Source organism: Salminus brasiliensis, chromosome 21 (genome assembly GCF_030463535.1).
Source record: "Salminus brasiliensis chromosome 21, fSalBra1.hap2, whole genome shotgun sequence".
Classification (NCBI taxonomy): Eukaryota; Metazoa; Chordata; class Actinopteri; order Characiformes; family Bryconidae; genus Salminus; species Salminus brasiliensis.
Window position 1 is genome coordinate 22,514,619 of NC_132898.1, and position 123,098 is coordinate 22,637,716.

Sequence of the window (123,098 nt, forward strand, 5' to 3'; positions counted from 1 at the left end):
TTACAGTGCAGTTCATTTCAGTTCAGTACACTTCAGTTTAGTTCACTTCACTCTAATACACTTCAGTGCTTTTAGGGTTGAGGTCAATTCAGCTTAGTTAAATTCAGCTTAGTTCAATTCAGATTAGTTGCATTCAAGTAGTTCACTTCACTCTAATATAGTTCTTAGAGATCTTTTCATTTGGGTTTAATTTAGTTCAGCCCATCTTAGTTCAGTTCAATTCAATTCAACTTAATTAAATTCAAATTGATCATTTGACTTCAGTTCAGTTCCGTTCCGTTCCGTTCCGTTCCGTTCAGTTCCATTCAGTTCAGTTCAGTTCAGTTCAGTTCAGTTCAGTTCCATTCAGTTCAGTTCAGTTCAGTTCTATGAGAATGAGAGATTTACACTAGACTGACTTAGACTTGATTTACAGGATATTGTTTATGAAGCAACAGAAACAGAGCAGCACACACACTCAGCTCACACACTCAGTCCTCACACACACTCAGCCCTCACACACACTCAGCACTGTGTGTGTGTGTGTGTGTGTGTGTGTGTGTGTGTGTGTGTGTGTGTGTGTTTGTGTGTGTCTGTGTGTGTGAAGTTACACTTTAACCAAAACATTCCCTGGAACCCCTGTGTGTGTGAGGGTGTCAGACAGACAGAAACTGTGAGGTGTAGAAACAGAAAATAACCTGTGGGGGTGAGAGTGAGTGTGTGTGTGTGTGTGTGTGTGTGTGTGTGTGTGTGTGTGTGTGTGTTTGTATGTTGGAACTCGATAGTGGGGGTGGGAACTCATTCACCTTCTTTAATAAAAGAACAACCAGAACAGCTTGATGTGGAACCAAATCCTACTGAAAGCGATACTCCCCAAACCTGACACCCCCGAACCCACATCACCATCAACACCCCCTCCCCAGTATCCAATCCACCACCACCCCAGCCCCCAAAATGTAGCCAATCATCAGACACTTGGTTTCTTTGGTCTTTCTAAGGTCTTTCTTTAGTTTCACACTGGAGCTCAAGGCTAATGTAGCTAACAAGTAATGGAAGCAATTAGCATGGATCAAACCGCAGGCCTAAATCATCACACACTCTCCTCTACCTGTTAGGATCTGTTCAGTATAACCTAATAGATGTGATTTGTGCTTTCTGACACTGTATGACTCACTGTTGTCTATAAAGCAGCACAGTAGTTAGAAGCCATGTGCTGCCACCTTGTGGTAGATGTGCATAAATGTCAGTTTGTGAAATTCCACAGATTTCCCCAAATTCCCAGTGTAACTTGGGTGATTGAGAGGAACAAATTCAGAGTCGGGGTTTGGTGCTTCATTGCTGAGAAACCTGTGAACCTGCACATGTCATCTGAGTGTGTTGATGATGGCAAAAAAGTGACAAATTCCTTTGGACATTTCCTTTGAAGACTACTTTTTGCTGCACATCACCCTTGCATGTATCCCTCCATCATTTTAATGATACAGTTAATGATACAGATTACCCACATGAACCAGATTAACACTGTCAGAATCCCTCATCATTCACACTATACGTCATAATATTTAGGAGCGGATTATGTACAGGATTCTTTTTAAGGATTGTGTTTCTACAGTGGTTTTACTGTATTTAAAACCACAACGGCTAGAAGAACTGTTTGAATGCTTAAATGGTTGACTGGATATTGGGTTCCTTGCCATGGTGGAAAACGTTTTGTAGATGGTTCTATACAGCACCAATACTGGCATCTAGACAGAATCAACACAGAATCTGTGTTGTGATCTTTGGATTTGAGAAAACTGTGTGACTCTTGGATTCATCTCCCATCATATGGAATTGCATTTCTATTTTAGGAATAAATTTGACATATCGAGAACTTCAGCACTTACTGCAATCTTAATAGAGTTTATCAAGGGTTCTTTAGTGAAGACTGAGGTCTATTATACAATGTCTTAGGCGCTAGGCTGTGTATTCATAACCATTTGAAGGTTTCAGAGGTCCAGACGTCTGGTTTCATTTACCACCACTGTGAACAATTCTGACTGGGTACATTTCTCTAGAACAGAGCTTTTCACACCAAACCCAACTCTGAGTGACTTTGTTAATATCTCCACTTTCATCATGTGGAGGATTTTGGAAATGTGGTGGACTTCCCCTTTAACCTGATTTAATGATGGGCTTTGTGTGTGAGTATGTAGGAGGCCTCTCTCCCTGGCCTCTTTAGAGCTCCAGCCCTTTGTTTGAAGCTCAACCTTGCTGACCCCTTTATCTACTACTGTGCATGATACATTCTCACCACACACACTATCAGAATCACTGCTGTGCTAAGAACGGACCACCAATAATATTTGGACAGCGGTCCTACGGTGGTATCTTTGCTACTAAACTGTGCAGTAACAGATGAGCTGCAGTCTGTAACTGTACACCTACAAAATGCAACTACATGGGAGGTGTTTCTGATAAAGTGGCCACTGAGTGTAAATACAAGGTAGGTGGACAAAATAAAGTGAACACTGCAGTGCATCTGTGTGTGTGTGTCATATGGTTTATCTGTCAGTCCCGCCATCCTGCAGACTTTATATAGCACACACAGCAGCTGCTGAGGACGCTTCTATCTACCCCCCAACACACACACTAACACACACACACACAGACACACACAAACAGGCGGTTATAAATACAGGTCCTCTCAGTGTGTGTGAGGGTCAGTGATGGCAGAGAAGGGCAGCAGCAGTGTGAGCTCCAGGATGGCGGCCCGGAGGAAGGAGAAAGTGGCGGAGAAGATGGAGGAAAAGAAAGGAGAGAAGAGTGCTGAGGATGGAGGGAAGGCGGAGGTGAACGGGACAGGTGAAGCTGTCAGCAGTGGAGACGCAGCCGTGACCAACGGAGCAGCCAACGAAGCTGGACAAGATAAACCAGAACCAATAGAGCTGCCCCCATTCGAAACTCTCACTGGGTGAGTGGCCTGCACACACACTCAGTCTGAGGCTGTGTCTCAAATCCAGGTCTTTAGTAATGTATTTTTTTAGTGTTCACCCTTAGCAATGTACTTGGTAGAACTGCAGTCCAACATATACCCATTTAACCTACAGCAGTTTAGCCCCGCCTGTTCAGCCTAAGCAATTTAGCCCCATCACGTTCAGCCTACAGCAATGTAGCCCCACAATATTCAGCCTACAGCAGTTTAGCCCCACCCATTCAGCCTAAGCAATTTACCCTGCCTGTTTAGCCTACAGCAATTTTACCCCACCTGTTCAGTCTACTGCAGTTTAGCACCTCCTGGTCCGCCTACACCAGCCCTGCCCCGTCTGTTCAGCCTACATCAATTTATCCCCGCCATGTTCAGTCTACAGCCGTCTACCCCCACTATGTTTAGCATACAGTGGTTTACCCCCACCTATTCAGCCTAAGCAATTTACCCCTGCCTGTTTAGCCAATAGCAAGTTCAACCCCACCTGTTCAGCCTACAGCGGTTTAGCCCCTCTCATTCAGCCTACAGCAGTTCAGCTACACCCATTCAGTCTACAGCAGTTCAGCTACACCCATTCAGTCTACAGCAGTTCAGCTACATCCATTCAGTCTACAGCCGTTCAGCTACACCCAGTCAGTCTACAGCAGTCCAGCTACATCCATTCAGTCTACAGCAGTTCAGCTACACCCATTCAGTCTACAGCAGTTCAGCTACATCCATTCAGTCTACAGCAGTTCAGCTACACCCATTCAGTCTTCAGCAGGGCTCATTCATCATACAGCCACAGTCGCTACATTTCCATTGACTTTCACTTTGTATTACAGTGTATTTAACTGTAAGGGATGAAGAGAGGGTGGTGTAAAAATAATTATGGCTGTTTTTAGGGTTATGAACTCTCACAGGAGTTGTAAATGGAGCTCTGGGGGGGACAAGAGATGTGCAGGATATGAACTTTAAATTCATTTTTTTTTTCCAGTCCTAATGAGGCTGATGCGAGTGTGTGTAAGCAGCTCTGATGTACCACTGAAGGAACAGATAAACACAAAAATCCATAATTTGTATTCAGTTATTTTATTGTATCACCCATGACTCTTTCAGATGTCTGCACGCTAGTGGCTAATGTCCACTGACACATTCTGTGAGTTTATCTGGCCCTTGGCCTTTTGGCCTGTTGTCTCTCTCTCATCACATCATTGCACACTCCAGTCTAAAGGGCAAATACCTCTCCAAGGCCACACTAAGTGGTTTGCTATATAAATGCTGCGTTCCTAACAGTCAGTACTGACACACTCTGACAGGACTAAGCCTCATTCTGAAAGTGTGAAAGACATACAGCCAAAAATCTAACTTGCTTTACTAAAGCTACAGTGCTACATGTTATGGTCTCACTATGCATATTAGCTAATCAAACCGTGTGGAGGTGTTCAGTAACAGACTTGATTGTGTGGTTTCTGACTCTGTATAACTCGGTTTTATCTAGACATGGACAAACATATGTTAGCATAGCTAAAACAGTAGCAGCATTTAGACATAGCATGAATTGTAGCCAGGATGAGTTGCGGTGGTTGGGGGGGGTGGTGTTCATGCAGCAATGAAACAATGAATGTGCAGGTGTCCCAATACTTTTGTCTATGCAGTATAGATGTGTGCATTTAATATCCTCATACAGAGATTTATTAACTCCAGAAGTTTCAACTCCATGAACTCTTCCGTGAAACGCTAGTACCGGTTGGCTTCCGCCACCACAGCAGTTTACATTAGCTGCAGCACGGCAATTTAAAAACTGTGTGATATGTACTTGTACAATGCAGAGCTGGTCCAGGTTATTTTGTTACGTCTTTATTGGGGTCTTAGTGTAGCTAGTAGTTTTATTAGCCCTGATATGGCTGCTGTCCGATATGATTAATTCAAGAATTTTGTGCAGCAGCCATGATTACACGGTGCTTTAGCAGCTAATCAGTCAGCTGGAGCTCTGGGACATAAACTGGCAGCAGAATCAGACGCTTTAATTTTGGCTCAGTGAGAGACTGGCAGTCCGTGTTTTCCAGCTGCCAGGAGGAATCACTGACACACACAGTGTGCATGTGTGTATTTATCTTGTAGTGGGGAGCAAGTTGACAAAAGCATGGCCAGCAGCTGTGTCTATCTGATAGGATACTTACAACAAATTTGTTAGCGCTTCAAAAAGTGAGGGAAGTGGAAAAGTGCGCTGGTTAAGGCAGTGAGGGAAGTGTTGAAGTGTGCTGGTTAAGGCAGTGAGGGAAGTGGAGAAGTGCGCTGGTTAAGGCAGTGAGGGAAGTGTTGAAGTGTGCTGGTTAGTGCAGTGAGGGAAGTGTAGAAGTGCGCTGGTTAGTGCAGTGAGGGAAGTGTAGAAGTGCGCTGGTTAAGGCAGTGAGGGAAGTGTAGAAGTGTGCTGGTTAGTGCAGTGAGGGAAGTGTAGAAGTGTGCTGGTTAGGGCAGTGAGGGAAGTGTAGAAGTGCGCTGGTTAAGGCAGTGAGGGAAGTGGAGAAGTGTGCTGGTTAGGGCAGTGAAGTAAATGTAGAAGTGTGCTGGTTAAGGCAGTAAGGGAAATGTAGAAGTACACTGGTTAAGGCAGTGAGGGAAGTGTAGAAGTGTGCTGGTTAAGGCAGTGAGGGAAGTGTAGAAGTGCGCTGGTTAAGGCAGTGAGGAAAGTGTAGAAGTACACTGGTTAAGGCAGTGAGGGAAGTGTAGAAGTGTGCTGGTTAAGGCAGTGAGGGAAGTGTAGAAGTGCGCTGGTTAAGGCAGTGAGGGAAGTGTAGAAGTGTGCTGGTTAAGGCAGTGAGGGAAGTGTAGAAGTACACTGGTTAAGGCAGTGAGGGAAGTGTAGAAGTGTGCTGGTTAAGGCAGTGAGGGAAGTGTAGAAGTGTGCTGGTTAAGGCAGTGAGGGAAGTTGAGAAGTGTGCTGGTTAAGGCAGTGAGGGAAGTGTAGAAGTGCGCTGGTTAAGGCAGTGAGGGAAGTGTAGAAGTGTGCTGGTTAAGGCAGTGAGGGAAGTGTAGAAGTACACTGGTTAAGGCAGTGAGGGAAGTGTAGAAGTACACTGGTTAGTGCAGTGAGGGAAGTGTAGAAGTGTGCTGGTTAGTGCAGTGAGGGAAGTGTAGAAGTGTGCTGGTTAAGGCAGTGAGGGAAGTGTAGAAGTACACTGGTTAAGGCAGTGAGGGAAGTGTAGAAGTGTGCTGGTTAGTGCAGTGAGGGAAGTGTAGAAGTGCGCTGGTTAGTGCAGTGAGGGAAGTGTAGAAGTGCGCTGGTTAAGGCAGTGAGGGAAGTGTAGAAGTGCGCTGGTTAGGGCAGTGAGGGAAGTGTAGAAGTGCGCTGGTTAAGGCAGTGAGGGAAGTGTAGAAGTGTGCTGGTTAAGGCAGTGAGGGAAGTGTAGAAGTACACTGGTTAGGGCAGTGAGGGAAGTGTAGAAGTGCGCTGGTTAAGGCAGTGAGGGAAGTGTAGAAGTGCGCTGGTTAAGGCAGTGAGGGAAGTGTAGAAGTGCGCTGGTTAGGGCAGTGAGGGAAGTGTAGAAGTGCGCTGGTTAAGGCAGTGAGGGAAGTGTAGAAGTGCGCTGGTTAAGGCAGTGAGGGAAGTGTAGAAGTGTGCTGGTTAAGGCAGTGAGGGAAGTGTAGAAGTGTGGGGTTTGGGATGCAGAACAGACCCAGTCAGCACAGTGGAGAAGTGGCACTAAAGCAAGGAGGATAGGTCTTACTGAGAGAGAGGTCCAGAAAAGGCTGCAGTCACTCTAAATGTTAAATTATCAAAGAGATTTATTTACACTACATAGACAAAAGTATTGGGACACCTGCTGTTTGATTCTTCGGAAAAGCATTTATCGTGCTTTTGTTGGAGTATGTAAATGTCTACTGTCTAAGGAAAGCATTCTACTAGATTATGGAGCATTGCTGTGAGCATTTGATTGCATTCAATGGCAAGTGCATTAGAGAGGTCAGGATGTTGGATGATCCCCACCCTACCACACCCCCAACTCCCCAACTCATCCCCAAAGTATTGGATAGAGCTGGTGGGCTTCATGCACCTCTAGCCTGGCATTAGGCATGGTGCAAAAGATTCATGCTCCAGAGAGTCCTATTCTATTGGCAGTATTTGCACATTTGTGTCAGCCATCAGTGCAACTTAAAGTGGCTGAATGGGTTCGTTAGAAGGAGTGTCCACAAACATTTGGACATATAATGTAGTTCAGTGGAAACCCCCTATAACGATAGTAATACAAGACTCTGTGAGTGTGTGTGTGTGGAAGCAACGAGTATTAATAGCCTGTAGATTCTCTCTGGCATTTCCATCCACCGGCATGTGAAGAAGCCACATTTTGCCCTGTCTAAACACAGTACTGCAGCAGCCATCAGGCCGAAACCCCCTGAGCGTGATCCGAACCCAGCAGACTTAGCTGCACTGCATCGTGGGAGATTTTAAGGGTTCAGCAGAGAGTATTTGGAGGAGAACCCGAAACTGTGTCTCACTGCTTTGTCAGGCTTGGCATCCGATCCTCCTGGGCAAAATTAGCAGCAGTAAAAATACCCCAGCACTTGAATGGAGGAGCTGAACTGGAAGTTATGCAGGTCACTGGGTCGCTAACGGCCCTAGCGCTAGGTAACTAGCATCAAGCTAAAGGTGAGAAATAGCACCGCTGATTTACTGGCGCACAGAACTGTGCAACATTTCATGAAAGGATCAGCAACAGCTACAATATCATGAGAAACATTACATTTTAAAGGAATAGTTTGGTGAACGAAAGTAAATTTGACGTCAAAACAATGTTGAACTGTAACGTTGGACAGATGTTGAATTCTAGTTGAAATTAAAAAAAATTGTTGTCATTAAAACCTAATTTTGCTCAGCTGTTGGCCTTTGGTTGGAAATCAAAGCCGGATATTCATACAAAATCAACTTTGGATAGACATTAAGCCTTAACGTTTGATAGATGTTAATTTTTGGTTGCCCTACCTCATGACCAAAGGTCAATATTGTTAAAATGTTGATATATCCTCCAGCAAAACATCAGTTGACCTCACATTTCTACACCAAATAAACGTCGGCGTTAGACATTGTCCTACATTTAAACATAAAACATCTATCAACGTTAGTGACCGGTCGGGGTGTGTTTGACACATTGGTGTCAGAAGTGTACTTCTTTAGAGTTTTGAGGCTAATATAGCTAACATGCAGTGGAAGCTAATTAGCTTGATGCTAGGTCACTATTTTCACCTCAAAGCTAATATTCTTATCCTAAGGGTCAGTATTGCCACCTAATGTTCACTACCCTTGATAGAAGTTATGATTCTCACTTAAAGGCTTCTTCAATTTCAAAAGGTCACTATCCTCACCTAAGGGTCACTACACGTTCTATTGATCACTGTTTTCACCTGATGATCACTACACTTCTGACCCAAAGATACTACTTGTAATGGTCACTATTGTCTTTTAAAGGTCACTAAAGGCCCACTACACCTTCTAATGCTTGCCATTATCACATGGCAACACATGGCCCACAAGGTCACTACCCTTTTCCTAAAGGTCACTATTCTCACCTGATGGTCACAACACATGAAAGAGGTCATTATTCTCAAGTAAAGCCATCTTTGTTTTAAAAACGTCACTGTTCTGACCCAAAGATCACTACACCTTCTAATGGTCACTATCGTCTTTTTAGGGTCCCTAGACTTTTTCTAAAGGTCACTATTACGATGCAATGGTCACTGCACTTGATAGAAGTCACTATTCTCACTTAAAGGCTTCTTTGCTTCCAAAAGGTCACTTTTTATAGATCACTCTTATCTTTCAATGGTCACTACACTTTCCCTGAAGGTCACTGCTCACTGTATGATCACTACATATGATAGAGGTCACTATTCTCATGTAAAGGCCCCTTTGTTTTCAAAAGGTCACTGTTCTGACCCAAAGACCACTTCTTCTTCCAATGGTCACTACTATCCTTTAGTGGTCACTACACTTGATTAAGGTCTGTACTCTCTTAAAGGTCTCTTTGCTTCAAAAAGGCCTGTGTTCTGACCTAATGGTTACTACACTTGATAAAAGTCACTACTGTCACTTTAAGGCCCATTTCATATTCAAAAGATCACTGTCCTGACTGAAAGGTCATTACACCTCCTAATGGTCACTAGACTTTTTCTAAACGTCACTGTGGTTTCCCCCTGCAGTGACCGGATGGACCCCTTCTCCTTTAAGTTCCAGTTTAAGAATGTGGAGTACTCTTCAGGCCGCAATAAGACGCTGCTGTGTTATCTGGTGGACAAGAGCAGTGGAGTGGATGGCCTGCTCCGGGGCTTCATGGAGGACGAGCATGCGGGGGCTCACGCCGAATTGGTCTTCTTTCAACTGATCCTCCCCCAGTACGACCCATCCGTTAACTACACAGTCACCTGGTATGTCTCCTCAAGCCCATGTGCCTACTGCTGCTCCAAACTGCTGGAGATCCTGCAGGAGAGGAAGACGCTCCGACTAAACATCTTCTCTGCCCGGCTGCTGGAATTTGAGGAGCCAGACAACAGGGCTGGTCTGAAGGCTCTGGCCGCGGCAGGTTGTAAACTGCGGGTGATGAAGCCGCTGGATTTCTCCTACAGCTGGGACACATTCGTAGAGCACGAGGACCAACGCTTTACACCCTGGGAGGACTGCCAGGAGAACTACGAGTATTACCAGGAGAAACTTGCTGATATACTGCAGTAATGTGAGTTAAACACATAATAACACAACAAAAATAATAATGTATAATATATACTACCATTAATTATTCATTATCTATCATTAATTATTTAGTATTCATAATGAATTTGTCAGTATCCCCTATTATTATTATATATTAATTACTCGCTAACCATTGTCAAGAGAGTATCCACTAAGATTTTGTCAGTATCCACTATGCGTTATTTATAATTCTCTCTGAATTAATCAGTGTCTACTATGCATTAGGCAGTATCTACCATGAGTACCTCTATTCACTATGAACTATTCAGTATTCCCTATGAATCATTGATGCTCCACTATTAACTATTCAATAACCATTATGAATTATTCAGAAAACTCCAATAATTATTCAGTACATATTTAATTTAATTGACATGTGGCCCCACATACATATAAACCCTAATATTTTAAAGGTGCTAAATGTGAAAACACTGTGACATTTAAACACAGTAGTATCAGCCCAGAATTGACTGTAGAATTATAAAATATATTTTTTATCATTCTGAAGAGTTGCTTATTTGTTTACTGTGTTGATCTTTGATCTGTTATTAACTCTGTCTGTATTGATCTCTTCTCTCTCAGGAATAAGAGGAAGTAAAGGATCAGATGAGAAAACACAGATTCACTCCTTTCCAACCAACTTAAGGAGTGTGTGTGAGTGTGTGTATGGCTGTCAGCGAGTGTGTGGGGTAGTTCTTTCCCTTGTTTAGAGTTCTCCAGAACCCAAAGAACCCGGTACCTTATTTTGTTATGAAATTCAACACTTTTTACAGAGGAGAGTGAGAGTTTGTATCTCTAGAGGAGGAGAGTTTGTATCTGTGGGTCTGATGTGATGGTGATATGGATGAATGTTTAAGCAGGTAAATTCACCTCAAATCACTGGATTTCAGCAGGAGCCCTCAACTGACCATCTCAGATTTGCTTCATTTGTTTTAGGTAATAAAGTTTGTGTCTTCAGCAAATAGGGTGCACATTTGTGAGGTAATATTTTTATCATTTGCTGAGATATATAAAAAGTGATGTAGTGCTAATTTTGTGCCTTAACATAAGAAACATATGCAAACTTATATTGATATTGATGGTAGAAATGTGAGATTATTCTCTGGATGTTTGTGCATTTATTAATAAAAACACAGAAATATTACTATAAACAGGAAACAATAACTAAATATAGTCATTTTCTAAATCTTGTAAATCAAACATCTTTACTACTTTAAGGACAGTGTTTATCTGATAATGAGTACTGAAATATGAGTAATGGGGATTTTGAAGAACAAAAAACACACCAGGTTAAACCTACAGAGCTGAATAGCTCAACTTGCGGAATACATCTGAGAGTTGGATCAAACTTGGATCACATTCTCACCACAAGCTAACCACTCTAAAGTTGGTTTGGAACTGGACCGAGACCACCTCCTCTCAAGGATCTCAGTGCAGCTGCTTTGGTCCACATACGAGTGCGATTACTGTTTTCGTATCCGCACAAACGAACGAGTCAGATTCAACCAGACTAAAAAGTGCAGATGTCAAAACGCCCTTAGACACTATTTAAAACCATGCCCAGTTTGTAATGATTTATATATATGCTAACATTAAAATGACTACTTAGAACATTATTGATAAAATATGAATTCATTCTGAGATGGTCAGTCAGGAAGCCTTTGGTGATTTCACATGAATTGACCCAAATTAAAACACTTTATACAGTCAGCTCTGTTGATCTTTTTTAAATTAGTGATTATTTGTGAGGTTTTAGTTGTTTTTATTGTAATATTTTTTGTATATGTAAGTGCACCACTAATCAGATCCATTCTGCACTGTGTTTTTAATTCTTCATCTTTTTAGACAAAAATGCATTAAGTGTTTTTAAGAGCATTTTATTTAATGTACTTTATGGATACTTTAGAGATGGAGGTTAGAGACACTGTCATTTCATTTTTGTAATAAATTTATGTTACGTGAATGACACAGCAGTGAGCTAGCAGCATTATTTCAGAGATGTTTAGTGATTCTATCCCAAAAAAAAAAGAAAATTAAAAATGTTTTCTCATTTTAGTGCCTGATTATTCTTATTTTCACACTTTACCACATCCTGTCTATATAACCAGACTCATATTTACAGTTTTACAATGTTTAAACAAAAGCAGATTTATTCACTTAAAGACACATATATTTCTAAATACAGATAAGTACAATAAAAGCTCAAAGAAGAAATATATAAATCGGGATGGACAGTTAACTCACAAGCTAAACCATATCAATATATAACATTTAATAGCATAACACAGTCGGGTCTCGACCCACTACACAGCCTTCACTACAGAATTAATTACAGACAGCTCCAGTTAAAAGCTTGGACACACCTGTTCATTCACTTCACTATTTTTTTTTGACAGTGCTAAACATCCATTCAGTCAAAGGTGTCCAAACTTTTGACTCCTGCTGTAGACAGAAAAAAGTGTGTTTGTGCGTGTGCGTAGCAGCTGTACAAGCAGCTTTTGTACATTAATGAGGGAAGCTGACCCCTACAGGCCCCTTCCATCAATGTGTTCAGAATACATTAATGGGCAGAGCCTGTTTAAGTCAATCAGGGAGGTGAAATCATTTTGAGGGTTCTGGGTATTTATTTGGACACTTGGAGAGGAGCTGTTGAGGCTATTTTTCTCCGTCCCCCACACCGGGGGTGAGGTACGGCCTGTACATGTCGCTCAGCAGCAGCTCTAGCGCCCCCCTGTGGATGCTGCTGTCCGCAGGCTGCTGGTCGTTAGTGGTCAGCGTGCGAGTGTGGGCTGTGTGTAAACCCTCAATGGCGCTGGACAGCCAGATCAGCCTCTTCAGACTCTGGATGGAACGGCCACGGTCATGCATCAGCTGGTGCTCTGTTACAGCCCGCCTGCAGGGGGAGACAGAGAGAGAATTCGTGGCTGTGGCCGAACTCAGTGGCTACATTCGAATACTGATTGCATCACAGCAGTGCAACTAGGCTGTCCCATTTTGAAGGCTCCTTCTCCATGGCAATGAGGGATCCACCCAAAATATGACGAGATTCATTGTTTGCCACCTAGCAGCCGTAGCCAAGGTGTATCATGACGCAACAGTAAGGGCAGGAACAGCGGTGCTGTGACACACTGAGGAAATCCGCAGTAGAGCAGACCGTCTCATTTCAGTTCGGCCATCGTAGTTTATACAGCCTTCAAAGGATGCAGCCCCTGAATTGGAACACTGCTTATATTTCATTAGGCCTTTTCCACATTATCTGGATATGTTTGGGAAAAGCATGCTTGTAGACCAGCTAAGCTAAGCTGGGCAACCAGCAGCTGTAGTTTTAGCAGGCACAACTAGTAGGGAATGAAATTCAGACAGTGAAACACATACATCTCATACAAGAACATTGCAAGTGTATTGCACAAAATACAGAGTGCAGAGGTCAATCAGACATTTCCAGAGATCCCAAATCACAGCAATCACAGAGAATTAACCTTAAAATAAGCGTAAAATCATAAAGAATTGTAAAAACATTTACTGCCCATACAGTCTGTATAGGCACAGTCCAAATACAGCCCGTTTTGAAGTTAATGCATTTGTGGTGTGACAGAAAGCAGCACATTTACATACACTATTTGGACTAAAGTATTGGGACACCTGTTCATTCATTGTTTCCTCCAAAATCAAGGGCATTAAAAAGAGTTAATCCTGCTTTGGCTGGAGTAACTGTCTCTACTGTCCAGAGAAGGCTTTCTATTAGATGTTGGTGTCTGAGGATTAGATTGCATTCAGCGTCAAGAGCATTAGGGAGGTCCGAATGTTGTACGGTTGCCATCCCACCACAATCTTAACTCCCCAACTCGTCCCAAAAGTACTGAATGGAGCACCATCATTCCAGAGAACACAGTTCCACTGCTCCACAGCTCAAAGCTGGGGAGCTTTATACCCCTCTAGCCCACGCCTGGCATTAGGCATGGTGCCAATAGGTTCAGGTTTATCTGCTCCAGAGAGTCCTATTCTATTGGCATCTTCTTTACAGAGAGGGGATAAGCTGTGTGTGCATTTGCACATCTGCGTCAGCAATGGGCGCAAGTTAAAGTAGCTGAAGTAGCATTTTTTAGAAGAGGTGTCCACAAACATCCGGACATGTAGTGTATATATAAATGTGGATCGTTGCTCATTTACATCAGTCTTAAAGGCACAGTGGTTTTAATTGTAAGGGATAAAGGAAGGGTGGTGTAGAAACTCTCAGTTTAAACCATGTAGTTTTAGAAAGCTGTCTGTGAGATGATTGTACATTGCTCTTTGCTTTGAACATGTTCTGTCTGGCTTATTGAGCAGCCCACCTCACGAAGCAGATCAATATGATAGAATTATCTTTATTTTATATTATTGGCAAAAGTGGCGTCGTGAACAACACCACTGGCATATGTACTAGACTTTTCACTGAGGACAGCCTCGGTAGCTTCACTCCGAAGGCAAGCTGCGTGGATTGAGCACTCTGCTACACCGTGAGGAGAAGCCTGGCTAAATGCCCGGTTAAATGCCCGGCTTCGAGACACTGTGAAAGAGAGCCGGGGGTTTAGCCGGGGGTTAAGCCGGGCTGGTCCTCACCGTGTGGGCAGAGGACAAGTCTGCGAAGCGCTGCGAGAGACAGAGCCGGGGTTCAGCCAGGTGTTCTTACAATCATCCAACCCATCGACCTGTCCCACCAACATCAAGTCATGATTCTTGTGTTTGGCGGTCCGCCCATAATTTCATCCTACCAGGACCTGCTCATCTTATCAGTGCAGTCAGATAACTTGGTATTTATACCGTTTTACTGGGTTTGTAATGTTAATTGCTTTATTTAAGTGTAGTATATACTCCCAGATACACAATATCGTTTAAAGTGTGCACGTTTGTTCAGAAACATCGAACATATGTTTCAAACGTGTGCACAGGAGTCGTTGGAAAAGTGTGTACGATAGTGCAACAGTGTGCATGTTAGTGGTACTTGTCCTACTTGTAGTTTTACTGCTGGAAAAGCTTTCTGATGAGTTGATGTAGTCGGTCAGATTATCCTACCTGTAGAGTCCTTTAGCTAGCTACGTTAATACCATTTTCCTCTTAAATCGCTGGTGTAAGCAGAAAAGGTGACATAAATAGCTGCCACTGTTGGGGCCCTTGAGCAAGGCCCTTTACCCTCTCTGCTCCCCGGGCGCTGGAGTTGGCTGCCCACCGCTCTGGGTGTGTGTGTGTGTACTCCCTGCCCCTAACACGTGTGTGTGTGTGAGTGTGTGTTCACTACCAGATGGGTTAAATGCGGAGGACACATTTCGCTGTACAGTGCACAGTGACAAATACGTGCACCTTTACCTTTACCTTTATTATTTCTCTACGAGTTACTGCCACTCTGTCTGTAATTGCTAGGACAATTGGACCCGGTAGGACCGTTAGACAGCGGTATCTGTAAATATGCGCTGCGGCAGGACATTTGGATAAAGTAGGACAACTCGGGCTGCTCGTCTTACGATGTGTAGCTATCTATAAATGAGCTGATAACACACAATTTCTCTGTCGTAAGGATGTGTGCGTTGTCATGGTAACGTAAACAAACTTTGTTTGTTCATCAGTGACAGATGTCTGTCAGTCGCGCGCGTTTATTAATTATGATATTAAGACGCTCTCAGGGAGCTCTGATGCAATTAGGCGATGTTTGTGTTTCATATTAAAACTCAGCGCTTCACAAAACACCCACACGGGGCTTCAACTTTCACTTCAGCCATTGTTGGATTGTAAATGAAGTCTGTTACCTGTCAAAGACTAGGAGACAACACTGAAACTATGGACATGGTTTAATCTTTGATTTTAATTGTGAGCTGATCTGCCTGCTCGTATATTTAGATCTGTGTGTGTGTTACAATCGTTGAAAAGAAAATGAGCTAAACACATAGTGAACAGCTGTGCAGTTGAACACAGTAAAAACATCATGAACAGTTGAATGAATGCTATGAGCACTAGGTGGCGATGTAGGTCAGAGTTTGGCTTCACGCGCCTCCGTACAGTCAGGCTGCCCTCTTCAGGGTCACTGTGCGCTTGGTTTGCATCACACTGGGGTTGTTTTTGCTCTGCTGCTCTGTTTCATTTTTGACACTAAGCTACAAAACGCCACCGAACTTAGAACTTAGCGTTTATACTGAACACTAGAATATCCCAAAACTCTGCATTTCTTTTTATACATGTTGAGCACTGATAATGAAGGTGTGTCAAAGGCCTGAGCTTCAGTTTTTTATGCAGTTTAAATTCATTTTAACATTATATATTATTATAATATTATTAAATATATTATATAAATATAATATTTTAAGATTAAGATTTTAATATTATTTTTCATTAAAAAAGAGTAATTTACATTTGTAGCATGCATTAAATATATAAACAATTGTTAAAAATGATAAGGTCTCTCAGTATAAACAAATGAGTTCAGGACACTTTAAGACTTCCAAGGCTTGGTTTAACAATTAGGAAGACTTCATTTAACACACTTTGTATCTAAGAAGCATTTCTTCTTATTATTATTATTATTATTATTATTATTTTAACTAAATTGTATTATTCATTTGTTATTAAGTTTATTTAGTTATTTATATTGTTAATTAATAATAAGTCAGTCAGAACATCTCTACAACAATAACAACATAAACTGTCAAATCAGGGCGAGTGCACTCACCTCTCGTTCTCCTGGCAGTGTGCAAGCGCTAACACCATCAGCACCACCAGACTGATGGAGGTTTGGCATCTCTGAGCTTTTAGCATCATCTGCAAACAAACACACAATGACATTCTGTTACTGTCACACATTCACAACAGTGCAACATCAGCCCTAACGCAACAATAATAAAGACCGCAACTCAAATGATATTTTTCTATGTTATATTTTACTTGCATGAATGTGCTTTAATAATAAATTGAGGTGTGGAACATAAACTTTTAGAAATAGCAAAGTTAATCATGATAATCAAACTTATATTTACTAATACTTGTTCAATATTGGAGCATGGTTACATTTTTAAAAAGGTCAAATATTTCAGTATTTTTCAGTGAGTAGTTTATTATTCCAGAAAATCATTTCAACATGTTCTTGTAATATAAAATATATTTTAGAGTATATACATTTCTACCAACTATAAACAGCACATATTATATTTACAGCTTTAATGTACACAATGCTTACAATAAAGCTTATAGTGTATATTTTATATTATATATTTTTTAAGTATTAATTTAACAATGTGAAATAGACTTGTATCAAGCAATACAAAAATTATATATACATATAATAAATGAATGTACTATTACCGCAGGTTGACCTATATATTTAACACACTCACCTTCTGACTCTGCTTCAGGTGCAAAAGGGCCGTCTCCAGCACTTCACTGCCTGTGTATGTGTGTCACTGTGACTTTTATACATGTGCTCACCTACTCCGCTACTGATTCAATCATAGGACGTCACTTCACACTCTCCACACTCCACAAAAGAAGCACGCACAGTGTTCTGAAGGAGGGTCTCTCACTTTTCTCACCATTGACCAGTCCATCCAGTGATCATTAGCATGTGAATATGCTGGCAGTGCTAGCTTTTCAGGAGTGACTCTACAGTAATCCTGTTGGCTGAGCGAGACCTGTTACTCAGCTCCGGATATTGTGGATTGTGCTATTGTTTCACACACAAAGTGCCAAGCACAGAGACTCTGAGGAGTTACACAGTAAACTGTAAACTATAACAACAAGCTTGGATTCGTCAAATGCTGAATGTGATGAGTCAAGCTGAGAAGCTTTTGTGGCTTTGAATGAATGAAGATAAGCTGTGGAGTTATACTAATAAATAATATTTAAAAATTGGCACTCACTTACCCCTTCATCCAACCCACATACACTGTGGAATGACGGCTATCGAAATTTAGGTGGCAGAACACAGCTACAACTGGCACAGTTGATCCAAATAGAAAAGCTGTATAGAAATTCCAGATAGAACGACTTACAGTTTTGTTCTGACCCACAATAACACTTTCATCTGTCCCAACATATCGTTGTGGAATGACAGCAATGTCTAAATCTAGGTGCTGGAACACAACCACAACTGGCAGAATTGGGCTCAAATAAGAACTGCTGTACAACTGCAGCCTTACTTGGGCTGTTTTTGAGCTAGAATCATCTGCTATCTTATCATGACCCCGTTTACACTTGGTCACTTCACGTGACTATAGCATCTGGATTGTATCCTGCTAAGATTTTACCCTCATGCATTTACACTCAGTAGTTATGCGTCTCCGGTTATTCAGACTGAAATCCGATTGCTGTGTAGGGCAGAATTTTCACATTTGCACATTGCATGGTAATTACTACTGGTGTTTCATTTGTACAGGAGGTGGGGGTTTGGTCGTTAAATGCATCTTAGAGAGATACATACACAATGCATTTCAGAGCACCTTGTGAAATGGCCTGACCGATCAGATTTCAGGTTTTCAATGCGTTTTTTACATGTGCATTTTTAAGTGGCTTGGCCTCATCCAGATATAATCCTGATACTCAAGACACATGAAGTGACCAGGTGTAAACGAGGTCTTAAAAACCTCATAATTACAGCATTAACCTCAAACACTCTGTCAGCTGTAGCACAAGTCTCCAAAAAGAAACTTTTAAAGGAAAAGATCAGCAAACAGTCTAATTTAGTGGCCAACGTTTATCTCAATAGCTTTGTACTGAAGCTAAGAGGCTAATGTAGCTAGCCAGAATTATTGTTGCCTTCAAGTCTTTTATGAAATCTCATGTTTACGAGATAAGGGCAAAAGGACACCACCACTGCCTAAGATCACACCGTGTTTACTAGTGGAAAATTTCACCCTGAATAGTTGAGGCTGTAATAGTTTGCAATAGCATCCATGCTAAAAGATTCATATGAATATGTGATAGTCATGCTTCTATCTGGATAATAAACCATCGCCCACGGCTCATAGTTGTGCAGCTGAAATGGCAACAAAAGTAAACAAAAAAACTTTTTCCCAGGGTGTTCATTTCCCACCAAACCACTTGAACAAAGTCATAAGTAAAAACCTGGACTGGAGAGGACTGAAGGCAGCATGGATGCTACACTTTTTAGCATGGTGCTACCTGTACACTTAATTGTCACAATCGAACACATGCAGTTAGCATGATGCTAATTAATTGGGTAGCCTCATTCAGGACAATGGCCTTGTAGCTTCAGCGTAAAACTAAAGAAGACACCAAGCATGAGTCAGCTGTCTGATTGCTTTTGCTTTTGAGTAAAATAGATTGTTGCCCAACTTTTTTCTTTTAAAGAATAAAAAGTTCTCCATGTGTTTAGCTCACACTCATGCTTTAGCTTCTGTCAGTGATCCAGCTCATTAAAATACTTTCCTCTAAGTGATGTATCTCAGCTCTGAAACCAAGTGCTTATCAGAATTACTGGGTTACTGCGACATGAGAGAAACCATGGAACCTCAAACACAGTAGCAACACTTAACAGAATTGGTTTCTGTCTGAGAGAAACGCGTTAGAGTATGTGTGTGTGTGTGTGTGTGTGTGTGTGTGTGTGTGTGTGTGGTCATTACGCACCTACACTCTAAATTCTTGAGCAGACTATACCAGCTATCTAGCGACCAGCTGGCTCAAAAGGGGAGAGCAATTCACGCTCAAAATAGACACAGCAAAAGAAGGACTCCCAAAACACAGAACTGAATTACAAAAGGTCAGAAGGTCACTCCAAAGAAATGCACTTCATTCTGTGGCCTTAGAAACAGAATGGAGAAAAACAGTTAAGAGCCTTCTCTTGTTAAAATGACTTTTAACAAGAGGAAATTCATGTTTACTGATTTACAAACTCTAAACTATGTCTGCAAAGAGCAAAGAGAGTTAGCTGGCCAATCAATCAAGCCCAGTAATATCATGATCAGTAAACCATTTGGTGGAAAAAGAAATCTGCACCTCCATAAAGCTTGTCAGCAGATGGAAGCAAAGTGCTCTAAAGTCTCCTGCTTGACTTTTGACTTGAAAACACATTGGAGCAACACCAGCAGATAACATGGTACCTCAAACCGTCACAGAAAATGTACACTGGACTTCAGACACCCTGGATTCTGTGCCTCTCCACTCTTCCTCTAGACTTTAGGACATGGATTTCCAGGTTGGAAGCTTCTGACACCGTCTACGGTTCAAGAGTGGCTTTAACCCATTTCCTGGAGATGGCTGTGTGTGGTAGCTCTTGATACACTGACTCCAGTCTCAGTCCAATTTCTCTTGTTCCTCTTGTCATACATGTTGCTTGTGCACCTTTTCCCACCACATTATTCCCTCCCAGGCAACTTTTCATTAACATGCTTTGATACAGCACTCTGTGAACAGCCAGCCTTTTCAGCAATGACCTTCTGTGACTTATCGTCCTTGTGGAGGGTGTTGATGATCATCTTTAAACAACTGTCAAGTCAACAGTCGTGGTTGTGTGTGCTGAGCTAGATTGAGAGATACACAGTATTTATACTGTATGATTAGTAATTTACTCAAACTCCAAATTAAATATCTTAATAATATGAGATACCTCTTTTTGCCTTTTAAAATTAGATTATGAACTTTTCATTAAATTATTTTATTTTTACCATTATGTTCATTCTGTGGTTGTCAATGCCAGGTAATGCCAATTGCAAAGCTTTCTAAATACTCAGACTCCTTTAATCTTGTCCCAACAATCAGCAGCCAGATGCCCAGCTATAAGGAGCTTTCTAGCTTTCTGAAAATGAAAATAACTGACTTCCACAAAGCAGGAGAAGACTATTAGACAACAGCAAAGCGTTTTCATGAAGTCGTTTCCTCAGTTCGTTATAAAATTGTCTGTATATTGTTATAGCACCAGAGAGACAACTTGGCCAATACATCTGATTTTTTTTCTGAATTAAGAAATGTCAGTAAACAGGAACAGTGGAGCTGAAGTTGAGGTCTGAAAGACCACCGTACCCTTTCAAGAGATCCTCTTGTAGGGCTATTTGAATGGCAAATCAAAACCCTCATTTGATTGCAAAAGACCCTCAGGAAGATTTAGCAGACTCTGGAGTGATGGTACACTATTCTACTGGGCAGCGACATGTGAACAACTATGACCTCAGTCATCAGAGTCATCGGAAGATACTTTTACTGCAGATAAGTAGGGGTCTAAATGAATAAGCGCACAATTACAAACATAAATAATCATTTATCATTCATATATATATATCTAATCTAATCTTTATTATATATATTTTTTTATACTTTATTATATTTCTCTCTCTCTCTCTCTCTCTCTATATATATATATATATATAAATATAATAAAGTATAAAAATATATATATAATAAAGATTAGACCAAAAACGAATTATTTGTGATATATATATATATATATATATATGAATGATAAATGCTTATTTATGTTTGTAATTGTGCGCTTATTCATAGATATATAAATAATTATAAACACAAATAATTCGTTTTTGGTCTAATCTTTATTTCCTGCAGCAAGCAAGCCCGGATGAGACGGGAGAATCTTATTCGTCCACACGACCCCCGCGCATATTTAGGCCCGCCCACACCAATCAAAACTCCGCTCAGTCGCAGGAGCGTGTCTCCGCCCGTTCCACTGGCCCCGCCCTTCGTGTCGTACGTCAGAGCTACAGGCGGCGCCTTTCTTTGCTTCGCCATTTTACATCGCTGAAGATCAGGGATCAGCGCAGAAAATAAACAGCACGAACCGCGGCGGCGCAGACGAGACAAAGCACGGTAAATATACATTTAGCAGTTCGTCACAAATCAAATGTTAAAGCTTTATTTATTTTGTATTGTCGTGGAGGTCAGTTTAGCAGTTAGTTCAGGGTCGTTCTCGCAAGCGCAGCCATTTCGGGTATGAGCTATTAGCTCCGGTCGGTACGATACAGTCGGCAATAACTCAGTGAACTGCTAGTTTCATATTTCAGCTTATAGGTAATCGGGCAGTTTTATATAATTGTGTCAGTTGTGTTCAGGAGTGATATTTGGAGAATTTAGGGTCACGCTGCTGCTGTAGTTTGTCTGCGCCATTTTGCGCTGGTATCTAACAAAGAAGGCCTTCAGCCTAATTGTTCCGTTCCACCTTAAAACCGGCGCAGCGGTTACACTGCGGCGTCTGCGGGACCCTAACCACAACGAATGCACTATTTAAGGGGGAGCGGGAAATTAGAGGACGAGGCTAAACTGACTAAAATGAGCAATGTTAATAATTTCTTGCGTTTTATTCTTGTTTTAGGGACTCGGTTAATTTAAAGAAAGATGTTAACGATTGCATGTTTCCATTTTGGCCGACTTTTCTAAGATGATTTTGCTAAATCAGTGTTCTGCATTACTGCAGTATCAGTTTATCAGTATCAGAAGGATTAAGTTGGTCCACATGTTTTTCCATTTTAAGCCCCGGTCATTTATCCAGACTGCTGAAGTTTAATATTTCACTAGGTGGCTGGCCCAGTAACAGCAAAGCCCAATGTTGAGGGGCCCCATCTAATCTTTCCTCTCCATTTCAGCTTTGGCTCACTGTAAAATGCATTTGGGTTTAATAGGAATATGGGAAGAAGCTGAATGCATTTCCATGTGCTATGCATTTCCACACCATACACTTGAGCTGGTGCCATCCATATTAAAGCACAACCATTGAGGGGGAAATCCCATGCTGCAGCCTTTTGCTCTGGAAATGAGGCCACATGGTCTGAATTCAGTAAAACAGTTTGAAGTTCTTGTGCAAGTTGTTGTTCTCTCTCCTCTTGTCTCTCATACGTTGTTGTGTTGTGTGTGGAAAATGTATATTACATGAAAATCTAAACCCACGCTTCTTCTTTCAGTTTCTGATTCGTGTTTGCGGAGTAACAATTTTTGTTTAGAGGGTTGAGGCCGGTTGAAATGGGAGGTAAACACACAATTTTCATACTTTGCATGATTTTATTTATTTTTTTGTTTTGTACTTTTGTCTGTTTTGCTGTTAAATGTCTGGGTTCCTGTTCTTACAAGGCCTAGAACCAGGGCTGAATAATATGACTTGTTTTATTAGTATTAGTATTTACTAATTATAACAGACCAGAAGAACTCGATATAATGCTAACAGTATCTTTTAGTAAAATGTACTAATAAATGCTACTAATAATACTAATTCAGTTTAGATGCTGATCAGTCTAAACCAATTGAGCAGGACTCCTTATATTGCCCACCTCTTTGGAACAGCTTACAGTAGTGTTTTAAGCTCACTGGGTTGTTTCTTTTTAAGCACTGGTTGGTTCACTCTTCAGACACTGGTGAAGGGTTAATGACTAACATTTTCTCCACAAAATATTAAGCTTTACTGTTGTGCGAGATTTGATATTTTTGCTTTCTTCTATAAGCCCTTTTACTGGTTAGACCTAACAGTGTCGTTACTGTTTAGCTTTTAGCATTATGTAAAACGTTATTCAAATACTGACAGGAAGTATGTTTTTGTGTTTGGTTAAAGCCTTTTGCATGTTGGGCAGGAGTGATATTTTTGCTGCTTGCATGCACTTGAACTTTTAACACCAAATGTTATTTAAGGCTTATCACCATTAGCATGTTTCTCAAAGCCTGAACTTGATTTTGAATATGGAAATTACTTGATGGATGTAGAACAGTACTGTTTTGTTTTTGGGTAGTCATACTGCTAAATGGTCTGGTTTTAATGGCATTTTTGTTACACATACAAAAGTTTTTAAATATAAATGGAGAGAATGAATATTTACATACTATGTTGAAGTACTCACTACTCCCCACCTTGTTACATGAGATGATGCAGTGTGGTCCCTGCTGGTGTAGGGCTTTCTTTCTTTTTTTTCTTTTTTTTTAACGTAGCATCGCATTATATTTTGTATCATGACCTACTTTGTTGTTTTAAGGGTAACTGTTCATTTCCCCAAATGGAAGTCCATGTATTAAAGCCTCTGATCTTCTCTTGTTTCCAGATCCCAGCATGCACAGAGACTGCCCCCTTGATTGCAAGGTGTATGTGGGGAACCTGGGGAATAATGGTAATAAATCAGAGCTGGAGAGAGCCTTCGGATACTACGGCCCTCTGCGCAGTGTCTGGGTGGCCAGGAACCCCCCTGGCTTTGCTTTTGTAGAGTTTGAGGACCCCCGTGACGCTACAGATGCTGTCAGAGAGCTGGATGGCAGGTAAAACGAGTATTAGAACTGTAGTTTGGCACTCCTTTAGATGTGTCCCATTTGAAGGGTGTGGTTTTAACTGAGAAATGACACGAGTAGTGTAAAGCTATGCATGCTGCCAGGCTGGTTTCAGCTGGGTGTGGCAGAGATACTCTGCTGTGTCCACTTTTTACTCTGACACTCTGTAACAATGTGTCAAACATAACAGCTTCACTGTACTGTCCCCACTATAATGTTGACATGATGCTGAAGCCTGGTACTGTGTAGATGCTTTTCTGGGTGGTGCTGTGTGGAATGACGAACTTGCAACAAATCAAACATTTTTTTTTTTTCATCTTTTTTTTTTTTAGTTGGTCAGCTATGTTTTTGCATAAATATTTTTTTGTAAATAAATGTTACTAGTTGATATTTACTTGGATTAAACCAAATGCATTTCTTTTTAACACAGGACTCTGTGTGGTTGTCGTGTGAGGGTTGAGCTGTCCAACGGTGAGAAGCGCTCGCGTAACCGGGGTCCACCCCCCTCTTGGAGCCGGCGCCCACGTGACGATTACCGCAGGCGCAGCCCGCCTCCTAGGCGCAGGTAACCTGCCCCCACTACACACCTGAAGTGTCATTTCTAGCAGAGATGAATAACTAATCGTTTCTGCCCCTCCCCCCAGTATAACCACCCAAACCCTTAAATCTCCTGCTCCCTCCGAGCTGTTCCTGATCTTTCTGCACGAGCTGATTTAAAGCTGTGGTTCTGATTCAAATGGCATGCAGTTTCCCCCCCTCATCTTCACTTGCCATTTATTGATCATTAAATTTAAATTTAAAGGGGTAGCATGGACACAGTGGTGTTTAGCTGCTTATGTGTAAGTAGACCTCTGGTTCTATTCATCCGCTTTGGATAACAGCACTTATTGATGACTTAATTGTCAGATTGGTTTTCAGTGATTTTTAATTGTTCAAAAGTAGTTTGCAGGCTTTTCTTCAAGACATTAAGATCTCATGATCCAAGTTAAGGGGGGGTCTAATAATGGTTGAAATGCAATCTTGCAGTCTTTTGTTTTATTTACTAAAGGTTGTTTTTGATTTATTTTCCTTTTATCATCTATATTAATAAAAATGAACCCCGTTGCAGAGTCACCACCATGCCTCTTCTCACCAACCTCTGAGTCAGTCAACTAGTCCTCTTTCAGCATCATGTGACCAACGTGCCCCAATCAGCTGGCTGGGTTCGTGTCACATGACCCCAGGCATGGCTAATCGTCAGGTCGCACCAGCCCAGCCCATTGGTTCCTGAGCATGCCGTTCTCAGCTCCTCCTCCTCCAACCTTAACACCCAATCAGCAGCGGCCCACCTCACATTCCTGACCAATCAGCGTGTTTTACGTTCCCAAATGTCTACACTACAACCCACCAGCAACAGCCTTCGGCTAACCAATAAAAGCAGGAAAAATCCACTACAGCCAGCCCCCATCCGCAAGCCAACTAATCAGCTGGCAGCATCTGGCCTGCCCTTTTCCGCCAAGTCCCGCCTCCCCGGCCGGCACTCCGCCTCCCCTTCGCCATTTCTAGCTTGTTGAAAACCAAAAGACTAGTAAGTTTTTCCTGCTTCATACAGTTTGATGCTGAATACAGTTGTAAAATGAAGACAGGTTGAGTAAAAGGTGCCTTTTTTCAGTTGAAACAAGAAATGAACAGGGTTGGTATGAAATGGTTTAGAAGGGGACAGCTCCTGAGCGAGTTTTTGCAGGCTGGTTTGGATTAAAGGCCGCAATAAAAGGAGCTTTCCCCTTTTAAACCCCCTTACATAATTTTTCTCCTTTTAGCATTGTGCTCCTGTGCTCTGTGCGCTCATTGTCTCCGTTATGATGGATTTGTTTTTGCTTCTTGTTTTGTGCTGAATTAACAACGGTGCTTCAGTTCTGTTCCCATTGATTTTTCCTTTAAATAGTCTATAGATGTATTCAGTTGAGAGAGAGAGAGAGAGAATGCAATCCCATTAACTGTCCCCAAATTGGCTTTGTGTTGAGTTTTGTATTTGCACAGTATTCCAGACACAGCTTATTTTAAACTTGGTTTGTGATTGTCAATAACTTTAAAGCGTATTACAGTCTGTCAGAATGAGCGTGTGGGACACTTAAATCTGTATAGTGGGCCCTATGCTTCCTGTAGTGTATTAGTCTGTAATAATAATCAATGTTTAACTCTCTGCTCTATGTAACAAATGGATATTGATATGACTTTTTGCAAAATCAAGTGTTGTAATGGTTGCAGTCCTCCTTTAAAGTCAGTCTCAGGCTGTGTCTGGAGAACTGGGTCATACACTCCTTTTTTCCCATTTTATTTTTTTGAAAAACTGATATTGACCAACCCTCTTCAGTGTTGAGTGGTTTTTCTCAACCTCTGAGCCAAAAGCTCCCCCTCTCCCCAGCGGCTTTCCGGCCTGTAGAGCAGCTGTACTGAGTGCAGGTAGTTTCTGGCAGGATAAGGACTGAAGGGCTAAAGAGTTGATGCTTTGTGTTTTCTTGCTGTGGTTCATTCTCTCTTTGCTTGTCGTCCCTCTTCTCCCTCCCCAGATCCCCCCGCAGGAGGAGCTTCAGCCGTAGTCGCAGCAGGTAAGAAAATTAATAAATAAATACATACAAAATTATTAGTTATAGTTTTATGGGCTGTCCTGTAATTGGCTCTGAAAGATACGGTTTGCTTTTGTAGCATCTAAGTGCTTTGTGTCAATTATTTTTTAAATTTCTGAAATTTTGAATCTGATTTTGGCCTGACTCCACTGATTGCATGATCTCCTCTTGTGTGTAGATCTCTCTCTAGAGACCGTAGAAGGGAGAGGTCTCTGTCTCGAGACAGGAACCACAAACCATCCCGATCCTTTTCCAGATCTAGAAGGTATGCACTTCAACTGATTGACTGATTTTTGTGACGGTGATTTATTAAAATGTTAGATGAATAATGGTTTAATAGTTGTAGTAACTTATTTTATTTTCTCCTTTTTCCCTCTCTCTTTCTGCAGTCGCTCTAGATCAAATGACAGGAAGTGAGCTTTTTGAAACACTGATCATTGTTATGGAAGGATTGTGTAAAGACTGCAATTCATCGTCTTTTAACTCCAGCGTTATGGACTCTCTGTGCCCCACACAGTCATCTTGCTTTATCTATTGTTTTTGTTTCTTATTTTATAAAGTGATCTGATATTTTAGAGCGGTTATGTTTCCCTGAGATCTGTGTGTTGTGTGATAGTGCTCCACTATTTGCCGTATTACATGTTTCATTTTTCATACAGCAGCATTCCATCTTGGATCCTTTTTTAAAAAACTCTTCTGGATGGGGTTTCCTGGTGATGCATGGAAGGTTTCTGAATGTAAGGAACTGGCTTCCCCTTGCCTCCCCTGCAGTGTGTCCAGTCTCTTGTCCATGTGTCCTGAGCTTGTTTCTCCCTGAAAGGGAGCTGTGAAATGTATTTTTTTTAAAGGGTTTTTTCCTCCCTGTTTTTGTTTACATCGTAGAGCCTCTATAAATTGGACTTTGTGAATTGTAGCTCAAGATGGGACTGGGGAAAGGGGGGGGTGTACAGCACTATGAAGAATTTTTGACCTTCATATGTTTGGCTCATTTTGTTCCTTCCTCCCTAGTGTTCGTACCGTTTGTAAAGTTTATCTGAAATTAAACTGGTTCCAGGATGACCTTGCTAGCCTCAGTGTTTTACTGTTGTGATTTCATTTGTCAAGGTGTAAAACAGGAGTTCCACCCAATTATTTATTTATTTTTAAACTTCCTCTCCCCCAGTTCCTCTCCTCCCACGTTGTCTGCCTAATTCTGTGTATGTGATGAACACCCAAATTGTGAGGGGTTTGGTGTGAAATTGTGGTTTAATTGCAGAGAAACTTGCTGACCAACTTCTTCAGTGCTAGCTGCTGGACTGAGGTCATAGACTGGGGGAAATGAAGCAAACAGCCCGTACTGCCAGTTGAGGGTCACTCCATTGGACGAACTGATCTGAGTACCAGAGGTGCTATGCTACCATGGTCTAGTCCATATACTGACCTGTATGTCTGTGTTGTTGAGAACAGCAAATCATGATATTTCAAACTGCAGTTTGAGATTACTGAACATTACTTATTGACCTTGTTAATTTTGTGCAGACCTGCTCATCTAGGTTATAACCACAGCCATGATCAACATAAAAAAGCTGAGTAAGTAATTGGAAAAGGGGGAGAATTGTGCATGAACAAAAAGATTGGAGTGTTGTGGAGCGTTTGCCTATATCCACCGCCCTCCTAAGGAAAGGACCTGCGCCTATGGTTGAAGGTGCTAAATTATAATAATAATAAAAAAAAACACCACCCAAATATCCAAACATCTCTTACTATTTTGTGGGTGCTTAAGAGGCTCTTCAGTAGGTTCCTGCTTAGGCTAACCTTTAACCTCATAGCCTCACAAACATCTGACCATTTCACCGGAATGTCAAAACAGAGCCATTTCTGTGCGTAAGGATGTTCTAGTGTTGGATTGTCCTCCACAAAATGATAAGAGCTGATGTATGGACGTTAGTGTGGATGTTTTAACATTAGCACCTTCAACCATGGGGCAGGTCAAACCCTACAAAACTCAAACAAGCTAGTTAGTGTTAAATATCTGTTAGCTTAGCTGGTCACTTAATGGCAAGTATCCACAGCAGTAGACTATTCACTTTGAACCCCATGCCACCCTAAACCATTTGTTAATAAATGACCGGAAATTCCACAAAACTCTTGAAAGTGGGCGTGGTATAAAAAGTGCTCTATGTAGTGATCTGGATTTCCGCAGGTAGGGAGTAGTGAATAGGGCACGGTTTTGAACACAGCTCATGTCTCCACTGCTTGTTATCTAGCTTCATAAGTGTAGAATCTGCAATATCCCGCTCTGTTGGTCAGTGCTTTTCTATGAAGATAATACAAGCTAAGTGTAAACGTCTGGATCCTTTTGGGATTTATAGAGTGTATTTCTATATCCAGTGTTGTGGTAGTGTCTAAATGAATGCAGTGCAAATCTGCCCCAGCAGAGGGCGACTGCAAGCTGAACATCCAGCATGCGGTACTCTTCCAGGGACCTTTCGGAGAAGACACACACGCAGGAGTGATGTATACAATAAACACATAGATAAATTAAGACATGCAGAAGGATATTTGCTTTTCATCTTTTATTATTTCATTTTCCCCTGTATATTCTTTATTATTTATCGTATATTTATATATATTTTTCATGATTTTTCAACTTTAACTCATCTGAAGATTCCTACACCTCGCCAAACAGGTGGTCTATTTTTCCCCAGCAGTTTTGATTTTCTTTCTTTCATTCTTATTTATTTCTTCGCAAAACAAAACGTATTTAACAGTACACGGCGGCAGTGTGGCTGTGTCCCAATTGTTTTCTACTAACAGGAAGTGATTGCTATGCTGCCGTTGACTCTGCACTCAGCTGCGTCCTTATCCGCCATTTTTCCTAATAATTCATCCAGATGTGAGAAGCTCCTCCCTCTCCGTTTCGCATTGCACTGTGGGATAATAGTGTCCATCGTATCCACTCTCAAAAACCAGCTGTTTCTGAGCACGTGTCTTTTTAAAACTATTTTTTTTACTTTTTAACTATTTGATTAAATATTTAACTCAACTTCGACTCTTTAACTTCTTGTTCTGGTTTGTGGGCAGGGAGGTTCTCAGATTAATAATAAATGACTAGAATGTAAAGACTTGTCTTGATTTCTGATTTCTTCTTATTATTATTGTTATTATTACTTTTATCATTATTATTATAGGTTTGAGGTTGGTGATTTTAGCAGCAAAATTGAGCTTGAGCTGCAAACACCATAACCAGCTACCTGCAGTGTTTTCACTCTGGTTATCTCATTCGAGGAACAGTGGAACCTCCCCTTCCACCTTAAGTGTATGTGAGGGAGTATTTGGAGGGATAAAGGCTGGGCTGCAGGTTAATCAGCCCCTCTGTGTGTAAAGGTGTGTGTGTTTAACAGCAGTTCTTACATAACAGTGAGCTTTAGGGTGGCGGCTGGTCCCCTGCAGTTCCCTCCACTTTACTGAACACAGTGCATTCCCGCCACGTACGCACAGTGTGTGGGTTTGTTATGTAACTATGGGAGTAAGACAAAGTTCTTAACACACACAGACATAGCTAGCTAGTTAACTAGCCATAATCTTCAGTCACAACCAGACATTTTGCCACAGTAACGTAGCGGTAATTTAGTTAATGCTTTAGTTAATTGCCTGAGTAGGATTGCTTGCGTATCCTCTGTCACATGATCTGCATTGCTGCTGTCATTAGGTCTGATATCAAAATTCCCTTTAAAAAAATGGTCAATGATCAAATGATCAATGATGTATTAACGTCACCCTGCTATCGGGGCCAGGTGTATTCAACTGTTTAAAAGTACAGAGTAGTTCAGCAGCAGGCTTGAGTTTGGTGATGTCCGCAGCAGGGGGAAGCTGCTCATTACTCATCATTACTCAACCCCGCCGTGACGTCGTGCGGCGCGTATGACTCACTGCGTCTCGCGGTTTTGCGCATGTTGCGTTACGCGTTTTCCCGCCGTTCTTTGGTCTTCATTCAGCTTTAAAACGGCGTCTCTGATTGGCTAATTAATATTCAATACCAAAGAAATATGTAAATGAACCACTTTTGCAGCGCTGAGAGCAGAATGACCTCTGACCCCTGCTGTGGTGAGGAATGTGTCTGACCCTAATTGTAATTCTCATTAAGCCCAAACTTTGACTGCCCTCTCTCTCTCTCTCTCACACACACACACACTCACACACACTCACACACGGCTTTGTTTAGTCAGAGACACTGACGCTCAGCATGATTTTTCAACTTTAACTCATCTGAAGATTCCTACACCTCGCCAAACAGGTGGTCTATTTTTCCCCAGCAGTTTTGATTTTCTTTCTTTCATTCTTATTTATTTCTTCGCAAAACAAAACGTATTTAACAGTACACAGCGGCAGTGTGGCTGTGTCCCAATTGTTTTCTACTAACAGGAAGTGATTGCTATGCTGCCGTTGACTCTGCACTCAGCTGCGTCCTTATCCGCCATTTTTCCTAATAATTCATCCAGATGTGAGAAGCTCCTCCCTCTCCGTTTCGCATTGCACTGTGGGATAATAGTGTCCATCGTATCCACTCTCAAAAACCAGCTGTTTCTGAGCACGTGTCTTTTTAAAACTATTTTTTTTACTTTTTAACTATTTGATTAAATATTTAACTCAACTTCGACTCTTTAACTTCTTGTTCTGGTTTGTGGGCAGGGAGGTTCTCAGATTAATAATAAATGACTAGAATGTAAAGACTTGTCTTGATTTCTGATTTCTTCTTATTATTATTGTTATTATTACTTTTATCATTATTATTATAGGTTTGAGGTTGGTGATTTTAGCAGCAAAATTGAGCTTGAGCTGCAAACACCATAACCAGCTACCTGCAGTGTTTTCACTCTGGTTATCTCATTCGAGGAACAGTGGAACCTCCCCTTCCACCTTAAGTGTATGTGAGGGAGTATTTGGAGGGATAAAGGCTGGGCTGCAGGTTAATCAGCCCCTCTGTGTGTAAAGGTGTGTGTGTTTAACAGCAGTTCTTACATAACAGTGAGCTTTAGGGTGGCGGCTGGTCCCCTGCAGTTCCCTCCACTTTACTGAACACAGTGCATTCCCGCCACGTACGCACAGTGTGTGGGTTTGTTATGTAACTATGGGAGTAAGACAAAGTTCTTAACACACACAGACATAGCTAGCTAGTTAACTAGCCATAATCTTCAGTCACAACCAGACATTTTGCCACAGTAACGTAGCGGTAATTTAGTTAATGCTTTAGTTAATTGCCTGAGTAGGATTGCTTGCGTATCCTCTGTCACATGATCTGCATTGCTGCTGTCATTAGGTCTGATATCAAAATTCCCTTTAAAAAAATGGTCAATGATCAAATGATCAATGATGTATTAACGTCACCCTGCTATCGGGGCCAGGTGTATTCAACTGTTTAAAAGTACAGAGTAGTTCAGCAGCAGGCTTGAGTTTGGTGATGTCCGCAGCAGGGGGAAGCTGTGTTGGTGACATTGTGTTCTAATAGCAGTAGGACTGAGTTGGTGACGCAAAGCAAAATTGAGTTGGGTGATATTATCATCAGGGTTGAGTTAAGTGATTTTTAAATCAGCAGGATTGAGTTTGGTGATATCAGTGGGTTTGAGTTTGGCAATTGTTTATCAGCAGGATGGAGTGGTGATTTTTTAATCAGCAGTACTGAGTTTGGTGATGTTAGCAGCACGATTGAGTTTATTTTTTTAATCAGCAGAACTGAGTTTGGTGATTTTTTAATCAGCAGAACTGAGTTTGGCAATTTTTTCATCAGCAGGGTTGAGTTGGGTGATGTTAGCAGCAGGTTTGAGTTTGGCAATTTTTTCATCAGCAGGGTTGAGTTGGGTGATGTTAGCAGTAGGTTTGAGTTTGGTGATTTTTTATCAGCAGGATTGAGTTGGCTGATTTTTTATTATTAGCAGGATTGAGATTGGTGATGTTCTCAGCAGGTTTGAGTGTGGGGAGTTTTCTAATCAGCAGGATAGGGTTTGGTCATTTTATATGCAGGATGGAGTTTGGTGCTGTTAGCAGCAGTATTTAGCAGCATTCAGCATTCTCTCAAAGGGGGCCAAGACTTTTGCACGCAGAACAGTGTGTATAAAGATGAGAAGCACAGTAATGAAAAGTCTAGCTCTAAAGTAACCCTCTCCTCTTCCTCTATACGTGTGTGTACTCAGTAACCTCTCTCTCTCTCTCTCTCTCTCTCTCTCTCTCTCTCTCTCTCTCTCTCTCATTACTCATCATTACTCAACCCCGCCGTGACGTCGTGCGGCGCGTATGACTCACTGCGTCTCGCGGTTTTGCGCATGTTGCGTTACGCGTTTTCCCGCCGTTCTTTGGTCTTCATTCAGCTTTAAAACGGCGTCTCTGATTGGCTAATTAATATTCAATACCAAAGAAATATGTAAATGAACCACTTTTGCAGCGCTGAGAGCAGAATGACCTCTGACCCCTGCTGTGGTGAGGAATGTGTCTGACCCTAATTGTAATTCTCATTAAGCCCAAACTTTGACTGCTCTCTCTCTCTCTCTCTCTCTCTCTCTCTCTTCTCTCTCTCTCTCTCTCTCTCTCTCTCTCTCTCTCTCTCTCTCTCTTCTCTCTCTCTCTCTCTCTCTCTCTCTCTCTCTCTCTCTCTCTCTCTCTCTCACACACACACACACACTCACGGCTTTGTTTAGTCAGAGACACTGACGCTCAGCCTGGCAGATCTGCTCTGGTTTGATGAGGTCTTTTATACAACAGGTTCAGTTCAGACTGGGGTTCATAATTACTGGAACCCTCAGTAACCAAACAGGGTTCTTAAGGTCTGTGGTATAATAATAATAATAACAATAATAATAATAATAACAATAATAATAACAATAATAATAATATTTTAGTTATAAATAATTAAAAGTATGTTATTTAAAATAAACATAAATACTCTACCTGTCCACATGTTTGCGTACATCCCATCTAATGAATGCATTCAGCTACCTAAAGCACCTTGCCAGTCGTGAGCTAGAGGGGTATAAAGCCCCCATCATTGAGAGCTGTGGAGCAGTGGAACTGTGTTTTCTGGAATGATGGTGCTCCATTCAATACTTCTGAGATGAGTTGGGGATGAGGTGAGGTGGTGATCATCCGACATACTGACCTGTCTAAAGCGCTAAAGTGACTAAATGCAATCAAATCCTCACAGCAATGGTCCAAAATCTAGTAGAAAGCCTTTCCTGGACAGTAGAGACAGTTATTTTAACAAAAGCAGGAAAAGCTTTTTAATACCCTTGATTTCAGAAGAAACCATGAATGAGCAGGTGTCCCGATACTGGGCCTACGCTGGTTGTTAGCTGCCTAAGCTGGCTGTGCCTCAGAGGCTCAGTGTGTCTCTTTTTATCTCTGTGATGTAATACACTTTTACCTTTCTTAGTTATGAACTGACACATTTACACATTTAGCTACATATTTACACACACATATATCTGTGCGTGCGTGTGTGTGTGTGTGTGTGTGTGTGTGTGTGTGGTGGGGGGAAGGGGTGGGTGTTCTAGTTGAATAGTAATGCTTTTTATAACCCAGAACTTTCATATTTGTCTTTCAGTGTGAGACAATGAGCTCTCAGTATTAATCAGAAAACACTGTTCTTCTGTCTGACAAAAGCATCTGTGTGTGTGTGTGTGTGTGTGTGTGTGTGTGTGTGTGCTATGCTAGTCATTAGACCTTCCCTGTCTGTCTCCCACACACATAAACACACAATGCTCCATGTCTCTGCGGTCTGGTGTCCGAGTTGTGACTCTGCAGCTCTATTGTAAAAGTGCTGGGAACCTGGAGCTGCGCCAGGTGTGAAGGAGCCACCAGAGGGGCGGGGCCCAAACTAGACCATATCCATGATGAGAGAGCAAGAAGAGTTCTAGAATTAAAATATAACAATGGTGATGGAGCACAAAGGTCAAAGTCTGGAACCCGACTATGTGATTGATGGGGCAGTTCTAGAGCCTGCGCCCAAGGTGATGGAGGAGGGGGGTATCTAGAACAAGAACCAGAATGCATTCCTGCTGATAAAGGAAGAAGAGTCAGAACATATCTAGAATCAGAACATATCTATGGTGAAGGAGGAGACAGGGTTCTAAATCTGAAGCCTGGTGACTGATCTCGGGCGGTTCTAGAATCTGAATGCATCCATGTTGACTGAAGAGGGAGGGGCCTGGAACCAGAATGGGGGTAGAGGAAGGAGTGTTTTAGTACTGAAAGGGAAAGCAGACATGTTTACTTTTTTGCTCACAAACCATGACAAGTTCACATTTGAGCCAGTCTGCAACCAACCAGAGATCAACTGAAGGTCGTTACATTTAGGTGGAGAAGCAGATGTAGTTGAAATACCGGGTCCTTAATTGTAAGCACTAATGCATCATGATTTATTGTCCAATACAATCAAATCCAATCGTGGACTGTCAATACATAGCCATTCTTTTAAATGGTTTGGACAGTTTTGTTATTTATTATTAACTGAGAAGCAATGGAGACGTCCTCTGGAGTGATGGAGCTCCACCAGACTCCTTTTGGATAAGTTGGCATGATGGAACTCTGTTGAACTCATTTGGGATGAGTTGGAGTGATGGTACTAATAATTCAACATCCCAACCTGACCTCACTAATGCTCCTATTTAGCCGAGTGCAATCAAAAGCTCACAGCAATGTCCCAACATCTGTTGCCTGCCTTGCAAGGAACCCCTGGAGGAGCAGGTGAGTGCATACTTTAAGACATATAAGAGGTTTTGCAAACCAGATGAGGTCGCTGCAGTTGAGGCCTCTATCCTTGAGTCCATTCAGTATCTCCAGCTTTGTTTTCGCTAATGTAAACAGGTCTGAGTCTGCGTGTGTGTGCAGTGGGCAGAGCTTACACTCAAATTTCAGCGCCAGACTCCAAAGTCCAGTCTGCGCGATTACAGAAACGCCAGCTGAATGAACTGCAGTGCTACAGCACTGAGGATGACCCCTTCATATAGAACACACAGCTGTTAAACAGCCTATAACACAGAGAACAACATGCGTGAATACAATAAAATATACAAAACAGTACAGCAGTGTGCAAAAGTTTGGGCACCCATGTCCAAACTCCCAGTAAACCAACCTAAAAACATTTGCACAATTTAAACACAATTTCTGTACTGCTCTGCTTGGTCAAATGACATGTATGGCTGATGTTGTTGGTGCGAATAATTCATTTCTGTTATATATGTAAGGTGTGAACCAGTTTTATGTTAAATTCAGTCAATGGTATTTTGAAAAATTCAATATTAAGACATTAATTTATGTATTAAAATGTGCAGAAGTGCATCGCTATAGAGGATATAACTTATTTACACTTTTGACCAGGGGTGCACAAACTTTTGAATCTAAAAAAATATCTAAAAGCATTCACATTTAGAGAGAACAACTGGGTAATATGCTCTCTCTCTCTCTCTCTCTCTCTCTCTCTCTATCTCTCTCTCTGTCTCTCTCTCTCTCTCTCTCTCTCTCTGTCTCTCTCTCTCTCTCTCTCTCTCTCTCTCTCTCTATCTCTCTCTCTGTCTCTCTCTCTCTCTCTCTCTCTCTCTCTCTCTCTCTCTCTCTCTCTCTCTCTATCTCTCTCTGTCTCTCTCTCTCTCTCTCTCTCCCTCTCTCTCTCTCTCTCTCTCTCTCTCTCATTAATAGCCTATGGTTGGAATGTCTTCAAAAACAGTACAGGACTGGGAAATGATCTCACGTGCCCTCGCGTGTTTACCGGGCTCAGTACACGTGCTTTTCTCGTAAGTCCCGCCCACAGCAAGGGGGATGTCCCGGGTCAGGCCCACCCGGAGTCCCAGTGAAACTTCAGAGCTGGTGAGTTCCAGAAGTTCAGAGTTTAGCACCGAGATTTGCAGAGACCCGAGAACCGCCCTCAGTCTCTCCTTCAGAGGATTCCTCCAAGATCAGTCTAGGATCCGGATACGACTCTCCGCGTCTCCGCACGGCCTTTGCTTCAGTCCGCTGTTCATGTAAGTGAGAGATCTGTTTAGTGACCTGATATTTAGTTAACCTCTACAAAAGCAGTGTCTTCTTCTCTCTTCTTCTCTAACGATAACTTAACACGACGACTTTGAGTTTGTTGTTTAGTTCAGTTTGCTCTGCGACTCTCCTGCTGTTCTGAGTTTCTGTCGCTTGTCAAAACTTTTTTTTTCATTGCCATAAAAAACCTAAGCATCTAATGGTGCTTGAACCGCTATTTTAGTAATGTTTTAGCTTTAGGTGTAGAAACTGTGGAAAGCTGAAATACTTTTTGAAATACTTTCAAAACAAACGTTACTAATCGCCTCAGAATAACTATAAAAGTGTTTACAGTAGTTTTACTGCACTTCTGAGTGTGTGTAGTGTGTGTGTGTACTTGTGTGTGTGTGTGTGTGTGTGTGTGTGTGTGTGTACACAATGTTTTGGGTGTGAACCCTGACCGGCTTACACGAGTCAGTCCTTCACGTGGCCGTAGAAGGCACGCGCTGCTGCGTCACCGTCGTCCCTGACCAATCAGGAGCGCCTGCATGTTCCCGCCACCGACTTCAATTCTTTTACGCTGTCAGCTGCACGTGTCTCCCGCTCAGCCAATAAGAGCCGTATAAAGCAGTTCTCAGTTATTAGCGAATTAATACATTTGCATATATTGATATATTTGCGATAATAATTTAGCACTGTATATGCTCGTAAATTTGAGTATGGCGAAAAAGTATTTTCTTAGTAAAACTTTGATTAACTCTCAGTAATTCAGGAAAGATACAAATATTTAGGATAAAGGAATGGAAATTAAATACAGTGGTAATAATTATAATTTATTAACAACTAATGCAGCTACTGCAATGTAATAATATATGTTAATAAGTTCATTGATATGTAATAACAATTGTTTATAGTAGGTATTCTATTATAGTTTGATTATATGATATATGATTATAATATAATGTTATTATTGGAGTAATACAGTTATAATAATATTATTAAATAGGTAAAATAATGTCCATTAAAACAGCCTGCAGCTGGTAGTGTGTGTTTGTGTGTGTAATGTGTTCCTTTTGAGTGTCATAAGCTTTCTACTGTGTGTGTGTGTGTGTGTGTGTGTGTGTGTGTGTGTGGAATGTGTGATGTCATGTTGGTGTTCTGAGACTACTTGTCTTTTTCCTCTTATTTAATGAGCTGTTTCCTAGAACACCCTTCTTCCCCACCCCGGCAGCTCCACTTCTCTTCTATCCATACGATAGACCGATATCACAATACATTATGTTCTATCACAATACAATACGCTTATGGCACTTTTGCAGTAAAAAAAAAAAAATACAAAAATGATATATTTTATATTAAATTATCAAAACAACAAAATAGGAAAAATAGGAAAGAAACTTTTTATGAGTGGGAAATAATATTTTTGCAACACCCACATCTATAATGTTTTGTGTTGTCTGATCCATATCTTCCATTTTTTTGAGGCTTTTTTGGATCAAAACGTTCATATCGATCCAGCTCTATGGCTAAAAAAGTATGGTTTTGTAATCCATTTTTATTAATATTTAATGTTTCTCTTCTTACTTTTTTTTTTTGGAGGACCAGTGATTTTTAATTAGATAACAAACTTTAGTTCCTTCACTTTAATATATATATATATATATATATATATATATATATATATATATATACACACACACACACACACACACACACACACACACATATATACTTCCTGTAGGATCTGCTGGTATTTAGCTCAGGGAGGTGGAGGGGTGAGATGTCTGTACATGTCTTTCACAAGACTTTTATATGGAAGGTAGGTTAAGATGTAGGATTGTATTATTGGGGTATTTTGTTTATTTTTGGTTTGTTTTTACTGTGTTGTTTTGAATATAGACCTTCTTTCAGCTTTAAGGTTCATTTTTTCTCTTTAATGCAAAAACTTTTCCAAAACAGCAACTTTTCTTTAGATATAAAATGTATTTAATGTAGAATACAATCAAATTCTGTTCTTTATGGCTGAAAAATATGCTAAAATAAAAAAATATATAGCCATGATGTTTTCCCATTTTCAAACTGAATGTAACTGTTGGACATGAATGGATTAATGTAAGAACTTTTCTCAGTAGTTTTTCATCATCTTATCATATTTAACTCTAGTGGAAATTCCAGTGCAACACCAGATAGATTTTCTTGTTTGTACCATTTGGGCACAGTTGACTCAGACCAGCAGAACATCCAACGTTTTTTTTACTTGATTACATTTGGTAGAATTTGGGAAATCTAGTTTTGACCCGACAGTAAGGATTGTAGTTAATTTAATGTTTAGCTGAATTTGCAGAGGGCTCTGAAAACCCTAGGGTTTGGCACCCCTCATCTGCTGTTCTAAGCGAACCCGGCAGTCACCTCTCCAGCAAGTCTGATGCATTAGGTCACTGAGTGCTACCAGAGCTTGAAAGCGACTTTTGATATTAAACTGGTTTAACCTGGTTTGTCTGGTTCTTACACTAATGGTGATGTGGCGTATAATTGGCCTGAACTGTCAGTAGAAATATATCTTATATCTTATATATCTATAGAAATATAAAATGATATATATATAATTTTCCCTGTGCTGCAAAACTTCTCTGAAAAGACAAAATTTTAGTTTAATAATAGTTTAGTCAAGGTCACAAGGTCAGTTGATATTTGTTGTGACTAGTAAGTTAAAGTATTATTTATTAAAGATTATTTTTAATAATAAAACACAGGAAAAATCTTATCTCAGCCACACCAGAAGTTCAGTTCTAATTACAATCGTCCACAGCAAGTTAACACTGATTATCCCAGTTTAGACCACCCTGAGTTTGAATTCACCTAGTTTACATCAGTTTTTGCTTGAAATAACCCTGTTTGCACCACTTTGAGTTTGAATCCATTCAGTTTATACCAGCTTGAGTTTGAATTAATCCAGGTTACACTATTACAGAATTAGCATTAGAGCCACTCTAATCCATGGAGACAGGGTTAACTCTACCCTCTAGTGGCCCCGACTGGTCATTACAGCCTTGTGCCTGTGGGACAAGTCTCCACTTGTTACAGCAGCTTTGCCCAGACATGTAAGAGGAAAAGGGAAGGTCCACTGAGTCACACACTCTGCTTTAAAAGCCTGCGCGCAAAACCAGGCTGTGTTCAGTTCGTTCACTCTGATGTACACACACACTTCCTGCAGGATCTGCTGGTGGTTAACTCAGGGAGGCGAGATGGTGAGATGTCTGTACATGTCTTTTGCATGACATTTATATAGAATATACTTATATATCTTATATATAAGATATAATATTATGTTAGTGTGCGTATGTTATATAATCCCGGACACACTTTCTCCACTGGTGCTTTGCTGTATTTTTTTTATTATTATTATTTATTTAATTTTGATACATTTATTATTACATTTTTATTATCATTCTTTTGTGGCTCATTTTTATTTGATTGTTTTGAATATATAGCTTCTTATTTGTGTTGTTTTAGTATTATGATTGAAAGTATGAATTTAAATGGAATATACATTTATTAGAATAAATGTAGATAAAAATAAAAACATTTGTAAAAATTGAATTATCTTCTCTCTCTCTCTCTCTCTCTCTCTCTCTCTCTCTCCACAGTGTAGGATAATGCCGTTCCACAAGCGTGTTCTGCGCTCTCTGGGCAATGGTCCTGCTCGGAGGAATCTGTTTGGCCCTGTGGATCGCGAGCAGTTGCAGGCGGAGTACAGAGACGCTCTGCGGAAGGATGTAGAAGATGCATCCCGCCGCTGGGGCTTCGATTTTGTCTCTGAGAAGCCCCTGGATGATGGAGACTTTCAGTGGGAAGGGGTTCCAGGGGTCCGTGTCCCTGCCCTGTACCGGCCCTGCACTGTAGGGGAAGAAGCACGATCACAGACGGCCGAGTCCACTTCAGCTTCCTCCACAGCAACAAGTTCGTCTCACTCCGCGGCGGGAAAAGAAAATGTTCCCAGCTCACCTGAGAGGTACATCAGCGTCCCTAGAGACCTAGAGAAAACGCCTGAAAAACAGAACAGCCTGAAGAGGAAACAGACCAACATTACAGGTATGTGTGTGTGTGTGTGTGTGTGTGTGTGTGTGTGTGCTGAGACAGTTTTTAGACAGTTCATTTTTACTTTTTAAAACCACTCCTAACTCATTTAGATCATTTATTGAACTCTTGACCCAACATCACTGTCCTGAGAAAACCTGGAAACTATTTTGTCATTTAAGATAAAATGCACAGTGTGAACATTTTGGATAGACAGAATTGCCAGAGAGAACCCTTGGGCCAATACAATGGACCAGTAGAACAAACCAGTAGAACAGTTAAGAACAGCAGTCCAGTCAAATGAATCATTTTAACAGTAGAATGGCCCAGTAGAGCATTTAGACCAATAGAAAGGACCAGTAGAACACTATGAGCAATAGAATGGTGCAGTAGAACATTTGGACCAATAGATGTAAATTAAACGTATTATAAAAACAATATTTTGGACTAGTAGAGCTTTAAGACCAATAGATTGGACATGTTGACCAATTAAATGAACCAGTAGAATATTTTGACAAATAGTACAGGCCAGTCAAATGAATCATTATATCATATAACATAACATAATGTAATCATTCATATAGTTCCATCAGTCCATATATATTCACTAGTAGAACATTTAGACCAATAGATTAGACCAGTTGGAGATTAGGACCAATTAAATGGACCAGTAGAGCATTTAGACCAATATAACAGACCAGTCAAACATTCTGACCAATTAAATGGACCAGTAGAAAATTTAGACCAACAAAATGCTGCAGTAGAGCATTTAGACCAGAAGCTCTTGAACACTTGGACCTGTAGAAAAAGAAGCTTATTAAAGTAGAACGGACCAGTAGAACATCTGAACCGTGTTTTGACAGTGATGCTGTGCTGCTCAGCAGAGTGTTTGTTTGTTTTGTTGTTTGTTGTTTTGTTGTTTGAGTAACTTTCCTCTTTGGTCTTTGTTCAGACTTCTACCAGGCCAAGAGACGAGTCGTGGCCACTCCCAGAAAATCAGGCCAGTGACTCAGAGAGCCCCTGGAAAGCCTGCCGTCTCTATCACACATACATACATACACACATACACACACACACACACAGTTCTCAGGAACTCATCAGCACCTGCAAAGACTGTGTAAATACACCCGTCTGAAGGACTTGTACCTATGTACAAACACTCAGTGTAGAAACACATGTAGCTTTTCTCCTTTATAATAATGAATAATTATTTGACACTATTTTATTTTATTTGTATTGGATTGGAGTGTAAGTGTGTTTGTGAGTGAGTGTGTGAGTGAGTGTGTGCATGTGGGGTTCATAATGAACCTGTTTCTGCCAGTCAGTATGATGCAGTTCTGTGTTTCTCAGAGTGCCAGACTTGGTTATGGATTGGATAATGAACATTTATAATTATAGAACGGACCAGTAGAACATTTACAGATTGGAACTCATTTGGGAACTAGATAGAAATCTACACTGGGCTCTAGATTAAAACTATTGAGTTTGTATTGATGGAACATTCCAGACAGATGGGGGATCTAGCTTGTGTTGTAGATTGAGATCTTGACTGCCTCATAGATTGGGATTTAGACAACCCAGTATATTGGAAAATGAACCAACCAAGTGTTTGTGTCAATGGAATGAACCAATAGAACATATTAGATTAAAAGTCAAGTTTATTGGGTTCTAGATTGCGATCTTGACTGGCTCGTAGACTCGGCTCTAGACTGGAATCTAGATTGGAAATGGAACAATAGCAATAGAACGTATGTATCAAGAGAATGGACCATGAGAATATCTTAGTTTTGGGGTGTTACTTGGGATCTAGCCCAAGTTCCAGATTGGGATCTCGACTGGCTTGTGGAATCTAGATTGGGACATTAACCAGCTGATCATTTGTATCAATAGATTTAACCAGTAGCACTTACTAGTCTAATTTGCGACCAGTTATAGACTGGGATCCCGAATGGCCTTTCTACTAAGATCTAGACTGGGTTCTAGATTGGAAAGTGAACCAACTGAACATTGCTATCGACAAAATGCATTTAGAATTAGAAGCAATTAAATCAAAGTCTTCAGCCTTTTAGGTCTCTTTTCACCGATGCTGCACTGTGGTTGTGTCCAGCTCCAGTGGGACCAATCAACAATAATCAATTATAAGTTTTATAACATTTGATCCACATTTGGATCAAAACGGTTGTATCGCCATAGAGACGGCGAGAAAGAGAAAGAGCCTGCCTTGTGAACATTAACTCAAACACATATGCCAGACCCAATCCAAAATCCAATCCAAATCTAATCCACAAATCCAGCCCATAATTCAAGTTTATCCATTTCATTCTGGCCGTGGTGTTTCTGTAATCATGTTTTGGTCAGTTTTTTATTTTCCTTCTGGTCTGATGATGTTCTTAGTGATGTTCTTAGTGATGTTCTTTGTCTTTGCTAGAGCCTACTGAGCACATGCTAAACTATGCTCTTCTATAAACTGTATATAAACCTGCTGTACACTTAAGAGCTCTGTTTATCTCTCTGCATAGGCCATAGTTTGACACATCTGCTCTGTCTAGAGGTGTAATGACCATACCCTAATGTCCGCCAGTGATATTGTTATTTGTACTTTGTGCAGAGGAACCTGAAGCCTTCACAGCAGTTGTCAAATTGACTTTCTTCGAAAACGAGGCAGAAATTTTAGGAACAGATTCTGCAGGAAAGCGTTTTGATTTAGATTTTGATTTTGAATAGTAGAGTGATTTTATTTCTGTAGTAAAAATGAAACTATTTTGCTTCATTGCACAAAAGAAGTAGCGCTTTAAAGCTACGTCACATTGTACAAACTAGAGTAAGCTAGAAAAGAAAAAAGTTCTCAAACACACAAACCAGAAATGACATTTCTGTTCAACATTTATTCATAGAAATTGTAAGGATCATTGTGTTTTATTGCTGCTAATGAAAAGAGGGTTCAGGCTCACCACAGCGAAGATGAAAGCTTTGAGTAATTATGCAAAAGCCCCAAATCAGTGGCGTTTCTCTGCACAAGACTGTTAGAAACATAGTTGTAGTGTCACCCAAGCCAAGCTTGTAGATATTGGCCTTTTTACGTTGTTACTTTGCTCACACTGAACAGTGTATACTTTGTGTACTGTGTATACACTGTGTATAATCAGTGGTCATTGTGCCTAAAGCCTGCAGGCTTTCTGAGTGTGTTTATAACAGTCCTCCAGCAGAGGTCGCCAGAGGCTGCTTCAGCTGCTTCAGTAAGTTGACCTCTAATGTTTGCACTTGTGTGTGTTCTTGATGGGTAAAGCGAAGGTCCTTATCTTCTCTTACAGAGTATTTACTTTATTTATTATCAGATGAATGTTTTGTTGTAGATTATTGCCACAAATGTATACTACAAATAAAAATATATGTACCTGGATTCCTGCTGTTTGGCTTGCGTCTGTGTGTGTGTGTGTGTGTGTGCGGGGAGAGAGAGAAAGAACTACATTGAATTGAAAACACCAGTAAAGTGGATTAAAATGACTGGAAGGCAGGCAGTGATTGGATATTAATTATAGTTCTGAACTCGCTCTGATTGAAATTTCAGATACAGGAAACAGGGTGTGTACTGGGGCCCTGTACCACGGTTCTCCAACTTCACAGTTTGCTAAGTTCCGTGCTCAAAAAACAACTACTACTAAATATGGCGATGAATCTCCGAATTGGACTGGACCCCGGAGGTCCAGGACCAGAGTTGAAGAGGCCTGTCATATACCAATCAAAGGTTTATTCCAGAGCCATTTAGGACTTGAGTTAAAGAACCCTGTCCTAAACCAATGAAGGGTTTTTCCAAAAGCCCTCTAGGATCCAGAGTTGAAGAACCTTGTCCTATTTTCGCCATCCAGCACTGAAGCTGAAGAACCCTGTCATATAACCACCAAAGGCTTTTCTAAAAGCCCTCCAGGACCCAGAAAGCACAGTCTCACACAACCAGTCTCACACAGATGGAATTAAAAATATATAAATAAATTATATAATTTATAAATAAATAAATAATATGTGACTTTATAAATATTCTTTCATATAAATAAACTCCTTTAGGGTAACTGACCTAATTAGACAGGAATCCAGGCAAGTGGCTCGCTAGAAGTCTCATAATTAGTGAAATGGAGATCACCTGAGTGCACTTAATGTGTCTCAAAGTGATTGAAATATAAGGACACCTGTCTGGAAGTCTGGTTGGTTACAAATACACCATGAACACAAAGGAACACTCCATGTGACTCTGAGAAAACGTCATTGAAGAAGTCAGGGGATGATACAAAAACATGGATATGAATGGATTTATAGGATACAATGTCAGAAATATGGCAAATGTGTAATTCTGCCTAGAGCACGCTGTCCTCACAAACTGAGTGACCAAGTAAGAAGGAGACTAGTGCCCTCAAGTGTCCACCAAGACACCTAAGGCTACTCTGACAGAGTTGAAAGCCTCAGCAGCTGAGATGGGAGAGACTCTGCAGACAACTGTTGCCTGAGTTCTTCACCAGTCGGAGCTTAATGAGAGAGTAAGAAAAGAGGGTTCACCTGAAGGCACGGGGGAGACTACAAGGCCAACTGGAAGAAGGCATTTTTGTTCTGATGAGACCAAAATGGAGCTTTTTGGCAATCAGTCTAGATAGTATGTTTGACAGACAACAAAAACTACACACTCCCACGAACATGGTGAAGCATGGTGCTGAGGGGATGCTTCTCGCTTTGACATTAAAGAGTTTGTTGTTGTAAATTCTTGTCAGAAAAGCCAAATTATACTGAACATGATTCCATTAATAAAAGCAATAAAAGGTTGAAATATTCAAAGGAGTGAATATTTTAAATAGGCACTGTGTATAATTATATATGTCAGCCAGTTTTATCCGACCATCCCTCCCTCCCATCTTACTCTCTCTCTCTCTCTCTCTCTCTCTCTCTCTCTCTCTTTTACTCTCTCTCTCTCTCTCTCTCTCTCTCTCTCTCTCTCTCTCTCTCTTTTACTCTCTCTCTCTCTCTCTCTCTCTCTCTCTCTCACTGTACATATACATAATATATAAATAGATATGTAAATGAGATCCCGGCCTACAGCCTTTCTGTTATCATTGCACTGTTCTCTGTTCCCAGAGCTGTGTGTGTGTGTGTGTGGGTGAGTGTTTCTGACGTCAGCGTCTGCAGACACAGTGACCCGCTTGTTGAGTAGAGTGTGTTGCCACGGCGACGACGCCAGCATCCCCTCCCATCACCCTGGTGTTTACATCTCCATGTTGGTGTGATGCTATAAAGCCCCACCCTCCTCCCCTCTCATTATTCTGCTCACGCATCCATAGCACAGAATACACACACTCACACACACACATACGCACATGCGGTACAGGTGAAGGTGCCTCTCCTGTACTGAGTTGATGACTGCGCCATATTGGCACTCACTTTCCCGGCTGTTAGCATTAGCAAATCACACTCTGCTGGCACTTCATGATGGCAGCGGCTCAGCCATGCATGTATGTGTGTGTGTGTGTGTGTGTGTGAGTACAATATAATACTTATAATATTTCAATGTGAGTGTGTGTATACTGGAATCGCAAATCCTCATATGTAAATTTGGACTTGTTAGAAAACTGCACAAACTTTCTGCTGTTTGCAATAAACCAATCACACGATAACTATTTACACAGCTTGACGAAACTTTCTCCACAGAATGCCACTGTTAATGAAAACTACAGTCTCTGAACTATTCAATCCCCCTCATAAAAGCACACATTTGCCAATCAAGTGGCAAATCAAGGACTTCATTAGTTGCTTCATCAGGTGCGCTTGAGATAAAACACACCAAATACCTGGACTGGGTGGGGGTGTGTTGATTGAACGATGAACGTTTAACTGCATGTTGGAAATATGGCTAAGTCAGTTGTCCAAAACCTTCAGAGAAGAGATCATTCCCTTCTAGAAACAAGGATATGGTTAAACAAAGCGAGCAAAGGCACGGACTGTGCCAGGAAATGTGTCAGGAAATCTTAGGAGGAACCATAATTCCTTCTGTGAGGAAGCTGAAGCTTGGATGTTATTGGACCCCAAGCATACCTTAAAGTACACCAAGGCTTGGTTTCAGAAGAAGTCCTGGAAGATTCTGGAGTGGCCACCACAGTTGCCAGTTAATGATGGGATTTAAAGAAGGAGATTAGAGCAGCAAATCCAAGAATATCAATGAATTGGCGATCGTTGCTCATAAGGAATGGACTAAGATTCCTCAGAAACGCTGCCAGAAGCTGGTGTCTGGCTATGCATCATGTTTGCAGCAGGTCAGAAGAGCAGGGTACTCTACTAAGTACTAAAGACACTCGTCATGAAGGGGTTGAAAAATTAAGAGACTATAGTCATCATTAAAAGTGGCATTTTGTGTTGAATTTGAAGAAACACTTGTTCTATTAGTTCTGCTGAGATATTTAAATTAGTAGTGTTTGTTTAGTTTACTGCAAACTGCTAAAACATTTGTACATTTGGCTGATAGGGCTAATTTGCAATGGAGGTTGAATAATTCCAACTGCAACTGTAAATTCACAGCCTCATGCAAAAGCTTGGGTCCCCTTGGCCAAATGAGTAGTGTCTATATCTGATCAAACAGAAACACAGTATTTTCAGCCAATCCTAATCTTAATGTCTTTCATAATGTAAAAAAATGTAAACCTTCAGTGTGGCCTGTGCAAAAGTTTGGGTACCCTAAGGCTCATATTCAGCAAATCAGGCCTGAGGCTCATCACCCACTGTAAACTATAAACTGAATAAAATTTACATGCCATATAAACTCTTCAACTGACCTTCTACTAACAACCATCAACTATGAACTCTTCTAAACAACTGTCTAAAGATCTGAGAACAAAAGTACCCACAAGGCAGGAGAAAGCTTTAAGAAGATTTTCTACAGTATGGATTTTTATAAAGAAATGGTAGTTTAGGGGAATTGTGGAGATCAAGGGTGTGTTCCAACTGTGTACTAATAGGTAATACTAACTATTTGTTGAGTATGTAGCCTGTAAGAGTTCTCAATTATCCACAATTCATACTTAGAACCGGTTGTTTTTTGAGTGTTGTATTATCCCAAAATGAAATGCGAAACGGAAAGGGAGGTGCTGCTCACATCGGGAACAATGGCTGTGTATGTGTATGTATGTTGGCATATTACATATGTTGGCATAGCAATGCTTTATCACTTCCTGTTAGTACAAAGGGAATTAAAATGTTAGCATGTTTTGTGTACTAACCTGCCAAACTCGCACTACTCAGTTAGTATATATATATATATATATATATATATATATATATATATATATATATATATATATATATATATATATATATATATATAGTATTAGTATGTAGTACGAAATTGGGGCACAGCCCAAGATGAGATCTAGAAAACCAAGAAAACTCCTAGAGAGAACAGCTCATATGCTGGTAAGACAGGCAAATCCAACCCCTCATATGACTGCCAAGAACATGAATGATAGTTTAGCTGTTTATTTGCATGTATGTCCATTTATGCAGCCAATCAGAACAGAGCTGGTTTACATATATCAGTACTAATGGCAACATGTGTTTACTTGTAATGGATGTTTTTGGTACATAAACTCACATAGATATTATAATTGGTGCTCAGGGGGTTCCACCATGGCATGAGGACCACCACAGTAACCATTACGTTAGCTACTGCAGGGGTTACAGTTTATAGCTAAAGTAATAGTTCGGCATCTGACCAATCAGGGCTGGGTCACCTAAAAGCATCTTGGCACACATTTGATTCTTAGATGGTCAAGCGAGCAGAACACTAAACGCATACTCTCTCTCTCTTTCTCTCTCTCTAACCGATCACAAAACGAACACAGAACAACGTCCAAAGTAATCGACCAGTTGGGCCACAGGCTCTGCATGTTTACAGGCCTAAATGTGCAGTGTGTGTATGTGTGTGTGTGTGTCAGTGTGTAATTGTTCTGCATGAATGCTGCTGTGTCTGTGTGTGTTTAGCGCTTTAAAAGAGATCAGAGCTATAATGACACACAGCCTGCTGTTACCCCTCCTCTCCCTCTTTCTGCTCTCTCTCTACCTCTCTTGTCCTCTCTTTTGCTTCTCCACGCCTGCGCTACTCTCCCCCTCCCTCTCTCTCTTTCTCTCTCTCGCTCTCCCTCCCTCCATCATATGTGTTGGAACAGCCAGTCCGCCTGGGCTGGAGCAGAAAACGCGGCGAGAGAGGAGCAGAGGAAAAGGAAAAAAGGAAGTGAGGAAGAGAGGAAAAAGGAGAAGAGAGGAGGAGGAGGAGGAGGAGGAGAGAGAAGAGCAAGGGATGGCGGGAAGGAGGAAGAGCTGCAGCGGTTTCCGCCATAAACAGAAACCCGGGAGACAGAGGGAGAGCTAGACAGCAAGGGGGGAAGGGAAGAGAGAGGGAGAGAGAGAGGGAGAGAGGGAGAGAGATAGGGATGGGCCTCCTAAACAAAGCTGCACTGATACAACCAATCCTGGACTAAATAGTATGGTAATATTCCCTAAATCTATCCTTCATCATCACACTCATTTCTCTCTCTTTATCACTCTCTTTCTCTCTCCTTCTCTATTTCTTCTTTTCCTCTCGCGCTCTCTCTCTTGCATCGTTGTCATCGTCTGCCTCGCTTACCCGTGATGCTCTGCATGACGGCACATATGTGAAGCCGCTGCCACGTTTTTGCACCAACATCACTGTCTACTCATCCCCCCATGCGCCTGCTCATCCCTCCATTTGCTAATTCTTCCTCACATTGGCCGATTTATCGCTCCATCCATCTATTCATCCCTACTTAAGTGCATTCACTTCTCCAGTGGTCTACTCATTCCTTCATCCATGTACCCAAGCCGCTATATGTGTACTCATCCCTTAATCTGTCTACTTGTCTTTTCAATGGTCTACACATCCATTCATTTGTGTACTTATCCCTCCATCCACTCATTTATCCCGGCATCCATCTACTCATCCCTCATCTGTGTACTTATCCCTCAATATGCTTGTTTATCCTGCCATCTGTCTACTTATCCCTCCACTTATTTACTCATCCCTCCATCTATCTACTTATCCCTACATGTGTGTACTGTCTATTGCTCCTTCCAGTTGTCTGCTCATCCCTGTAACCAGGAACTCACCCCTCAATCCGCCTATTCATCCCTCCACCTGTCTAATGATCCTTCCATCAGTCTGTTCACTGATTTACTCATTTAGTACCTCATTAGGTGATTGGTTCACTTATCCCTCCATCTGTCCATTCATTACTCCATCGGTGTACTCATCCTTCCATCTTCGTACTCTTCCCTACATACCCATGCCCTCATCCACTCATGCTGCTACCTATATCCCCATCCCTCTATCCATCTACTCGTCCCTCCATCCATGTACTCATCCCTCCATCTGTCTACCCGTCCGTCAATACATATACTAATCCCTTCATCCATCCACTCATGTTTTTACTGATGCTCTCACCCCTCTGTCCATCTACTCATCCATCCACCCTGTTTTCACACTGGATGTAGAACATAGCCACTATGTGTGTGTGTGTGTGTGTGTGTGTGTTATTGCTGCTGGTTCAGTTAGTGTGGAAACAGATCGATGGCTCTGTGCTGCTCTGTGTGTGTGTGTGATTCAGCACTGCCTGTTGTTGTATTGTAACCTAGTTTCTAAAACAGGCAGCTACTGGCAGAACACACTCTACCACTCTCTACACCCCCCCCCCCCTTCTCTCTCTCTCTCTGCCTCTCTCTCTACCTGTGTAACTATTGTCTTTCTCTTTCTTTCTCTTTTTCTATCTATCTATCTATCTATCTATCTATCTATCTATCTATCTATCTGTCTATCTGTCCGTCTGTCTGTCTGTCTATCTATTTATCTATCTATCTATCTATCTATCTATCTATCTATCTATCTATCTATCTATCTATCTATCTCTATTACTCTCTCTGTCTCACTCTCTCTCTCTCCCTCTCTGTAGACCCCCTGCTGCTGATGAATCATTTCCAAACTGCTGATGACTCCAGACCTCAAACAGTTATACACACACACATGCACACAAACAGATGACAAGATGACATGTCTGTACTGTTGACAAGGTCTGTGGATGACGTGTGTGTGTGTGTTAGATGACGAGGTGTGTGGTATATTCAGGTTTGGTCTTGCTTATTGTTTTTGTTTATGCTGGATTCTGTTGATTTGTCTATGTTGTCTATAAGCTGACCAGCCATAACATTAAAACCACTGTCAGATGAAGTAATTAACATTGATTATCTGTGATGCCTAGACAACTGGGTCAGAACATCTCTTACACATCAGGCAGCTCTTTTGGGGTGTTACCGGTATGATGTGGTCAGTACCTTCCAAAAGTGCTCCAAGGAATGACAACCGGCACCCAGTGCCCCATCTTGCAACTTGTAGGACTTGCTGTTAATGTCTAAATGTGTCCTGTGATATCTGGACACCTTCAGATGTTAACAGCAAATCCATTAAGTTGTAAGGTGGGGCCTCCATTAACATCAGTGAGCCTTGGAAGGTACTGACCATTGCAATCCGTGCCTCGATGGTTTAGAGCTGTTTTGGTGGCACAAGGGGGACCTATGTAATATTAGGCAGGTGGTTTTAATGTTATGGCTGATCAGTGTATGCACTGATGATGCAGTGGTGGGCGCGGCAGAAGCAGATTGATCGTGGACTGTATTGATTATATGAAAGGCGTGTGTTAGATGATGTTTATAGTAGTTAGTGGATTTTAACAGCAGGCCATTTATTCACTGCTGTGCTTATTAATCAGGGACTCTGATTCTGTCCTGATTGTGATTAGGGTGGGTGTTGATAGCTATGAAAAAGGTTCTAGGTCACTGTGTCACACTCCCAAACTCCTAGTCTAGAAGTGGCAAGGTGCCACATCCGTATCTATCTATGGCATCTATGGTAGTACTCAGGAAGATCTGATACCATCATACATTTAGGAAAAACTGTGGTATTCAATTGTGTATCCTGTGTTCTCTGACATGGATCTCTCTGGTCTGAGTGTGTGGTTCACAGCAACGGGTGTTGTGATGCGTCTAGTGCAGTGGTGTAGTAGCTGGAGGCAAGATAGATGCTTACTTGCCATATGCTGTCAACTCACATGCTTATAACTTGCTTTGTGGTGAACTGGGGGAGCAACATGGTTGCATAAAGCTGTGTTCACCCTAGACATCATTGGTATGGAAAATGCTGCCTGGAGCTCTGTTTTTGCTAAAAAAAAAACAGCTCATTCAAGCTCACACTGTTACCATAACAACGCTGTTTCCAGTTTTCCTTACACCCAACTAAACTGCTATCTGGAAAGCCTAGCTACCTATCTAGGTATAATTTTTAGGTATCTTTTGTGTCACTGGACCAGCCCAAGGTATCCAAAAGACTACAGGTGACAAGTAGATAATCAGTAGATTTGTGTTGTAAGAGCTTAAATATACAGCAGACTACAATTGAAAAAGCTGATACTGAATAGACTAGTGATCCTGCAGATAATATATCCAATATACCATAGCTGCTATAGGTAACATTCAATAGACTAGAGAAAGTGTCTAACACTAAATATGGTAGAGGAGGTATCCAATCGATTACAGGTGCTAGAAGTCATATCCATTAGGGGTGCCAGAGGTGCATTGCGTCCAATTGACTGGAATTGCTAGAGGTGATATTAAATACACTAGTGGTGCTAGATGTGATATTCAAAAGACTAGAGTTGCTAGATGTGATATCCAATAGCCTATATTTGCAAGAGTGATGTTCTATACACTACAGTCGCTAGAGGTAATATCCAATACACAAGAGTTACTAGATGTGATATCCAATAGACTAGAGTTACTAGATGTGATATCCAATAGACCAGAGTTGTTAGGTGGTATATCCAACAGACTAGAGTTACTAGATGTGATATCCAATAGACTAGAGTTACTAGATGTGATATCCAATAGACTAGAGTTACTAGATGTGATATCCAATAGACCAGAGTTGTTAGGTGGTATATCCAACAGACTAGAGTTACTAGATGTGATATCCAATAGACTAGAGTTACTAGATGTGATATCCAATAGACTAGAGTTGCTAGAGGTAATATCCAATAGACTAGAGTTGCTAGAGGTGATATCCAAAATACTGGAGTTGGTAGATGTGATAACCAATAGCCTATAAGTGCTAGAGGTGAAATCATGTACACTAGAGTTGCTAGAGGTGATATCCAATAGACTAGAGTTGCTAGATGTGATATCCAATAGACTAGAGTTGGTAGAGGTGACATCCAATAGACTAGAGTTGCTAGGGGTGATATCCAATAGACTAGAGTTGCTAGATGTGGTATACAATAGACTAGAGTTTCTAGAGGTAATATCTAATAGACTAGAGTTTCTAGAGGTGATATCCAACAGACTAGAGTTGCTAGGGGTGAGATCCAATAGACTATAGTTGCTAGAGGTGAAATCCAATAGACTAGAGTTGGTAGAGGTGATATCCAATAGACTAGAGTTGCTAGATGTGGTATCCAATAGACTAGAGTTGCTAGATGTGGTATCCAATAGACTAGAGTTTCTAGAGGTAATATCTAATAGACTAGAGTTTCTAGAGGTGATATCCAATAGACTAGAGATGGTAGATGTGATATCCAATAGACTAGAGTTGCTAGAGGTGATATCCAATAGACTAGAGTTGGTAGATGTGATATCTAATAGACTAGAGTTGCTAGAGGTGAAATCCAGTAGACTGGAGTTGGTAGAGGTGATATCCAATAGCCTAAAAGTGCTAGAGGTGATATCCAATAAACTAGAGTTGGTAGAGGTGATAGCCAATAGAGTAGAGTTGCTAGGGGTGATATCCAATAGACTGGAGTTGCTAGAGGTGATATCCAATAGAGTAGAGTTGCTAGGGGTGATATCCAATAGACTAGAGTTGCTAGACGTGATATCCAATAGACTAGAGTTGGTAGAGGTGATATCCAATAGACTGGAGTTGTTAGAGGTGATAACCAATAGACTGGAGTTCCTACATGTGATATTCAATAGACTAGAGTTGCTGATGTGATATCCAATAGACTAGAGTTGGTAGATGTAATATCCAATAGACTAGAGTTGGTAGAGGTGATATCCAATAGACTGGAGTTGTTAGAGGTGATAACCAATAGCCTAGAAGTGCTGGAGGTGATATCCAATAAACTAGAGTTGGTAGAGGTGATATACAATATACTAGAGTTGGTAGAGGTGATATCCAATAGACTGGAGTTCCTACATGTGATATCCAATAGACTGGAGTTCCTACATGTGATATTCAATAGACTAGAATTTGATGACAAAATCAGGAAAGTCCTAGAAAAGGTGGCTGAATCATAGCCCACTAAAACCTTTTCTGGAAAGACTACTGGACCAATGGCAATGACCAATGGAGGACATGGCTTGACTTCCCTGATCCTACAACAGAATTAAAATAGTTTAGTGCATTAACATTTTAGTGCATTGCGCTAAAAGAAGCCTGATTCTCATGACAGGAAATTCTCATAGTGGCAGACTTCAGTGTAAGAGCTGAAAACAACTGTGCAGTTCAGGGAGGAATAGTTGGACACATTCAGGTGCTGCAGCAAAGACAATTCTAAAGGCCTGGGACTGGCAGGGGCCCTAAAATGTAGTCTACCAGATTTGGTAGACTTGCAGGGCCCGGTGTAATATATTTTCATTTGGCCCAAAATGTACCTCGGGTGCTGATGTGTAACTGAGGTACAAGTGTTTCCTTTGAAAACAGCGGTGTAAGCAGGATTTATTAATGACTTGCATTCATTAAAAGGAGTGTCCACAAACATTTGGAAATATAGTGTACACACTGTATTCAAAATTATCATGATTCTATAACTGTTCTCCTCCCTCTGTGTGTATACTTGTGTGTTTATAGCTGGATAAGAGCGAGGTGACCACTCTGGGTGTGCCCCCGACGGCGTCCCATGGCGGGTCAGACGGTAACATCAGTGTGGAGGGGGTGTGTGGGGCCGTGTGTGAGGGTGAAGCTCAGCGCACTCGAGCCGCTCTGGAGCACCTGCAGCAGAAAATCCTGAAGATAACGGAGCAGATCCGTGTGGAGCAGGAAGCACGGGACAACAACGTGGCAGAATACCTCAAACTCGCTCACAATGCAGACAAACAGCAGGCCGCCCGCATCAAACAGGTAATGTACATGTACACACTGACCTGACCTGCTGATTGTTGACATTTTAGCCCATCATTGTTCCCAAAAGGACATGTCAGAATGGATGGCAATATGTTGCCTCATGCTATTTCAATAATGTACCTAACTTTCTGCCAGACATCACAAATCTAACGACATAGGCACCATTGACTAGGTCATGCAGATTTCTCCTTTTCAAATTCAGAATTCGATCCTTCCTCTCTAAAGAGGCCACCCAGGGGATTGTTCAGTCTCTTGTCACTTCAAGACTTGACTACTGCAACTCTCTTCTGGCTGGTCTCCCTTTGCGCACCATCAGGCCTCTGCAACTAATTCAGAGATGCAGCTGCATGGGTTGTCTTTAACGTTCCAGTCAGGTTCAGCCTCCTCTGCTGCGTTCTCTTCACTGGCTTCCTGTAGCTACCCGCATCAGATTCAAAACCCTGACGCTGGCCTACAAAGCCAAAAATAGACCAGTCCTTGAAGGCAATGGTCAAAGGCCGGTCAGAGTACCAGGATTGAGAACCACTGGAATATGGGAATTGATTGACTGTGCTGAATAGGGGAATCGTGATTATGAAGGATTACATTGTTGATATGATTTATTATTAAACAGGTGTTCGAGAAGAAGAACCAGAAGTCAGCCCAAACTATTGCTCACCTGCACAAGAAGCTGGAGCACTACCACAAGAAGCTCAAAGAAATTGAGCAGGTGTGTGAGTTTGTATAGCTGTCCATATATGCTGCTTTTCCATTGGGAAGTGAGGCCTAGTCTTAATCAAGTACTATTCGTGTCAATCACAAATCAGTACCCATGACTGTGTTTAACCAATCAGACCTCCACATCCCAGTTCAGCAACTTGGCACTCTGATGAAAGGGGAACACAAAATCAGTACAAGCACAAGGGTACAATACGGGTCATTTGGTGGTAGAGGCGTACCGTGCCATACCGCACCCCGTCAATGGAAGAGCGGCAGTAGTGTGAAGATAATTTGTTGCTATGTTCTTCAGTCCCAAAGTCTCTCGATGCTGCACAGGGCTGGGTGTTACGGATCTGCAACTCCTGTGGGGCACCAGTATGTGTGTGTTTGTGTATTTGTATAAGAGTGGCACAAACATAAACGTGGCTTTCCTGTTGTCTGGAATCAGATGCTCAGAAGCTGGCTTCTGCCAAAGGAAGCCTTACAGAGTACGAACTGTCAGGGCGCCAAGATGTATGTATGTCCCTTGGACATAACTTCTGATTGTGCCGTAGAATTGGCAGAGAGATGCCATGTTTATGTTTGTACCAGGAAGGCGAGGTGCCAAGTTCTTTTCTCAGAGGAAATTTACTGGGAGAGGGAGGTTGGGGTGCCAGAGTCTTTACATAAGAGAGGGCATTGTATTGGGTCACTGTTGCATTACGGTACTGTAATGTAAATCTTTCCCCTCCATTGCTTCCTCCCTCCTCCACTCCTCCTGCTTTCTCTATCTCTTTTTATCTCACCTTTTTCCCTTACTATTCGTCTTGTGTTTTTCTGCTGGTGTCTCTTTACCTTCTCTTGTCTCTGCTCTCATTCTCTTCCTTCGTTCTTCCTTTTCCATTCCTCTTTGTCCACTAATGGCCTTCTTGCCCTTGTCCATTCTCTCTCACATCTTCTCCATCTCCTTTGTCCTTTTCCATCTCTCCATCTGTTCATTCTTATTATTCCTCTCTGTTCCTCCTGCTTCTCTCCTCCCTGTCTTCCCTGTTTTCTAATTACCATCCCTCCATCTCTGCCAATTCCTTCCTTACATCTCCATTCCCGTTCTCTCTATTCTTTCTAGAACGGTCTTGCCCGGCAGCCCAAAGATGTCCTGCGGGACATGCAGCAGGGCCTGAAGGACGTCGGGGCCAACATGCGTGCAGGCATCAGTGGGTTTGGAGGGGGCGTGGTAGAAGGTGTAAAGGGGGGGGTCTCTGCACTCACACACACAGCAGCCGTGGTGTCCAAACCACGGGAGTTCGCCAGCCTCATCCGCAACAAGTTTGGCAGCGCAGATAACATCGCCCACCTGAAGGAGACGTTGGAGGAGTGCCAGTCTGAGGAGACACCACGAGCACTGAGTGGGAGCGCCACACTCGTGTCTAGCCCAAAGTACGGCAGCGACGACGAGTGTTCCAGTGCCACCTCAGGGTCCGGCGCAGGGAGCAACTCTGGAGGGGGAGGGGCTGGGGGAGCCATGTCGGGGCTTGGGGCAGGCATAAGCATGGGCATGGGCAGCCCGAGGCTGGATGGGCACCATCATCACCACCACCATTCGTGGGACGCTCTGCTGGAGGGACTGCAGGAGATCAAGGCCAGTCAGACACAGATGGAAGATGCCATGGAAGACATGAAGAGTCAGCTACAGAGTGACTACTCCTACATGACACAGTGCCTACAGGAGGAGAGGTACAGGTGTGTATCTAGGGTACAGGTGTGTAACAGGTGTAAGTGTGTATTACGTTTAAGGTACAGTGTGTGTGTTTCTGTGAGTGACAGTCCTTCTGATAGTGGACTGTCCCCTGTGTACCTGCACAGGTACGAACGTCTGGAGGAGCAGCTAAATGACCTGAGTGAGCTTCATCAGAACGAGCTGACCAACCTAAAACAGGAGCTGGCTAGCATGGAGGAAAAAGTGGCCTACCAGTCCTACGAGAGAGCCAGGGACATACAGGTTTGCTATCAAAAACAGCAGGTTAACCAGCCCCAGGTAATGTCTATACTACACAGGTGCTATCTGGAAAAACTGTCAGTTTGATTATACATTCAAAGTCAACTTTATTAGAAATCCCTTCCTTGTAGCTCCACCTTGCTGTTGTACAGTTAGACATTGTAGCACATCTATTGATGCACAGGGCTCCAGGGGTGGGCAGTTCTGGTCCTTAAAAAAGATATAGTGGAGCTTAACGTGTGTCTCGGAGGAAGACCATGCTAACATAGTATAATAGGGGGTTCTAGATAGTGAGGGGATGGGCTATGAATAAATTCCTCTCGAGTGCATTCAGAAGGTCTTTTATCACAAGTGATCTTGCAAAGGTACCACATTACCAGTCAGAGCATTTTAATTGGGGTTGATCAATACCAGTGGATCTACGTATTAATTGTGACAACATGGCTGACCAGTTGTTGGTGACCGCCATAACGCTAAAAGGTGGTAGTTACAATTTGTTGACATGTGTATTGGTGTGCATCTGTGTAGGAGGCTGTGGAGTCGTGCCTGACGCGGATCTCCAAGCTGGAGCTTCAGCAGCAGCAGCAGCAGGTGGTGCAGCTGGAGGGGGTGGAGAACGCTAACGCTCGTGCTCTGCTTGGAAAGCTTATCAACGTCATCCTGGCCCTCATGGCTGTGCTACTGGTGTTCGTTTCCACCATGGCCAACTTTATCACTCCTCTGATGAAGACACGCACTCGCGTGGCCACCAGTGTCGCCCTCGCGCTCTTCCTCATCACACTCTGGAAACACTGGGATTGGCTAGAGCTCTGGCTGCTGCCCAGCTGAGTCACATGACCTCCCCTAGCACCGCAACCACAACACAGTGGCTACGTTCGCATTACAGGCTCAAGTGAATTCTTTTGCCTGAATGTGAAACAGATTTCTGAGATGTGTGAACACAAAACCTGATTTCCTTATTTGGTTTTAGATCCATTTCTGAAATTAGTTAATGCAGATCTTCTATCCGTTGCTATGTCAGCTAAGGTTTCTCGCCAGACCACAGACCACAGGTTGCTGGAACTACTTTTTGGCGGAAGAAATGCCCTAATTGAAGACATATACCTGAAGCAAAGGTTGGGGCTTCCTTATGTTACCCTTTTTCTTTACTTTGCAAAACAGAATTGTGGAAAAGTAATAGAATACTCCAGGTGGAGTGATATGATGGATAGTATCACAGCTGGGATGATACACTGTGACAAAATCACAGACGAGAAAATATTCACCGTAACACACCAAATCGGGTGTTTTATTGCTATGCTCATATCACTATGGCATTTTGGTGGCAGCAGGTCAGCAGCAGCAGCTTTAACTTTTTTTACCTGATATGTGGCAATGTGATTCATGTCCAGGTGTGTTCACACTAAAGACAGATTTGTTTTACAAATAATCTGAATTGGACTCTCTAGGCTCCACATACAAATGTGATGTTATGTAGCGACTTTTTAAAGGTTGGACGAGCCTTACCCTACCCTACACTCTTTAAAAAAGGTTTTTTTGAGTGATGCCACAGAGGACATGCTTCTGTTTTCATCAAGACCCATGTTTGTAATAGAGATGTGGGCAGAGAGGCAGAGGTGGTTCAGCGGTTAGAGCGTCGGGATATCGATAACAGGGTTGTGGGTTCGATTCCCGGGCTCTGCAAGCTGCCACTGTTGGGCCCTTGAGCAAGGCCCTTTACCCTCTCTGCTCCCCAGGTGCTGGAGTTGGCTGCCCACCGCTCTGGGTTTGTGTGTACTCACTGCCCCTAACACATGTGTGTGTGTGGGTTAAATGCAGAGGACACATTTCGCTGTACAGTAACAAATACATGCACCTTTGATTGTGAAGAACCTTAAAATCAGATAAATTACCTTTACATCAAGTGAAGGTTTTTCACACTCACACATCTTGGTTACAAACATGGTTCTTGTAAGGCATTGCTCAAAGAACCAAATAAAGCACCTTAATAGTGTAATAAGCCACTGTCTTATAGCTCTGGCTGACAGCTCTGCCTAATACAGTCATTTCAGCTGAATACAATGCAATTATTATACAATAATACATTGAATATAATATTGGTATTATACTAATACAGGGTTGTACAGCACAAATGTTACTAATGTTCACCCTAATGAGAAACTGTAGCTACATCTCAGTGTATATCACAATACCTACATTTAACACTAATAACACACTATTATTATACACATAGTCTCTCATTAGGGTGAATATTAATAACACTCTAAATGTAGGTATTGTGATATACACTGAGGTGGAGCTACAGTCTCTCATTAGGGTGAATATTAATAACACTCTAAATGTAGGTATTGTGATATACACTGAGGTGGAGCTACAGTCTCTCATTAGAGTGAATATTAATAACACTCTAAATGTAGGTATTGTGATATACACTGAGGTGGAGCTACAGTCTCTCATTAGGGTGAATATTAATAACACTTTAAATGTAGGTATTGTGATATACACTGAGGTGGAGCTACAGTCTCTCATTAGGGTGAATATTAATAACACTCTAAATGTAGGTATTGTGATATACACTGAGGTGGAGCTACAGTCTCTCATTAGAGTGAATATTAATAACACTCTAAATGTAGGTATTGTGATATACACTGAGGTGGAGCTACAGTCTCTCATTAGGGTGAATATTAATAACACTCTAAATGTAGGTATTGTGATATACACTGAGGTGGAGCTACAGTCTCTCATTAGGGTGAATATTAATAACACTCTAAATGTAGGTATAGTGATATACACTGAGGTGGAGCTACAGTCTCTCATTAGGGTGAATATTAATAACACTCTAAATGTAGGTATTGTGATATACACTGAGGTGGAGCTACAGTCTCTCATTAGTATTAATATTAATAACACTCTAAATGTAGGTATTGTGATATACACTGAGGTGGAGCTACAGTCTCTCATTAGTATTAATATTAATAACACTCTAAATGTAGGTATTGTGATATATGCTGAGGTGGAGCTACAGTCTCTCGTTAGGGTTAAATGCATTTGTCCAACACAATTGTGGGTGGAGCCTGGATAGGGAAATTGAGCAATAAGGTCTGTAATGAATATGTAAGGAGCTCTGTAATGTGAATGTAGCCGGGGTCATTGTTATTAAAACCAGAGTGGGAGGAATCCCATTACACACTCTCATCTGACCGCCTTCGAGAGAGTGGAGGGTGATGGACATTAGTATATATTTTTTCACCTTTAAAGAGGCTACGACGTTCTTGCATGGGACTGGTTTGTACCAGAGTCACCTGGACACCCATAAAAGAGGCAGCTCTTCTGACACTGTCGGCTTTCATGTTGTAAAACCACCGGCCTTCAAAGTCGCCCCGGCCACTACAGACCCACCACCCCCTTTCATTTCCAAACATCTGAGGGTTTCTGACTTTTTCAGAAGACTTCTGTGTTCACCTCATGACTGTTTGTCCGTTTGTCATTTAAGAAGGATCTCTGGTTGCTGGTTTAAGTGACGGTGTCAGTGCTTGTGCATGCCTTTACACTGACCCAGTCATACCTGTGGACAGGTACCGCGAGAAATAAGCTGCCACTGGTCTCATTCCTTTATCACTGGCACGATTAGTGTTTCAGAAGATCTGATTAGTGCTGAACTTCTGGGGAGGCGTCTTTGTGTGATAATAGCTCTGTTGCATTTAAAGGACAGGTTGACTGTTTTCAGATCTGAATTTACTGAAATGATTGTTGCTCAGCATTTTTAATGGTCCAAAGACAAATTTAACAAAAGCTTTAATATTGAGACACTGCCTTCCCTCACAAATTCTCACTGGGGTTAAACATTGGCCAATGGGGCAGTTGCTTCCAGGGCCCAAATCATGAAAATGTAATTTTCTTTTCTTTCACATAGTATACCATTCCGCAGATCTGTGCATATCGCTAATGTCCAGCGAAAAACATGTATCTACATTTTTGTCCATTTTCAGTGTTTACCATTAATTGAATTTGAAATGAAGACCAATACAAATGGAGTAAAGTTAAGGACATGTTTGCCTTCTTCAAAGTCACCATTGTGGAGATACATGTTTTTCATTGGACAGCGACAATATGGATTTGATTTAAGTTTATGTAAATGTATTGTTTTTGTGTTGTTTCACAAAAAACTATTCATTAATATAGATCAGTTCATTTAAGCTGAAGTTATGAGGAGTGTTTTAGGCCTGACTGCTTTCTGGATGACCTACAGTTTAGGGGATCCAGTCAGATCAGACTTAATGATTTACATATCTCAGTCTAAAAGGCTCAGTAACAAAAACAGCCTGTTTTACTCTAGGGGATACATGTCATGGCTGATTGCTGTTAGAAGATATGTTTGACTATAACAGTTTTTTGGAACCTGTTATTCCTTCATTGGAAATTGTTTGAGCCCAGTGAGAGACTACAGGCGACAGGGCGGGTCTCTCATGGACAAAGTGAAGTTTTAAGTTGTAAATAAGGGGATTTTATTCATTTTAATAAGATCTCATTTTGAAAAACAGTGAACCTTTCCTTCAATGATTGGTTATTATTTCATTCAGAACAAGAAAAAAAAGTGTGTGTGTTTGTCTTTTGCTTCACTTTGTGTATGTCTGTTGATATTCCGGCATACTAGAGAATGAACCGGGATATTGAAATAACAGCTCTTTAATAAATAACGGTCAGTTCATCATTGCTATTTTGTAAACACAGGCAGTAGTCTCCTATGATGAATCATAGAATCTATGTGAAGTCAGAATCACCGGCATGTTTGACCATAACTTACATATTTCTACCCAGTTTGCTAAATTTCACCAAATATTCCATCGTATTCTTAATAAATACATTTGCAAACTTGTGTGATGATGAGTGTTTTATAATACAGAGCACACAAATCAATGATCAGACATTCCATCAGACATTAAACCAATATAACCCTTATTAAACATGATCATTTTAGCTGGGAACACCAACCTTTCAAACTACCAACTCACCAACCAATGGGTCAGCAACTAGTGGGTCGGCAACTGACCCTATTTCTTCCCCAGTTTAGCTGAGCTAGTTAACCCACTCACTCCCAATATGACTCTCCCTATCTGTTGCAATGCTCCCCACACTTGGATGGTGGGGACAAGCACATACCTCAAGCCACAGTGTCAGGGTCTTAAACCTGTGGTCGCCAACTGTTCAACTGTTCAAATATTTCTTATCATTAGATCCCTAGTGTTGACCAACACATCATTCAACTGGTCACGACCCAACAGCTCACCTGCAGTGAATTCAATTTGTGGGTCACCAACGATCACTAATCCTCCAACTAGTAGAACCCCAACACTCATCAACAGGTGGAATCCCAGTGGTCACTAACCCTACATCCAGTTCCAGTTCAAAGTCATGATACTTAGATTCTTTAATTCTCCTGATTCAGACAGTGAGGGGAGAACCCAGTGTGTCGTGTGTCTGATTATGATGAGAATCAGATTTTGCAGGAAGGTAAATCTCCAAGACTATCGTCTACATTGCTTACATTGACATTGCATCTCATGGTGTAACTGGAAGAGCAAGAGGACCTCCAGTAATCCGCTGGTCATTCTGCTGCTCTCCAGACCGTAAGTGCCACATGGCTGACCGCACAGCTGCTCTACTGGAGCCTAGCCTGCTCCAGATTAGGCTGCTGTAACATCACTCCACTCCACTGTACTGCTAATCTGGACTGGGATTATACCCTTACTCTTTCTCCACCCAAATTCCAGCAAAACCCTTCCTATTGAACTAGGATTGGCTAGTAGTGGCCAGTTGGGTTGTTACGGGGTGGTTTAAGTCCCTGCTGTTCTGAAATCCGCACTGTTTCTGATGGTAAATAACATTAGTACATGAATTAGAATATGATCAACATTGCTGATCTGGTTCCAATGGGTGGATGGATTAGGCAGCAAGTGAATAGTTAGTGATACAAATTCTTGCATTCTCACTGCCACATAGCAACGGCCTATTAATATATCTGAAGTGTGAGTAAGAAATATCGCTTTCGTAGGATCGTGTACAGATGGCTTAATGCAATTTTGCTCAAGTGCATGTCATATTTGCAGACTAATGTCCAGGGAAGTGAATGGCCTACTGACCTGCTAACACACGCTGAGTAATACAGCTGAAAGACAGAGCCGGGATGAAGTGAAATGTGATATCTGTCATGCAGTTACTGCTGGCCACAGATGATTTATTTTTATCTTGTTTACCACTGAAACTGGCCCCTGGGTTAAATGTTTATCTGAGCAGCCTGTGAATGATCACTGCATGAGCCAAGGATTTCGTTCTGCAAAATACCGACCTCTGCTGGCCATTCATGTAATTGTTTTTCTGAGCTGCAGGAACATAGCTCCAGTTCACTATAGTATGACACACTAGGCCCTATTTGCCATACAGTGCACTATTTTATCAGACACTAGGCCCTGTTCAGTACACATTGTACTATTTTATCAGACACTAGGCCCTGTTCAGCACACATTGTACTATTTTATCAGACACTAGGCCCTATTTAGCACACATTGTACTATTCTATCAGACACTAGGCCCTGTTCAGCACACATTGTACTATTTTATCAGACACTAGGCCCTATTTAGCACACATTATACTATTTTATCAGACACTAGGCCCTGTTCAGCACACATTGTACCATTTTATCAGACACTAGGCCCTGTTCAGCACACATTGTACTATTTTATCAGACACTAGGCCCTATTTAGCACACATTGTACTATTCTATCAGACACTAGGCCCTGTTCAGCACACATTGTACTATTTTATCAGACACTAGGCCCTATTTAGCACACATTGTACTATTTTATCAGACACTAGGCCCTGTTCAGCACACATTGTACTATTTTATCAGACACTAGGCACTGTTCAGCACACATTGTACTATTTTATCAGACACTAGGCCCTATTTAGCACACATTGTACTATTTTATCAGACACTAGGCCCTATTTAGCACACATTGTACTATTTTATCAGACACTAGGCCCTATTAAGCACACATTGTACTATTCTATCAGACACTAGGCCCTGTTCAGCACCCATTGTACTATTTTATCAGACACTAGGCCCTATTTAGCACACATTGTACTATTTTATCAGACACTAGGCCCTATTTAGCACACATTGTACTATTTTATCAGACACTAGGCCCTATTTAGCACACATTGTACCATTTTATCAGACACTAGGCCCTATTTAGCACACATTGTACTATTTTATCAGACACTAGGTCCTATTTAGCACACATTGTACTATTTTATCAGACACTAGGCCCTATTAAGCACACATTGTACTATTTTATCAGACACTAGGCCCTATTTAGCACACATTGTACTATTTTATCAGACACTAGGCCCTATTTAGCACACATTGTACCATTTTATCAGACACTAGGCCCTATTAAGCACACATTGTACCATTTTATCAGACACTAGGCACTGTTCAGCACACATTGTACTATTTTATCAGACACTAGGCCCTATTAAGCACACATTGTACTATTTTATCAGACACTAGGCACTGTTCAGCACACATTGTACTATTTTATCAGACACTAGGCCCTATTAAGCACACATTGTACTATTTTATCAGACACTAGGCCCTATTTAGCACACATTGTACTATTTTATTAGACACTAGGCCCTATTTAGCACACATTGTACTATTTTATTAGACACTAGGCACTGTTCAGCACACATTGTACTATTTTATCAGACACTGGGCCCTATTTGCCATACAGTTCACTATTTTGTGAAACTCTAGACCTATTCACCATGCAGTGCACTATTCTGTCAGACACTAGGCACTGTTCAGCACACAGTGCACTATTTTATCAGACACTAGGCCCTATTTAGCACACATTGTACTATTTTATCAGACACTAGGCCCTATTTAGCACACATTGTACTATTTTATCAGACACTAGGTCCTATTTAGCACACATTGTACTATTTTATCAGACACTAGGCCCTATTAAGCACACATTGTACCATTTTATCAGACACTAGGCCCTATTTAGCACACATTGTACCATTTTATCAGACACTAGGCCCTATTTAGCACACATTGTACTATTTTATCAGACACTAGGCCCTATTTAGCACACATTGTACTATTTTATCAGACACTAGGCCCTATTAAGCACACATTGTACCATTTTATCAGACACTAGGCCCTATTTAGCACACATTGTACCATTTTATCAGACACTAGGCCCTATTTAGCACACATTGTACTATTTTATCAGACACTAGGCCCTATTTAGCACACATTGTACTATTTTATCAGACACTAGGCCCTATTTAGCACACATTGTACTATTTTATCAGACACTAGGTCCTATTTAGCACACATTGTACTATTTTATCAGACACTAGGCCCTATTAAGCACACATTGTACTATTTTATCAGACACTAGGCCCTATTTAGCACACATTGTACCATTTTATCAGACACTAGGCCCTATTAAGCACACATTGTACTATTTTATCAGACACTAGGCCCTATTAAGCACACATTGTACTATTTTATTAGACACTAGGCCCTATTTAGCACACATTGTACTATTTTATCAGACACTAGGCCCTATTAAGCACACATTGTACTATTTTATTAGACACTAGGCCCTATTTAGCACACATTGTACCATTTTATCAGACACTAGGCACTGTTCAGCACACATTGTACTATTTTATCAGACACTGGGCCCTATTTGCCATACAGTTCACTATTTTGTGAAACTCTAGACCTATTCACCATGCAGTGCACTATTCTGTCAGACACTAGGCACTGTTCAGCACACAGTGCACTATTTTATCAGACACTAGGCCCTATTTAGCACACATTGTACTATTTTATCAGACACTAGGCCCTATTTAGCACACATTGTACTATTTTATCAGACACTAGGCACTGTTCAGCACACATTGTACTATTTTATCAGACACTAGGCCCTATTAAGCACACATTGTACCATTTTATCAGACACTAGGCCCTATTTAGCACACATTGTACCATTTTATCAGACACTAGGCCCTGTTCAGCACACATTGTACTATTCTATCAGACACTAGGCCCTATTTAGCACACATTGTACTATTTTAACAGACACTAGGCCCTATTCAACACACAGTATACATTTTTTCAGACACTAGGCCCTATTTAGCACACATTGTACTATTTTTCAGACACTAGGCCCTATTTAGCACACATTGTATTATTCACAGATATTCATGACCCCATTCACGACACAGTAAACTATTTTGCCTGAGACTTTCAGATTTTCAACAATGCCTTATTCACTTTGGTAATTTTTATCATTAATGTTTAAAATAGTCTGGCCAGAGGAGGATAGGTCCCCCTTGTGAGTCTTGGTTCCTCCCAAGGTTTCTTCCTCCAGCTCTGAGGGAGTTTTTCCTTGCCACTGTCGCCGTTGGCTTGCTCACGGGGGTCTTTGACCCTTCGTGTTATTCCTTCTTTCTTCTCTGTCTCTGTCCTTTATTAAGTACTAATTATGTAAAGCTGCTTTGTGACGACAACAGTTGTAAAAAGCGCTATACAAATAAATTTGACTTGACTTGACTATGGTTTCCTGTTTTCTTTTGTGGAATTATGCCTGTCTGATTCATTATTTTGTGTGCCTTTTTACCGATATAAAAGGGCACTAGGCAGCAAGTGCGCTCTGAGTGCAAAGTGCAGCTCCTCAGCTCGGATACAACAGCTAACAGACACCTGTGCTAACCAACATCACACTAGACATGATGTGGGGAGGAAGCACTATTAACCCACCCCTGAGAGAACAAGGCACATTATGCTCTCTTGAACTCCGGCTGCTGATGGCAAGCAGCATGACTCGGATTCAAAGCAGCAATCCTCAGATCATACTGGAATTATACCCCATTCACCAATCGTTCACCTTTTTGTACAGTGTCACTACAGTCAGAATGTTACTACACAGAAAGAAATACTGATTTATTAATCAATGGTTGATGCTGGTTTGCCTACATGGTCTGCTTATAACAGAAATGCTGGGACAGCTGTTACACTCTAAGTTTAACACAGTGCACCTGAACACTAATGAGGGGCCCATGTCTGCCCCCTATAACAGATATCTATATAACACTAAAGACTTTCAAAAGCTAATCGTAGCATCAGTGCTGTGGAGGTTTACATCACTGTTTGTGTGTGTGTGTGTGTGTGTGTTTCTTTTACGATTAAATAAACAAACACTCAGAATCATGTTGTACATATTTATTCACCATCATCAGGCCAAACTCACGTGATCAATAAAGTTGGTAACAGGTGCTCTCACAAATACAGAACAAAAGGTCATGAGGTGGGGGGTTTAGGGGTCACCTCAGGACCCCTACTGTCACTCATCTTCACACACACTCTCACACAGACACACACATTAAAGAAAGACATTCAGCGTCAGCAGATTGTTCCGGTCATTAATGACTAATGTAATGATTTCTGCCCTATTATGGAAGCCTGTTTCGGTCAGAAAGGAGACAAAACAAAAAACAAAACAACACAAAACAAATAAAATCATGCTTCTCTCTTTCGGTCTGACTTGAACTTTTTGGGCTCAAAATAATGACTTTATTTCTCTAAATCACTACAGCCGTCATAATTCCTCATTTCCTTACGATTTATGATTACTGCCTCACATTACTTTTTGATCCAGAAGTGAAGAAAATAAATTCAAGGAAATAAATCATTACTTTGACAACAGTAGTTAGTTTGGCTTGAATGCCTGATCATGCTGCTTGCCGTCAGCAACTATAGTCCGATAGCACAACTGGCCTTGCTCTCTTAGAGGTTGGTTGATAGCACTTCCTCCCCACATCACTCCCGGTGTGAGGTTGTTCAGTAGAGGCATCTGTTAGCTGTTGTATCGGAGCTGGGAAGCTTTCCCCGGAGCATAGTGGATACCTAACTATGCTGCCTCAGCGGAAATTTGAAAACAAGCAGTGACTGGCTTCACATGTTGGAGGAGACATGCTAGTCTTCACCCTCCTAGTTTTGGAGGCATCGCTTGTGATGGGGGCAGTTCACATGAACAGGGATTGGGTAATTGGCCTTCCAAGACTTATTGGGAGTGGATTAGTTGATTGGAGGACGTCTGCACAAACTATTTAACCGTTCCTAGCAATGAAACATCTGTACGGCAATAATATTTCCAGAGGATGAATGTTTGATTTGATTTGATGAAAGTGCTTAATATGTTCTGAAGGATCTCTGTGGATATGTGCGCTAGAAATGCATTGCAGTGGACAAAAGCCTTTTTCCCACCAATGCGAGACATAATTTGCCTGGAAAATCCTTAGTAAGTCATAAGTTTGACAGACTGCTGTCTAAAACAGAGGAAGAAAAAACAATAGGTTTTTCTATAGCCGACAGAAACAGGCTTCCACCCTAACCCCGCCCCCGACTTTATTTTCTTCTTTTTTGAGTCTCAGGACAGTAAAGCTTCCCTGACGAAGAGCAAGTTCACTATCCACATTAGAAACATCAGTTCAGTAGAAAAAGAAGTAACCGTATTACAAAGCTGAGGAATTCCTGATTTGGAGTGTGTCTGATTTTCCTGTAGTAAAGTTAAAGATGGCATATTGCTCTCCCGTGTCTTTAAAGGCGTGAGCACGTTTCTTCCACTCCGGATCCAGCAGATTCTTCCTCCAATACAGCGTCAGAAAGTCCATCAGTTCTCCAGCAAAGTGTTTGAGCTGCTACTTTCAGTCCTCGCCGCTCTCAGGCTGACTGCGTCCAACAGAGGTGTAAAAAACAATTGATCGAAGGTGCCGATTCAACTGCATCACGCTTGGAATGCCAGTATTGATTCAAATGAACTTGATCGATTATGATAACCTTCATTAAAAGTGTGTATGCAAAATGGGGCTATTTAGAAATGTACAAAATGGTAAGAATCATTTTATATTGGAGTCTTCCAGAGGCGTTTATGCATTCATGAATTATACAAAACAAACCAAATCAACTGAATCAAATCTTGGAGAAATAAGATTTAAAGATGAGTTGAACCGCTACCGTTAGAATCTTAACTGAATCAGATGGACTCATTCATGCTCAGCCCACAAATGCATTCATTAATAACAACATGTTTAAAGATAAAGGTTTAAAGGCTTTAAGTGTTTTTTGAGCAATGCTCCAGAAGAACCACTTTTAATTACACAAAGAACCATGACTGCAGTAAAGAGAGATGTTTGAAGTGTGAAGAATAATAATAATAATTAAAAAAAACAACTTCACTGATATAAAGGTTCTTTATTTTGGCTCCTTATGGAACCAAAGGTAGTTCTTCTATGGCATCTAAGGTGTGGCATTAAAGACTGTACTGTACACAACTTACATAACGCTGCAGAGATGTTCATTAACTTGCTCTCTTCTCTTCCATGTTCTTCAGTAACATTCTGATGGATTTGTGTTTCCTGAGTGTTTCACCTTCACTTCTACTGAACTGTACCATTTCCATTTCAGTCATTATCATTTATCTCCTGATTTCCTTTTTTGGGTTTCAGTTGATAGTAGTGGTGCAACAGATAAACAAATTATTTTACTAGAGACTTTTATTTTGGTGGAGCCTGTTTGTTAATTTGTGTTGGGTACTTTTATTTTGACACGGTCAATTCATTCATTTGTAACAGTACATTTAAAATAAAGGTCACTAATGCTTTCAATCTGAAAGCTAAAATTACTGTCCCATACCTGCCTTTTTTCTTTTTTGCTGATAAAAAAACAAAACAAACAACAACAACAACAAGTGTCCAATATGTGACTCAAAAACTGCGACCTGATCCAAACAGCGAGTCCCCCAGTTCCTGTGCTGGGAGATGCTAGATGGACTTAGAAGCTACACTGCGGTTCTAGAAGTTTAGAAGTAGTTTTTATGAGTTGCTACTCTCGTTCTTCAACTCAAGTGGATTATCAGTCGCCATCTCATCAATATGATGTTTTTACAGGAGGACAGGTTTAAACTACACTACACACCTCCACCAGATCAGTGGAGGAACTCAAAAAAAAAAATTATAATACTAAAAAAAAAAAAAAAATAAATGTGTTCTGCAGGGCTGTATATGATTTGTTTTCTAGTAGCTATGAAAGAATGCATTTGGGGGCGGACCATATACAAGTCAATCACTGTGAGGTCAGAGCCTTACACCCCACTATAAAACACGTAACTCTACGTAGCACCCTGAAGCCACAGCAGCTCCATCCACCGGCGAGTGACGTGTTTATGACGTATGAACGTCTTCCTGCAGGTTAGGTCCAGTGTGCTGAGGTTGGTCCTAAAATGCCCTGGTTGAAATGAGTGTCAGTCAGTAAATCTCTCCCCCTCTCTTTCTCCCCCTCCCTCTCTTTATCCATCACTCTTTCGCTCCTCCCTGTGAGGCCTGAGAGCATGATTGTAGCAGTGTGTCTTCACATGGATTAGAACAGGTCGAATTTTGGTGTGTAGAAAAACCTCTGAGATCAGATTTAGGTAGGCAGACTGAGTGTAGCTGTGTAGGGCTGCCGCGATGACTTGGATTAGAATCAATAAATCAATTAGAAAAATATGAATCTGCATTAATTAGTTGACAATTTGCATAACAGTAATGTATATACTTTTACAAAAAGTAACATAGCCTAATAGACGCCCACATTTCTGTGCATTTTGGCCACTTAGTGTTTACTTATATACACACACATACATCTGGACAAAAGCATCAAGATGCCTGCTCATTCACTGTTTCTTCCAAAATTAAGAATTTTATATAAAATGAGCTTATCCTGCTTTTGTTGGAGTAACTGTCTTTACTAGCCATGGAAGGCTTCCTACTAGATTTTGGGGCATTACTGTGAGTTTTTGATTGCACTCAGCGACAAGAGAATTGGTGAGGTCAGGATGTTGGATGATCACCACCCCACCTCCCCTCCAACTCATCCCAAAAGTATTGGATGGAGCACCATCATTTCAGCGAACACAGTTCCACAGCTCAATGCTGGGAGGTTTGCTCCAGGAAGTCCTATTCCATTGGCAATACTTCTCTGTAGGGACTAGACAAACTGTGTGTGTTAAAACCCTTGTATCTCCATTTTTTTGCAGTTTTTCACTTGACATAATACGATTTGGGCAGTTTTTCTTTATATTGACTTTCACTGAAAGGTAAAGTTTTGCTGTTTTGGTGATCTGGGGCTGGATTCACAAAAGTGTCTTAAAAAGAAAAAGAAATTCTTCTTAGACATGCTTTTATTTCCTTAATGTCATACTTAAGAAAGAATTATGATTGTTTTTGAATAGTACCTATTTTGCTTACCTTTTCTTGGGGAAAAAAAAAAAAAAAAAAAAAAAAAAAAAAAATTCTTATGCTTTAACCATATAATAAGAATTTCCCCAAGAAGAAATATTCTCCTGTTGGCCGTTTCCTCCTCAATCACTTCTAGATATTCCTTACCGAAATGGTTTGAAATGCTTTTTCCGCCATTTTTCACAGTTTTAACCGAATAATGGAAAATGAACACTGTCTCACTGTTTAAGATAAGCTGTAAAATTCAGAATATAAGGGTTTGTTACAAACCAACCAATATACTCAATGTGCCTGAAAACGGTCAGCAACACTCCTAAGCCCATTCACTCGGCTTTGTGCTCCCAGAGATGAGGCTTTACGCTGCAAACATGTGATTTGCGTTAGCTGGAACACTGTCTGTTCTGTGGTGTTTAGTGTACTAGCTAACTTACTGTGACTTTGTGTTACTCCCAACACCAGTCGCTCAAATTCGCTTTCAGACACAAGTTTTTTCCGTCAACACATGTCTGTAGCTCTAAAGCTAGTCAACAGCAGCTTCATTGGGCTGTCTGATACTCGGTGGATCTTAGTGAGTGGGCTATAGATCCAAGATCCCCCCCACTCCCTTTCTGATACCAACACCAGATTTTCAAGCATCTGCTGATAGAGTACAAATACCGATACCAAATTCTGAATATAAGGGTTTGTTATAAACTACAGAAGCAAACTGTGTCTTTTTCTTATGAACTCCTTAGTTTTTATTTCAAGATTCTTTAAATGTTTCTTTAAGAAAACTTTTGAGAATCCGGGCCCTGAGGTTTTTAGGTGACCGCAACAGGTAGATTATAATTAATGTATATTACATATATATTTAAAAAACACAAACTGTGTCAAAAGTCTAATGTTCCATGTTCAACCTTTTTTAGTTACTTGATTACTAATATTATCAATCGGGACAGCCCTACAGTTGTGGATCTGAGTGATAAGCCCAGCCTAAATGTTCAACTAGGCTTTGATTAAAAAATACCTCAGTAGAGAAACACACCTGACCTAGACACACCTGTGTTGGCTAATCAGACCTGTCCTAAGCGTGCGTCAGTATTACGTGTGCTCCATACAGAATCCTGACTGACACGTGTATTACACAGCCAAGTTCTAAACACACACCACGTTTGGGTTGTTAGGTCCAGCCTAAGCACGCCTGTGTTTGGGTAGTCATACCTGTCCTAAACACACAAGTGTGTTCATGTGTGTGTGGGGGCTTGCCAGGCCGGGGGCCTAAACACGTGTGTGCGTCAGATAGTCTCTTATGATGATCGCTGTGTGTAGAACAGGATATAAGCCTGAGTACTGCAAACCTCCTCCACGCTACAAACGTTCATCTCCGAGTCGTTACAGTGGACCCAGAAACCTGCAAATACACACAATAAATCAACAAATTAAGGCGCATGTCAAATGTTCATAATCCAATGATCTATCTGCTGTATCTGTAGAGTATAGTCAATTACCACAGACCTTCATTTCAACATGATTTGCTAAACTTGGATAAGAGCAAAACATACACTAAACTCACTAGTCAATGGACAGATGCGGAATTCAGTGAATCAATACATTTAAGACCGGAGTAAATTATGGTTGCTCAGGGTATTAGTACGTTAGCTTAAGGCTAGGACATTAGCTTGGAGTTAGAGTGCAAGTTAATGTTTACCACAGAAGCTAGTGGTCAACACAAAAGCTCATAGTTCGCTTCACTGCACGGCAGTGGAGCTAGAGGAGAGGGATTAATTGCTCTGGTGGTGCGGTTGTTCAACTGAGTTTTGCTACCCCCCCCTACCTCACACCACCTCACGTTCGGTTTCGAGTTTTAGTTATAATGTAATGAAAGGAGCGTGTTTATAATGCTGAATGCTCTAATAAATGGAACATAGAAAGAATAAGATATGTCCTTATGAATAAATAATTTTCAGTGAATTTCAACATGTTTAGTACACATTATTCATCCAAGAAATTACTGTAGATCATATGAAGAGTACTGTAAAAATGTCTAATTTAAGTCGATATCGATAATTACAGATCATTTTAAATTAGCAATTGTTAATAGAGAACTAAGGCTAGTTTAGAACAAAGGCTAATTTATACACTAAACACTGGAACATTAAAACGTTGATGTGTCTGATGTGTAAAATTTCTGTTCTGTGTAATATATGGCCAAATAAGATCATTCCCGCATGTGCAAACAAAGCCCACCATAGTCGCAAGTGTAGAGGCATGCTTCGTTTGAGTGAAAGGGAAATGTGAGCAAGCCTGGATGAACCAATATACTCAATGTGCCTGAAAACGGTCAGCAACACTCCTAAGCCCATTCACTGGGCTTTGTGCTCCCAGAGATGAGGCTTTACCCTGCAAACATGTGATTTGCGTTAGCTGGAACACTGTCTGTTCTGTGGTGTTTAGTGTACTAGCTAACTTACTGTGACTTTGTGTTACTCCCAACACCAGTCGCTCAAATTCGCTTTCAGACACAAGTTTTTTCCGTCAACACATGTCTGTAGCTCTAAAGCTAGTCAACAGCAGCTTCATTGGGCTGTCTGATACTCGGTGGATCTTAGTGAGTGGGCTATAGATCCAAGACCCCCCCCACTCCCTTTCTGATACCAACACCAGATTTTCAAGCATCTGCTGATAGAGTACAAATACCGATACCAACTCTTAAATATCTTAAATCTTATACTTGATAGATGGCTAAAAACCTAATATTTATAGTGTCCCACTTTTTATAGGTCATACTTAATATTTTATCCTAAATAAGATATAAGCTTAAAAGAAAAGCGTTTACTGGTTGAGTAAACTGCAGATTTGAAAATATTGTAAATGTTATATTACATGTATTTATTAGTAATAACTATTAATGGTCGGCTTTTACTGGTTGTTTAAACGTGTGGTTTCTTACAAGTAAAAATGTAAGAAAAAAGTAGGCCGTCAGTAAGCTTCATGGTATCAGTGCTCACTATTGCCGATACCGTGTGTGTGTGTGTGTGTGTGTGTGTGTGTGTGTGTGTGTGTGTGTGTGTGAGAGAGTGTGTGAGTGAGTGCCAGTAAGCGTATCAGTATCGGTGCAACACTAGAAAATATCTTCAGCTAGTTTGTAAAAGCTAGGATCCAGAAGATCGGGGGACAAAAAACTAAAACGATCGGGACATCCCTGCTTTACAACATTAATTTAACATTACGTTGCAATAAACCAATATAGGTTTTTGCTTTAATGATTACTGATGGAATTTAGCATCTGGCTTCTACTGAAAGTGTGTTTTGAGTTTCTAAGTTCAAGAAAACACTGAAATGACTGTCTGGTAATGGACCGCCCACTACACGTCACAGCGCTGAAGTGGAGAAATGTTGGAGTATTCCTGTAAAACACTGCAGAATATACAGTAGCATAAAGACGAGTTTGTGTTCAGTGCTGTTTCTGTTTGTCTCTGACCAAATGACAAAAACAGCCTGTAGCAACTGTAGCAGTTATCACACAGCATCGAACACATCCCCACCCACACTGCCTGCACTCAGCTACTCCACTTCCAACTCGCCGTTTCACCGTGCCCCTATCTAGGCTCATGCTTCTTCAACTGGAAGCATTTGTTTACTTTTTTTTTTTTTTTTTTAAAGGCTCATCTGCTATTTATGGGCTGCATATACGGCATGTTCTAAATTGGGCAAGAGCAGCATATGGTCAGAATGAGGCAGCATCATCATTCATTTGTTGATAATGCAGCTTATCTGCTACTACAGTTTATAAGACCCACTCAACACCATTCATCAGAGCAAAAAAGGCCACCATAAGACGACCACTGACCATATACACCTTTTTTCTCTCTCTGATGACCTTTTTGTTTAATATACCAGTGTAATAATACACAGCATAGACATCCATACACAGGGCCCCTTGTTTCTGTATATTTACCATATTTCTGTATAATTTTTATATTAGTTATATTTTTATTTATACATGTATATTGCTGTATATTTAGTTCTGTGTATTTGTCATTGGTCGGTATATTTGCTATAATTCTATATATGTGAATATTTTCTGTATAATTAGGACTTAGTTTAGTTCTGCATATTTCAGTATATTGTCACTGTCCAATGAAAAACATTTATTTCCAAGATGGCGACTTTACAGGAGAGGGCAAAAATGTAAAATGGAAGTTAATTTAAAATTGGAGTTCATTCCAAGTGATTTAGAGCATGTTCACCCAGAATTATTCACACAGTGTACAGAGCAGCTATAGGGTTCGAATGATAGAGAAACCTAAAAATGGACATCTACCCACCCTGAAATTGTGCTTTCTCAGGGCCTCAGATGCCAATGGCTAGCAGCGTGACCAGGATTTGATCTTTTGTTCATACAGACAATTTCTGTATATTTACTATATTTCTGCATACACACATGGACAAAAGTGTTGGTACCACTCAGTTAATGTAAGAAAAACTCACAATGGTCACATAAATAATGTGAATCTGACAAAAGTAATAATAAATAAAAATTCTATAAAAATTACCAATGAAAGTCAGACATTGCTTTTCAACCATGCTTCAACAGAATTATTTTAAAAAATTAACTCATGAAACAGGCCTGGACAGAAATGATGGTACCCTTAACTTAATATTTTGTTGCACAACCATTTGAGGCAATCACTGCAATCAAACGATTCCTGTAACGGTCAATGAGACTTCTGCACCTCTCAGCAGGTATTTTGGCCCACTCCTCATGAGCACACTGCTCCAGTTGTCTCAGGTTTGAAGGGTGCCTTTTCCAGACGGCATGTTTCAGCTCCTTTCAAAGATGCTCAAAAGGATTTATGTCAGGGCTCATAGAAGGCCACTTCAGAATAGTCCAATGTTTTCTTCTTAGCTAAAAACACCCTAGAATGGCTGTGTGTTTTGGGTCATTATCCTGTTGCAAGACCCATGACCTGCGACTGAGACCAGGCTTTCTGACACTGGGCAGCACATTTCTCTCTAGAATCACTTGATAGTCTTGAGATTTCATTGTACCCTGCACAGATTCAAGACACCCATCTGTCCAAAGGACATTCTCCCAGAAGCTTTGGGGCTTGTCAACATGTAGTTTGGCAAATTCCAGTCTGGCTTTTTAGGATTTGTTTTCAACAATAGTGTCCTCTATTGGTCGTCTCCCATGAAGTCCACTTTGGCTCAAACAACGACGGATGGTGCGATCTGACACTAATGTTCCTTGAGCTTGAAGTTCACCTTTAATCTCTTTAGAAGTTTTTCTGGGCTCTTTTGTTATCATCCGTATTATCCATCTCTTTGATTTGTCATCAATGTTCCTACTGCAGCCACGTCCAGGGAGGTTGGCTACAGTCCCATGGATCTTAAATTTCTGAATAATATGTGCAACTGTAGTCACAGGAACATCAAGCTGCTTGGAGATGGTCTTATTTGTCTATAATTTTCACGTTTGTCTAATTTTCTTTCTAATCTCCTGAGACAACTCTTTCCTTTGCTTCCTCTGGTCCACGTTGAGTGTCGTACACACCATGTCACCAAACAACACGGTGACTACCTGTAGCCCTATATATAGGCCCACTGACTGATTACAAGATTGTAGACACCTGTGATGAGAATTGTGGACACACCTTGATTTAACATGTCTCTTTGGTCACATTATTTTCAGGGGTACCATCATTTTGTCCAGGCCTGTTTAAAGAGTTTACTTTTTAAAATAATTCTGTTGAAGCATGGTTCAAAATCAAAGTCAGATTTTCATTTGTTCATTTTCATATAACTTTTATTTATTATTACTTCAGATTTTAAGTTATTTCTGTGACCATTGTGGGTTTTTCTTTCATTGACCGAGGGGTACCAACAATTTTGTCCACGTGTGTAATTACCATTTACATTTACGGCATTTAGCTGACGCTCTTATCCAGAGCGACTTACAAGGTTACTCCTATTACAGAATTGGGCCAATGTAATGTCTGGCCCAGTCTCCCACAAGGTGTGATAGCTCAGTGGCAGGTAGTGGTGTTATCTGTTGCGCCACACCACAACCACACAAACCAAAAATTACCATATATACATATGAATATTTTCAGAACTGTAAAATTAGCTCTGTATATCTAGTTTTGTGTGTTTAGCACATTTCTGTGTAGTATATATTGTGTATCTGATGAAGTGCTCAATGAGTGCAGCTAAACACTAAGATGATGTAACGAATTGAATCCTCAAGCCTATAGAAAAAAAGCATTTCATCTGTGCTGAATTTCTCCTGTGTGTGTATGTACAGACACTCACCTCCCTCCGTGTTGTAGCAGTAGGCGGTGTAGTGTCCTGAGCCGAAGCCTTTCCCATGATGCATTACCACAGCGGAGAGGTCGTAGGTGTAGGCCTGCCGCTGCAGAGCAGCATGCGAGTCTGAACAGCAGTATGGCTCCATGTTCAGAACCTGATCAAACGCCACATGGACTCCAATCTTCTCCCTGTGGTTCCGGCCCGACCAGCTACACACGCACACACGCGCGCACACACACACACACACACACACACACACACACACACACACACACACACACACACACACACACACACACACTTAAATAGGCATGCAACAACTACTGCACATGTAGAATTCAAACTACTGTTTTTACAGAGATGAGCTTGGCGACAGTCTAAGTCCAGTGTTTGTTAGAAACGTTAGCTTACCATCTCCTACTGTAAACAAAAGAAGCACACGTCAGATACCGAACGCATCTCAGCTGATCGACTGAATCTGTGATCAGCGACCATCCTTTACTTGTTTACTTTGCCAAGTGGCCCATGAGGAGGCTGTGGAACGTACCGGAAGCGTTTGAGGTGAAGCCGCAGCACCTGAGGTAAACGGTAGATCAGCAGCTGTTTGCATGCCTCGGACAGTGCCAGCGGCTTGTGGGACGACTTACGCCTCTTTCCTAAGACACACGGACACACACCCCAAATTAGTCAATAAACAGCAAAACAAGAACTAAGACTATTTTTATATTGTTTTGTTGAACCATAAACAAATTAATCAAAATAAAGAAATTATTGAATGATGTAGGTTTAGATTAGAGGATTCACCAAAACAGCAGCAGCAGAGAGGGTTAAGGGTCTTACTCAGGAGTCCAACAGCGGCAGCTCAGTGGATGTTTAAATCAACAGCCCTATAATAAATAACTCCTGGCTCTAACCACTGAGCCACCAATGCCCTCATATACTTACTACTGTACAAGGTTTAGAAGCTGGCATGGTGCATGTATGTGCTCTCACGGTTGCAAAAGTTGCAGGCATAGATGCAGCCTTCCAGTGCCTCGGTCTCTGTGAACTTCGCAAGCATCTCTGTGAGGGTGCAGCTCCGCTGGCAGGCGCTCGCTTTCTCCAGGCTGTGGTAGCGCTCCGGGAACTCCAGAGACAAATCCCAAAACGGCTCCACTGTGTTCGACTTGTGCTTACAGGACAGACACGTTACCTGGAGAGGACAGGAAGCATACATCACACACAATCAACAAATACACACTCCTGGAGCTGTATGCAATGTAACTCGCAAGACCTGATTTGTTCAGAGTCTTATTCCCCCAAAATTCCCAGAAGGCAGATTGAGGAGGCATTGCTTTTTGATGGACATATTCAGAAATAATGACATTTATACTGGAATAGAATCAGTCCACACAGATGTACAGAAAACAGATATAAAGGAACCAAATTGCTGTCTATTTGTCACTAAAGCAATGGTGCTGGACCTCGGCACAGTGTCGTCTGGGCTCAGGACTTTTATTCTAAAATAAATAAAAGTCTGCGAGACCAAAGAGAAGCTAGCAGCTCCTCCCTTCTCGGTTCTCCTTATATGGAAGACCAGCAGTGACAGTGAAGTCATTAACATCCTTACTACATGAGGATTTATACTGGACTAAAATCAGTCCACAGATATTACTGACAGAATGTGGAATAATGCACAGTAGAGATTCATACTGGATTAAAAGAACTCCACAGTTTTTTTTTTGCCAAAAAAAAATTAAAATGTGTCCATAGTTAGTACTGTCAAACTCCAAAACCTACACACTCTGCAGACAGTTGACAGTACTATAGAGAGAGTTTAATCCTGTATCAGTCTGCACTGCGTGTGAAGTTTTTACAGTCTTATGGTCTGATTTGAATCAGGTATGTGTGTTTAATTTTTATACAATCTAAAGAGTGCATAGTTTTTGAAGGTTGACTGTAGAGTGATTCTATTCCTGTATGAATCTGCAGTGTGTGTGTAGTTTTTACAGTCCGGCAGTAATATATGAGGAGTGATCCAGTATGAATCCGTATGTAGAATGTAATCACTCCATAGTTAGTACTGACAAATTGCAAAATTACACACACTGCAGATTCATACCGGATTAAAATCACTCAGACTGCAACACCTTAAAACAAAGCACATTAGAGATTCATACTGGATTAAACATACTTCACAGTTATTACTGGCAGACTGTAAAAACCACACACACACACACACACACACACTTAAAATTGCTCAACAATTATCACTGTCTGAATGCAAAAGCTACACACTGCAGATTCATACTAGGCTTTTACAGCCAGACTGTAAAATCTGCACACACTGCAGGTTCATACTGGATTAAAACCCTAACCCTAACCCAGCAAAATCTACATGGCTGCAGCACAGACAGAAAACCCACAGCTTTCTGTGCAGCAGTGTTAAGAGTCTGCAGAAAACACAGGACCTGTTTCTGCTTCTGTTTCACTAAGCACCACAGTACTGTCAGACAGGTAGTCCTCACACTTCAATACGACCACAAGCACTTTCAGTGCTCATTATCCCACACCAACACTCATCTGTGAAACGATTTCAACTCTTTAAACTCAGTTAAAATTCAAGTGACTCACTCTGTACCTGCAGCACCCGTTTAACACAGCCTTCCTTCTCTGCTCTACCTCAGGGTTCTGGGTTAACAGCCTCTGCTTCAGGCTACAGTTTCTCAGGTCTGAATCTGCTGCTGGTTCACTATACTACTCACTGCTCTTTGAGTAAACATGCTTTTAGCAGTGTAGGTCACTCAGATCACCATCATCTCTTGACTTTAAAAGACATCAGACTAGGTTCGGGGCAAATAATCAAAAAGCCCATGTCAATTACTCTCTTTTTTTTTTTTTTTTAAAGTTCTGTTAGTAATGTCCTACTACCATGTGTGTAGTCACGTTACTCTACCCCGTCCAGTCCATTCTGCGACAACTTGAGCAGCTTATGTTCATTAACCGTAATTAATCAAGATAAAATGTTCAATTAATCATGATATTGATTTGAGGTCATACTGCCCAGCACTACCATAGACCCGCTAAATAGACCCACAAACAAACCAAACACAGAGCACCTCCAGAGACACCGTTTCGAAAGACAGAAGATGGCTTCCCCTTTTGGGTTTACTTCAACACAATTGGCTTCATCAGTTTAGTGATTAGTAGGCAGGCTATCTAGAGGGGATGGAGAAGGGCAGGAGCACCTTCCTCTTAAGAGTGTGTGGCGAAGCTGAGAAAAGTGGCAGAATATAAGAAACTATCATAAACACTGGTGCAAGATAAGATGATTATAGGAGTAAAAGGGGTAAAAAGGTATTTACAGACCATATCCTATTTTTATTTATGTATTTATTATTTATGTATTTATGCATTCTAACTGCTTATTACTTATTTCTCGTTACCTTTACCTCTCCTGAGCGTATACAAATACAGATGAGTAATAAACATGTATGAGACAGTGTAAACGTTATGCATTACACATGTCTGTTTGTATTTACTCTTCTACTAACGTTTCCATGGTTATTGCCAGGCTTTGTAAAAATGTGAGTTTTGCAGTTGTGTAAATTACACTGACAACAGAACTGTCAAAGTGTTAAGAGTAAGGATTTACTAAGTCGTAATAATATTAGTGGATATGCTGTTGTATGACGTGACAAAACGAAAATCAATAAAATATTCAGTTCAGTCATAAAAAACAAACATCCACCAAACATTACATTCCTTTAAAATTAATATATAACCATATCTGCAGCAGTTTCCCGCAAAACAAAGTTTTTGGATATTGCTATTGATTTGGGAATTCTCTGGAATATTATATGTCAATAAAAGAAGGAAAGGAGACATGGACTACAGTCCAGTACAGTAAAAACAAGATTAGCATGCAAAATACAGCATTCAAGCTAAAAGCAGCATCTTGTGGTGTCCCCCAAGGCTCTTTTCTAGGCCCTACATTATTCTAGCTTGTATATCCTTTCTCTTGTTTATTTAGACTCCTGGTGAAAAAAATTGGAGAACCGAGGGGGAAGCTTTGCTACTCGCATTCTGGAGATCTTTTTCAGACCTTGGAGAACATTAGTTACGAACAATATGGTAGAGCTAATGGTGATATAGCTGCTGTCATTAGCTAGAACAAAATAGCTGGCATCGAAACAAGCGCCTCACCTGGCTCAGCAGCTGCCCATGGAAGATGGTGTTGAGCACCTTGAGCACCTGTTTGGACAGCTTTCTCTGCGTGATTGGGATGACGATGCGGCGTTTGCGGTTGCCGTCCGACTCCAGTTCCTGCTGGACTTTATCCAGCAACTCGCACAGGAACTCTTGGGCATCCTGCTGGTCATAGCCGCGGAAGGCAGGGATCAGGTTCCAGACGGAGTGCAGCATGGCAAAGGGCGACACCAGTGTCCAACGGCCCGACCACATCACCCTGAACAGCGTGTGCAGCTCGTGGCACAGCGACACCTGCTGGCGGGAGGAGCACCGCGGCTCTTTGGGCTGCACCAGTTCTGCTGGCCCATTGTTCTGCTGCTTCCCTAGGGCGCTAAGGGCACCGGCGCTGCCTATCATGCCCGCAGACACATCACGTACACCCTGAGGGTGGTTGGTCTTGGCCAGTAGCTCCTCGGTCTCACACAGATCCAGTGTGAGGAAGCACTCCCTGAACTTCTGCAAGTGGCTGAGCACCTGCAGGATGGAGTTCATGTAGCAGGTGTTGCCAAGGTTACGTAGCCCTGTGACACCTGGCGCCAGCCGCCTGCGACGCACCTGAGACGAGGAGACATAGCACTTGCGAGGTTTTCCTGTGTTGCTGTGGTTACGAAGCGGTTTGCTGGGCTTGTTGGAGAGAGGTTTGTTGGACAGGGGCTGGAGGGGCTGCTGTTTCAGCGGTGGGGGCGGAGGTCTCTCGGGCGGATCACGGAACTTGCGTGGGATCAAGGCGAGGGTAGGACGTGGAGCTTGGGTCAGCAACCGGGCGCTTTTCCTAGAATGGACAGAGAGATAAATTAATAGTCTGACTGAAAAAAGTGGAGCGTAGCAAAAAAATCAACACCATGTTAACATCATTTTTGACTGTATCTTGGTATACCTGGGTGGTACACTGGCCTGCTCTTCCATCAGCCTTTTCTTCACCTCCCTGCGCTGCCTCCTCAGCTCCTCCCGCTCCTGCTCCACCTTTTCATCGCGTTTCCTTTGCTCCTCCAGCTGCCGGTTCCTCCACCGCCAGAAAGTGACAGCTAGCATAGTCCGCCGCCTGTGCCGCAGAGCTGCCTGCATGGATGGCTGGGGTCCGAACCCTTCGCTTCCACTCCGGAGAGAAGAAGATAAAGAAAAACTAGACGAAGACTCTCCTCCGAACGACGATGAGCGCAGGGACCTCTGCCCAGGACTCCGAACAGTGGACAGAGCACCCCGCAGGAGCTTCAGGTCACCCTCAGCATTATCGTTCAGGACGTAGTCGCCGCAGGCAAAGCAAAAGACATCCAGCTCCCGTACCTCCATGGCCAGAGGGTGCTGGGTCTCCTGGAAATGCCGGAGAGAGTGCTCCTCTATGTAGCGTCCGCAGGCCACATGGGAGCACTTGAGGCAGGCCCACACGGACTCTGTGGTGTCACAGTCAACGCAGCGCCATTTCTGAGGGTTCAGGATGGAGTGGTCGTGGCCCAGACGGAGACGAACCACATGCTTACAGCGGTCCATCTCTTCCCAACGCACATGTGCTCTTGGAGTCAGGAGCCACACCACTGTGCCATGACAACCCTGGTCCTGAGAGACACAAATCGCAATTAGAAAACAGAGGCAAGGTGAGAAATTCTGGGTAATAATGCTAGTCAGGCTGGAAGTTTTTACATGCTTTGTATGCTTACTGGCCACTTTATCAGAAACCTATGTCCTGTAGCTCCACCTTGGCATTGGCGTTCAGTAAGAGACTCATCTATTGATACAGTTTGTGTTGCCAGTTTCTGACTACAAAGCTGTTCTTGTTCAGGCTTTTAGGTGTCGAACCCACGCTCAACCTAGCATTGGTCTCAAAAATCTCTTGCCATTAAGATCAATAATAATAACCAGAAACCAACTCAAAACTACACTCCACTGTAGGTGCATGGTCCCTTTAGACTGATGAATGAGTCAACGGGGAACTGACAAATTGGGCTGCAACAGATGATCTTCCATCTGTAACCCTACACCTACAAAACACACTTGTACGGAAGGCGTCTTCATGTAGAAACGTCAGTTCAAATGAGAACTCCTGCTTAATCCTAACACCACTGTTTCATTCAGGGCACCAACTATGATTATTACAGTGAGAACACAAACATACACCAGAGTAAGGATGGCATACTGGCTAGTTTGGAAGACTTACTCTGAAAGCAGACTCATAAATGCTTAATCCGGTGTGCGTCAAGCATCACAGCCTTAGAAGGAAAGAACCTCTTGATCCACTTCACTTCAGGTCAACAACATAGGCCCAAACAGAGGTAGAAAAAAAAATGTGTTAAGGTGGTCCATCATCAACACAGTCTTCATCAACAGCCTCACAATCAAACTGAGAGACGGCAAACAGAGAAAGCAGACATCTGGCGCATGTCAGAGTGGAGAAAGTTGAGCTGAAGCCAGACAAAGAGCTTCAGGACTTGTTTGAGAAGAAGCCCAGTCAACTAATCTGGCTCCTCTCCACTCTGTCAGAGCTTCAGTTCATTCAGAAACTCAGAAACCAAAGCCCGTGCACTCGTAGTAACACCATTAAAACACATTTAATAAGGATTTTGGGTGACATTAACCATCACCTTCTCCTACCATCTCGGCTAGGAGCTCCACAGTCATCGTTAATCATGCAAATTGGATTAGCTCTGCAGCTAGCATTGCAGACTACTTGTGGCTAGCGCAGTTAGCCATGTTTTTTTTACAGCTGGGTTTGCTTCTGGCTTCTTCGGTGCGATTTTCAATTTGATGACAGGCTGTATGAGCATCACTAGCACTGCCACATTTCAGTCTAAAGCCTGGTTCATTCAGTGTTTTGTGGTGAAACAGTTTTGCCGGTGTTTCTTCTGTGACTAGGAGACAATGCACACAATCAGCAGCTAACTAGCCAAGCCGGCTAACGGCAACAGCACCCGTTCTCCACGACTCAGTCCAAAATATTCCATTCAGATATTTAACGATTTCCCCCACTTTGTGCTTAAATGCGGGGTCTGTTTTATAGCATATATTCCTGATAAGCAGACTGTGAGTCTCGAGTCTCAAAACCAGACCCTGTTTTTATATTAGATCCGTTTTCTTTCAAATGATCCCTTTGGAAAGCACTGCTTGGGTTATTTTCAGCGGATAAGCTGTGTTTGGTTCATCGTGTCTATTTAATAGACAGAGAAGCGCCTGGAGTTTGAAAACTGATCATAGTTTAAAATATTAGATCTATAATTTCTACAACGGTCCCATCAGAAAGCACTGCTCGGGTTCCCTATACTGGCGAACCTAGGGTTGGTTCCATGTGTTCGTCTAGAAATAGACGGAGAAGAACCCTAACTTTAAACACTGATCAGTGGTAACATATTAGATCTATTTTCTCTAAAAATGATCCCATCTGAAGCGCTGTTGGGTTCTACCCAGTGGAGAACCTGGGTTTGGGTACCTGTGTTCATCTAACAGAAAGACAACACACAGCAGTTTGTACACACAGCTACATGTGGTGCTATACATGGGTTGATTAATTAATCCCTACTTTAAAAAAAAATCCCCGTAAAGACAGAATAACAATAAAATCGAGGAGATATTCGACGCTACCAGACACCGCTCCAACTCGTCGACTCCAATTTAGAGAGCGCTGCACTTTTGGACTCCTGAGCGGCGGCGATTGCACAAAACAGGCAGGAATATAGAGCTCTACGCTCTTTTCAGAGCATAAGGATACTTCAGAAAATGTCTCACAGGGGTTTACGACAAATCGACGACCTAAATGTGTTGATTAAGCGGGGCGGTTTGTGCAGAGATGCAGAAGTTGATGAGCAGAACCGGTCAGTTTGAGCTAAGAGCTAAAGCTAACGCTGCTCAGTTACTCACCAGCAGAACAAAGAGCCCCTCTCTCACACAGTGGCAACACTCACTACATTAAACTTATCCAGCCGGTCCATGAACACGCCGAGTCCAGCATCGACACTCCCCGAAGATTGCTGAAGTGCTGACTTTTAGAGGGAACTAAATATTACCGAATCAACTTTTGTTTAAATCTTTAAACAAATACAAAAAATAAATAAAATAATAATAATAAAAAAAATCCAGCAGAGATTAAAGTGAACAGATCCGGTAAAAACGAGCAGATCGATGAAAAAACGGTGAAACTTTTTTCGGAATCAGCACATACTCCACAGCAAGACCTCGCATCAGATTAAGCCGGTTTCTAATCCGCTAAATGTGCTTTAAGTTGTTGTTATTTGTATATTTAGTTGTTTTTAATGAGTGTGCGGCTTTATTTACCGCCGTCATCCGCACACGCGAGCTGTCACCGTTTCTCAGGTCAACCGAACGCGCTGCTCTGATTGGTCTGAAATTAATCAACCCTCCAGCAAAGCTCGGTTATCATTGGCTCACAACACATCGGTCACACCATGAGGGCGGGGCTAATCCAATCAGTGTTTTTCTGTAGACCGGATTGTGTATAAATGTTTACATCTAAATTTATGTACAAAATGTGTCTGAACATAGTCACAGAGGTTACCTGATATAACCTCTATATAACATTAGAATGAACCCAAATAGAGAACTAAGGCACTGCTGCTGTGACCTGAGGATCGCTGGTTTGAATTCTGGGACATGCTGCCCGCCGTCAGCAGCCGGAGCCCAAAAGAGCACATTGGCCTTGCTCTCTCCGGGTGGGTAGATGGCGCTCTCTCTCTCCCCCCCTGTCTTCCCACATTACTTCAGTGTGATGCTAGCATCTAGTGTCTGCTAGGCAGTGCATCAAAACTGGGTAACTGGCCCTTTTATCCAAGCGCTTTGGTTTCTCAATGATATTGCATCAGTGGTTCAAATAGAGGCGGCACATGTGTCGGAGAAGGCATGTGTCAGCCCCCCCCTCCATGTCGGTAGCTTTACATGTGATTGGGGGGAAAGGTACTAACAAGTGGGTGGGATATCTAAAATTGGGGAGGAAAATTATGTAACTACTGAAAAAGAAAAAAAAAGAACCCCAACTAAACATAAAGTCAGTTGTCAACTACTGTGTCAGCCTGTAAAATAAAACACTAGAATAAACCCAAATAAATATGAAGCCAGTGGTCAGTGAGCAAATGCTTTATTTTAGCAAAATCTTATTACAAAAAAAGGAAAGGAAAAATAATTCAGTCTGCTGAATAAAAAAAAAAGCTTCAGACCAATAACAGTTAAAGTCACACAACTGACCAGAATTAAAATTCCTGTGTTTCTCAGCATAGTCTCTGTGTTCTCCACCTGTAGCTTCTTCTACCAGTCCAGGTGTTTGTCTGTATTTTGGACATCCACACTGACGCTTTAATCCGTGCTGTGTGTGTCCGCAGCCCATCTGTACACACTCTGGACAGGTGCGTTCAGTCTGTGGTGATGCAGGGGTTATCGGACGCTGCTCCCTGGGAGTACCTGCTGTTTTCGTACTTTGCTGAACAGCTCCAGGTACTGGCTCATGGTGTCCATGCAGTCGGCCGGAGCGAACAGACCCTCTGGCTTGCTGGTGAACACGGACGGGATCTCGGGAGCGTTGGAGCCCAGAAAGCTCTGCATGAACTCCTTCATTAAGTTCCAGCAGTCTCCAGGAACCACACAAGCACAGTACTCCACCTGCACACACACAGGGCACGCTTGCTTATTAAGAATAATAAAAACATATGTTGTTCACCATGCTGCACAATCCAAAAAACACCAGAATGGAATCAGAATATTGGAAGTTTGGAAGGAATATTGATTAGGAACATTATCTTTAGTGAACATAAACTGCACTTTTGAAAGCTGCGTATTATAATATAACTATTACAACTTCATTCTGAATATTAAAGTTATTATAACTAATGTTATTATACTGATGATATTACATCATATTATACATGTTATTTATACTGATAATCTAGAAGAAAACTCTGACCTCCACAGAAATCCCCCTGGCACTGGAGCTCATGGTTACCGTGCCAACCTTCACCAGGAAGTCGCAGTATCTGTAGCGTGCGCCACGGCTCTCCACCTTGTGACCTTTAGCGTTCTGAAAGTGGCTCTTTAGCTTCACCATCAGGACGTCGAAGTTAGCGTCAGCAGTCAGATACGGACCACCCTCATACAGAGCCAGGCAGCTCAGTGGTGTCTCGGAGTTATGCATCACATACAGCAGCTTAGAGGGCTGACCTAACACACACACACAAACACACACACTTCAAGTATCTCCCGATATTTTGGTTGAAAAACTGCACACAAATTTCAGAGCTATGAAAAAAATGTTAAAATTGCCACAGTGCATAAATACATGCAAATAGGAGAGCTTAATCTTGCTTTGTTTGACCAAAAAGCTAGACTTCACATTTCAGAACAGTGAAAAAATAAAAGATTTAGGGCACCAGTAAGCTTCATGGTATCAGAGTTCTCTATTTCCGATACCAATATAAGGGCTGATACCGATACAATATCTGGGGGGGCTTTAAAACCCTCTAGCCCACACCTGGCATTAGGCATGGTGCAAATAGGTTCATGTTTATCTGCTCTATTCTATTGGCTCTGTCTGTGTGCATTTATCAGCGATGGATACAACTTAACATAGCTGAATGCATTAATTAGGAGGTTGCTGGTTCAAACCTCATACAGTACAGATACAGTAGTCTCAGAGAGCATAACTCTCTCTCTGTCTGTCTGTGTCTCTCTCTCTTTCTCTCTCTCTCTCATATACATATATACATATACAGTATGTATGTATGTGTGTGCGTGCGCGTGTGTGCGTATTTGTTACCAGTGGCATTCCCTGTAGCATGATACGTCTCGCAGTCCACAAAGAAACTGCCCTGCTTCAAGGCGCCGAGCTGCTCCAGCTTTTTATGCAGCTGATCCACCGTCTGCTGCACACTCTTCCCCTCCGCCACAGGCACCTGACACACACTACAGCGCACGCACACACACACACACACACACACACACACACACACACACACACACACAATATATAGTAATTTTGTATGCTAGCTATTGTAAAAGTAAAGTAGCCAAAGTATCTCTACTCTATTCCACACTACTCGTCACCTCATTTACTAAAGTCTTTAAGAGCTGAATGACAGGCTGGAGGAGGACCACTGATCAGGGGCAGAAGAGAATTAATTACATTAACTTAATTCAGTATATTTTAGGTTGAATTTTGGATAAGTTTGTAGTTTTGTGAGCATGCTCAGTTCATTATCCAAGTAGCTACGTACATATTAAATAATCTACTTTGTTTTTTACTCAAGTCTACGTTCATGAACAGTTATACGACAGGACTTACTACATGTGTTCTATAGGAATCTCACAGACAATTACTACTGTTTTCGTAACCTGTAAATACTACAGGAACATTATACATACGCAAAAAATGATAGATTATTGTCAAAGTACCATAGATCACTATAGATCACTCCTCTCACTCTTGAGCTGCAGTGTTTTATGTTACATCCAAACAGAGAAGAATAAAGCCAGTTCTGACTGGTGGAATCGTGCTTAATAATCCAAATAAGTCAAATAAGCCAAATCAGTTAACTAGATGCCATAAGAAGACCCACTGCATCTCTGTAAATAAGCTAGTTAGTTATTTTCCTTGCAGTCTTGATTATTTCATTACTAATGATTGGACTGCAGTCTGTTTTATAAGAGCAGCTGTGGGCTTCAGATCAGAAAGCAGCATAAAGAATGATATTAATATTGCTGATCAACAGTGTGCAGTCTTCACAGGTCAATATAATCACCTTTAGGACCCAGTAAATCAGTAAAAGAGTAAAACAGAACTATATTATCCTTCTTACCAGGTAACTCCCATCCCTGCACAGCGCGGCCACAACCGCTTCAAAACACCCCTGGCCGTCCGGCGCCCCCAAACTGCATCCGGGTACTAACAAAATTAAAGTACCTGTAACGTGTACTAAAGTCGTATATTACATCTTTAACGTTCAATATTAACTAATCGATATAAACAACAAAACGTTGCCGCACACTAGAAGAGTGTATACCTGGAAAAATGAATGAATAAACGTATGAATAGGAAAAGGTGCTGCGTACAAATCCGTCTTTAAACACACCCGGCACCCCCTGGTTTCCGGTCTGAATGGACTTCTACTTTCTCAACAAAAGAAAGTCTATATGTCTAATTATTTAAAATAAAATAAAGAATTTTTTTGTAATGTAACGTTTTTAAACATTTGTATTTGTGAAGATTACGTGTAAAAACAGTTGAAATATTTTTCAATGTTTTCCAATACTTAGTTTTGCTGTAGATATTCTTCAAATTAGTTGACCAAAAAAAAAGAAAATAGAAAATAAAATGTTAATTATCTAACATAGCTATGCAATTATGTTCTGACACACAAATTGCCACTAAATACGTCTTAAATAGGTCTTGTGTCTTCTATATTTTGATTTCTAATATATGTCTAAAATATTTTGAACATATTTTGTATATGTTTTAGATATTTATCGAGGTGTGCTGTGTGTGATATGTGTGTATATGACCAAAGAATATTGATTTTGATTACATTTTGACTGAGGCTTTTAAATCAGTCAGACCTAACCAGCCACCGAAGGGTCCTTGAGTGCAGTTTATGGCATTGTCAGTCTACGGCAGCGCACGCTGCTTTAACTGGCCTCCATTTGCTTTGAGGGGACCCACGTGTGTGTACTGGTGGTGAAGCAGAGGGTTTTCGGGAGCCCCAAACACCACATTTCTGATTAGCCTGTCGCCATGCCGAAGGTAAAGAAGGAGAAGTCTGGTGGAGCGGACCGGGCCGGAGGCTCTGTGGCTCTGACTGACCAGCTGCTCCAGTCGGACACTATCAGAACTCACAGTCGGGTCAAAAGCAGGGGCAGAAAACAGGAGGAGGAGGAGTATGTGGACGAGAAACTGTCCAGGAGGATCTTGGAGCAGGCTCGAATTCAGCAAGAAGAGCTGCAGACTGAGTTTGGAGTGACCCCCGAAGCCAAGAAAAAACCTTCTACGTCTCTAGGCAAGTTTAAGAGCTCATAAATGAAGCTGGTGTTGGCGTCGTGTTGGAACTATCTGAGCCACCTTAAATGCTTTTGCAGTTACTTTCTGGCGCTGCAGCAGCATTTAAGGTGGAACGGACAATTCCAGTACGTCGCCCATTTTTTAACAAATTATGGTGATTTTAGCTTCATAAGTAATTATATATGTTTAATTTACTGTCAGTGGATCAACAGATGTGATATAATAATAGAAATTCAGCTTTTATTACAGTCTGTTGGCATTTGTAGCCTGTATAGCATCACTATTATGGACCAATGGACTAATTATTAGTGGACTAATACAAGTAGTTATACACTGATGACTAAAGGAAACTGTTGGTTTCTGAATACATATAAAATATAACTCAGCTAATTACACTTTGTTCAGATCTGTGCCATTGATTTCTTCTGTATTTTTATGGTAATTATTTATTGTAATTGTTTTTGTTATTATTATTATTATTATTATTATTATTAACAGTATGAGTTGTTTGCAGGTCCACGTACTCAGGATGGAGACTCAGATGAAGAATGGCCGGAGCTGGGTGCCATTGGAACCGCAGACCATGGGATGGCAGCAGGCGCTGAAGTGGAGGTGGACCCAGAGGATGAACAAGCCATCCAGATGTTCATGAACAAAAACCCACCTGTGAGGTAAAAAAAAACACCTGGATAGTTGTTGAGCATATGCCTTTAAGAATGGTTATATTGCTTTATAAAAAAGCTGCTGCAGCACCACACAACACAAAGCAGAAGAGAAACGGGTCCTTGTACACTTTGGACAAGGTATTCTAGTTGCTGTGACACAGCTGATCCCTCGTCTTGGTTGTCGCATGTAATATTTTTTGAATTATTATATAATTATTGAAGCACAAAAAATAGTGCTTGGCCATTTAGTTGTTTAGTCAAGTTAGTGTTAGTGTTTCATCACTTATTTCGTTGTACTTTTTTATGTAGGTCTGCGTTTTACATGTTTGCAAACCTCACAAAAAAAATAAATCTTATATGTGATGTCAAATATGTGAAAAATTTGTGTGTGTTTAACAGGCGCACCCTAGCTGATATAATCATGGAGAAGTTAACAGAGAAGCAGACAGAGGTTGGCACAGTGATGTCGGAGGTGTCGGGGGTGCCCATGCCACAGCTGGACCCCAGGGTCATTGAGGTGTACAGAGGAGTCAGTAAGGTAAGACATACCTTGGGCTTCCACTTTAATCCGCTTTCCATGCAGATGAATCACTGACTGATAATCTTTCTTTGGTTTCAGGTTCTGTGCAGGTATCGCAGTGGAAAGCTGCCCAAAGCGTTTAAAATCATCCCAGCGCTCTCTAACTGGGAGCAGGTGCTTTATCTCACAGGTCCGGAGACATGGACGGCTGCCGCCATGTACCAGGCCACACGGTGAGTCAACATAGTGTCATCCTGGGCCATATTTTCTCATGTAGGATTTATGAGGAGCGTTTATGTACTATTAAAATGTATTAGCCTTTTTAGTTTCTGGAACATGACATTGGTAAACAATTGTAAACTGTGTTAATACAGTTTAAAGGTTTATTCACCTTTTGTATTATTTTTATTATTATTATTTATTTATTTATTTATTTATTAGGTATTTCTTTTTAAAAGCTGTTACATCGCTGACTTCTGCTCTGTCTATTTAATCTGGATATAAAAACACCTCCTGAGCTTACTTTCCAAATATTTTATATATATATATATATATATATATATATATATATATATATATATATATATATATATATATACATACACACACACACACACACACACACACACAGATTGAAAGTGATGGGGAACTTGCCAGTCTCCTTGAATCCTTGAATCACCTCCAGAATGACCTCTTTTTAAATTTATTTTATTTATTTTATTGGTCTCTGCAGCTTTTATGTTCCTTAATTCTTTGTTTGTTGCTGGTTCTGATGCAGGATCTTCTCCGCTAACCTGAAGGAGCGGATGGCCCAACGCTTTTACAACCTGGTGCTGCTGCCTCGGATCCGGGACGACATTGCTGAATACAAGCGGCTGAACTTCCATCTGTACGGCTCCCTGAAGAAGGCCCTGTTTAAGCCAGGGGCATGGTTTAAAGGTGAGCAATTACTCCAGTTCAAGTCCTCTTTCTAGAAAGGCTCTTTTGTTCTGTCTAGAACTAAAAAAAGTGTCCCACTGAGTATATTGACCCACTATATTCCATATCTGAATTGCTCTGTGATTCAGCCGTACTTATGGCAGGGACCTGGCTGTTCAGGGCCACAAGGTGGCAGAAGAGTTCTTCTTTTTTTCTTTTTTTTTTTGTCTCGCTGCTTCTCACGGTTTGGAAAAGACCAGATGTCTGTGTTCAGCTAAATTTCTCAGGTGGACCAACATCATGCTTTTGTTCTTTTCCCCCATTAAACACACCTTGTCCAGGTCATTAGTGTTCCTTTCCCATTTGACATTGTTGTCAAAAGCTGTTTACGTGTGTAACTATGGTGGGTGCAGGGACTGGCCTGTCTTTCTGATGGTAGTGTTCATACATGGTTTCTTACTTTTACATTGGCAACTTAACAATGCATACTGCAAAATCCATAGTGGTTACTGAATGCTGACACTGTTATCAGTATTCAGTGGAAACTGGATAATAAATTTTAAGATTAATAATAAGCCTGGAGTTTAAGGGGTTAATTGCTTAAGCACAATTATCCCTACAGGAATCCTGATTCCGCTGTGTGAGTCGGGTACCTGCACTCTAAGAGAGGCCATCATCATCGGCAGCATCATCACCAAGTGCTCTATCCCAGTGCTGCACTCTAGGTAACACACGCATACACACGCAGCCTATCTTAGGCTCCATGTAGATGGATGTTCAGATCTTTATCACTTTCTTTTTTTATGTACTCTAATATACGTCTTTTTCTTAAAAAAGTAAATGGAATGACATGGAATCCAGCTGTTTTTCCACATAATCTAAACCTGCTTTCCACCTCCTCTGCCTCCACAGTGCTGCCATGCTGAAACTGGCTGAGATGGAGTACAACGGAGCCAACAGCATCTTTTTGCGTCTGTTAATGGATAAGAAATATGCGCTGCCCTTCCGCGTGCTGGACGCTCTGGTGGCCCACTTCCTGTCGTTCCGCTCAGAGAAACGGACGCTGCCCGTGCTGTGGCACCAGTGTCTGCTCACGCTGGTGCAGCGCTACAAGGCCGACCTGGCCTCCGAACAGAAGGAAGCACTGCTGGAGCTGCTGAAGATTCAGAACCACCCACAGATATCCGTTGAAATTAGGCGTGAGCTTCAGAACGCAGAGTCCAGAGATGCAGAGGACGCCACACCGGTGATGGCGATGGACTGAGAACATTAAATCTGTTTACAAAAAGGACTCTCTGATTCAACAAAATGATTAGTGTTTATTATTTGGCTATAATAGTAGAAGGAAGGTAGAGAGTGTTTCTTGTCTGGTGACTGATGACTCGTTTTCCACTCAAATACCTTTAATTTATTGTAGCAGCGAGGGAGCGCTGCTGAGTCACCATTGTATGCAGTGAAAAGTGAGAATGGTACTTGGTGTACCTTTAATTTAGCTACAGTTTGAAACATTTTTATCTACCTTAAGGTCAGGAATTTTGTTCCTGATGCTTTTGGATTCTGTCTAATGAAGGCTATCTATAGTATACACACGTCAAAAAATTCTTTACCTTTGAACTTTAGGGTTTTCCCTCCTATATAAGAGCCAAAGGTCATACAACTAATAAGAGCTATTTGCGTTGTAGAAATGCCTTCCTTTCTGCTGCCAGACCCAAGATTTTGCCTTAAGCAGGTTTCCAACTGCAAGCGAGTTGGAGCCTGCAAGGATGACCTGTGCGGATATGTGAATAACATGAAAATAAGCCCTGATCTTGAAAGCTCAGGTCGGGGCCAGCTCATGTACGCCATAATTCATGGCTCACAAACACGTGTAATAAAAGTGTAACTGAGATAAGCCTGATCTATCTCTCATTAATTTAAGCAGAAGGTGTTTATCTGCACCTGCTTTCACTGCTGCTGTTTACTGTTCGTGACCTGTTTTCTTGGCAGGTGAGAGGCGTTGAGTTTCGGCCACATGGCCCGACTGACTTTCGATTTCATGTTTACTTTCTTATGTAAAGGCTAAAGGTGTGCAGAGCAAACCGAAAGCCATCCTCCAGTAAAAGTGGTTATCCTAATGTGAAATAAAGAAGCAGTAAGACTTTCTACCCTGAGGTAGCAGCTCAGAAGAACTACTGGAGTTCTTCTAAAACTGCAGTGGAGTGCATCCAGCATCTCTGAACACCAGCACTGAAGTGTGTTGGATTCTTTTGGTGTCAACATTGCTCATGTGCTTGAGTTTAGAGTGACTTGTTTTCATGTTTGTTGTGTTGTGCAGTAACTTGATCAACACGTGGTATGTTTTTCTTTTGAGTTTGATGGTTCAGCTGGTCTACCAGCATGTCCAACCAGACCTAGTTCACCTGTATGACCGCCTTGATCAACCTAGTTAACCAATATGCCAGTACAACCAGCTCGCAGATCAGACTAATTAAGTTGGTCATACTGGTAGACCAACTTCTTCATCGAACTCCATCTGAATGACCAGCTTTGCAACCACCGCTTTGACTGTCAAAGACCAGCTTAGACCATCTGAAACCATGCAGCTACCAGCAAACAGCTTTCTCAGTTATTTCTGAATCCTCTACAGCTCTTAATTTTCATTCACTGCTTCCTAGGCCTGGTTGAGGAATTGGACATTTAGCTGGACCATGCAGGGGGGTGTTTGGTTATGCTGGTAGAACAAATAAGTTGGAGGTCCTTCTAGTTTACCAGTTAAACCATCAAACTCAAACCAGAACACCCCCTATTCAGGTCTTCCAGCTGGAGCTGCTCAAGCTGGGGATTCCTATTCGGAATTGGATGTAGACTTATAATATTCAAAAACACTGATTACAAATAGAACACACTTCCTCTCATTTTTCCATGGTAGTGCACATATAACTAAGTAAATTATATTCCTATATTCGTATAAAAAAAGGTCAAATTTGATATGAAAATGTGATGTTATTTACAACACGTTTCTGACAGAAACTGAAGGTGGTCTGTCTCACTATAAAGAGTTTTCGAGCAACGGGGGAGATTCTGACTGACTTTTTAATATTTCTCCAAATTGTTGAAGAAAACCAACGAAATAAAACGATACAGAACCGTGATATTAGCTATATTTAATAAACACATTAGCATATGCTAGCCGAGCACTGAGTGGTTTAAACGTCATCTCCGCAGCGAACGCTAACCGCTCAGCGCTGTCTTAGCTCAGCAACCTGTGGGCCGCTTCTCACCAGCTCACTGCGGAAATTATCTTTGTGACTGGTTTGGGTAAAAACAACAGTCACATCCATTTAAATGGAGTTAACGTGTCACGAAAATGAAGAATTCCTGTTCAGCTCGGAAGCCTTCACACACCGAGGGCCTGTTCGGGCTTGCTGCGACCCGGCCCTGACCCGGGACAGCCGAGTGTGGAGGAACCTGCTGGCCCTGGAGAAGGCTAATGTTATCTCAGGGTCTTACTTTGGTACCGTTCAGACCGGTATACAACCTTATATGCGAAGAATTTTAGCAGTTTGGATGCTGCAGGTAATAATATTCTAGTGATAATTCTGTAATACAGAACCTGAATAAGTCGGATTTGTAATTGTATGAAGTTCTTGTGAAAAGCAGAACTCACGACCTCGAAGATGTTAACTTACACTATATGGACAAAAGTATGGGGACACATCTTCATTCATTCTTTGTTTCTTCCAAAATGAAGGGTATTGCTTTTGTTGAACTAACTGTCTCTACTGTTCAGGGAAGGCTTTGGGATTAGCAGTGCCTCTAGTATACCCCTCTAGCCCACGCCTGGGAGTAGACATGATGCCAGTACGTTCATATTTATCTGCCACAGATGAGTGGGTAGGAGTCCTATTCTATTGGCAGTACTTCTCTACAGGGACTAGACAAGCTGTGTGTGCATTTAAAAGGCTGTAAAGTAAAATGTAATGTCTTAGTAATACAAACTTTAAGACTACTGTACTGTATGATACTGGTAAACTACAGTAGTCCTCTCAAATCTGCAAGTTTCTGATTTGAAGATTCATATAAGCATAATTTGCACAAGTTTTGTGGAAATTATGGTGTAGAAACAACTTTATTTTACCATCTTAAACAACATAATCCCTGAAACATAGGCCAGGAAATACCATGGAGTGCAATGGTCTTGTCTATTATTATTGTCTGTTATTATTATTAAAGAATAAATGTGTGAATATATATATATATATATATATATATATATATATATATATATATATATATACAAATATGTTTGGTGTTATAAATAAATACTGAGATTTTAACATTACCCTTAACAAGGTTTTTATCAGTTCGTTGATCACAGTTTACATTGTTCTCTATCAAGCTATGGCCTAATAGCAATTTTTGGTAAGCAAAATGTAATGAAAACAAATGCCTGTGGCTAATAAGCTCAATCTCACACTACAAATATGATACACATACATTTAGTCTACTTATTCATGGTCATTTATAGCAAATGTAGTTAGTTTAAAGAAAACAAAAAACTAAATGTAATTCCTCAGTAACACTAAAAACTAGATGAGTATAATGTAAATTGATGATAGTGTATCAGACATTACCAAGGGTGCCAATGAATATGGACATATGACAAAAATCTACAGGTGCTCTTAATAAACATTACATTTCTTGTAATGAGTCATTCTTGTATATCCTGAAGTAAAATGTAGTAATTATTAGAAGTTTCTGAATTTGGTGATTCTTATAGGAATCCAGTTAACAATTATTAATATGTTTGGTAATGTTTTGTAAGCAAAATGTCATGTAGCTAATTAGCTCAATATCACACTAAAATATGATGATCACCAATAATCTACAATATTTTCTTCTCCTGTAATATTGAAATATTAAGCTAATTTGCTTGTGTTAGTAAATATGATCTACAGTAACACTACATGAACATGAACCATGTTTTAAAGAACCATTCATGTTTAAAGAACCAACCTTGGTAAAGGTTGTTTACCAATGTGAAGTGTCTTATACTCACATATCTCTTGATACTCACATATTTCAAACATGATTCCTTGTGGAACCAAAGATGGTTCTTCTGTGGCACTGCTCAAAGAGCCTTATGTAGCACCTTTATTTTTTAAGAGTGTGTAGTAATACTTGCGTATGCTGAGGTTAAGTGTAGTAATTGTTTCAAGTTTCTTTTTGGAATCCAGTAGAGGTTTCTTTAGTATTACTGTAGATCATGTTCATATGTCCACCCTTGGTAACATTTGGTGAGCAAAAATGTTATGAAAAATGCCTGTAGCTTAATCGTACTCTAAAATATATAATTAATCTGACCTTGAATTAAAGTAAAAATGTATTTTAATGATAAATGAACAGAAATGTAATATCAAATGTAATTCTGGGAAATATCAAATGTAATTCTGGGAAAATGCAGACTACTGTGGAAAAGGTGGTGTATTTCCCGCTGATTTTCCGCTGAGGCCACTGACAACATTGCCCCAGAGGCGAAAGTGTGTGTGTGTGTCACTTTCATGTTAAAGCCAGCGTAGTAGTAGTGACTCATTTCTGACAACGTCTCATCTCCCGGCTTTGTGTTCAACAGGTGTGTGAGGAGCAGCGCTGCGAGGAGGAAGTGTTTCCGTTGGCAGTTCACTACCTGGACCGGTACATGGCCCGCCATACCATAGACAGAACCAGCCTGCAGCTGCTCGGAACCGTCTGCTTGTTCCTGGCCTCCAAACTCAGAGAAGCGGTTCCTCTGAGTGCCACCAAACTGTGCATCTACACCGACAATGCTGTCTGCCTGTCGCAGCTGCTGGTAACGTCAACAAACCAGTCACCTAAAGATAACGTCTATTAATTCAACTTCAGAGTGTTCAGACTGGTCTGGCTCAACCTGATCTTTCTGGAAGATCAGGAAAAAAGAAATATTTATTCTTATTCAGTCAACTTATTTTTAAGCGTTGGTTTGATTTCTGATAAATAATCAAGAAGGAAAAGTTGTGATGTAGAGTCACTCCAGCAGTAAAAACACTCCTTCTGAGCATTAAGGAAAACATCAAAATAAATAATGAATAATCAGTACAAAAACAAAACAACTAAAAAGTGAAATAAAGCCAGTTTGTGCCAGTGTACACCAAAACACTACTCCAGTGTATTATTTATTATTTAATAACTATAAATATTAAGTAGATATTGATTAGTCCTTTAGATGTAAAAGACTCAATACCATAAGCCATATTAAGTTTTTAAATTTTAATGTACAGTAATTTACATATAAAATGTTTTACAGTGTTATTGTGGATAATAAATGTATGTATTTTTACTTTCTACATATTAGTTTTATTATAAATATACCAGAGTATTAAGCTCATAAAACCACATTATAAATGTTAATGGTATTAGCACTTATTATTAGCACACTAAATATAAAATGTTTTACAAATTATTTCTCTCTCTCTCTCTCTCTATATATATATATATATATAATTTTGAATGTTAATATGATAAGAAAGATAAGTACATATTAATTTGATTACATTTTCTTTTGAATATGACTGCTTTCAGAACTACAATATGTTATAAATAGAGGTTTGTTGTGGGTATTAATTTTTCTTTATTACTATTGTATTTCATTTCATCTATGAAATTAAATCTAACTATTCTAAACGTTTAGACAGTAGTATATATCTGAATGTTTGAGTGAGTGGTAGGTTTTTGTGTGTGTGTGTGTGTAGCAGTGGGAGATGGTGGTGGTGTCCAGGCTGGACTGGGACTTGGCCTCAGTGCTGCCTTCTGATTTCCTAGAGCCACTACTGCATGGACTACCCATAATTCCTCACAACCTCACAGCTCTGCGTAGACACGTCCACTCCTACATTGCCCTGTCTGCTACAGGTACCTAAACACACCTGTACAAACAGACTGAACTAAGGGTTCTATGTTCAGCTCTGCTCTGTACTTCTGTCCATGATCTAGACAACAGTGATTCTTACACTCTGAAAACCACTGAAACCACATAACCAAGTCTATTAGAGATTGCTGAACACCTCCACACAGTTTGAAGAGCGTGTGTGATGATTTAGACATACAGTTAGCATCATGCTTGGTGTACATAAGTTTCCATTGCTTGTTAGCTGTATTAGCCTTGTATCTCTAGTGCTAATTGTGGGGTATGAGCTTTCATTACTTGTTAGCTACATTAGCCTAATAGCTTCGGTACTAATTGGTGGGGTGTCAGCATCTGTTGCTTTATTGCTAGCTCCAGTGCTAATTGAAAGAGAATAAGCGTCCATTACGTGTTATCTATACATTATCTGTACATTATCTATGTAGCTCTTGTGCTAATTGGTGGGGTATAAATGTCCATTACTTGTAGCTAACAAGCTAACAACTTATATCCCACCAATTAGCACTGTAGCTACATTAACCTCATAGCTCCAGTGTAAAACTAAACATATCCCTGCCAATTGAGTACATTTGGAATAAGGGGAAAACTGGGGGAATTTTAGTACATTTTAGCCAAACTGTCACTTTAACCCCATGTGTCCATGTGGTCATCCTTGTGAATAATGTGAAAATCCACACATCCATTCTTTACTTATTCACCAACCCGGTACCACCCATTAGCCTGAGGTGGCCTCTGCCTAGACACTTCCGATACAGACATACTATGGGATATCATATCCCGGATCCTAGGGATCTCCACTTCCAGACCGTGAATGAACTGATGGTGACACACCTGTCTGAAAAAAACACCTGTCTAAAGGTGATACCAGTGTGTGGTTAGTAGTGATAATAGTGATAATATGCTGTGTCAGTGACCCTCCCATGCCTGAGGGCTAAAGCGAGGGTCAGCCATTGCATTAGAGACTGAACTCTAAATGTTCTCTTTTGTGTAACAGAACCGGGTTATTTTAGGCAGCATCCCCCCTTTTCTCACGGTTGAATTTCTGTCCAACCAGCTTAATTTCTTACACTTACACCAAGTGGCCAGTTTATTAGAACCCCCTACCGCTTGTACCTACACTTATTGGCCACTTAATCAGAAACATCTTCCTAAAAGGTGCAGTTTATCAGGAAAATATCCAGCTCTTATTGGGGTGGTGGTCTGTTCTCAGCACAGCAGTGATACTAAAATGCTAGTGCTAGAGTGTGTGCTGCTGGCATGAGTGTGTCTGCTGGGGTTTATACACACATCAATGTCACTGCTAGGTTCAGAGTGGGTCTAGCATCCAAAAGTATTCCCTTATGAAGAGCTAAAGGAGAGTAACACAAGCTGCGCATCAACATGGTGGAGCTACAAGGATGGAGTTTCTGATAAAGTGGCCATATTGCCCACCTCTAATTTTTCTTGTTCTTTGTTTCAGAGTTTACATTTTCGATGTATGTCCCCTCCGTTATCGCCTGTAGCTGTGTAGCTGCTGCTATTCTCCGTCTCAAGCTGCTGGACGGCGCTCTATCCTGTGATACACTCCTGCAGCTCATGGCTAATGTCCTGGAAGTGGACCTGGTAAGATGTGTGGTACAACTAGTAGTAATGTAAGTTTACAAGGGCATGTAAACCTATGAGCTTCTAGAAGATTGTGAAGTATTGTGACTATATTGCTAAATCTAACCCCTGGTGTCATTCACTGATGGACTAGCCGAGGCATCTTCCCTGCAGCTGTGTTTGGTTTTCAGATATACTGGTTCTGAATCCTCACACGCACCCCTATGCTTCCCGTAGTGTATTGTAGTCTGTAAGGATGAGTGTGTGGATTGTATGAACATGTTAACCTTAAGTAAACAGTGCATCTACACATTTTTATAATCAATGCTCATTTCATCTTCTTTCAGGACTCTTTGTGTAATTGCTATACTGCATTGGAGGCTACTCTGGACCTCAGCCTGTCCCACCTCCCCAACACTGAGGCCACCTGCAGAACAGACTCACCTGGCACTGAGGTCACAAACACACCTGTAAATGCTACACACCTGTAGAGGTCAAGCTGCCTACTCTGTGCTAGAGGCATGCACTCAGAGACATATTGAGAGATATATCAACTACATTAAATCCTCTCGTTTCAGAGTGTCAATAAATAAGTAGGAGCTTGAATGTACCTCCTAATTCATCCTGAATTGCACTGTTGATACTCTGTATACTCTGCCTGATCTTTCTACTGTTGAGGTCGGACAAGCTTTACAGAACACTGATAAAATTACCATTTAACCCTAATGAGAGGGTGAAGCTGTAGCTCAGTGTATATCACAATACCTACATTTAGAGTGTTATTAATATTCACCCTGAAAGACTGTAGCTCCACCTCAGTGTATATCACAATACCTACATTTAGAGTGTTACTAATTTTCACCCTATTGAGAGACTGTAGCTCCACCTTAGTGTATATCACAATACCTACATTTAGTGTTATTAATATTCACCCTAATGAGAGACTATAGCTCCGCCTTAGCGCATATCACAATACCTACATTTAGAGTGTTATTAATATTCACCCTGAAAGACTGTAGCTCCACCTCAGTGTATATCACAATACCTACATTTAGAGTGTTACTAATATTCACCCTAATGAGAGACTATAGCTCCGCCTTAGCGCATATCACAATACCTACATTTAGAGTGTTATTAATATTCACCCTGAGAGACTGTAGCTCCACCTCAGTGTTTATGAGAATACCTACATTTAGTGTTCTTAATATTCACCCTGAGAGACTGTAGCTCCACCTCAGTGTATATCACAATACCTACATTTAGAGAATTACTAATATTCACCCTAATGAGAGACTGTAGCTCCACCTCAGTGTATATCACTATACCTACATTTAGAGAATTACTAATATTCACCCTAATGAGAGACTGTAGCTCCACCTCAGTGTATATCACTATACCTACATTTAGAGTATTACTAATATTCACCCTAATGAGAGACTGTAGCTCCACCTCAGCATATATCACTATACCTACATTTAGAGTATTACTAATATTCACCCTAATGAGAGACTGTAGCTCCACCTCAGCATATATCACTATACCTACATTTAGAGTATTACTAATATTCACCCTATTGAGAGACTGTAGCTCCACCTCAGCATATATCACTATACCTACATTTAGAGAATTACTAATATTCACCCTAATGAGAGACTGTAGCTCCACCTCAGTGTATATCACTATACCTACATTTAGAGTATTACTAATATTCACCCTAATGAGAGACTGTAGCTCCACCTCAGCATATATCACTATACCTACATTTAGAGTATTACTAATATTCACCCTAATGAGAGACTGTAGCTCCACCTCAGCATATATCACTATACCTACATTTAGAGTATTACTAATATTCACCCTATTGAGAGACTGTAGCTCTGTCCACCTCTGTGATATACACTGAGGTGGAGCTACAGTCTCTCATTAGGGATGAATAGGATTTTTACCAGCATTCTGTAAAGCTTGTCCAGCCTCAACAGAACATGTGTGGATGAAATGTGGATAAATCATTTGGGAAAGTCTGTAATGGATTAAATCAGCTAAATTATTGTTTCTGTTTACCTGTTCAAGGTAATCTAGTTTAACATACTCAAGTTTACTAAACTACGGCTATTCCACTTTGTTAGTTTGAAAGTTAGAAATTCTGATGTTTACCGAGTTTATAAGTCTAGTTTCTCCTCATCCTTCTTTTGCTGTTGCCCACGTCTGTTACAGTCACAAACATTGAGGGTCAATTTCCACCCAGCTGATGTTTTGCACTGAAGAAAAAATGTTTGTCACTTTAACCTTTGCACTTTGCTGGCCTCAGCACCCCTCAACTCTTGTAAGAACGCTGCTTTCAAAACATCACTTTTGAGATGTGTTACAGAGCGAAGGAAGGTTCCAGAAATGTTCTAGCTCTTCTCTTGCTGCTGCTTGCATAATACTCACGCTATACACAAAAAAAATAAATATTCAGAATATTTTTTGTTTATCTGTCAATACGCCACTGGTGCAGATGATGACTCTGGTGTCGTTCCCTGAAGGACTAGCTGAGCCATCTTCCCTGCAGCTGTGTTTGGTTTTCAAACACACTGGTTCTGAACTCTCACACACTCTCACGCTACTGCAGGGACCTGGCAACTCCCGAGAGCCCCAAAAAAAGCCCTTTTAAATTGGGGTAAACTTTGAAACAGTTCACGTTCAGTAAATAAATGGAAAGCAAGCTGCACAATCAGCCAGTTTTGATCCCATTTACATGCATCTGCCTTTTCAGCCTACGTCCGTTCACGCTGAAGTTAAAAGAGATCATTTACATTTATGGCATTTAGCTGACGCTCTTATCCAGAGCGACTTACAAGATTACTCGTATTACAGAGGTGGGCCAATGTAGTGTTAGGAGTCTTGCCCAGGGACTATTATTGGTGTAGCGCAGCATAGTCACCCAGAATCGAAGGGGAATCGAACCCTGGTCTCCCACATGGTGTTGTAACCCAGCGGCAGGTAGTGGTGTTATCTGTTGCGCCACCACCAACCAGATCAGTTTTTAATATGAGCAGGTCTCAGCACATTTGAAAAATGCACTGTAGGGGGTTGATAACTAGCATGCAGAGGCAGAGTTTAGGGAGGAGCCAATCAGAGGCTTTTCTGCATCATACATCGACACGATGACCATTAGGAACATCAACATTCAGTGTGATGGATGGAAAATCCTCTCCATTCCATCAGCAACTGAGGTGGAACTGAATGCAGAACTGAATTTAACCTCTAGGGGGCACACTAGCCAGATTTAGAGTTGTTAGCTAGCGTTTTTGTTTACATTACACAATCTAATATTAGTTAATGCATCGCCTGGTTTGGTAAAGCAGTGCTCAATGATGGTAATATCAGGTGAGCTGGTGATTGAACTGAACACCTCCACACTGAGCTGGCTGGAGGCATCCAGAAGATCTCAACAACTTTCTTCCAAATAGAATTCTTGTTACTTGTTACTGTATTTATGTTTATCAGCATCTGTTCCGATGTGATCTGTAAAAACTGCTGAGGTTTTTTTTTTTTTTTTTTTTAAATATCTAAAATTTCTGAACAGAACATGCATTTTAAAGGAGCTCTTCAGCCCTGACTGAACAGGGCTACTTTACAGTCTAATCAGTCTTAAAGGCACGGTTTGTTGAATTCTATATGATAAAGAGAGGTTTGTGACTATGGGTTTATGGAACAAAAACTAACATGGAGTTAGGTGACTGGGGTCATTGAATTTGAACCCTTTAGTAAGGTCAGAAATTGGGTTGATCGGTATTTGGCTCCTCTACAGAACCCACTATTACTGTTATCATGAATGAAACTGGAATGTAGATAAGAAAAAACACTTTGATCTTGTTTGAAAGGTTTTTTTTTTTATTTATCCACTGAGCCAGTTTCAGCACTCAGGGAAGATGGCCACAGTGAGGCGCTACAGATCAGGCAGGCACTTTGGCAAAGACAAAAAAACAAAACAGAGAAAAAGGTTGCGCCGATTTGCGTAGCATGTTCAATTTCCATGTATAAATTATGAAGGGAGGATAATAACATCACATTTCTGCTGGAGTTTAGCCAAGACCTGATTTTGCGCCAAGCAGATGAGATAATCAATCAAAAATGCTTCATCGCAACAGTTCCAGTTTTCAGCGCAGGTTTCAGGTGTTTTTGTGTGTGAATTTCCTTCGTTTCGCAATAAATGTCAAAACAGAGAAATATGGCAAACCAAATGTACAAACCCTGGTTGAAATCTTGCTGAATTGTTTTTGTTTCTACCAAGCGCTCAGATTTTGGCCTTCATTCCTTTCGTAACAAGCTGATCCAGAGTTGGACAAAGTGGCTGAAATGTCAATTCATTTTCTTTTTAGCAACAGAAGCAGTATTTACACTCAGGCCGGTAAGGCCTTCAAAATTCCCCATCCAGACTGTTTACATCCATCAATCTTGTCCGTCTTTATCAGGTAACCAAGACAAATTTCATAAAGCAATAAACCGCCAATGTCTGGCATTCGAGCCAAGATCTAGGCCACAAACTGTCTGTCATAAAAGTTAAACATTAACAAAGTGTCCAAACTTTCCATCTAATACAGAAACGACGCCTTATCACCGATGAACCCTTTGAGCTGAGCTGTAGACCTTTGAGTTTTGTGTTTGTAATACGCTGCTTTGCCTGGAGATGGACTTCGTATCCTCTTCCTCAGCAGTCTGGTTTCTATTGCTACACGTTTTGCGGATGCGAAACCAAGCCGTGGATGTTCAAGTAGAGCATCTTTGGTTCTGCTTTGTTCCTTTTCAGCAACAGTCTCAAAAAAACAAGGTGCAACTTTCACGTTTAGAGATACTGCAGTCTCAATGGTCATCAAGTTGATCAAGTTTCTAAATGTCTACGAGAAAAACATGAAATGCTTGCGGTTTAAAAGGCTGCAGACTGCTGCAGTCTTTTCTGTATTCTAACATTCACCAGTCTAACCACAAATGCTATTCCCTTTGCTAGCTAGCTCTTTTTGGCGTCACCATAAAAGGCTACCACTCTTCAAGTAGACATCATAATATAAATTAAAGTCCTTCTTGACTAGACTACTGCTTTCATGACACTGTTCCCATGCAAAATAGGCACACACCCTGAAATGGACTCATGCTAACTGGTTAAAAAGAGTCCTAATGTGCATTTTAGCTAGTGCATGCTCTGCTAAACGCTAGCTAGTACACTTCCGTCACATTTCCCAGACAGCCTGTAAAGGAGACGGTGCTATCTCCCCACCCTTGCCTGATAGCAGGCCATGTCCATATCCCAGTAACCCTGGCGTGGACCCGATGGCCTGTTCTCGCTATTCAGGTCCAGAAGGTTGTCCGCCGAAATGCTGCCACGCATGGTTCTGCTGCTCCCTGTTGGGCGTTCCACTTTCGCAACAGGATCATGGCGATCTGGAAGGTCTAACCGATCGAACGACTCTGAGGATAGAATGCTGTCCTCACTGATTGCACCGCTGGGCCTTGATCTGCTGCTCCCTGGTGGCAGGGAGGCCGCAAGCTGGTCCAATGATCCGAATTCCTGCAGTCCACCAGAAGAAAACTTGCCATGGCGTTTGAGGATGCCTTTTCGTCGAGGTGGGGTTGAAGGACAAAGTGGACTCTGTGGAGTTTGGGCAGAGTCGCTGCTGTCTGGAGACGAGGAATAGTACCCCGACTCTCTCCCTGCTGGCTTCTTCAGGATGCCTTTACGTGGAGGTGGAGCTGGAGGCGGAGCAGTGGGAGGAGTCACAACAGCATTTGTCATTTTTTCTTCCAGGGGTGGAACCTGGGCTTCGTTGGCTGGCTTCTGCTTCAGGCTGCCACGCTTTTTCAAGATTCCTTTGAATGGTCGAGGTGCGTTGTTCTCCTGCATGCTCTGGGAGACATTGTTTTCTTTGCGTGACCTGCGGATCGAGCGCTGTCTCGTCACCGTCGCGTCTCCACCAGCGCCCGCTCCTGGCCGCAGCAGGCAGCGCATCTTAGAATTGCTATGCAGGAGGGGTCGAGTGGTCCTTCTCAGCCAGTCGGCGATGCGTGTAGAGCCAGCTGTTTGGAGTGCTGTTGACGTTCCCGTTGCCTGCAGTGCTCCTGCTGGTGCAGGTGCTTCGCTCTCGGCCAGCAGAGGGTGCTGGTAGCCCCAGTTGAGCCACCAGTGGCCAGCGATTTCGCCCAGAGTTGCCCTGCGTTCAGGATTGACCATCAGCATCCAGCGAATCAAACCACACGCATCTGTGGAGGGAAGAAGCTCAGCGTAAGTTCTGGGGAACAGACTGTTTAAGCCTCGCAACGCTGAGGAACCCAAACCAAACCGGACTCAAAACCCCTTCTCTAAACAGCCCACAACTTTTCCTGCTGGTTAGATTGGCCTTACCTGATGGTTTGGTGGGTTTGCGATAGTCTCCAGTGCTGATCTGACGGACCAAAGTTTTATAGTTATGTCCATCGAAAGGCATGGCTCCATGGACCAGAGTGTAGAGCAGAACGCCCAGAGACCAGCTGTCCACCTCAGGGCCTTTATACGGCCTGCCGTTTACAATTTCAGGAGAGGCGTAAAGTGGACTGCCACAGTAGGTCTGCAGGTACTCGTCACGCCCATACAGGTTAGACAACCCAAAATCAGCAATCTGTAAAAAAACAAACAAACAGGGTTCTACCATTATTATTAGCACTAGTATTAGTAGTAGATGCAGTGTGGTGCACTTGTTCAAATAAAGGGTCACAAGTGATTGAATGAAAGGCTTCAGGACCTTTACATTACATACCTTTTTAAATCTTTAATTTATTCACATTTCTCTCATTTGCAAAAACTCTTTTTCACCAACAATATAATTGTATGGTTCCTTCCTAAGAAGATTTTACACTAATTTTACATGTACACACTAGTTCTGTATGAGTTTGTAGTCAAATTACAGCAAAATAATAATAATAATAAACAAAATTAAAACATTTAGTTATTTAATCTAAACCCTAATATCAATAACAATATAAACAGTAAGTATACTATTACTAGTTACTAAGTGGAGTAATCTTTAAATTCTGCTTTCTGAATTCTTCTTGATGTTTCTGCATGTAAGAATTGATGTTTGTGAACAATTGTTTAAAAAGCAAATTTCCAAAGTCCTTCCCCAAAAAAGTCTCAGGTCTTTTCCAGTGCTAGGTGTAATCTACGTCTATAAAACAGGTAGTTACAGACTATGACCTCTAAGGATGTTTTTTGAGATTCCCACAGGCTGATTGTTTGTCTGACATAATAAAGCTGAGGAATGCAGAAGCACCAGAGATTAAACACATTCCCAAGAAGCTGATCTGTGACCTAAGGCAATAACGTCTGACCGCTGATCCAGTTTTCCCCTCTTTATCTCTTTGTCCAGGTAACTATTCTCACAACACAGACAGAGCGCAGCAGACCCTCTGAATACACATGCACATACAATTTAATACCTGCTGGTTTCTTTCGCCCTATAGAGATACTAGCTCCACCTCAGTGTGTCTCACTCATTTAGAGTGTGTTACTAGTACGCAGAGCTACATCATGGTCTCTCATTAGGGTTGAATGGGATTTGTACCAGTGTTCTGTAAGGCTTGTCTGACCTAGTAGTGACAGTAGTACCTAAGAAAGAACACATCAGTGGGCAGAGCCTAGAGAGGGCTATTAATACTGCCATAACAGAATAGGATACAGGTGGGGACAGAAGGTGTATGGCTGATTGTGAAGGGTGTGGTAAGTGCCCATCTGTTGTGTGTCTAAGAATGTTCAGTGTATATACACACAAAGGGTGTGATGCTTGCTGGTATGCGTACAGTCTGAACACTCTCACTGCTGAGGTCACACAGGTGAGCGAGCTAGCACTGATATAGCACCCCAGGTGTGCGTGGAACTCAAAAGACTCACCTTTACGTCTCCGTTTTCATCCAGCAGGATGTTCTCCAGCTTCAGGTCTCGGTGGACGATCCCATTCTGTAAGAAAGCAGCAGGAAAAGTAAGCATGAGCATCTCCAGGCACTTGAAATGTTCTTTAGTCAAGGACTCAAAGAAGCTGTTTATGTACACCACATGCAAATGTTTGTGGACACCCCTTCTAATGAATGGGATTCAGCTACTTTGAGCTGCACCTGTTGTGGACACAGATGCGTGAATGCTTGTAGAGAAGTATTGCCAATAGAATAGGGCTTTCTGGAACAAATAAACATTAACCTTTTGGCACCATGCAAAATGCCAGGTGTGGACTAGAGGGGTAGTCCACACCTGGCACACCACACGCTGATCACTTAACTGCAACTGCACTTCCGATTTCAGAAGAAAAAAAATGAAATAAGCAGGTGTCCAAATACGTTTGTCCCTCTAGTGTATGACTTATTATATAATGTTATACATATTTTCCATATAACTCCAGCACTTAGTTGCTGTGTTATTGCCTATATTCACACACAGGAGGAGGAGAAAGTTGGCACATAAAAAAGCCAACACTTTTAGCTGCCATTTACAGCTCTGCAGAGTTAGTTCGGGGAAAGAACGCTGTTTTCTGCCTCTGGGTCAGAGCTTTTATCTTTTACACGTCTCTAAATAAGGAGATAAAAAAAAGGGCTGAGGGCGGATTCGGCGGTTGGGCCGTGTGTGGAATGTGGGCTATGCGGCTGTATTATGTTCCTCAGCAGGAGGGAATACCTTCCCGCTCACCAGTCTCAGAAACCAGCTCCTTTCAGCCCATTAGCCAGGAACAAAAAAAATAAGGGTGGGGGAAAACACAGGCCAGGCATTTCCCCTCAATCACTTCTCTTTAGGGAGAGACTTAAAAATAGAGGTCTTCTTTTAGAAATGTAATTGCTAAATACTTCCTTCTGATGTGTAATATGTGTGGGGGTGGGGGGGGGGGGGCAGTACTACAGTATTTGTACTACAGTCTATTTGCAAGATTTTAATTAATTATTTATTTTTAAATGCTACTCTTCATTTATGAATATTTTCTTTTGGATTTATTGACAAATTCTGAAAGGCATTGTTAGAGCTTTATTTTTATATATAATGTTTGTTGATTTCTTGTAATAATAAAACAATTAAAGTAAAACAACAAAACAAGGTTGTCTAAAAGCTTTTAGATATATAGTGGTTGCCATGGTCCTCTTCACCCCCTACTACTCAAAGAATGCTGCAGTGTTAATTATGGGATGTTTTTTTCAGATCTCGTGTGATTACGCAAAACTTCAGCGAGCTAACGAGAGAGAGAGACAGACACTATCGCTGAGCATGTAAGAGTGCATGCATGCGCAAGTTACACACACACTCTCCTGCCTCTGTCGCTTCAGTGCTCCTGTTCAGGTTGTGCATGCGGCTGGTGTGTCGCGGTTATGCAAGCTAAAGGCTTCAGGGCTGTGTCGGTCGCAAGTTGCCATTATGACAGAAGAGAAAGCAGGACCTCTATTAGCTAGATAACCTAGACCCAATATGAATTTAAGAGTTAGCCAGATAACTTCAGTTATCAGAACATCAGTTATCCTGGCGATTGATTTTGAGAAGAAACATTGAATGAGCTTTTCAAAAATATTTGAGATATTTAGAACCTTGGTGCAGACTGAACAGTGTGTGTGAGAGATCAGATGGGGTATGGCGTGTTTACCCGGTGGCAGTAGTGCACAGCTGACACAATCTGTCTGAAGAAATGCCTCGCTTCCTTCTCGGAGATCTGTCTCTCAGTGATGTAGTCGAACAGATCTCCTCTGCTGGCGTACTCCATCACGATCACAATCTTATCCTTATTCTCAAACACTAAAGAAGAAAAACAGCGCGCACACACACACAGACACGTTAGGAGCTTAGAAGACAATTAAGTAAATAAATAAACAATATAAATGAAAAAGTTCAGTTCTCCCCCTCATACCAAAAGTAGTGGATCAACCCAGAATTTTACACTTTAGATTTACACTGGAGCTACAAGGCTAATAGCTAATGAAAGCTAATTAGCATCACCCAGGCTAACTGCAGGCCTTAATCATTACACACTCTCCTCACAAACAGTGTGTGGAGGTGTTCATTAATCTCTAATAGACTTGATTACGTGCTTTCTATAACTGTAGGACTCTTATCTAGAAGATCAGACCAAAGAAAAATAGCTTTAAGATGCTGCTAATGTTTTTTTGTTTTTTTTTAAAGCCGTGCTGAAATGTACAATTGTCCAGTTTTATAGAGAACAAAGTGTCTGAATGTGCAGTTAGGAGGAACACAGTGTGAATCTGAGGTTTTGCCAAATTACTCATTTAACAGCAGGACAAGGGTGGGGCGGGGGATCTGGGCACCCCAGCATCTTACATAACCCAACTGGGTCAGGGCTGAACAAAGGCTTTGCGTGATACTTTGTGTGTGTGTGTGTGTGTGTGTGTGTGTGTGTGTATGTGTATATACACAACCGCATCATTAAATAATCTACCCGTTACACACAATCAATTCAACAATTCAACCAAACAAAACACTTCTTTATTTATTAATTGAATTAACAAAGATGATTAACTGTTAAATGCAAACTGAAATCAGGATCAAATAAAGCCAGATATTGTTATTTAGCCAGATATTGATTTACTACAAGTTCAGAAGTGAATAGGATATTTATAAATCTTTATAAAAATCTTTTGTTTTTCAATGTACATTAATTTATCAGTTTTATTCAGAATTCTTTAGACCATTACTACTGAATTCCACACATGGAAATGTCCACACAACAGTGTGGTGTACCTTCGTATATGGAGACAATGTACGGGTGGTTGAGGGAGGACATGATCTCAATCTCTCTCCGGATGTGCGTGAGGTCCTGCTCATCTTTAATGTTCTCCTTCCTGATGGACTTGATGGCTACCTGCAGCAGAAACACAGCAAACACCAGGTCACTCACTCTCCTGTGAAGTTTACTCCAAACTACTCCATGTTCCACCGATACAGGAAAAAAATAGCATTGGGCTAAAATATGCTCAGTTACCCCCAACGTAGTCGATCAGCAAACATAAGGTTCAGTGTTTGACTTTAGTTAGTTAGTTTTACACTGGAGCTACGAGGCTAACGTAGCTAACAGGTAATGGAAGTGTATACCTCACCAGCCAACTGGAAACGATGGCAAATGGCTTTGTTAGCTTTTCTAACAGACTTTATTCCATGATGAAGGATAACCAGGAGCTACCAGAGTATGAATAGTATGAATCCAGGGTTCAGTACTATTAACCTTTGTTAGAACAATAAAGACAGGCCTGGAATTACAGTATTAAGAGCTTGTGATGACCTGTGGATGTTCTCTGGTTCTGTTTTCTATTGTTTGGGATTACGTCAGAGAAACACAAAAGACATGGGTGCGCTCTCGGCCCACTGTGTTCTCTCGCTCTCTCTCTGTATGCAAATCACTGTTTTATGTGTCAGATGAATACAGAGGAGTCTGATGTGTTTGTGTGACCCCCGCCCAGACAGGCTCTTATGGACATGTGTGTAAGTGTAATGTCATCTACGCTGTGTGTGTAGTTTGGGATTTTTGGGATTCCACAAGCTGTTTTGCGTCAGAGGGGACCCCTGTAGGGAAACGGAAAGAGGGCCGGGACGGTCGGGGGGAATAACAGGTCAAAAGCTCACACTGAATGGCTTGAGAGAGACGGCTGCTGGAGGACACACACACACACACACACACACACACACACACACACACACCTGAATGCATGTTTTTAATGCTTCACAAAAAATTCAGTACATCTGATTCATACATTTAGGATCTTTTAGTGATATAATAATAATAATAAAAAAATTAGTGCAAATACACGTCTGGCTGAACCTCTAAAAGCTCTCTCACTTAAAGTTATTCTGCCAAATAGTTATGAATACACTGTCCGATGCAAGGAGTTTTAAAAAGAATGACATTATATATTTTTTCATAAATATAATTTAATATAAAAAGGTGCCAATTATGAAAAGTGATCATTATTATTATTAGTATTTTATTTTAAGTATAGCTCTATCATGTGGAGAACAGTGCCTATGCCCACACTTTGTTTCTGCACACTATCCGGTTTTTTTTGTGAGCCACAGCTACCAACTAATCCTACATCGCCACTGCAGTGGCAAGAGGTCAGATAAATACAGGCCAAGGTCACTCCCTTGGCAACTGCCCGTTTGTTGTTTTATAAAATTCAGAAGACGAGTGCAGGTTCACTGGTGGGTTTGGATAGTAAATAAAATGGCTGTGTGTGTGTTGTAGTCATGGCGACCGGCGCCTGGTTCCATTCACCACCACTGTAAAAGAAATGAGAGTCGTACGTTTCTCTGCAATGAACCACAATTTCAACCCAAACTCCCACTCTGAAGGTGTTCATCTCACACACTGAATTCTGGGAGAATTTTGAAAATCAGGTGGAATTCCCCTTTAAAGAGGAATCATGCTTCGTGTCTGTAGTGTTTATTACATTTGTGTGGATAATTTACACTTTTAAATTCCTTTGGTTCTAGACACCGCAGGACACAAATGTGTGTGTGTTGAGTGAAAACAACATGTCCCGACCTGATGCACCGAATTCCCAGCTATCAGTAAGTATCAGGGGTGTGCGAGGGGCAGATTGGCGATAGTGCCCTGGATGCTATTTTCATCTGCCCAAATTACCCTACAGTTATTTCCTGTCCGGCACGTTCTGAGCTTCACTGGGTTCGGGCAGTTTCTATTTTAAGCGGCCAAGCTGTAGGTATGCGGGTAAATCACACACTTTAAAGACATGCCTATCTCTCTCTCTCGCTCTCTCTCTGCCAACAATTCCTCCATAATTCCAAAACATCTCTACAGCTAGAGAAACCTATCCAGTCAGGATTGTTCATGGTGATGGTGGTGAAGGAACCCAGACATCTGAACCTCTAAAAGCTCCCTCACAGAAAGTTATTACTCCAGTTCTGAGAAGATTTTGGGTCTAAATGGTTTCTAAATCGGATATAGATATAGGAAGTGGAGGATACATGAAAAAATTTGTGGAAGAAAAAACGTCCTCAAAGAAAATGTATTTGTTCAGATCTGCCACTATTTTACCATCATCAGCATTCCATATAAAACTCAGAAGACGCACGCAGATTCACTGGTGGATTTGGATTGTAAATAAAATGTTATAAAATGTTCTGATTTATGCAGAGATTTTTTTGTACAGAATTGTTTATCATCATGTCCTGAAAGGCAAACCTGTAAAACAGTGTGCAGCACTAGTTCTCTCTTCCGAACAGACCCCACAGGGCCACTAGCGCTTCTGAACAAACGGCTGCTACCAAATATAGCACCTCCCTGACCTTGTGCCTGTCCATCTGAGGGGTCAGCACTGTGGCTTTTCGCCATTTTCTTTTCTTTAAACTGCCCGGCCTGTTTGACCAGCTGTTTTCTACCGCGTTAGCCGGCCTCTGATAACCTTTCACCCACACAGTCACTATGCTAACACAGCAGCTAAGCAAAGACTGGATGAGAGGTGTTGGAATGCTTCAGGGGGAAACGTGAGCGCGAGCGGCCTGCTGTAGGAATATATAGAGGGATGGTGAAAGGATGAAAGGATATGTACTCAGAAAAAGGAAGTGATTTCGGGGGAAAGCCGCCAGCCCTAGCTCACTGTTTATGTCGTGTTTTTGTTTCCTTGTCTTCAGTTTCAAGTTCAGTTGAAGGGTAAAACGAGAAGTAATAGGAGTCAATCAGTAACTCGTTTAATTAACACTTCATCCCTCAGATCTGCCCCAGCTCAAACAGCAGCTGCACGTGTAGGTCTTTAAAGAGCCCATATCCTAAAATTTCCACCCCCCACCCCGAGGGGTGTTTCACAAAACAGGACTTGGCCCTGAAGTCTAACCTGTCCAATAGGATAAAAGCTGATTTTTTTAAATGTATTTATTAATTATTTCTATTTAGGTATCTAGGTATCTCCCTGAGATCCAGATCCTTAGTGTTTTTGTGGGTTTATAAACCAAAACCCTTTTACCCCTTATAATTAAACACACTGTGCCTTTAAGACTGATTTGTGTAAATTAGCCCAGTCCTGATTGGCTGTATTACACCTCGATCTGGACAAAAAAAAACTCCATTTAACTTCCGCATTTATGGGGCAGGGCTAAACTGCTGTAGGCTAAGTGGGTGCTTGTGTAAATATGTTTGTGGAGTGGAGTGAACTATAGTTAATATATAGTTCTATATAACTATATAACTATAGTTAAGTTAATTACTAGCTAGACGTTACCGTGGCACTGTTCTGAAAAGACTTGAGCTAAAGGAACAGTTCAATGTTAACGTTTTGCTAATTGGTGACTGGATTTCTGTCACCATTAGCCGCATTAGTGTGTTTGGTTGAACCATGCCTTTAACGTCATTTTCAAGAGGTGTTTTCTTTTTTTTTTTGCTGTGGTCCTTCATCAGTGAGCCACAACGAACCCCTTCACTCAGCTGTTAATAATTCCAGTATCTGATCACGCACATGACTTGATAATCACATTAGTGTGATGTTCCACATTCCAGAAGTTCCAGCAGGTGCTCAAACGACCTTGATATCGGAGAACCGTTGTTGGGTGCAAATCCAGCAGGGATTAGAATCCCAGAGTTCTGAACGGCCTGAAACCCGGCCCTGATAAACAGCTTCTCGGAGCGAGTTTCTCAGAAGCCTTTCGAGTGGAGTCATATTTTATTTCATCCAGATTTTGGAGCACATCATGGACATTGTCAGCACTTCTGGCTCTGACCGGCTATCTGCTTTATTAATAAGAGGGTGTGATCAGCTGGATTCAGTGTTGCTCAGTGTCCGATATACTGAATACAAACGTACATGACATAAAACACACCATACGAATAGTTTTTGACCATATTTGTTGTTTTGCCTCTTCTAATAACTGTTGCCAGGTATTGTGATATTTTGCCATATCACCCACAGTAGTGTACAGTGGTGTAACACCCATTAGTACTGTATATAAAAATACAGAAAAATAGAATGTATTGCACATTTAATTAAATAAAGTTCCTGAGACTTGACTGCACATAATCTCGATCAATTTATCAAACCACAATAAACTTTAGTATTCAAAATCTTGTCACTTGTCATTAATAGATCTGAATAATCTTATACAGCTCAATGCTGAGGGAGTTTTTAAGCGCAAGTGCTTAAATGTGGTTTTAGCCGGTTTTCTCTCGCTGCTGTTCACAAACTGCATGATCCAGCATGCTCCCAGACATTTCAAAGACTCATAAGGACAAGTCTGGACGTCACACACCCACACACAGACAGACAGACACGCAGCCAAACATTGCAAAATGCTTCATGTCCATCTCTATTTGGTCACCAATGCTGGGATTTACACTCTATGCAATCTTAACAGTTACAGGCTGTGCTAAAATCTGGAGTTTCAAAGTCAGGTACAGATAATCTACACACAGAACCTAATCTAGAGCCAAGCCAACAGCTGCTCTACAGCACCCAGACAAGAATTAAGGTCAGGCCGTGGCTGCAGCACATCCATCTGTTCCTCGCTGACCTTTACTGTGTGTCGTCTTTGACACACAAATGGACAAAAGTACAGACCCAAAAAAAAAAAAAGTAGTAGCTGCTGCTACTGTTGTTAATCGACATGCCAACACACGCAGGACCATGTTTATAGACAACAGGGCCTTATAAAGGATCAGAAAGCACATAAGCAAGTCTATTACAGCTTACTGAACACCGCCACACGGCTTGAGGAGCATGTGAGATGATTAGAATCATGCTAACGTAGGAAGACCTCACATTCTTTTTTTGGGGGTTGATAAAAATGCACCCGGCCGAGAATTCTGAATTGCAACATCCTAACCATGGTGGACATGTCTGTGTCCCCAGTGTCCTCTTTATTAAAAACTAAATATGGGCACCCTAGCGAACTCATTTTTCCAATACGTGTTAGCTATGTTGGCCTCGTAGCGCCAGTGTAAAACTAAAGTCGTTCAGTTCAGAAGTGCAGAGACCAAACAAACAGGTCTTGGCTTGACTACATTTGAAGTTTTTGCAAACTATTCCTTTAATACCCGTCCTTGGAGTCACTTTGAAGCTAAAACGACACTTGGCGACAGCCAACCGTAGGATAATTTGATGCTAGCTGAGCGAGATTTTAGAGGCCACGATGCGATTTTGGAAAGTTTTCGCTTTCGCTTTCCAGTGACGTCTTTGTTTTCTCAGACACAAGGGGGAAGTTGTTCTCGCTATCAGACGTCTATCAGGTCGGGATTCATTTCTGATTGCGTGTGTGCGTGTGTGTGTGTGAGGCTTACATAATTTCCACACAAACACCCACACAGTTTCATACTGAAATTATTCCCTCGTAGACTGAGGAAGTCAGAAAAAAGTCCAGATGTGGAAATTTAGGGGAATTTTCTTACTCACACTTTTCAGAATAAATTTGTTGACTAGCATGTAGCCACTGATTAGCCTAGCTACTTTAGCAGAACTAGGTTAGTCTCTTTATTAGCCCCAGTTAACTATCAATAATTTTGCAATCATTGTAATTACCAAAAAAATAATAATAAAAAAAAATGGTATTTTGAGAATTTTTGTTTTTTGGGACCGATTTTAATTCTTGACCAATTTCAAAATGGTAAAATAGCTTGGTGTACGTGTAGGAAATGTGGCCAAAACACTATTACGATACTTAAAAAAAAAAAATAAATAAAAATACTATGAAACAATATTCATCTCAACATTGTGATGCAAGGTTTAAAAAAAAAACTGTCAAAAACATTTGAAAAAGAATTTTATTGCACTTAAGACAGCAGTTAAAAATGCTACAGCATACTGTTTATAACAATAATACAATTTAATCACAATAATGATAAGTCACACTTCCCCGTATCTAGCTTTGTGTATTATTCTTGTCTATATTAAACTTAAAATTGGCTCTCCATTACAGAAACGGCACACTGTACAGTGGGTCAGCTGTGTTGGGTCAGGGTGAATTCTGTGACATCTTTAATGGTGATTCTACAGCGAACACCAAGTAGTGAGCAGTGAATTAGTGGCCGTTTCCGAACACAGCGATGCTGAAATGTGAGATTATGATTCAAAGAATCATTTTCTAATTGAATCAAATCACGGTAAGGTCAGTATTTCCATGTTTACTTCCTATGGTTCCACTGTTGAGGTAAGAAACCGCAGAAGGGGTTTTAGTTATCTACACTCTCTCACACTCACAGAACAGGTTATCCAGGCCTAACAGTTAAAACAGTTAATGACTTTTCAAAGAAGTCAGCTGATTCAGCATGACCAAAGGCCATTTATCCAAAAAGCACAGTAAGGATCTAACTACTACTACTGTTAGCAGGACAGAAGGCCATGGCTGGATGTTACCATTTCAGCTTTTCATTAAAGCCTGACTTGGAGTAAAGAGATTTCTCCTAGGTTGATGGTTTAATCCAATTTAAACAGGACAATACAGACCCCCCCCCCCAACCCCAACACCTGACCCATAAAGCAAATCCCAGAACAGAAACCTGCGTCGCTTTGAAAAGATCCTTAAGGCAAACTTCCATTGTAAGCCTCAGATTCCAGTGTCAAACTAAACTTGGTATCTTTAATTTACCGCCACATTTGACCATACTGTTTATGACTAGATTTTGTTTAATAAACCCGTAACTCACTGCCTGTGTAAATAAACACACAAAACATTCACACCTTCCCAGTACGATCTATTATCCAAGTCAAAACACAAATATTATAATAAGTGAGACAGTGTTTTATGCTCTCTGGGACTTCAGCTTATGTATGGCTGTGGCATCAGGGGGGATCTCAGAGTGAGCGCTTAGACAGCTGCACCACTCAGGAGTGCATTTTCAGATTTATGGCCCTCTAAATGTACACTCCTAGACTGGACTCAGCTATTTTTTGGAGCTGGATATTCATGAAACACATTATATTACACATGAAATATGGTTTTATGACGTGGCACAGTTCCAGCTCAGTTCAGGCACATTTACAGTAAACACTGAAGATGACAAGGAAACAAACTTTATATAAATGCTATTTTAGGCCTTTTGAAACCTGCAAACTTTTGGTCACATGTAAGACTCTACTTAAAGCCATTTATGCTGATGTTGTAGTTCTCGATACACGTAAGCAAATAGTCACTGAACAACATTACCGAAATGTTATCTAGTGAACCACGTGGCCCAAATGTAAGGTCCAGTCAATCCAGATGGGCCTGTAATTACATTTCGTGTGTATATACATATATATATATATAAAATTTAATGAGTTATAATGTACCTTCCTGGCGTGTTTACAGCAGTGTAAATGTGACTGATCTACAGATCAGGGACAGATTGATCTGCTGGTATTTGACAAGGATTAAAAAGCGCCCGTTCTGAGTCCAGCGGCCTTCCCTTAGGTTATTTAAAGAGCTGGGTGTGCGGCAATGAACACCAAAAACCAGTTCTATTGTTGTTAGTGTGGTGAATGTGTTCGTAAGTGACTCACACTGACAGACTTACAATGAAAACAACATTGAATGCAGACACGCAACTGGGAACCAGTGGGGCCTACTGGCACTTTAATGCCACACTGGCTGAAGTTTATTCCATTGGTGTAAAATAAAGCATTAAAAGCTCTAAAGTCAGAAATGTGAGCTACCATGAAGCAGTGCTGGAGATGAATAAACACTGAAGAATGAAATTAATCCCAATAAATATGTTAATACCACAACATAAGGTTTTTGAAGATGCTAAGGTACACAAGTTTGTGTTATAGGGCTAAATGTATAAGTAAAAATATTTGAGCAGTTAATCTAGTCAGAATTAAGGCATTTGAAAACTATTTACTATTAACTATTACTAATTTTAACATAGGTATATGTAAAGCAATCCTGCTTAAGATTGACAATGCGGTGGTTGGTTTCTTGGAATTGTCCGTTCCACCTTAAATGGTGCAGCAGTTGCATTGTGGCGCCTGAGGCGCCACAATGCAACTGCTGCACCATTTAAGGTGGAACGGACAATTCCAAGAAACCAACTTCAACATCGCGTTTAATGGTAAATTAAAGTACGAACAATTAATCAAACCAAGATAAATGTAGTATACCCATTCAGAACTCCATCTAAGGTTCAACCAAACACAACTTCATTATTTTACACCAACCCCGAAGTAGCTAGAACAAAAACACCACCAACTCACCATTCTCCCAGACCTCTCCACAGCCTTCTTCACCTTCCCATACGTCCCTTTCCCCAGAGTCTCCAGAAACTCGTATCTGTGCTTGAGGTTGTGCTTGTGATGATGTCTCTTCACGGCTTGTCGTTTGGTCGGAGCCGGACTGGCACACTGTTCGCCGGCATGGAGACCCAAAGCTGCTGACTTGGCTCCCCCACCCTCCATGCCTACCTGTGTTTTACTGTCCAACAAATGCATCTACAAGAACCTCTCGCTAAACAGCTCTAAACATCTGCTGTGACTCATTAAAGCTGGCCTGAGAACAAGCTGAAGACTGTCTCTACTTACTTGTGGCCGAGAGAGGCGCACGCAGTCACAGGTAGCACACTTCTACCGTCTGCTTTTAACCGTGCTGCCGGCTGTAGAGCGCTGGCTCATGAATATTTATTAGTGGGCGGGGCGTCGCCGCAGGGACAGGGTTGCCAGGTTTGCGCGGCAAGCATGTGTTACATGCCTTAAAATCATTATTAATTATTGTCTTCATATTTTGAGATAGTATCGCTAAATAATGACTAATTTTTTATTTATTTATTTATTTTATATATTTTCGAGAACATAACCATAATAGTTTTGAGGTACTAAGTACAATTTGGGTGAATATAAATAATTTATATGCTTCTAATTTAAAATGTTAGGAAAATTAGTAATTTAGCAGAGATACCAAGAAATAAAAATAAAATAAACTGAGAAAACAATTATTCTTTTGAGACACTAAGTCAGATTGTGGCTTGGTGTGGGTACACGTTCTCTGCTTTAAAATAATAATAATTATGATTAATTATTGTCTTAACATTTTGACATAGTATCGCGAAATAATAACTTTATTTTTCATATTTTCGAGAACATAGCCATTACTTTGTGATACTAAGTCATAGTTTTGAGGTACTAAGTACAATTTGGGTCAAAGTAAATAATTTATGGGGTACTAATTTAAAATCGTTTTGAAAGCAGTTAGTAATTTAGTCGAGATACCAAGTCAAAAAATAAAATACAAAGAGAAAATAATGATTCTCTTGAGACACTAAGTCAGATTTTGGCTTCAAATAATTAATGTATTCAAATAAATCTCAAGATTGGTATCCTGACAAAATTAGCATGACAAAATTATCCCAGATAATTCTATTTTTATTGTTTTATATAGTTATCATGGATTAGATATTTAAATTAATTTGGGTAAGTTTGACATTTCGCCATTTTCCCCATTACAGAAAAACGCAAGCAAATACAATAATTACATGGTATATTTGGACTCCCATCTTCTTTATTAACCATTTTATTATTCTTAAAATAATGGCATAAAATTTAAATTTAAATAAAATTTGCATGATGAACTAAATTTCAATTATAATTATTTATTATTCAACTATTCTTTTTTGTACGTGTTCCCACCGTCTGTTGCAGTTCACACCGGCCGCCACTAGATGGAGACAAAAGACCGAGAAAGAGCTCAGCGCCGCGTCACCGCGTGTGGAATCCGAACTATTTGAAACGCTTCCTTTGTTCTGACGATAAAAGCGATCCGAGCAGCTCTGAGAGCGGAAACCCGGACACCCGGCTGAAGACCCGGAGAAAACACACGAAAGAAAGAAAACGTTCTCATTAGAAGCAGAGTCAGAGAATGGAGTCCAAACGAAAACGAACTGTATTGCTTTCACTTTAAAGACGGGAAAAGGATCATCATTTGTTCGGGCTTTCGTGCTGATCCAAGACGTTTAGTAAACGTGAGCTTAGGGAATCCCAATGAGCATCAGCACTTCCGAACATCACCTTATCCAATTTTTCCCCAGAATAATTTTCTTTAGGATAATGATCTCGAGATAATAATGCTGAGACAAAATCTGTCTAAATATCTCGACATAAAGATTTTTGTTTCTACATTATTCTGCATTATGATTTAATATCACACAAATTAATCATTTTCTCCACAGTTTGACATACTAACAATAAACTGGCATATTTCCTTTTTTTTTTTTACATTTTGAATAAGATTGACTTGA

The 123,098-nt window shown here is 41.2% G+C and overlaps 10 protein-coding genes across 15 annotated transcripts; 6 read left to right on the forward strand and 4 right to left on the reverse strand.

The window, feature by feature from the left end:
* The first annotated feature begins 2,687 nt into the window (after positions 1-2,687).
* On the forward strand, positions 2,688-9,653 carry apobec2a (apolipoprotein B mRNA editing enzyme, catalytic polypeptide-like 2a). The gene is made up of 2 exons (XM_072666226.1): positions 2,688-2,932; positions 9,125-9,653. The coding sequence occupies exons 1-2, from the start codon at positions 2,688-2,690 to the stop codon at positions 9,651-9,653; spliced, it is 774 nt and encodes a 257-aa protein (XP_072522327.1).
* A 2,257-nt stretch (positions 9,654-11,910) lies between these two features.
* pth4 (parathyroid hormone 4) lies at positions 11,911-17,084 on the reverse strand. The gene is made up of 3 exons (XM_072666337.1): positions 17,030-17,084; positions 16,369-16,457; positions 11,911-12,564 (listed from the first exon to the last, which is right to left on the reverse strand). The coding sequence occupies exons 2-3, from the start codon at positions 16,455-16,457 to the stop codon at positions 12,327-12,329; spliced, it is 327 nt and encodes a 108-aa protein (XP_072522438.1). The 5' UTR covers positions 17,030-17,084; the 3' UTR covers positions 11,911-12,326.
* Positions 17,085-21,344: 4,260 nt separating this feature from the next.
* On the forward strand, positions 21,345-27,562 carry srsf3b (serine and arginine rich splicing factor 3b). Of its 2 annotated transcripts, XM_072666157.1 has the most exons (7): positions 21,379-21,467; positions 22,556-22,620; positions 23,678-23,888; positions 24,328-24,462; positions 26,447-26,485; positions 26,682-26,768; positions 26,893-27,562. In XM_072666157.1, the coding sequence occupies exons 2-7, from the start codon at positions 22,614-22,616 to the stop codon at positions 26,918-26,920; spliced, it is 507 nt and encodes a 168-aa protein (XP_072522258.1). In that variant the 5' UTR covers positions 21,379-21,467; positions 22,556-22,613; the 3' UTR covers positions 26,921-27,562. The 2 variants fall into 2 exon arrangements, with proteins under 2 accessions (XP_072522259.1, XP_072522258.1); XM_072666158.1 differs by lacking the exon at positions 22,556-22,620 and having other exon boundaries at positions 21,345-21,467.
* An 8,801-nt stretch (positions 27,563-36,363) lies between these two features.
* Positions 36,364-43,958, forward strand: cdkn1a (cyclin dependent kinase inhibitor 1A). Of its 3 annotated transcripts, none has more exons than XM_072665934.1 (3): positions 36,364-36,492; positions 40,129-40,573; positions 41,511-43,958. In XM_072665934.1, the coding sequence occupies exons 2-3, from the start codon at positions 40,138-40,140 to the stop codon at positions 41,564-41,566; spliced, it is 492 nt and encodes a 163-aa protein (XP_072522035.1). In that variant the 5' UTR covers positions 36,364-36,492; positions 40,129-40,137; the 3' UTR covers positions 41,567-43,958. The 3 variants fall into 3 exon arrangements, with proteins under 3 accessions (XP_072522035.1, XP_072522034.1, XP_072522036.1); XM_072665933.1 differs by lacking the exon at positions 36,364-36,492 and adding an exon at positions 39,669-39,729; XM_072665935.1 differs by lacking the exon at positions 36,364-36,492 and adding an exon at positions 39,720-39,736.
* A 4,773-nt stretch (positions 43,959-48,731) lies between these two features.
* Positions 48,732-62,313, forward strand: tmcc2 (transmembrane and coiled-coil domain family 2). Of its 2 annotated transcripts, XM_072666071.1 has the most exons (7): positions 48,732-49,073; positions 50,551-50,706; positions 54,495-54,764; positions 55,381-55,476; positions 56,572-57,185; positions 57,309-57,444; positions 57,970-62,313. In XM_072666071.1, exons 2-7 carry the CDS (start codon positions 50,677-50,679, stop codon positions 58,267-58,269), a joined length of 1,446 nt encoding a protein of 481 aa, XP_072522172.1. In that variant the 5' UTR covers positions 48,732-49,073; positions 50,551-50,676; the 3' UTR covers positions 58,270-62,313. The 2 variants fall into 2 exon arrangements, with proteins under 2 accessions (XP_072522172.1, XP_072522173.1); XM_072666072.1 differs by lacking the exon at positions 50,551-50,706.
* Positions 62,314-67,768: 5,455 nt separating this feature from the next.
* On the reverse strand, positions 67,769-86,247 carry usp49 (ubiquitin specific peptidase 49). Of its 2 annotated transcripts, none has more exons than XM_072666347.1 (8): positions 86,168-86,247; positions 84,474-84,557; positions 83,199-83,875; positions 82,277-83,093; positions 79,085-79,283; positions 78,639-78,747; positions 78,095-78,300; positions 67,769-69,254 (listed from the first exon to the last, which is right to left on the reverse strand). In XM_072666347.1, exons 3-8 carry the CDS (start codon positions 83,807-83,809, stop codon positions 69,196-69,198), a joined length of 2,001 nt encoding a protein of 666 aa, XP_072522448.1. In that variant the 5' UTR covers positions 83,810-83,875; positions 84,474-84,557; positions 86,168-86,247; the 3' UTR covers positions 67,769-69,195. The 2 variants fall into 2 exon arrangements, with proteins under 2 accessions (XP_072522448.1, XP_072522447.1); XM_072666346.1 differs by lacking the exon at positions 67,769-69,254 and adding an exon at positions 71,868-73,190.
* A 1,135-nt stretch (positions 86,248-87,382) lies between these two features.
* Positions 87,383-90,161, reverse strand: med20 (mediator complex subunit 20). The gene is made up of 4 exons (XM_072665545.1): positions 90,106-90,161; positions 89,067-89,212; positions 88,218-88,471; positions 87,383-87,916 (listed from the first exon to the last, which is right to left on the reverse strand). The coding sequence occupies exons 1-4, from the start codon at positions 90,117-90,119 to the stop codon at positions 87,692-87,694; spliced, it is 639 nt and encodes a 212-aa protein (XP_072521646.1). The 5' UTR covers positions 90,120-90,161; the 3' UTR covers positions 87,383-87,691.
* Positions 90,162-90,950: 789 nt separating this feature from the next.
* bysl (bystin-like) lies at positions 90,951-95,295 on the forward strand. The gene is made up of 7 exons (XM_072665864.1): positions 90,951-91,299; positions 91,816-91,972; positions 92,366-92,504; positions 92,586-92,719; positions 93,265-93,425; positions 94,027-94,129; positions 94,317-95,295. The coding sequence occupies exons 1-7, from the start codon at positions 91,038-91,040 to the stop codon at positions 94,666-94,668; spliced, it is 1,308 nt and encodes a 435-aa protein (XP_072521965.1). The 5' UTR covers positions 90,951-91,037; the 3' UTR covers positions 94,669-95,295.
* Positions 95,296-96,652: 1,357 nt separating this feature from the next.
* ccnd3 (cyclin D3) lies at positions 96,653-102,395 on the forward strand. Its single transcript, XM_072666528.1, has 5 exons — positions 96,653-96,959; positions 99,016-99,231; positions 100,151-100,310; positions 101,783-101,925; positions 102,252-102,395. The coding sequence occupies exons 1-5, from the start codon at positions 96,729-96,731 to the stop codon at positions 102,393-102,395; spliced, it is 894 nt and encodes a 297-aa protein (XP_072522629.1). The 5' UTR covers positions 96,653-96,728.
* Positions 102,396-105,766: 3,371 nt separating this feature from the next.
* On the reverse strand, positions 105,767-121,433 carry nuak2 (NUAK family, SNF1-like kinase, 2). The gene is made up of 6 exons (XM_072666342.1): positions 121,066-121,433; positions 112,637-112,757; positions 111,528-111,676; positions 109,805-109,870; positions 108,284-108,536; positions 105,767-108,141 (listed from the first exon to the last, which is right to left on the reverse strand). The coding sequence occupies exons 1-6, from the start codon at positions 121,297-121,299 to the stop codon at positions 107,150-107,152; spliced, it is 1,815 nt and encodes a 604-aa protein (XP_072522443.1). The 5' UTR covers positions 121,300-121,433; the 3' UTR covers positions 105,767-107,149.
* Positions 121,434-123,098: the final 1,665 nt, after the last annotated feature.

What these genes read in the sequence shown, in the direction of transcription:
- nuak2 (XM_072666342.1), bottom strand. Translation starts at nt 121,299, where the DNA reads ATGCATTTGTTGGACAGTAAAACACAGGTAGGCATGGAGGGTGGGGGA. An exon ending in CATTGTCTCCATATACGAAG is followed by an intron (nt 111,677 to 112,636) that starts GTACACCACACT and finishes TTTCTTCTTTAG; the next exon opens with TGTTTGAGAATAAGGATAAG. An exon ending in ATGAAAACGGAGACGTAAAG is followed by an intron (nt 108,537 to 109,804) that starts GTGAGTCTTTTG and finishes GTTTTTTTACAG; the next exon opens with ATTGCTGATTTTGGGTTGTC.
- tmcc2 (XM_072666071.1), top strand. Translation starts at nt 50,677, where the DNA reads ATGACGTGTGTGTGTGTGTTAGATGACGAG. An exon ending in TGTGTGTGTTAGATGACGAG is followed by an intron (nt 50,707 to 54,494) that starts GTGTGTGGTATA and finishes GTGTGTTTATAG; the next exon opens with CTGGATAAGAGCGAGGTGAC. An exon ending in AGAGAGCCAGGGACATACAG is followed by an intron (nt 57,445 to 57,969) that starts GTTTGCTATCAA and finishes GCATCTGTGTAG; the next exon opens with GAGGCTGTGGAGTCGTGCCT.
- srsf3b (XM_072666157.1), top strand. An exon ending in AGCCCGCCTCCTAGGCGCAG is followed by an intron (nt 24,463 to 26,446) that starts GTAACCTGCCCC and finishes CTCCCTCCCCAG; the next exon opens with ATCCCCCCGCAGGAGGAGCT. An exon ending in TCCTTTTCCAGATCTAGAAG is followed by an intron (nt 26,769 to 26,892) that starts GTATGCACTTCA and finishes CTCTTTCTGCAG; the next exon opens with TCGCTCTAGATCAAATGACA.
- cdkn1a (XM_072665933.1), top strand. Translation starts at nt 39,673, where the DNA reads ATGTACACACACACTTCCTGCAGGATCTGCTGGTGGTTAACTCAGGGA. An exon ending in TAACTCAGGGAGGCGAGATG is followed by an intron (nt 39,730 to 40,128) that starts GTGAGATGTCTG and finishes CTCTCTCCACAG; the next exon opens with TGTAGGATAATGCCGTTCCA. An exon ending in GAAACAGACCAACATTACAG is followed by an intron (nt 40,574 to 41,510) that starts GTATGTGTGTGT and finishes GTCTTTGTTCAG; the next exon opens with ACTTCTACCAGGCCAAGAGA.
- ccnd3 (XM_072666528.1), top strand. Translation starts at nt 96,729, where the DNA reads ATGGAGTTAACGTGTCACGAAAATGAAGAATTCCTGTTCAGCTCGGAA. An exon ending in TCTGCCTGTCGCAGCTGCTG is followed by an intron (nt 99,232 to 100,150) that starts GTAACGTCAACA and finishes GTGTGTGTGTAG; the next exon opens with CAGTGGGAGATGGTGGTGGT. An exon ending in CATTGCCCTGTCTGCTACAG is followed by an intron (nt 100,311 to 101,782) that starts GTACCTAAACAC and finishes TCTTTGTTTCAG; the next exon opens with AGTTTACATTTTCGATGTAT.
- apobec2a (XM_072666226.1), top strand. Translation starts at nt 2,688, where the DNA reads ATGGCAGAGAAGGGCAGCAGCAGTGTGAGCTCCAGGATGGCGGCCCGG. An exon ending in CCATTCGAAACTCTCACTGG is followed by an intron (nt 2,933 to 9,124) that starts GTGAGTGGCCTG and finishes TTCCCCCTGCAG; the next exon opens with TGACCGGATGGACCCCTTCT.
- med20 (XM_072665545.1), bottom strand. An exon ending in TGCTACAGGGAATGCCACTG is followed by an intron (nt 88,472 to 89,066) that starts GTAACAAATACG and finishes TGTGTGTGTTAG; the next exon opens with GTCAGCCCTCTAAGCTGCTG. An exon ending in CCAGGGGGATTTCTGTGGAG is followed by an intron (nt 87,917 to 88,217) that starts GTCAGAGTTTTC and finishes GTGTGTGTGCAG; the next exon opens with GTGGAGTACTGTGCTTGTGT.
- usp49 (XM_072666346.1), bottom strand. Translation starts at nt 83,809, where the DNA reads ATGGACCGCTGTAAGCATGTGGTTCGTCTCCGTCTGGGCCACGACCAC. An exon ending in TGCCTGCAACTTTTGCAACC is followed by an intron (nt 78,748 to 79,084) that starts GTGAGAGCACAT and finishes CGTGTGTCTTAG; the next exon opens with GAAAGAGGCGTAAGTCGTCC. An exon ending in CTTCACCTCAAACGCTTCCG is followed by an intron (nt 78,301 to 78,638) that starts GTACGTTCCACA and finishes GTGCGTGTGTAG; the next exon opens with CTGGTCGGGCCGGAACCACA.
- pth4 (XM_072666337.1), bottom strand. Translation starts at nt 16,457, where the DNA reads ATGATGCTAAAAGCTCAGAGATGCCAAACCTCCATCAGTCTGGTGGTG. An exon ending in CACTGCCAGGAGAACGAGAG is followed by an intron (nt 12,565 to 16,368) that starts GTGAGTGCACTC and finishes CTCCCCCTGCAG; the next exon opens with GCGGGCTGTAACAGAGCACC.
- bysl (XM_072665864.1), top strand. Translation starts at nt 91,038, where the DNA reads ATGCCGAAGGTAAAGAAGGAGAAGTCTGGTGGAGCGGACCGGGCCGGA. An exon ending in TGTACAGAGGAGTCAGTAAG is followed by an intron (nt 92,505 to 92,585) that starts GTAAGACATACC and finishes CTTTGGTTTCAG; the next exon opens with GTTCTGTGCAGGTATCGCAG. An exon ending in GCCATGTACCAGGCCACACG is followed by an intron (nt 92,720 to 93,264) that starts GTGAGTCAACAT and finishes GTTCTGATGCAG; the next exon opens with GATCTTCTCCGCTAACCTGA.